Raw genomic sequence first — 131,079 nt, forward strand, 5'->3', positions numbered from 1 at the left:
ATCTTGTTGTATACTTTTATTTTGAAGTTTATTTTGCAGTGAACAGGAAGCCACTGAGTAAGTGTTAATGTTGTGTAACCAGGCGATAGTCATATTGTGGTAATCTAATTAGAAAGTTACCAATATCATAACACATTAAAGTTAAATTTAAAGTACAGCTGAATGTCACACACACACTGGGTGTGGCGAAATTATTCTCTGCATTTGACCCATCACCCCCTGGGAGGTGAGGGGAGCAATGGGCAGCAGCGGTGGCCGCGCCTGGGGATAATTTTTGGGGATTTAACCCCCAATTCCAACCCTTGATGCTGAGTGCCAAAGCAGGGAGGTAATGGGTCCCATTTTTATAGTCTCTGGTATGACTCGGCCGGGGTTTGAACTCATGGTGACATTAATGGAAGTATCTTTAAATTAAAAAATGACCCCTTCGGTTCCCAAACATGTGTGTTGGCGTCGACTTATGCATGATTTTTATATCAAGTTGTTTGGATGGGCGACACACAGAGGGAGGAGTGACATAAGCGGGTTCCACTGTAAAATGTTGAATTAGTTAAGTTATTTTGGTAACCACAAAGAGTCAAACATTTCTGTCTCAAAAGCTATTTAATTCTAATGCATTTTTGGGATTAATTACTGGTCTCCATTCTAACTGTTTGGGTTTCAAGGTAAAAAAAACAAAAACAAAACACAAAGCCTATTGGTTTATTGGAAGTAATTTGGTGTGTTCTTACTTACGTTCAGATCATTTCTTGCATTATGTAATGCATGCATTCTGAATTTGGTAATCAAATACAGTGGGTATATACAGTGGTCTCTGTACTGTACGTACATGATTAGAATCACCTGAAGCCCACAGTACAGTAGGTCAGTCATTGTGCAGCGACTTCAGGTCAGGATTTGAGTGTTTCTCAGAGGAAGGAGAGGACCCCACCCTGAAATTCATCCTATAGGACATCTGAGACAAGTCCTGTCATCGGAGCTACTCTTCTTTCTGTGACATAACCTCCATATACAGTAGATTACCTTTTTGTTGTTGTCTGCAATACCTACAGTATATACTCTTTGTAATACACACTGGCCCTATACACACAAGGATCCATATGATTATATATTACAAGTACAGGTCAACAGTTTGGACACACCTTCTCATTCAATGTGTTTTCTTTATTTGTATGACTATTTACATTGCAGATTGTCACTGAAGGCATCAGAACTATGAATGAACATATGTGGAGGTACAGTATGTATTTAACAAAAAAAGGTGAAATAACTGAAAACATGTTTTATATTCTAGTTTTTTCCAAATAGCCACCCTTTGCTCTTATTAATTTTTCACACACTTTTGGCATTCTCTCAATGAGCTTCAAGGACACCTGTGGAGTGAAAACATTCCAGGTGACTACCTCTTGAAGCTATTCGAGAGAATGACAATAAAACATGTTTTCAGTAATTTCACCAAGCACATTTTTTTTGTCAAGTACATAACTCCACATGTTCATAGTTTTGATGCCTTCAGTGACAATCTACAATGTAAATAGTCATGAAAATAAAGAAAACGTATTGAATGAGAAAGTGTGTCCAAACCAATAAATTCAAGGTTTCTGTGGTTTATCCGTTCTACAGTGCTCAATACCGGGGTAAAGAATATACGTTACATCAGGAAAAAACACAGAGGCTATTTCATCCCTACAAGCCTGTTTCGCAGGTTTTCCTGCTCGTCAGGGGATTTTATCAACATTTTTAAAATCCCCTGACGAGCAGGTAAACCTGCGAAACAGGCTTGTAGGGCTGAAATAGCCCAATTCAGTACCGATTCTAAGAGTGATGATTTGATTTGATTCAGAATCAATTCCCGATTAAAACCCATTCTCAAAATATATTATTTGGTGTAAAAATTGGTAAAACCTTTTCAAAACAGGTTATATTTTACAAAAGCCCCTCTTGGTTGCTGACATATACAGTAAGCACGGAGATGCCCTGAAAAAAATAATACAAAATAAAAATAACATTTGATATAGTGTGTGTGTGCCTATATATATATATATATATATATATATATATATATATATATATATATATATATATATATATACAACCGAGGGAGGTGTTTAGGGCATGTCCAACCGGTAGGAAGCCACGGGGAAGACCCAGGACACGTTGGGAAGACTATGTCTCCCGGCTGGCCTTGGAACGCCTCGGGATCCCCCGGGAAGAGCTAGATGAAGTAGTTGGGGAGAGGGAAGTCTGGGCTTCTCTGCTTAGGATGCTGCCCCCGCGACCCAACCTCAGATAAGCGGAAGAAGATGGATGGATGTGTATATATATATATATATATATATATATATATATATAATTTTTTTTCAGTCGGCTCAGGGAGGGCAGAGCGTATAGGAAAGGATTTTTTTTGTGTGTATATGTATACACATGTGTATATATATCTGTATATATATACATACATATGTGTGTGTGTGTATATGTGTACTATATATGTATATATATTTATATATATATACCCATATATATAAATGTATATATAAATATATATGTGTGTGTGTGTGTGTGTGTGTGCGTGCGTGCGTGTGTGTGCGGACATATATATAAATTCTTAATTTTTTATCTTTTTTTTTCAAATATGCATCGATTTATACTTGGAATAATAATAATCTGTAATTCAGTTATGTATCTGTTTTGTAACAGCCCTATTGGAGATACTTCAAAGTCCCATTAATTCAAACCTACACCAATTTAAATGACCCGCCAGTGGCATAGCAATACAAGTTATTTACAGTATAAACACAGTTATAACATTCATTCAATTCCATTTTTTTTTCTTTTTTTTCCCTAAAATGGTGCCGCTGTAGTGGCTGCTGTTGGCTGGAGCTCTGTGCTCTATGTGTCATTATGCTACTTTTTATGTCTTACATACCCTTTGTCTTCTTTGATGTTTGATGTTTCCCTCTTACACACATGTAAGATTGTTTTCTTTGATTTTTGATGTTTCCCTTTTACACACATGTAAGATTGTTTTCTTTGAATTTTGATGTTTCCCTCTTACACACATGTAAGATTGTTTTCTTTGATTTCTGATGTTTCCCTTTTACACACATGTAAGATTGTTTTCTTTGAATTTTGATGTTTCCCTCTTACACACATGTAAGATTGTTTTCTTTGATTTTTGATGTTTCCCTCTTACACACATGTAAGAGGGATGTGTACTATGGCTATGAGTTGTTTTTTTTCCTTGGCCTCAGTCTGGACCCCCTATCCAGGGGCCCAGGCTTAGACTGATTTTTTTTTAATCTTAATCTTTTATTTTTTTCTCCCATTCCCCGCCCCACACTTGTTTACCTGTATCTCACCTTTTTTGAAAGGGACGCCGGAAGTCAGTTCTGTCTCCCTGTAATGTTTGACTGATCTTGAATGGGATTGTGCTGAACATTTTAATTTCCCCTCAGGGATTAATAAAGTATGTCTGATTCTGATTCTGAACATCCATTTCATTTTAAGAACCTGTCTAATTTTTGTCAGTATTTTAATACCATGAACAACTAATCATTGGAGCTCAAATGGTCATGCTCAGAAACCTTGCCCAAGTTATTACATGTGCAATATCATCTAATCCAGGGGTCTAAAATTTAATTTACCTGGGGGCCACTGGACGCAGAGTCTGCGTGATGAAAAGATTTCTTTAAAAAAAATGTTGCATACTCCTCAGCATGTTTAGTTGTATAATGAAGTTTCAAATTGTATTCCTTGTGCACCACAACTTTTTTGTGCAAATAAGACACGTCGGGGTTCAACAAAGAAATATTACATCTCCCACTTTTCCTGGAATTGTCTTTGCTCATCACTAACCTTTCTCTTCACTGCAGGCTTTGAAAAAGACATGTTTGGGGTTGTGGAATATATTTCTATTTAGCCAACTCATGGAGAATAATGTTATTTCCACAGTGTGTGTCGTTCCGCTTTTCCTCCCTACAGCAACACGGCGGCGGTCAGCGGATAATAGCGCAAATAAACGAGCGCAAAAAAGTGACTGCTCCCGGAGTGTTATCCGGCGCCATATAGAAATATATTTAATGTTCATCATGTGAGGCAATGCAAATTAATCAATAAAACAAACAAATAACAGTTTGAATTGGTCCAAAGTTATCAGGGACTGTTATTACTTAGGGACAGGTGTCGCGGTGTGACTGGAGCCAAGCACGTAAGAAAACCCTCGTGTCCATGGCAGCGTCTCCGTCCTTTCACTCATTTGCTGCTTTTCCACTAACGCAGGGGTAGGCAACCCAGAACATTGACAGAGCCATTGTGGACTCAATTAACAACGCCTGCAAGCGCCAGACATATAAAACTTGTGGGCCGCACTAACATTAAACTTTCATATTAAGGTTGGGGCCACAAAATAACGTCTCACGGGCCGCATGTCTGAGACCCATGATCTAATCGAATCAACTCAACATGGGCTTCTTTCATCTGTAATATGACAATTCTGTTAAAGGCCTACTGAAATGAGATTTTCTTATTTAAACGGGAATAGCAGGTCCTTTCTATGTGTCATACTTGATCATTTCGCGATATTGACGTATTTTTGCTGAAAGGATTTAGTAGAGAACATCCACGATAAAGTTTGCAACTGGAGAAAAGCCCTGCCCTGCAGACGATGACGTCACATGTTGAGGGCTCCTCATATATTCACATTGATTTTAATGGGAGCCTCAACAAAAACAACTATTCTGACCGAGAAAACGACAATTTCCCCATTAATTTGAGCGAGGATGAAAGATTCTTGTTTGAGGATATTGATAGCGACGGACTAGAAAAAAAAAAAAACGCGATTGCAATCACGTTGCATTGTGACGGATTCATATGTTTTTAGAGACATTTCCTAGGATAATTCTGGGAAATCCCTTATCTTTCTATTGTGTTGCTCGTGTTTTAGTGAGTTTAACAATACCTGATAGTCGGAAGTGTATGTCCACGACCAGTGTTGATGGGCAGTGTCTCGGGGAAGTCGACGGCAGCTGTAAGGGAGGCACAAGCTCAGCTGATATCTGGTAAGTGGCGACTTTTTAACCACAATTTTATCACTGAAACCTACTGGTTGACATGTAGTCGGGATCCATGTCCGCTCTGATCCATAGGAAAGTTTCACCTCCGTGAATTTTAAACAAGGAATTGTGTGGCTAAAGGCTAAAGCTTCCCAACTCCGTTTTTGTACTTTGACTTCTCCAATATTAATTAAACAAATCTCAAAAGATACAGCAACACAGATGTCCAGAATACTGTGTAATTATGCCATTAAAGCAGACGACTTTTAGCTGTGTGTGTGCGCAGCGCTCATATTCATAACAGCTCGCGAAGTCACGCGTACACGTCATCATTACGCGACGTCCATCCATCCATCCATCATCTTCCGCTTATCCGAGGTCGGGTCGCGGGGGCAGCAGCCTAAGCAGGGAAGCCCAGACTTCCCCCTCCCCAGCCACTTCGTCTAGCTCTTCCCTGGGGATCCCGAGGCGTTCCCAGGCCAGCCAGGAGACATAGTCTTCCCAACGTGTCCCGGGTCTTCCCCGTGGCCTCCTACTGGTTGGACATGCCCTAAACACCTCCGTAGGGAGGCGTTCGGGTGGCATCCTGACCAGATGCCCGAACCGCCTCATCTGGCTCCTCTCAATTTGGAGGAGCAGCGGTTTTACTTTGAGCCCCTCCCGGATGGCAGAGCTTCTCACCCTATTTCCGGCGGAGGAAACTCATTTCGGCCGCTTGTACCCGTGATCTTATTCTTTCGGTCACGGCCCAAAGCTCATGACCATAGGTGAGGATGGGAACGTAGATCGACCGGTAAATTGAGAGCTTTGCCTTCCGGCTCAGCTCCCTCTTCACCACAACGGATCGATACAATGTCCGCATTACTGAAGACGCCGCACCGATCCGCCTGTCGATCTCACGATCCACTCTTCCCCCACTCGTGAACAAGTCTCCTAGGAACTTGAACTCCTCCACTTGGGGCAGGGTCTCCGCGACGTTTTCAAGAAAAAAGTCCCGGGATATTTAAAATTGCAATCTAGTAAAGCTTCGCGGTGGCAGAGGGGTTAGTGCGTCTGCCTCACAATACAATGTTCCTGCAGTCCTGGGTTCAAATCCAGGCTCGGGATCTTTCTGTGTGGAGTTTGCATGTTCTCTCCGTGAATGTGTGGGTTCCCTCCGGGTACTCCGGCTTCCTCCCACCTCCAAAGACATGCACCTGGGGATAGGTTGATTGGCAACACTAAATTGGCCCTAGTGTGTGAATGTGAGTGTGAATGTTGTCTGTCTATCTGTGTTGGCCCTGCGATGAGGTGGCGACTTGTCCAGGGTGTACCCTGCCTTCCGCCCGATTGTAGCTGAGATAGGCGCCAGCGCCCCCCGCGACTCCGAAAGGGAATAAGCGGTAGAAAATGGATGGATATACAATTTAGTAAACTAAAAAGGCCGTATTGGCATGTGTTGCAATGTTAATATTTCATCATTGATATATAAACTATCAGACTGCGTGGTCGGTAGTAGTGGGTTTCAGTAGGCCTTTAAAGGCTTAACACAATTTATTTTGTCATGTATGAAAATAACTTAGAGTTTATTGTACTCGGCTGATTAAATGTGGAAGGTGATGCATTAACGCCGTTTTGCGCTCAGAGTGTGTGTGTGTGTGTGTGTGCGTGCGTGTCCGTGTGTGTGCGTGCGCAGGCTGCGCGGGAGAGAGTGGGAGGAGCAGAAAGTGCTCCAGTCCAATCCGGGCGGGCGGGTAAAGCCTCTCCTCCTATACGCTCTTCCCTCCCTGAGCCGGCAGAAAAGAGTGAAACCTGCCACCGAGGTGAGAGCGCAGATGTCATGAGAAAAAGCCCCGGCCGAGTCCGACCAGAGCGCGATCACCGACACGTCGAGACACCTCAGCCCGCCTCCATGCGCCTCGCTCCGGGATGCTTTTAGCGCACACGCCGGCTACAACCAGGGCAGCAGGCGGACGTCGACGCAGACCACCGCCACCTTTCTAGTTGTCAGTGTTGTTGTTTTTTTTTTTTAAACCTTGGATCTTGTCCGACTATTATTTTGTAGCGTTTATGTTTGTATCTTCATGACTGCTGCGTTGGGAAGAGAGCCGCCACAGCAACACCATGCGAGGTAAGACGCGCGCAATCCACTCCGAAAGCGCACAAACACGCGCTGACACGGCCTTTGTCGTCCCACTGTGGACATTGAAACTTTATTAGGGGGGAGTTTCTCTTAGTGGAGACGTATTTTTTTTGTGTGTGGGTGTGTTATCACGTTGCAAGGTGCAAGTAGTGGTCAAAGTGGATCACCCAGAACCCACATGCGTAAAAATATGCTTGGGAATGAGAAGTGCAGCAGGCGCCGTGATGTTTTGACGAATTAATCATTGCATCCGTGCTGGAAGTTTCCACTCAGTGAGGGGAAAAAATAAGTCGTATTTTGTGTAGTTTTGATGCTAAAAGTTGACTTGACTTGTACTCACTCCACTAACCCATTTCTCTGCTGAATTTTAACGTCAATGCCGTCTCTCTCTTTCTCTATCTCTCCCTCTCTTTTACACACATGCACACACACACACACACACACACACATACACACACTCACACACACATAAACCCTTTCCTAATATTCTTCATCCTCTATTCCAGTGGTTCTCAACCTTTTTTCAGTGATGTACCCCCTGTGAATTGTTTTTAAATTCAAGTACTCCCTGATAAGAGCAAAACAAAAAGAGATACATAAGTAAAATACAGCACTATGTCATCAGATTGTGATTTATTCAGTTGTATAAAAGTGCAAAATATTGCTCATTTGTAGTGGTCTTTCTTGAACCACTTGGGGGGGAAAAAAGATATAAAAATAACTGAAAACTTGTTGAGAAATAAACAAGTGATTCAATTATAAATACGGACTTCTACACATAGAAGTAATCATCAACTTAGAGTGGTAATAGAGATCCATCTGGATTGATGAACTTAATTCTAAACATTTCTTCACAAAAAAAAAGAAATCAATATTTATGGAACATGTCCACAAAAAAATCTAGCTGTCAACACTAAATATTGCATTGTTGTATTTTTTTCACAGTTTATGAACTTACATTCATATTTTGTTGAAGTATTATTCAATACATATATTTTTAAATGATTTTTTAATTGTTGCTATTTTTAGAATATTTTTAAAAAATCTCACGTACCCCTTGGCTTACCTTCAAGTACCACCAGGGGTACACGTACCCCCATTTGAGAACCACTGCTATATTCAATGTCAAAGAACAGCATCATGAGCATTTCTGCACATTTTCCATAAGGCCTATATAGGCTTATATTTGTATTATTGATCCTTATTATTGGGGAGGATTCCTTCATTGCATGAAGTGAATTATATTTGTATAGTGAATTATATTTATATAGCGCCTTTTCTCTAGTGACTCAAAGCGCTTTACATTTAAACCAGTGTGGGTAGTACTGGGAGCAGGTGGGTAAAGTGTCTTGCCCAAGGACACAATGGCAGTGACTAGGATGGTGGAAGCGGGGATCGAACCTGGAACCCTCAAGTTGCTGGCACGGCCACTCTACCAACCCAGCTATACCGTAAAAAAAAAAATCTAAAACACTTATATTAAACCTTAAATGCATGTATAGGCCTGTATTAGACCGGATGTTTTTAATGTGGAATTTACTGACTATATTCCTTGCCGTGGATCGAAGTGGATGCTGATGCATCTCCTCATTAGATATTTTAGACATTTAAAATATCTGACGCATAGCAGACTTGTTCAGGGTGGACCCGGCCTTCCGCCCGAGTGCAGCTGGGATAGGCTCCAGCACCCCCCAAAGGGGTAAGCGGAATAAAACGGATGGATGGATGATGCATGGCAATAATTCCGCATACACGCCAACCCAATATTGTCAAGACTATTTCAATAACAGCTATATATGGTGATGTAATGCGTGTTCCAAATAAACCAATACCAAATGTAGACCAAATTAGGACCACTGCATGGCTAAACCTGCACAACTTTTGCTGTTATATTTAAAGTTTGGATGCCATATGAAGTTTTCTCCTGCAGCTTCAGACCATTTGAAGCAAAAAAAAAAAAAAAACGCCAAACATGGCCCAACTCTCTCTCTCTAGATTATCTTACCTAACTTCTCTGCTGTAATGTTTTTTATTCACATTGTAGCAGGCCTTACGACCACTCTTGTGCATGGGATGTTTCGGTGGGTGGTGGGGGTGTGGGGGGGTCTATATATACGAAAAAGCCCAGCTTTCACTTTACAACCATGGTTAGCAGTGGAGGCCCCTGAAGCGTCACCCTCTCTCTCTCTCTCTCTCTCTCTCACCCTTCTTTCTGCATCTCTATCTCTCTCCCTCTCTCCATCTTCCTCTCTCCCTCTGCACGCCCGAAAGGGTTTTGTCAGATAGAATTAAATCAGAGTGGGCCGCACGCCCCCCACTCTCAACCTGTGTGTGTGTGTCTGTGCGTGTGTGTGTGTGTGTGTGTGTGAGAGAGAGAGAGTCTCGGCTGCCCTTACATAGAAATGTGCTCACCACCACAAGGTTATGAAAATTAGAGGCCCCTCATGTGTCGTGGTAATTATCATTTAACAATAGCCGCAACTTGTGAAGTTCAGATGATGTCACTTCATCACCAGGTCGGAGACAAATAATAACCACAGCCTTTTCTGCATTTCAGAAAAATGTGTGTGTTGCTGGATGGTGTAAAGTAACTCGACATGATGCAGGGAGTTAAATTAAGCCTTTGCAGCAAATCTCAGTATCATTTTTTTGATGCGAGACAAAATAAGGGTACGGATGCATTTTAGTAACTTCAAAGTCATGAAAGAGTGGGGGACAGCTTTGCAAAACACGACACGGGACCCTGTGTGCACGTAGGTAAGAGAGAGAGTTTGCATCACTTTGGTGCTGGGACAGGTCACAGAGTTCAGCATAGTGGCGGCGGGGTGAAGAGACTGGCTTTTAGACCACCGGTTTTGCTCACGTTAGCAAAACTAGGCAGGTAGTTGACCATCAGATGATACCCTGGCGGGAGCAGTCTGATTACCGCCAGAGTACCATTCCAATCTTGTTACATTGCAAACTTTTTTATGTATGCAATATCAATGAGGTATATGGCTATTGAGTGAAACCCTTATGGCAGGGGTCGGGAACCTTTTTGGCTGAGAGAGCCATGAAAGCCAAATATTTCAAAATGTATTTCCATGAGAGCCACATAATATTTTTTAACACTGAATACAACTAAATGCGTTAATTTTTAAGTAAGACCAACATTTTTAGAGTATAATAAGTCTCTTATTCTTTTTAATAACATTGTTATTCTAAAGTTAACCAACTATAAATATAATACTTCTTACCATTATTGCGACATCTTGAACATGTGCGGTAGAAAATGGATGGTTGGATTAAAATGCATGAGAATGTTTTATAATTTGAGGGTTATTTTTAACACTGTGAATACCAGCGGAATTATTCATTACTTATCGTGTTAAGCAATGTCAGCTAAGATTTATCTGAGGGCCAGATGCAGTCATCAAAAGAGCCACATCTGGCTCTAGAGCCATAGGTTCCCTACCCCTGCCTTATGGGTATCATCTGATGGCTACTGCACTGTATGTGAACTTTGATTTTTTTTTAAATGCTGCACTTTATATATGTCTGCACTTAAAACGAAGCTGCTAAAATACTGTAGCTTGACCGCCCACTGATTTGTAATTCACATACAAATTCTAAATCCTAATTCAAAGCCGTTGCCTGACCAGGGCTCAAAAAATCTGCAGAGACTCCTCCCTCCCCCACCAAGGACTGTTTTCACTGCTGGACTATAGAAAGAGGTTCCGCAGCCTCCGTAACAGAACCTCCAGGTTCTGTAACAGCTTCTTCACTCAGGCCATAAGACTCTTGAATGCATCATAATAATCTCTTCAATCCCCCACAGCAAAAAAACAAATTTATTTGCTGGAATATAAAAAAAAATATAAAACATACATCCATAAATGTGGATGCATATGCAAAAGTGCATTCTGTACTGTAATCTATTTATTTCCATCTGCACCTTATTGCTCTTCTATCCTGTGCTACAAGTTAATGCAACAAAATGTTGTTCTTATCTGTACTGTAAAGTTCAAATTTGATTGACAAAAAAACAAAGTCTAAGTCTTCATACTCTCTATGTCAGTGGTTCTCAAATGGGGGTAAACGTACCCCTGGGAGTACTTGAAGGAATGCCAAGGGGTACGTGAGATGTTTTAAAAATATTCTAAAAATAGCAACAATTCAAAAATCCTTTATAAATATATTTATTGAATAATACTTCAACGAAATATGAATGTAAGTTCATAAACTGTGAAAAGAAATGCAGCAATGCAATATTCAGTGTTGACAGTTAGATTTTTTGTGGACATGTTCCATAAATATTGATGTTAAAGATTTCTTTTTTTGTGAAGAACTATTTAGAATTAAGTTCATAAATCCAGATGGACCTTTTTTACAATCCCCAAAGAGGGCACTTTAAGTTGATGATTACTTCTATGTGTAGAAATCTTTATTTATAATTGAATATCTTGTTTATTTTTCAACAAGTTTTTTGTACATCTTTTTTCCAAATAGTTCAAGAAAGACCAGAACAAATGAGCAATATTTTGCACTCTTATACAATTTAATAAATCAGAAACTGATGACATAGTGTTGTATTTTACTTCTTTATCTCTTTTTTTCAACCAAAAATGCTTTGCTCTGATTAGGGGGTACTTGAATTAAAAAAATGTTCACAGGGGGTACATCACTGAAAAAAGGTTGAGAACCACTGGTCTAAGTATTGTGCTCGTGTTTTAAAATGTTTATCATTAAGTAATTTTTAAAATTGTTTTGTACTTTCAAAATCTTGTGTTGTGGACGTTAGATGTGCCGTAAAAGGACCACAGATGGAAATTAGCATGGTGCTAAAACCTGGTGCAGCCCTCTTCTTAATGAAACTGCACATTGTCCTTCAAATAAACAAATACAAAAAAAAAGGAAAAAAAAAAAGAGGTTGACCGTGGTCAAAGCGATGAGTTGGCGACTTGTCCAGGGTGTACACCGCCTTCCGCCCGATTGTAGCTGTGATAGGCACCAGCGCCCCCCGTGACCCCAAAAGGGAATAAGCGGTAGAAAATGGATGGATGGAACTGTCACAACAATAAGGTGGAGTGATGCTGTGCTTATTGCCGCTTGTTAGCGTCTTTATTCTCCTGCACTCAAACACGGCACAGTGAGAGCATCATTTAGCACCCCTACACACATACACACACACACACACACACACACACACACACACACACACACACACCAATACTACGCATGACAACCTCATGCCAATAGAATTAGTCCCATCCTGCTTTGCTGCGGAGGCTTGTGTGAACATTGATCTCCCCGATTCCACCGCATCCCCAAATCCATTTTTAGCACACGGAAGCAGTCTGTTCAGATAAATCTATGGCACGTCACTCAGATGAAATCAACATATCTGTATCCTAAAACGTAACGCATAGTTTTCCTGGTGTCGTACCAGGTGAGACGGGGGTGAGACTTCATGTCAGGAGGAGGGGAACAGGTTCATTTCAGCCACAAAATCACAGATTTATCTTATTTGATACTCTAAAGCAGGGGTCCTCAACCACCGGTCTGGGAACCGGTACCGGTCCATGACAAATTCGCTACCAGGCCGCAGAGAAACATTAAATAATTTATAAAGGACTGCATTTTGTCCAACTTAACTTTGGCCTGTCCCACTAGACCAGGGGTTTCAAACTTGTTTGCATTGAGAACCACACCATGGCTGCCATCAGAGGGCAGCTCGTAACAGTAAATCATTAATGAATTTGTCTACGAATTTAAATTTTTAAAAAAAGTCTTAAGTAAAGAGTAAAAAAAAATCTGCAGATTTTACCACTTTTTTTTACAGAAAAAAAGTTGCCAGATTTTTGCTGTAATATATATGGTGTTTTTTTGTTATTATTATTTTCAAATTATCCATCCATTTTCTACCGCTTGTCCCTTTCGGGGTCGCGGGGGGTGCTGGAGCCTATCTCGGCTGCATTGGGGAGGAAGGCGGTGTACACCCTGGACAAGCATCATATTATTGTAAATAGAAATACAGTGCTGCTGTTTTTATTTTGCTGCCAGTTTTTTTACCATAATAACATGTGGTACCATAAAATCATCAACCGTAAAAAAAAACAAAAAAACAACAACAACAAAAAACTGACAGCTCAGTCGATATAATTTTACTGAAAGAAAAAAAAAATTGGTCGGGTTTTTTTTCAACTTATAGTAATATTCTGTAAAAAAAAAAATCCATACATTTTTACGGTAAAATCTATTGGTTATTTTCATAGTGTACAATTTGATGGATAACTTGCTTCAAAATCATAAGTTAAGCAGATATTTGTAGTATTTATTTGGATTTCGACCAACAAAGTTAGATAATATAATATTTGTTGCAATATTGGACACTATTTTTCCCCCTGTAAAACTAGAAGAAAAAAAAAACAACTAATATTTACCCACTTTTACTTTTAACTCTAGATGAGTTGTGTGGTCCTCTGTGTTGTCTGTTTTGTTTAGTTTTTTTTTGTTTTTTTGTATTTCTATTTATTGTTTTAATTGGTTTTACCCTTTAAAATCGTTTTTAATCATATATATTTATTATTTTTTTAATTTATTTTTTTATATTGGTTTTATTTTTTTTTCAGTCATGGGTGGAGCTAAGGATATTTGAATATTTTTTTAATATTGTTGTGCAGCACTTTGGAAACATTTATGTTGTTTAAATGTACTATACAAACAAAGTGGATTGGATTGGATCTTTAGTAAGAAAATAGGAAAGTAAAGAAATAAAATATAAGGTATTATATTATGTTAGACCTGCTCGACATCCATTGCTTTCCTCCTCTCTAAGGTTCTCATAGTCATCATTGTCACCGACGTCCCACTGGGTCATTATTGTCACCAATGTCCCACTGGGTGTGAGTTTTCCTTGCCCTTATGTGGGCCTACCGAGGATGTCGTGGTGGTTTGTGCAGCCCTTTGAGACACTAGTGATTTAGGGCTATATAAGTAAACATTGATTGATTGATTGATATATTGACACATATTTCCAGGCTTTTGCAGGCCATGTAAAAGGATGTGGAGGTCCCAATCTGGCCCACCAGCCTTGAGTTTGACACCTGTGCACTAGACACACCAATGAGCTTGTTTATGAATGTACAATAAAACTCCTCACAGGAAGTCGCCATTTGTTAAACTTTGTGACATGACACAATGCACAATAATGAACATATAAAATATAAATGTGACAGATTGTAGCCAAAGGCTGATTTCCATCTGCATCTCATTGCAAAAACACACGCCCACGGCTTCCACTAATTCAGCCTTTAGTGAGTTGTATTTTTCATACACTTATTTTTGCCTGTATTTATCTGGCATGAGTGGAAAACCGGTCCCTGAAAATAATGCCGACATTAAACCGGTCCGTGGCGCAAAAAAGGTTGGGGTCCCCCTGCTCTAAAGTATACACCACGTGCACTATTACCCGGGGTGTGAGCACTTCATTTTCAGGCTGGGTTAATGTCGATTGTGTTGTTTATTGTGTGTTTGTGCTGACTAATGGCCGAGTGTTATGTAAGAAGCGAGGAGAGATTACCTCAAGCCCGTGGAGGCCACATAGTTAATCCCTCAACACAGCCCCACTGACTGAGCTACGGTCCCTCAGTGCTGTTGCAACACACATCTTTTTGGACGCCTATCCCATTGGCAATACTCTTGTCTAATAGATAGCCAGGGTGTGTGCGCTTGTGCGCCCCGTAGTCCCACTGAGCCGCTATCATAGCTCATGTTTGTTTAGCATAGACTCCATGTTGGTTTTATCCCTCTAGCTGTCTGGGTGTACTTGAGGCGAACTTCCATGCCCTTTTCTCCCCAGTCGCTGTTTTTTTTTTTAATCTCCACGCGCACAAAGCGTGGGCTATACGGCACGCTTGGGTTTGTGTCGCCGCTTTATCTACGCCAGGAGGGATTTTCAGCCCTGAACAACTTCTAAACTCTAAATCTGCCTTGAAGTCATAAAGTCCTCGTACTGCTGCGCCTTCTGTCTTGCCAGTTTTTACTTATCCATAAAGGAAGTGTGTCTCGACGGAGCTACAATAATATTTAATATTCACATTTTAATCCGTTTTACTGCACTCCTTAATCGCAAAAACATTATTGAATACATTTTTTTTTTTGTGGGGGGAATTACTTTCAAATGTACACCAGCTGAACAGGACTATTGCGTTTTATTATGATGTGTGTAAGAACAGCAAATACACACACTTGTTATGTTTACATGCACTAAAAATTTAATTACTGTATTTTTTGGAGTATAAGTCGCATCGGAGTATAAGTCGCACCTGCCGAAAATGCATAATAAAGAAGGGAAAAAACATATAGAAGTCGCACTGGAGTATAAATCGCATTTTTGGGAGAATTTTTTTTGATAAAAGCCAACACCAAGAATCACCATTTGAAAGGCAATTTGAAATTAATAAAGAATAGTGAACAACAGGCTGAATAAGTGTACGTTATATGACGCATAAATAACCAACTGAGAAGGTGCCTGGTATGTTAACGTAACATATCACGGTAAGAGTCATTCAAATAACTATACCATATAGAACATGCATTTACGTTTACCAAACAATCTGTCACTCCTATTTGCTAAATCCCAGGAAATATTATACGTCTAGTCTCTTACGTGAATGAGCTAAATAATATTATTTGATATTTTACTATGAAAAAAACTGCGACTTATAGTCCGAAAAATATGGTATTGCATGGATTGGGTTGAAACCAGCTTTTCAAAAAACAACCTTTATTAGGTTATTGACTTTTTAGATATGAGATTAACACATCGATAACATATAACATATCTGCAGTATAGCAACCCCCCTAAATATATATATATATATATATTTTTTTTTTTAAGACCGTTTTTGGTTTTATTTAACAAAAAAGTGCCAACAAATTCATTATAAAGTGGCCAACATATGAAGTTAAATAATCATATAACCTTTCATTATTCACTTAGATATAATTTTACATGTGTCAAGTTTTCCTTTTCTTTTGATTGATTGATTGAAACTTTTATTAGTAGATTGCACAGTACAGTACATATTCCGTACAATTGACCACTAAATGATAAAATCCGAATAAGTTTTTCAACTGGTTTAAGTCGGGGTCCATTTCAGAGTGTAAAGTAGAGATTATCGGATGTAGGTGGTTAATACGAATCATTATAATACATCATTATTATTCAAATATTATCGGTGCATCTCCCGGGAGTTATATCTCCCGCTGTCTTTAAAAACGAGGAACACCTCAATTTCTAACTTTAATAGAGAGTCCTTGAATGCACCACAGTTGTGGGCATAGAGATGCAAAACTGAAATGTGTACGTAACTTTCTCCTACGCTGCCACAAAAAGAATTATAACATTTTAAACTTTTTTTTCTATAGTTCAAAAACATTGGTGCCTGTGTGTGAATGTTTAAAGGTGAGCTTTGATGACGTTATGACGTCTGTGTTGAGTGAAGTTGTTAAAATAGTTAGTCGCTATACAAAGGTATCAAACCATTATGTATTTTTGGAAGAAGGTAGGCAATTTTAGAATTTTTTCATTTGATTCAAGCAACCTTATTATTGAACTTTCACGGTTTTATTATTTGTATCAGATACAGAATCAGCTTTATCGACCAAGTACGTTTAACAAATGAGGCATTTGACCTGGTAGACTGTGCTCTCTTTGTTAAGTGCAAGAAACAAAGGAAACCACAACAACTATATTAACATTTATGATGTTGTTTTAAATAAATGATAAATGGGTTTTACTTGTATAGCACTTTTCTACCTTCAAGGTACTCAAAGCGCTTTGACACTACTTCCACATTTACACATTCACACACACATTCACACACTGATGGAGGGAGCTGCCATGCAAGGCGCTAACCAGCACCCATCAGGAGCAAGGGTGAAGTGTCTTGCTCAGGACACAACGGACGTGACGAGGTTAGTACTAGGTGGAGATTGAGCCAGGGACCCTCGGGTTGCGCACGGCCACTCTCCCACTACGCCACGCCGTCCCTAAGTAGCGTATAAATTTAAATGGAGGCAAATAAATCTTCAGACTTTACAAAAGCCCAGGGGCCCCCTTGTGCTACAACATCACCACTTATCCCCCACCCCATCCCCCCTGTGTAAAGATATATATATATCAGTTTTATTGTGCTTTTCAACGGCCTAATATGTGTGATCGGAAAATAAAATCTCGGCCACGTTAAAAGAAAAAATAAAGCTGGTACAGTAGGATTGGTTTCGGCAATGATTATTTTCTCCTTCATTTCGGCCCGGATTATGCGTGAAATTATTCCCATTCACCCTTGGAGATGGGAAGCTGATTTCAGGTGAACAAATGTTAAAGCACTTAAGATAAAAGGGAAATAAGGGAAGGGAGAACGAGTCTGAGATAAGAAAGGAGCGCAATTCCAAGACTTTGGGGTTATATAATAAAGCAATTGTGTTGGGGGGGAAAGTAAGGAAGCGCTCAAAAGCGCTAATTTCCATGAACTGTGTCGTGTGTAGGCGTGCAGTCTACATTATTAACACGCACAAAAACATACTGTACATAGATACTGTGATCAGATTACACTCGCAAACTGCAGTGGTGAGTAACGCCTGCACCCATAACGGCTGCATCCAAAGTCCACGCTCGCAAACTTATCCAACACAAAATCAGATTAGTCCGTAAACTCCACGTTGGTGTCAGTATTACATTTCTACCTCTTTTAAAAAAAAAAATGCTAAATTTGCTTTAGTACCGCATGTATAAAAGGGGCTCGTGTAAAAACGTCATTTGATGCTCACAATTACAGAGTTTCCTGAATGCCACTTTGCTCGCCATCATTGCAATGGTCATTGGTGCATAATGAGGAAGTGATATCTTGTTTTTTTGTAGCTACTGGCTAGGACATGAGCATCAAATAATAGCGACGAGTAACTTAGAGTCTCCGAATGTGTCTACTGGCTGAAGGTGCGGAGTGTTGGCAGGTGCAACAATAAGCCTGTGACTTAGCCAACTGCATCTTTTCTTAATGACAAAGATTAGGCTGTTTTAGTGCTTGTAATCCCATTGAAGAGATTCTTATTAGGTCTATCTTTCCTTCTCTTGATCCCCCTCTCTTTCTATCTCTTGAGCAACATCACTTAGCTGAAGTGTGTGTGTGTTTGTGTGTGTGTCAACAAAACTGCTGCGCAGGACACACACAGTGGCCAGCAGTTGGCTCGAGCTCCCTTCGCCTTCCTTCGCAAAGGGAATGGAATTATGAAACCAAGACTATTGCTGCTTTTACTCACTCAACTCCAATTTAAGCTTGATAATTTATTCTGTTAAATCATGCCACTAGAGAGGAAGAGAGAGAGAGAAAGCAGGTGAAGAGCAGAGCAGGCTATGTGCAAGTCTTTGTGATCAATTTGCCTCTGCGCGAGATGCCCCTGGGGCCACTTTGGGGAGAACCTTGTTAGGCTGAGTTAAATTGTTGCCCGAGGCGAGCTATTAGTGGCCATCCCTGAGAGAGGACACACACATCGCATGCTCCCGCACTTAAACAGAAACGCACACACATGCATTGAGACACACACACATCGGGACCAACGGGCTCTCATTCATAGGCCCGAGTTCACATAAACATCCAAGCCGTGCGGAAGAAGATCCTTAATATAACGTCACCCATATAGAGAAGTGCCCATTCATGCAGTACTTCCTCCGCTCTGCAGGAGGCAACAGCGGGACAGATGCATCACAATAAAGCAGCAGTATAAGTAGGCAACTTCTATGACACAAATATGGACAGGGACGGGCTCTGTAACCCAGTTCCATAATTACATCGGTGCCGACTTATGCGGGTCACGTCGTGATGCAGGGTTTGTTATCCCAGGAATGCAGATCGGGCTTCGGACACAGCGTGCAGGTAGAAACAAATGATTTATTTAGAAATAAATCAGACGGTAACAAAGAAAAACGTGCTCATAGCACTTAAAGGCCTACTGAAACCCACTACTACTGACCACGCAGTCTGATAGTTTATATATCAATGATGAAATATTAACATTGCAACACATGTCAATACGGCCGGTTTAGTTTACTAAATTACAATTTTAAATTTCCCGCGGAGTTTCTTGTTGAAAACGTCGCGGAATGATGACGCGTATGATGATGTCTCGGGTTGTACCGGACATGTTAGCCCAGCACCACTTTCGGCTAAAAGTCGTCTCTTTTCATCGCATAATTACACAGTAATTTGAACATCTGTGTTGCTGAATCTTTTGCTATTTATTCAATTAATAATGGGGACGATAAAGAAGAATGCTGTTGGTGGAAAGCGGTGGATTGCAGCTGACTTTAGCACCGGAACACAGCCGGTGTTTCTTTATTTGTTGTGAAGCTTTAACACAGAGCGGTCAAGCGAACATGTTTCTCTATGTCAACCAGCAAGTCTTTTGATGGGAAATTGTGATATTAAGTCGGCTCTTACCGGAGACTTGAGTGGAATATGCGACCTCCTCCTGCAGCTCAAAAAGGCAGCTGTGATCTTGGCTCCTCGGCTTCTCTCAGAGACACTGGCGGTCACCGCAGCCATCCAACTTTCAGGTATGACTTTAAAATCTCACTAAAACACTATTAACACAATAAGCAGATAAGGGATTTTCCGGAATTATCCTAGTAAATGTGTCTAATTACATCTGAAACGCTCCCACTGCTGTCGCCTGGAGTCGTCGCCATTTTTTTTTCTTTTTTCTAGTGCTTCACTCTAACTTTCTTCATCCACGAATCTTTCATCCTCGCTCAAATTAATGGGGAAATTGTCGCTTTCTCGGTCCGAATAGCTCTTGCTGCTGGAGGCCATGATTATAAACAATGTGAGGATGTGAGGAGCCCTACAAGCCGTGACGTCACGCGCACATTGTCTGCTACTTCCGGTAAAGGCAAGGCTTTTTTATTAGCGGCCAAAAGTTGCAAACTTTATTGTCGATGTTCTCTACTAAATCCTTTCAGCAAAAATATGGCAATATCGCGAAATGATCAAGTCTGACACATAAAATGGACCTGCTATCCCCGTTTAAATAAGAAGATCTCATTTCAGTAGGCCTTTAAGGCAAAGACTAAAGGAGCTAGCGTGGGAGCTAGAAGGTAAAAAGAGCCTAGCGTGGAAGCTAGCAGGTACAGAGCAGGAAACCAACGTCGTCATCTGTTTTATTAAACAAACTAGGAAGCCAGACCGAGTGAGACCAGGGCATGGACTAAATAGCCCTCTGATTAGCGCCCAGGCAACAGGTGCGCTTCCCTCCCGAACACCAACCAGAGGCAGGTGAATGGAATGCGCCGTCAAGGCAACCGAGAGACACAAACTGAAAAGGTGCTGAGAACGCAAGTGAACCGAAAAACGTAAATAGACTATGATCCGGGCAGCGGATTATGACAGTAGTAACCACATTGAAAAAAAAAATAGCTATAAGTGCCTTATTCCGGTGCTAAATTGATGCATGTCTACACTAAGTCTTTTAACCCCTTAAATAAATACTGTATTTTCCGCACTATGATGCGCACCGGATTATAAGGCACACCTTCAATTGATGGCCTATTTTAAAACTTTGTTCATATATAAGGCGCACCGCATTATAAGGCGCATAGAATAGACCAAGGGTAGGGAACCTATGGCTCACGAGCCAGGTGTGGTTCTTTTGATGACTGCATCTGGCTCTCAGATAAATCTGAGCTGACATTGCGTAACACAATAAGTAAGGAATAATTCCACTTGTAATCAAAGTGTTAAAAATAACTTGAAAATATAAAACATGCTCATGCATTAGAATCCATCCATCCTTTTTTCTACCGCACTTGTTCAAGAAGTCGCATTAAGGGTAAGAAGTGACTTATTTATTATTGGTTAGTTTAGGGCTTGCCCTCCTGGGGTTCTTCAAACCACCAAGCACCGACCGACATGAGAGCCTGTTTCAGGGTTACAATATTTTTTTAATTTTTCAATAAGTCTCTCAGTTGCTTTACAGCGATTGTCTTTTTCTCTTTCGTTCTCGCTCGCACTCTGGCTCCAGCCCCAACCTCGTCTCTCCTCCTGGCTGCTGCTTATAAACAGAGCGACAGGTGATTAGATAACAAGGCCCAGGTGGGCCATCTACGCACCTGTCGCTGATTTCAAGGCCGGTCCTGGCAACACCCCGCTTCGCTGCAGGCCCGCTGGCCACGCCCCTCCACAGTTAGCTTCAGAATAACAATGTTATTACAAAGAATAAAAGACATATTATACAATAGAAATGTTGGTCTTACTTAAAAATGCACGCGTTTAGTTGTGTTCAGTGTTGAAAAAAATATTATATGGCTCTTACGGAAATACATTTGAAAATATTTGGATTCTTGGCTCTCTCAGCCAAAAAGGTTCCCGACCCCTGGAATAGACGCTACAGTAGAGGCTGGGTTTAAGTTATTCAGGAACCTCTGTAATTTTGAGCATCAGACATTACCACTCAAGTAAGTTTTTTTTCTGCACGATATCTATGTTCTGTATTGCTGCAATCATTTTGTTTGTTGTGGATTTTATTACTTATAATTTATTTATTACTTATTTTCGAATAATTTAAGATGCACTATACCACTAAAATACCCATGTACCTGTCTAGATACTTCCAAAACATAAAATATGTTCACCACTTTAACACCAGAGGTCGGTCTACAAATCACGTTCAACCCAAAAAGGTTCTAATTTGTCTGGCTGCTAATCCAGCAAAATGTGGAACTCCCTACCGATAGCCAAAAAGGGGTTTAGATCCGGTCCTTCGTTCGAAGCCGCTTTTACTCATAACTGGGAATAAACAAAGCCTTTTACTTTTTTTGCATTTTCATGCAATATTTTTGTCTTTTGATTCCTACTTTCTATATAGCACTGAGTTCCATCTGTATGTTTTTCAATGTTATATGAGTTAAAAGAAAAGGGATTTCAATTGAAACAAGTTTAGGTTTTCTTATTTAATTTCCTTTTAGTTGACCTTGTACCAGTGAATCTGTACTGTCACTAAACTATACCCTTTCCTATATGCAAACTTGTAATAAATTATTCAATCAATCATATTTAATTTATAACACTGAAGTATTTAAATTACTAGTTTGTTAAACCTGAATCGTACAGAAAAATCCACAAACCGTCAAAGGCATTGTTTAGTTTTTTGCAAAAATGTGCATGTTTCAAACTTTAAAAATACTGTTATGGGGACCGTTTTAAGCACCAGCGCCGTTTTTCAAGTATTGATTTGGTACTAGTGTCAGTTCAAATGTAAACGATACCCTTCCCTAATTATGGCGCGATCCAATGGAGAAAAAAAAAAAGATGAACAGCTACTGGACTACAAAATGTGCATTTACAGATAATTTAGTGGTGAAGCCAATGTTTCTACTGTGTAACGAAGTAAAAGCTGTTTTTTTAACATTCCATACGAAACATCGCAACTTTAACGCGGTCCATCCACCCGCTAATTACTGAGGACTGTACGGTCATGGATTTTAAAATCTGGATAGGTGTCAGACTCTGGACTTGCCACAGTGTAGGTGATATGAAAATCTCCTCCCACCCCCACCAATGACTGTTTTCACTGCTGGACTCTAGAAAGAAGTTCCGCAGCCTCCAAAGCAGAACTTCCAGGTTCTGTAACAGCTTCTTCCCTCAGGCCGTAAGACTCTTGAATGCATGATAATAATCTCTTCAATTCCCCCCAAAAATGGATTAACTCGCTGGAATATTAAGACAATATAACATACATCCATAAACCTGGATGCATATGCAAAAGTGCAATATATTTATCTGTACAGTAATCTATTTATTCATATCTGTAGCTTATTGATTTTTTATCCGGTATTACCATGAGTTAATGCAACAAAATGTTGTTCTTATTTGTACTGCAAAGTTCAAATTTGAAAGACAATAAAAAGACAATAAAAAGTCTAATGAACTGCCACAAATAGATTTGGCGCTACTGATTAGGGAACAGTATTCGTCGTATCTCTGCTCCAAATTCCCATGTTAGAAATGATTGAAGAACCCCGGAGTAAAAAAAATCAAACTTAATTTAAAAACATGTTTCACAAAGTGAAATTTGACTGTGAAAAGTACTAAAAACATTTATTTATTTCCCTCGATAGATGCGTTGTGTCACAGCAATTGATCACCAACAAATTTTGGCCTCGGTATGTTTTTATTGGACGTCCCGAAAGAAACATTATTCAGTGTTTTTCCAGAATGTATTAAGTGTAATTGAAAAAAGAAGGCCACGTCACTTATAAATGTACTGCAGCACTTTACGAGCCAAGACACCACATTTGGTAAGAAGTATCAGTTGAGAGGCAAAGAAAGGTGTTCGTGAAAGATCAATCAATACCTGTTATCATGAACTACAACAGTGTGTTAACTCATGTGGTTAATCAAAAAATAATGATTGCAATAATAATTTTTAAATGCAGAATACTCACACAATTTATTACGAGAGTATATGCTCTTTTATATGAACTGTTATCTGAAAGGTGGCATCAGTTGTTACAGGTGAATGCAAACTCTGGGAAAAGATGAGTGAGGAGACTGTGTGCTCACAGGCTTATTTCACCCTAAAACACACCTAGTGTGACGCTTTGTGTCACGGTTGTGTTGGCCGTGACACCAGGACGCAGGCAAAGTGCAGGTTAAGTGTATTTTACCATGAATTGATTAACGTGGACCCCGACTAAAACAAGTTGAAAAACTTATGCGGGTGTTACCATTTAGTGATCAATTGTACGGAATATGTACTGCACTGTGCAATCTACTAATAAAAGTCTCAATCAATCAATCAAAAGCAACAAAAAAGCAGGGAGGTGCACAAAAAGCTTGTCCTCTGGACGAGCCGGGTTCAGACAAGGGAAGTGATGGGTTATACTTGTATAGCGCTTTTCTAAGGAACTCAAAGCGCTTTGACACTATTTCCACATTCACCCATTCACACACACATTCACACACTGATGGCGGGAGCTGCCATGTAAGGCGCTAACCAGGACCCATCAGGAGCAAGGGTGAAGTGTCTTGCTCAAGGACACAACGGACATGACTAGGATGGTAGAAGGTGGGGATTGAACCAGTAACCCTCAGATTGCTGGCACGGCCACTCTCCCAACTTCACCACGCCGTCCGCATTTGATGGCAAATGGAGGCAAAAAGAAACTGAGAACGAAAATAAGAAATGAATGATAAATGTCATGAAAGATCCCAACAGACTGACTGGACTTTAGATTAAGCTGTTACCAAGTTTTGAGCAAATAAGTACAAAAAAAAAAAAAAAAAATATTATGGAAGCTATTAACTCATCCAACTTCAAAAGTGTGAAAAATATAATTGTTTGACAGCCTTATTATGAATATAATGAGCATGAATTGTATTTTCTGCTGTTAATTATAAAACATTTTAAGCATTAAGCATTGGTACATTTAGACTCCACTAAGGAACATGGGCGCCAATCCCGTGGGTGCTCCGGGGCCCGAGCACCCGCGCACAATGCCGAGCACGCACCTGGGATTGTTTGCAACTCTTAATCTTTAACAACATTTTTGATAAATCAATCTTCAATCCATCCTTTTTCTACCGCTTGTCCCTTTCAGGGTTGCGGGGGGTTGCTGGAGCCTATCTCAGTTGCATTCTGGTGGAAGGCGGGTTAAACCCTAGACAAGTTGTTAATTTAGTGGCAGGTTTGGTCTGATTTACATAATAAGACAATCACAAATCTAAGAGACTATATTTGACAAACCTTAACCGAGATCTCATTGTGCCCGATAACGAACTAATGACACATTAATCGTGACTTTGAACACGCTGCACACGCGCGAATGAAGGGCATACTTACTCAACAGCTATACATGTCACACCATACCATGAATTGATTAATGACCAAGTTGAAAACCTTTTTCGGGTGTCACCATTTAGTGGTCAATTGTACGGAAAATGTACTGTACTGTGCAATCTACTAATAAAAGCCAAAAATCACTTTATATTCTCTATTGCTCGCTAGTGTTACCATATCTGAGTTATTGTGCAGAAATATGGGGAAACAACTACAAATGTGCGCTACATTCGTTAACTGTGTTACAGAAAAGATCGATTAGAATAATACACAATGTTGGATATAGAGAACATACAAACCCTTTAATTATTGAGTCAAAAATATCAAAGCTCGATGACTTGATAAAATTGCAAACAGCTAAATTGATGTACAAAGTAAATTACAACCTGCTACCAAAGAATGTACAACAATTCTTCTAAACTAAAGAGGAGAAATATAACCTTAGAGGAAAATCTAACTTAAAACATTTGTATGCCCGTACAACACTTAAAACTTTTAGCATATCAGTATGTGGAATTAAATTATGGAATGGATTAAGTAAAGAAGTTAAACATTGTACTGATATGATCCAGTTTAAGAGGATGTTTAAATTAATAGTGCTTACAAAGTACAATGAAGAAGTATTATGAGAAACACTTTCAAATTTATTGAAAATAAGATATTCTTCATCTTAGTATGTTAATAATGACTGAAATAATTAAGTACATGTTAGAAAACTGCTGTGATACTCACTCACAGATGTCATTTTGATATTTTGCTGTAAAGAAGGTCAGTGAATGAATGTATTTATTGTGGGCGCTCTGAAGTGGAAAAGGGGTAGGATTAAATAAGCTTTGCTTCTTCCTACTCCTTTTCGGACATGATGTATTGTGTATTGCAAAATGATGAAATTAACTGATGTATAATGTTGTATGTATGTCATGTTCGAAATAAACTAAGAAAAGAAAAAAAAAAAGTTTAAATCAATCAATCACACTGGGGATGGCAGTACGAACAACGCCAACAATGTCATAAACATGTGCCATATAGTGAAACCACACTAAACAACAACGACAAACACATTTTGGAAGAAAATTTGCACCGCAACACAACATAAACACTACAGAATAAATTGCCAGAATTCCCTGCAGCACCAACTCTTCCGGGACGCTACAATATAAAAAACACCATTGGCGGATCTACACCTAACCCCAACTGTAATGATACCACATGCAATAGCGTATCTAGTCGATACTACTATGATTACATGGATACACTTCCAAAGACATGCACCTGGGGATAGGTTGATTGGCAACACTAAATTGGCCCTAGTGTGTGAATGTGAGTGTGAATGTTGTCTGTCCATCTGTGTTGGCCCTGTGATGAGGTGGCGACTTGTCCAGGGTGTACACTGCCTTCCACCCAATTGTAGCTGAGATAGGCGCCAGCTCCCCCCGCAACCCCAAAGGGAATAAGCGGTAGAACATGGATGGATGGATATTATCTTAATAAACTCAGGAAAAATGTCCCTGGACACATGAAACAACAGATGAATAAGTGATTATTACGTTTTAACAGAAGTGTAGATAGAACATGTTGAAAGAGAAAAAAAGCAGATATTAACAGTAAATGAACAAGTAAATTAATAATTCATAATAGAATGACAAATGACACAGTATAGATTAGCATGGAATAGAATAGAATACAAAGTACTATTTGATCCCTAAGAGAAATTCAGCAACACAGTTTGCTCACAATAGGCAATAAACATTTAGGTATTTTTTACATGTGAATAATATAAATACAGTCTATTATACAGCATTATTCACATGTGAATAATATAAATACATTATACATTTAACTACAGTCAATATATTTTACTGCATACGTCAGCAGACTGATGAGGAGCCTTTGTTTGCTTACTTACTAATAAAGGAAAAGTTGTCTTGTATGTTCACTATTTTATTTAAGGACTAAGTTGCAATAAGGAACATATGTACCGTAATATTTTTTTGTTAAAATAAAGCCAATAATGACATTTTTTGTGGTCCTCTAAATTTTTATATTATATATTTATTCCCCTAGAGCAGGGGTTCTCAACCTTTTTTCAGTGATGTACCCCCTGTGAACATTTTTTTAATTCAAGTACCCCCTAATCAGAGCAAAGCATTTTTGGTTGAAAAAAAAAGAGATAAAGAAGTAAAATACAGCACTATGTCATCAGTTTCTGATTTATTAAATTGTATAACAGTGCAAAATATTGCTCATTTGTAGTGGTCTTTCTTGAACTATTTGGAAAAAAGATATAAAAATAACTAAAAACTAGTTGAAAAATAACCAAGTGATTCAATTATAAATAAAGATTTCTACACATAAAAGTAATCATCATCTTAATGTGCCCTCTTTGGGGATTGTAATAGAGATCCAACTGGATTTATTAACTAAATTCTAAACATTTCTTTACAAAAAAATAAATCTTTAACATCAATATTTATGGAACATGTCCACAAACAAATCTAGCTGTCAACACTGAATTGTTGTATTTTTTTCACAGTTTATGAACTTACATTCATATTTTGTTGAAGTATTATTCAATAAATATATTTATAAAGGATTTTTGAATTGTTGCTATTTTTTAGAATATTTAAAAAAAAATTCACGTACCCCTTGGCATACCTTCAAGAACCCCCAGAGGTACGCCTACCCCCATTTGAGAACCACTGCCCTAGAGGGGGGGATGAGTTACCCACATTTGGGGTCCTCTCCAAGGTTTCTCATTGTCATTCTCATCGACGTCCCACTGGGTTGTGAGTTTTTCCTTACCATTATGTGGGCACTGAACCGCGGATGTTTTTGTGCCCTTTGAGACACTTGTGATTTAGGAATATATAAATAAACATTGATTGATTTAGAAAAGTACCGAAAAGTACCAAAAAGTACCAAAAAACTTCTGCTACCAGTACCAAAATATTGGTATCGGGACAACACGACACACCGAGCACCTATGCGCATATGCTCAGGAATAATTGCAGTGTGTGAATGATTAATGAATTCATTCTTTCCAAAAACTTTTTCACAAGTTTTTCTCTTGCCTGATGATATTGGTCAGTGGTCACTATCATGACCAAGTCCAGCGATATGGAGATATTCTGCCCTGAAGTAACAAACATGGAACAGGCATGGATGCCCCTCTCTTGTCTTCTACTAGACTCGCTGCTTCTCTGGGATGGCCACCTTTGCTCTCCCTTCCCCCCTTCAAACACACACACACACACACACACACACTGTCATCTACAATTAGACTCAAGAGTAACACCATAGGAGGAGCGTTGAAAGAGGATGAGGACATGGCCAACGCCAACAAACATTATTTTCCCACCCCAGGAAGGAGCGACCCTGCTCCGTGTGTGTCAACATAACCTCCTACTGTACATTGGTCGCCTCAATCCCAGCGAAAATACGGACCCTCCGTCGGTGTTGCATGCAAGTCTGCTGACGTGAGGGCCCAGGCGTGACAGTGAGAGACACAAGACAGCGCTTTAAGCAGTGTGTGTGTGTGTGTGCTCCTTATTGTGTGTGAGTGTTTTCTCACGGCTGATTTCGGGGACGATGATGACCAGATGCAGACCTCTCACACTTGGACTCGTTCTTTCCACTCCGACGGACTCACTCTGTCCTTAAGGAAAGGTCAAAGGCTGTCAGGGTCCTACGGGTCACCCAGGGGACTTGAGCGCATGCCTATGTGTGTACAGTGGCCATGAGAGGCAGATCAGAGAGGGCAGATGGGCAGACTCCATGCGTGTGTGTGTGTGTGTGTGTGTGTGTGTGTGTGTGCAGGGCAGGGGTTGGGTTTACCCTGTGGATTTTTTCCCACGCCTCCTTCGCCTCTTATCCATCTGAGGACACATGCTGCATTGGGTGGGAGTGTGTGCGTGTGAGTGTGTGTGTGTGTGTGTGTGTGTGTGTGTGTGTGTGTGTTGGTGTAGGGGGGGTTTAAGCATAGAATGTCATACTGTAAAGTCGTTTTTTTTTTTTTTTCAAAAGCAGCTTGCAGTAATGTATGCATTCAAGCATATCCGAATATGTCGCAAATGTGTGTGTGTGTGTGTGTGTGTGTGAATCGATGCACTGGATAACAGCCAGCGGCCCCCTTCTGTTCCCTCGCCGTGGTGTCCAATCACGCCGCAGCACAATATTCTAGGAGCAAACTCCAGCTGATCCCAGACCTGCTATCTGAGCAATTACCCAGAGTGCTTTGTGGCTGCATGGCAAGCTGGACGGGCTCATGCCCTCTGACACACAGCATTAAGGGGGGTGGGGAGGGCAAGAGAGGACTGTTTTTTTTCTGACTGTTTGTACATATGTGTGGAGACGGTTGCACACTGGCTAATGTGGAGGGGGTTGGGGGGCTGATGATGATGATGATAGATGTTTAGAAGGTTGGGAGAAGCAATGTGCAGCAACAGTGTGGCAATCCATATTTTGATTACTATTAGTGCAAGACACAGAAAGCTGCACACACAAACACACAACCGTTACTAGGTTGTGTCGAGCGTCACATAGTATTAGCACGGCAGGTTTACTTTCGTATGCAAAAAAATGATTACAAGAAACATCAACAATTTATCATAAAGGGGGAATGAATGATTCACGTTTACCATGAATTGATTTACGTGGACCCCGACTTAAAGGCCTACTGAAACCCACTACTACTGACCACAAAGTCTGATAGTTTATATATCAATGATGAAATATTAACATTGCAACACATGCCAATACGGCCTTTTTAGTTTACTAAATTACAATTTTAAATTTCCCGCGGAGTTTCTTGTTGAAAACGTCGCGGGTTTGTGACGTTATTGGTTGGAGGGGACATATTAGCTCAGCACCACTTACGGCTAAAAGTCATCTCTTTTCATTGCGCAATTACACAGTATTTTGGACATCTGTGTTGCTGAATCTTATGCAATTTGTTCAATTAATAATGGACAAGTCAAAGTAGAAAGATGTAGGTGGGAAGCTTTTAGCCTTTAGCCACACAAATACACAGTGTTTCCTTGTTTAAAATTCCCGGAGGTGAAGCCTTACTATGGATCAGAGCGGTCAAGCGAACATAGATCACGAGTACATGTCAACCGGAAGTTTTCGGTGAGAAAATTGTGGAAATAAGTCGCCTCTTACCGGAGATCAGCGGAGCCAGCGTCCTCCGGCTGCCGTGACTTCTCTCAGAGATTCTGGCGTCAAAACACCATTGGCCACACCCCTCCGACTTTAAGGTACTCTTTAACTCACTAAAACACTAGCAAAACAATAGGTAGATAAGGGATTTCCCAGAATTATCCTGGTAAATGTGTCTAAAAACAACTGAATCGCTCTCACTTGCCCTCGCCTTTTTTGATTTGTAACTTTTTTTTTTTTTCGTAGGCCTTCACTCTAAATTTCTTCATCCAGGAATCTTTCATCCTCGCTTAAATTAATGGGGAAATTGTCGCTTTCTCGGTCCGAATAGCTCTTGCTGCTGGAGGCTCATATTATAGACAATGTGAGGATGTGAGGAGCCCTCACACCGGTGACGTCATCGTCTGCTACTTCCGGTAAAGGCAAGGCTTTTTTTTTAGCGACCAAAAGTTGCGAACTTTATCGTCGATGTTCTCTACTAAATCCTTTCAGCAAAAATATGGCAATATCGCGAAATGATCAAGTATGACACATAGAATGGACCTGCTATCCCCGTTTAAATAAGAAAATCTCATTTCAGTAGGTCTTTAAACAAGTTGAAAAACGTATTCAGGTGTTACCATGTAGTGGTCAATTGTACGGAATATGTACTGTACTGTGCAATCTACTAATGAAAGATTCAATCAATCAATCAATCAATCAATCAAAGCTTATCAGTTTCCACTAAGTTAAGTTTAGTACATTAAGAGTGTGTTTTCATAGTCAAAAGCTACTGTATAACCTTACATTAAGGTACCAACCACATTGGTACCATACTTCAATGGTGGAGCAAGAAATAAATCATGTATTTATGTCGTTATAAACAGCCGCACGGCAAGACTAAAGCGTGTTTATTGTCTGTTGCATTTACTGCTCAAAACCGTGAAAAATAGAATTGAACAGTACCAATTAGTAAAAAACATACAGTAAGTGTTCAGTTTTGTTGGGTAGAGCTTGGGATGTAAAAAATAAAGGTGGCACTATATATGTGATGAATATGTAATTTTATCAATATAATGGTACCGTGGTTTTTGTGAGTATGCCGTTCCAAAATATATTTTTCCCATAAGAAATAATGTAAAACTGTTTGAGAAACCCATAAATGTTAACACAAAACACGTTTTATTGAGAATAACTATAGTTTTGCAGGCAGAAATTAATGCAAAACACATATACTGTATTTCTCGGACTATAAGTCGCAGTTTTTTTTCATAGTTTGGCCAAGGGGGCGACTTATACTCAGGAGCGACTTATGTGTGAAATTATTAACACGTTACCGTAAAATATCAAATAATATTATTTAGCTCATTCACATAAGAGACTAGACGTATAAGATTTCATGGAATTTAGCAATTAGGAGTGACAGATTGTTTGGTAAACATATAGCATGTTCTATATGTTATAGTTATTTGAATGACTCTTACCATAATATGTTAAGTTAACATACCAGGCACCTTCTCAGTTGGTTATTTATGCGTCATATAAGGTACACTTATTCAGCCTGTTGTTCACTATTCTTTATTTATTTTAAATTGCCTTTCCAGTGTCTTTTCTTGGTGTTGGGTTTTATCAAATACATTTCCCCAAAAAATGTGACTTATACTCCAGTGCGACTTATATGTTTTTTTTCCTTCTTTATTATGCATTTTCGGCAAGTGCGACTTATACTCTGGAGCGACTTATACTCTGAAAAATACGGTACTGTAAATGATGACTGAAGAGGGTAAATGAACATCTGACATCCCTTTTATTGATGAGTTTGCTGGTGACACTCAGACGCCACATTTGTATTTTGGTACACAGTTGTTGTCATTGTGTTTCTTAACATCTTTATCAAAGTGCTGGCACTCACAACTTTATTTGGTCCCATGGTGGCTTACTTGATACATGGACATTCAAACCACAGGGTGACCCAGAAAAAAAACTGACACAAATACTTGACTTTTTTTTTCTTTTTCCAGGGTATACAAGTTGACTTTGTGCATTAAATATTGGAACGATAGTCTCCCCAAACATGTCTTGAAGAAGACTATTGCCTGGAGGCCTATTTCTCCAACAAATCATACACTGTGGTGCAGGCATATTTTCTGTGAATGTGTCGGTGTCATTTTTCTATTCTATTTTATTCTTATGCTTCTTTGAAAAGCAGAATTTATGACTGGCTTATGAAGGTCAAAGACCATAGAACTGCACAAACATGTACTTGGAGTTTAATTATTGCTATTTAACATAATGTGAAGAAATTGCTAAATAAAAATAAGTGTATATTTTTTATAAATCACTCATGCAGGGAATCCACAAAACTGATATATGAAGATTTACATTTTTTTAAATGTAATGAACTGTTAGGGTACAACAGTCTAAAAAATATGTAAAAAGCAAATGGAAAAATTCTGCCAAACAATATTCAAAACAGATTTGTAAAAAGAGAAAGTAATTACAATCTAAAAGGAACTACGATTTTTTTTTTTTTTTCAAATCAGTGACAATGGAAAGACGCATTTACCATGAATTGATTAACGTGGACCCCGACTTAAACAAGTTGAAAAAGTTATTCGGGTGTTACCATTTAGTGGTCAATTGTACAGAATATGTACTGTACTGTGCAATCTACTAATAAAAGTATCAATCAATCAATCAAAAATCAAAGAGTTAGTATATGAAAATCAATTGAAAGTGAAACAAAACTTATTTCTAATAAAAAACTCTTTCTGTAACTATGAATATGTAAAAATCCTGAGAAAAATAAATAATTTTGTTGTATGTCATGAAATAGAAGTATGGCCTTAGTCTTCTGAAGTTAAATAGCTAATATTGTATTTGTGGGAATAGTGCAGTCCTTCTCAAATAGTGTGGCGGGGCCCCCTGGTGCGGTGCAGTGCAATGCCGGGAGGGGAGTGGGGGGTTGACCTCGGGCAACATACTTTTTATGATGAAGCGTATGCAGCACTTGGCTTCACTGTAACTACGAAGGGAGACGAGGAAAGACGGGTGTGTTGTTTCCCTTATAGGTAATAAGCTTACAATATTATCTAGAGCAGGGGTGCCCATTACGTCGATCGCGATCAACTGGTCGATCTCGGAGGGTGTGTCAGTAGATCTCAAGCCAGGCATTAAAAAATAGACATAAAAATGAGCAATCGTCAATCATACCAAGACTTTACTTTCGTCAGTTGTTTGACATTCTCGGCACCCGAGGATCTTGTGAGATGACGCTGGCTGCTGCGAGCTCATATTTAAGAAAAAAATCACTAACAGGGCGGACGCAGAGAAACACATTTTATTTCTAGAGACTCCGTACCTACTGTCAAAACTCTAAAGACCGACTGCACAGTTCCTGTCTTCACCATAAAAGACCTGTTTCATCCTGCCTGTGCTAACAAAATAAGAGTCTCAGAAAGCTAGCGTGCACAAGCTAGCAAGCTACGGAGTTTGATGCCAATGTATTTCTCCCCCGCCCTCAGCGACCGCTTTCTCACTTGCTTGCCCACCCGCACAGTCACTGACGTCACTCACCTGCTGCCAGACATTAAAGGGCCACACACATATGCTACTCTCATAATATAAGTGTTTAAAAACGAGTATGCAAGTTGGACAAATGAGATGCCAAATCCAACCACTTTCATGTGGTATTGGACAGAAAGGAGGACTTTTTTTTTCCTCCATTTGAAAATGCGGACGTTATCAGCACCACTGTCTAATTCCAATCAATGCAAGTCATCAGAATCAAATACACCAACTTATATTCTTGTCTTCATGAAAGAAAGGAATCTATGTGTGTTAAACATGCTTGTATTATCATTAAACACCATTAACTTGTTAACAAAAATGTCTCTTTGATAAATAAATAAATATAAATTATAAATAGGAATGAGGTAGATCTCCTCGACTTGGTCAATTGAAAAGTAGCTCGCCTGCAGAAAAAGTGTGAGCGCCCCTGATCTAGAGGTATGGTTACAATTTTATACTCAAATCATACAATTTATAGTCACGGTGAAGAGCGAGAGGGTTGGGGGCGCAAAATATTTCCTTATTCCTGGGGGGTGAGTAACAGAAACAAATTGAGAAGCACTGGAATGGGTGCAGATTTTTTAAGTTTTTACTTCTTTCTGCTATTTTTCATTCATGATTTATTTTTATGTTGGATCAATTATTTGTATTTAATATTGAGTGAATTAAACAATTCTGTTGCTTTAATTAATTGTTGATGAGTGTAACTAATAAAAAATTGCTAAGTGCCTGCATCTTTAAGTATGTGTTCATAGCTTCAGCGTGGCTGCTGCAGTACAGTGGTGTACATCCATGTGGTGGGTGTGTTATTTGTGTGGTGAAAAACAGCTGAGGTGTTTTTGTTGTTTATTTTTTATTAAATCCAACATTTTAAAAGTGCAATATTGATTGTGTGCATTTAATTAAAAATAGATATAAAGGCATCATATATATATATATATATATATATATATATATATATATATATATACATATATATATATATATTTATGCCCTAGTGTGTGAATGTGAGTGTGAATGTTGTCTGTCTATCTGTGTTGGCCCTGCGATGAGGTGGCGACTTGTCCAGGGTGTACCCCGCCTTCCGCCCGATTGTAGCTGAGATAGGCGCCAGCGCCCCCCGCGACCCCGAAAGGGAATAAGCGGTAGAAATGGATGGATGGATGGATGGATATATGTATATGTGTATATATGTATATGTATATATATATACATATATGTATGTGTATATATATATATGTATATATATATATATATATTCATATATGTATGTATATATATATATATATATATATATATATACACAACACATACACATACACAGACACACACAAATGCACACACAAATACATGCACACGTATGTGTTTTGTATTTAGTAAGTATTGAATTTGTATTTGTATTAGTCTTCGCAATTGGTTTGTAAAATGTTCTATCCTAAGTGTTGTAAAATTGGGATTAGGTTGGAGCTCTATTATCTTTTATTAGACTGACATTATGTTTAATTTTTGTAAATAATTTAAAAAAATATTTTCAAAAAAATATTTTATATATATATATATATATATATATATATATATATATATATATAATTTTTTTCAATAACTGAACATTTAAGGTTATGAGTGGAGAAAAACAGGCTTTTTCACTAGCTACGTAGAGAGCGTTTTTCACTGTGCAATTCTAGTTGTTTCCTTACAGCACGTCCGAAAAGGAGTAGGAAAAAGCAGAGCTTATTTAATCCTACCCCTTTTCATACCATTCCAATTTCCTTGTTGTCTGTAACAGAACAGTGAACCAATAAATAATAAATAAATAATACAACATAGTAAGCAAAGAAATATTCAACACATAAATAATCTTTGTCTCAATAAAAAAAAAAGAAACGCTTTTCTCATCATACATGGTACGCCCTCTAATGATTCTACCACAGTAAGCTGAATTTTAGTGGGAGTTCGCCTCGTAAAGAGTTGCATTTCCCGCACTCCGTTTCACCCTTTGAAATCAGATGTATGAAAAACTGCCGTCTTTTTTAAACAGACTTTGCAAAGTGCATTGGTGTCTTTTGCTGCAAATGAACTATTATATCTAAACCATTGACATAATTTGTATTTTCTTTGGAAAAAACGTCTCGCTCTCATTTACATCTTTTTCCATTTGCTTACATACAATTTTACTAACTGTGTGTCTTTTTCCAAAAGGATTTACACACTTTTGCAAACACAACATTACATTTTCTTAATTCCTAGATTATTTGCAAAATGACACACTTCGGTCAAAATATATGCCCATTCATCAAAATAAAGCAAGCATTTGTAAAAATGCAGTTTTATTGTCATCTTACTCACACAGACTTCAAATGATTACCGGTAGACTCTATTGGATTGAGTAACCCAGAACAGTGATAAATACAAAACACATTTGTAAAAAACCCTATTTTACTATAAGAAATCACATGTTTGGGGCATTTTGCCCGACCTTGTTAGCACATGTGATCATTGATTCCTGTAACTTGACAAAATATATTGGCAAATCCATAGCAATCCTCATTGTTTACTTTGAAGTGGGCCTATGTGTAAGCACCTATAGAGAAAGTAAAAAATATCCTGTAATCTTTTCAAGAACTGCTCAAAAATGATGCTGCCATCCGCAATTATGTATTTTTACCACAGTCAGGTAAAGTGACATATCACAGTAGTCAAAGCACTGTAAAATTTTAGATAAATAAAAATGACAGCATAGAGTATAGGCTACATGTGCAGACTTAGGCAACAGCAAATCTAGGAAAGGACGTACTCAAAAACCTCAGTTACTGATTCTAATCATCACCTGCCCATCTGGCTGGGTCAGGCTATAGTATCTCATCCACATCACATCTGCAAGGAGTGTGTAAAGCATTGTGTGTAATATTTTGCAAAAACTGTGAAGCAGAGTCTATGCCTAAAATTAGGCAAATCTGCACGGTGGTTTTGTTTACTGTGTGTAGACTTTGTTGACTGTGTGAAAATGTAAAACTTAGTGTGTAAGCAATTGGAAAAAATTGTACATTAGCATTATCCATGTTTAGCTGGTTTTGTGAATCTCAGCTAAGGAAGTTAGAGGGAGTTTGGAAGCTCTTGAAGCTCCTGGGGGCAAAAAGATGTGTTAGCAAGAGGAGAAAAACATATTTTTTTTAATCTTTAAAATTGTCTGCTACAAAAAACCTGCACTTATTGATGAAATCAATTTATTGCCCAGGTCTATTCTCGATTACTAAAATAATAAACAGCTGCAGCACTCAGGTACCACAGCAAAATCCCATTAGCTCTCAATTTCAGGCCACACCTTATGTTACTGGTATGGTTGTTAATTAATATCTGTGGGGAAGAAACAATTATTTGTATTTCTAGAATGTAAAAAATGGGTACTGAGTATTTGCCAGGTACAGCGTAGAACGGGGGGCCACATGAAGAAAAATCTACTCCCAAGTGGGCCGGACTGGTAAAATCACGTCACGATAACTTAAAAATAAAGACAACTTCAGGTTGTTTTCTTTGTTTAAAACTATAACAAGCACATTCTGAAAATGTACAAATCATAATGTTGTTGTTTTTTCTACAACAATATTCTATTTTTATTTGTTGTTATCTATACTTTCTGAATAAATTATGTGATAATGTTCATCAGTCAGCTCATTGGTGTTCATTTTCAATCTATCAAGACGAAAAAATGATATCAAATCAAATTACAGGAAGTTATTTATGTAATTTGCTCATTTTCCTTGACTGGTGCACTAACATCATATGTTTTTTTTTTTGTTTTTTTTTTACACATGTCGCATAATCTACAGAAATACAACAAATTGCTAATGTGACATGTAGTGGACACATTTAGAACAGCTGTTCTTTCACTCAACAATTTTGGCTCTCTTTTATGACATTATCTTAGATTCCTGAGATAATGGGAAAAAAGCAATTAAAAAAAATATTCAGACATAAGTCTTAAACCAAACATGCAAAATATCTACAAATGCCTGGTATAATGTATCTTTGTGAGTTTTACAAGAAAACAATTATTTTGCGAATTTTGCAATGACAAAATTAGTTTTTTACTCAATATTGTCGCCTTGGGAGCGCATTGTGATGCGTGTTGAGTCAACCCAAGATGCACAAGGACCAGACAGGCAAAAATACCAGGTAATAGCGTGGTTTAATATAAAAATTATAAAATAACACTGGTTCAAAAGGCAAAATAAAGCGCGTGCTTACGCACGGGAAGCTAACGCTAAACTTAGCATGCAGTCCAAAAGTCCAAAAGGAGTGTGCCGAGCGCATGGAAGCTAAGGAGCTACTTAGCAAAGATACAAGGGTTTAGGAAATGCCAACGTGACTGTTACTTACCGCAAAACAAACAAACCAAACAGAACTGAGGTCGAAGGCAGGCTTAAATACTAAAGCAATAATCAAAACACAGGTGCGCATCAGAAACAAGAGCAGGTGGAACAAATCAGAAACAATGGAGACAAGATAAATAAGGAAGTGCAAAAACTAAGAACAGGAAGAGTCCAAAACGATCGGCAAAACACAAAAGGAGTTAAAACCCGAAACAATATATGATCCGGGCGGTGGATCGTAACAAATATGACAGTATAACTGTCACACTCAATATGACAGTTATTTAAACATAATTCCTAAACCAAACATGCAAAATGGCTAAATGCCTGAAATAATGTATTTTTGTGAGTTTTACTAAAAAAACCATGAGATTTTGTAAGGTTTGCGAATACAAAAATTAGTGTTTCACTCAATATGACAATAATGTTCTTAGAAACCTGAGATAATGCGAAAAAAGCAATAAAACCATATTCAAACATAACGCCCAAACCTATTCGCGGCCCGGGCTGTACGTTTGAAACCCCTGGCGTAGAATTAAAAACTCCTCTATATAGTCAATGCATGGTGTTCAGTTGCAATGATGCCAGACATCCACATAGAACAAGGCGAGGCAGGCGTCTGAATCAGAAAGAGGCCAAAAAAACAATAGAAGCTGTATGGAAGAGGGATGAAAGCGACTGAAAATGAGTTTGTAGAGTAGCGGATAGTCCGCCGCTCTTCACTGAGTTTTAGATGTTTCATGCAGCAAATACGACGACGCACTGCTCAAGTCCATTTGAATCCATAGGCAGTGGCAGCGTTTCTTTGATTCCAACGGGACAGTATGACGCGCAAACATGAGAGGAGGCACTAGGGAGACAACCCAAGCAGCAGTTGAGTGCGCAATTCCCAGCAGTGTGTCTTAATTCACTCAGCAATCACGCCACCAGAACTTTTCGCTGTGTTTTTCATCATCAGCGGGTGGAGGGGAGAAAAAAAAATACTTGTTTCTCTCTCTCGGCTATATAAGATGAGGAAGAGTATTGCAGCGAGATGGAAATAGATCATGAAAAAGCGAAACTGGAATGATTTCCAAGTCACACGGCAACTTACAGCACGGAGGAAGACTCAGAGACGAGCGTCGATGTCAAACAGACTGAAGCGGAAGGGATGGCGAATAGTGATAAGATCATTCAGAGAATGTAGACATCTAAGACCAGCGCCAGGCGTGTTCACATTTAACAAGGAGGGGAGAGGAAAGTGCTGATCTCCTTTATTTCCCCACAAGATGTCTAGTTAAACTTCGAAAGAAGCAGTGCATATTTTTAATAAAGTGCAGGAGACACCACCCACATTCATCCCCGACAAGTCAACCCCTGGGACCGCAGGAGTTTTGTTTGCCTTTCTGAAGTGCCTCACGCTGGCAAAAGTTAGGATGGAAAGTGATATCAATTGTTCCCTAAGCTGCGATACTACACCGCCAAGCTCACTCATCTTATTGGCACTCTATGCAATTATGGGTGTGCTTTCTTTCTGTTTTGGAGCCATCATATTGCACATAGGCGCCGATCTACATTTCTGCCAGTGGGTGCTCGGTGTGTGTGTATTAGAGTTGTCCCGATACCAATATTTTGGTACCGGTACCAAAAGTATTTCGGTGCTTTTCTAATTAAAGGGGGCCACAAAAAAATGGCATTATTGACTTTGTTTTAACAAAAAAATCTTAGGGTACATTAAACATACGTTTCTAATTGCAATTTTGTCCTTAAATAAAATAGTGAACATACAAAAAATACTTGACTTTTAGTCGTAAGTAAGCAAACAAAGGATCCTAATTTAGCTGTTGACATATGCAGTAACATATTGTGTCATTTATCAATCTATTATTTTGTCAAACTTATTAAAGACAAGTGGTAGAAAATGAATTATTCTTATACTTGTTCATTTACTGTTAATATCTGATTATTTTCCGTTTCGACATGTTTTATCTACACTTCTGGTAAAATGTAATAATAACTTATTCTTCTGTTGTTTGATACTTTACATTAGTTTTGGATGACACCACAAATTTGGATATCAATCCGATACCAGGTAGTTACAGGATCATACATTGGTCATATTCAAAGTCCTCATGTGTCCAGGGACATAATTCCTGGGTTTATAAACATGATAATAAATTAAAAAAAACAAACAAACAAAAAAAAAAACGAAAGAAGATTTTGCGATGTTAATATAGTATCGACTAGATATGCTATTGTATGTGGTATCATTATAGATCCACCAATGGCCTTTGTTTATATTGTAGCGTCCCAGAAGAGTTGGTGCTGCAGGGAATTCTGGTAATTTGTTATGTAGTGTTTATGTTGTGTTGCGGTGCAAATATAGTTTCACTATATGACACATGTTTATGACAGTGTTGGCATCGTTCATGTTGCCACCCTTAGTGTAACATGTATGGCTGTTGAGTAAGTATGCGCTTCATTCACACATTGTGTCATTAGTTCATTGTCAGGCACAATTGAATCTTGTTTAGGCTTTGATAACTATGATATGTGATTTTTTATCATTGACTCTGTTCTTAATGCCCCTCAGCCTACATGCTTGGAACCCTCCTCTGAATTGTGCAATGCCTTTTTAGAGTATTTTATTGATAAGATTGCCACAACAAAGGCTCTCATTTCTGTTCCGACTTCTGACTCTTCTGTCCCGTTTAACTACTCTGCTGTTTGAGCAAGTGAATCTGCGGCAGTTAGAAGAATTAATGAATCATATGAAGCCCTCGGGTTCCCCCATGATGCTGTCCCTCCTACATTTTTTAAAGAAGTGTTTTCTTGCATAGGGCAGCCTGTTCTTAACATTTTAAACAGCAGTCTGTTTTCTGGTGTAGTTCCTACCAGTTTTAAACACACCGTGGTTTAACTGCTTTTAAATAAACCTGGTCTTGACAGTTCAGTTTTAGCCCATTTTAGACCCATTTCAAATAAAGTTGGTATGGTATGTGTAGCGGTCCAATTCCGCCACAAACTTAATAACAACAAGATTGATTATTCAAAAACTACACTGCAAAAAGTCAGTGTTCATAAACAAGATTAAAACATACAAAAATGAGGGGTATTTTAGTCGAACTAAGCAAAATTATCTGCCAATAGAACAAGAAAATTTGGCTTGTCAAGAATTTCCAAAACAAGTAAAATTAGCTAACCTCAATGAACCCCAAAATACCTTATAATAAGTAAATTCTCACTAATAATGTCATGTTCTGTGGTCACGTTTTGTTTCGTTATGTTCTGTTGGTTTAAGACTCTTTTTAATTCCTGTTTACGCTACATTGTTTTCTCACCATCACGACCGATTAGTTCACCTGTACTCATTTGGACTCACGCACCTGATTTGTTTAGGACTCACGCACCTCTGTTAATCATATCACTATTATTTAAGCTTGTAGTTGCCAGGCAGTCGGGCTGGCGTCATTGTTGTTGCGCCATGCTCTGTTCACTCTGGTTATCTATCGCTCTGCTCATTTCCTTCCAAGTACGTTTTGTTTATTCATGTCACGTTTAGCGAGTCTTTTGTTTCATATCCATAGTTTTTTACCTTTGTGGTAGTTTTTGTTTTTTTAGCCAAATTTGTTCTCTGCCTTGTGCGCGCCTTTAGTTTGCAAATTTTTTTTTTATGGATAAATTAAAATATGTCTTTACCTTCACGCCATGTCCCGTCATCCTGCTTTGCCTTCCAGGAAACCAAACCACACCGTAGCCCCCGTTTTGACAAATCCTATATGACTACGTATTTTCTATTGTTTTATTGAAAATATAACAGCTAAGTCTATTTGGCTGTCATCTGTTTTAATATGAGACACAATTTTGTCAAAGTCATGATTTTTTTTTTTCATGCTTGAAATAAGAAATTATTACTTCAAAAAAAAAGTAGTTTTATACTTGTGATTGTTGATGACACAGCTTTGCAATAGTTAATATTCTAGTTTCAAGCATGTTTTACTCAATATAGGTCATCACATCTCAGCAACAAGCTGTAATATCTTTCTGAGATTATTTAGGACCAAAACCCTTAAAACAAGTAAAAAACTCTAACATAAAATCTGCTTAGTGAGAAGAATTATCTTATCAGACAGAAAATAAGCAAATATCACTCTTATTTGAGATATTTCATCTTACTTAAATTTCACTTTTTGCAGTGTATTTCAAAGGTTGAAATTTGCCTTCAATCCCACGTGGGTTCTCGGCAATGTCCGTGGGTGCTCGGGCCCCGAAGCACCCACGGGATCGGTGCCTATGCTACTGCAGGCTGAATGAATGAAACATGCATGTCCAATCTGCCTCTTCTCAGCTCTAACACACAAGCTGAACATTTCCAGCAACACCTAGTGGACTACATTTGCTGTACATGATTTATGTGAACACTAAAGTCATGCCACTGTGTACATTTCTAGTCGGCGTGCGATAAGATGAATTACGGAGAAGATACTAGCGCTCGGCTAACCCCCCACCTCCCTCCAAGTAGTGCACTGTAGATAATTAGGACTCTATTTAAAGAGGGGCAGCCCAGGAAATACACAGGAGATCCTCACTTCATTAAAAATCAATTATGATAACACACGTGCCGGTGCAATATAGCCCTCATGGCCACAATCAGCTACGCACACGTGCTGCAGCTATTTGGCCTTGTTATTTCTGAAGTTGTCTTTTCCTTTTTCTCTCTCCCTCTCTCATGCGATTGAGACTGATCCTCCTCTTAGCTGAGGAATTGCCAACATTGCAGTCCTGCTCTTACATAACAACCTCGGGATAACACTCGCACTGCCGCTGGTCAACTGAGCTGTCAGTCACTCAGCTCAGAGGAGAGGATATCCTTCTCCAACAGCAGGAAGGAGGAGAACAGCACCAAACTTATACAACAATGCCGAGGCCCATCTCTTATGTACTAATACTAATACTCGTGTGTCCCTTAATTGGTTCCAGACATGACGCGATGCAAACATTTCGGCCAAGTAGGAATCATTAATTGTAAATCGAATATTTCAATGGTTACAGCATAAAAAACTGCTTATCTACCTTCTAAATACATTTTTCAACATTATGAGAGCCCTTTAGACATAATATAGAAATAACACCCTGTCGTCACCTTTATACTCTTCGATTTCATATAGCATGGATACTAAACTAAATTGTTTTGGGGACCACATTTCTAGGAAGCTAATGACCGTGGGGTCAGATTGCAAAGTCCTCCACAGAATGCATTTTATGTTGGTCTGTTTATTTTATGTTTATGTTATAGAAGTGCTCTGCTGTTTTTAAGCACCTTTTGTAAAAAAGCTAGTCAAACAACATATTAATGTGTTTTTTTAAGAATCTGCTGCAAAAATGTGAGAACTCTTACAAGTTTATAGTTCTAAACTTGGGCCACCAGTAGGGACGGATGTTTGTAGTAGAGCCATGTTAGTGTTTTTGCCTAAAGTTTAACTTTTCAAATAAGCACACACGTATCTTAATGCTGCTATAATCCACCTGTGCACCTCGAAGCAAACATTGTTCAGTGTAATAAGAAGTGGGAGTCATTTGCTTAACAATCCCTAAAGCCTCAGTAACTGTCGGGGGAGGGTCAAACAGGACATGCTGTGACATCACTTCCTTTAGGAGTGTGACAGCTTAGCACATCATCGTTGTGACAGCCAGACGAGTGCAGCGAGTGGGTGGTCACCCTGGCAACAGCAATGCTGTCATGACCATCTCTCTGTATCCTACCTGACAGTCCCCACAGGCAATAAGCGTAGCGCGCGCGCAAACATTCGACAATACGCACACCCACACACACTTTTGCAAACATGCACACACGTGCTTATACACTTGCCTTGTCTATGTATTTGTGGAAAAACTCACTAAGACCCTCTGTGGAAAACAAACGCGGCACTAAAACAATGCACATGCCCACACGCTCGAGCTCCTTTGGGCATAATTATGCAGTGCAAGGAGAAGTACAATCTCCCATGGGGTTGGAAGACATACAGAGATGTATAGTCAAAATACTGTAATCACTGCAGCAGAGCTGTAAAACCCATGGTGGAGAAACATAAATATTATCTACATCAGCATGATGAACTGTATCAAAAGCTATGAGACGTTATTGTTTTGTATTGTCCTGGTCACAACTGACCAGTTTACAGGCTATTATTACTGTCTTAGAAGCCATGTTATTGACTTACCCATAAATATATGTGTCATCTGTGTAGTGTATCATCCCAGTCCAGTGCACTCTGACCCATTTTAGAGCCAGTTGAGCAGGAATGGATGGAAATGGGTCAGGATTTTAGCTGCACCACAACTCGCAGCATGCGCAATGCTGGATTTAGCAAAAAGTATGCAGTGGGCCATATGATACACTAGTGACAGTCACTCACAGACTATGAAGCTCAAAACACATCCACTTTTTGCATTAGAATCTGCAATGAGACACGTAAATAGACTACTAAAAACCAAAAACTAACAACGTGTAACACAGTAGACTGTTTTCTAGGCCACTGGGGGACGCATCCATCCATTTTCTACTGGTTTTCCCGTTCCGGGTCACGGGGGGTTTTGGAGCCAATCTTAGCAGCATTCGGGCGGTAGGCAGGGTACACCCTGGACAAGTCGTCACCTCATCGAAGGGCAAACACAGATAGACTGACAACATTCGCACTCACATTCACACCAATTCAGTGTTGCCAATCAACCTATCCCCAGGTGCATGGAGGATACAGGAAAATCTTGCTCTATTAGTGCTTTCAACTAGGGTATCCGATCAACCCTTGAAAAACTAAATAGTCCTGCATTAGGCTGCAACGATTAATTGATTAATTTGATCAGAAAAAAGGTTTAATTTATAATCTCTTTCTTCAATTTATTGTTTAATGAATGTAATTAATATGGGTGTGGGAAAAAATCGATTCGAATACGAATCGCGATTCTCACGTTGTGCGATTCAGAATCGATTCTCTTTTTTTTTTTTTAAATGATTTTTTTTTCATTATTATTATTTTTTAATCAATCCAACAAAACAATCAGCAATACCATAACAATGCAATCCAACTCCAAAACCAAACCTGACCCAGCAACACTCAAAACTGCAATAAACAGAGCAATTGAGGAGACATAAACACGACACAGAACAAACCAAAAGTAGTGAAACAAAAATGAATATTATCAACAACAGTATCAATATTAGTTATAATTTTAGCATAGCAGTGATTAAAAATCCCTCATTGACATTATCATTAAACATTTATAAGAATTAAAAATAAAAGAACAATAGTGTCACAGTGGTTTACACTTGCATCACATCTCATAAGCCTGAAAACGCACTGTGTCCAATATTTTCACGAAGATAAAATAAGTCATATTTATGGTTTGTTTAATAGTTAAAACAAATTGACATTATTGCAATCAGTTGATAAAACATTGTCCTTTTTTTTTTTTAATCTACTACTCTGCTAGCATGTCAGCAGACTGGAGTAGATCCTGCTGAAATCCTATGTATTGAATGAATACAAAATCGTTTTGAATCTGAAAAATATCGTTTTTGAATCGAGCATCGCGTTGAATCGAAAAAGAATCGATATATTATCGAATCGCCACCCCAAGAATCTATATTAAATCAAATCGTGGGACACCCAAAGATTCGCAGCCCTAGTAACTAATAAAACTGATAAAATACGGACCGCATGAGGTGTGCAGAACTTTAAATACATGAACATACATTTCTGAATAACAACTGCAATAGGGCTTCACGGTGGGCAGAGGGGTTAGTGCGTCTGCCTCACAATACGAAGTTCCTGCAGTCCTGGGTTCAAATCCAGGCTCGGGATCTTTCTGTGTGGCGTTTGCATGTTCTCCCCGTGAATGCGTGGGTTCCCTCCGGGTACTCCGGCTTCCTCCCACTTCCAAAGACATGCACCTGGGGATAGGTTGATTGGCAACACTAAATTGGCCCTAGTGTGTGAATGTGAGTGTGAATGTTGTCTGTCTATCTGTGTTGGCCCTGCGATGAGGTGGCGACTTGTCCAGGGTGCACCCCGCCTTCCGCCCGATTGTAGCTGAGTTAGGCACCAGCGCCCCCCGCGACTCCAAGAGGGAATAAGCGGTAGGAAATGGATGGATGGATGGATGGAACAGCAATAGCACGCTCATGGGCACACTGGTTTGTGGGTGCCGTGATCTGTGTAGCAATGAACAGAGATTTTATTTTATTGCCACATATAAAAAGTTAAACTTCAATGTTGATGATGTGGATTTATTAGAAAAAAATCAAGATTATGGCAAGCAGAAGCAAAATTATGTATTATTTATTTTATTTGTATTTATTTGTTTCCCATGTATTCACATTGCTTCAAAGTATGCATGCAAAATCGTGTTTTAGTCAAATAATATACATTAAAAAAATACTATTAAAAATGATAAAGGCAACAGGTAAGGTCTATTTTTTTTTTATCAGTGAGTTGGCAACCCTACTTACAATAGAGTCAAACATTTAAAATGTAAACTTTGTTTTCTGTACAGCGTTAATGTAAAATTAAACCATCAGTAATTTGCACAGTTGGAGCAAAAATTCTGCAAAGTGCAAGTAGCCCCTCTCTGTAACTACCCAATCGCTGAGACAGACAAAACTGTCCCAATTGATCCGCATATAGGATTATTTAATTATACATACTGCACACTCATTCGTACAATCATTCGTACACACAGCTGTTTGAGTTGTTGGCTCACATTGACTTAAACACCCTGCATAAATATGAATATGGAGCATTTACACACTCACTTGCTATTTTATTACAATTTAAGGTATAACCCTTGATAATTTGGTTACCTGAATAAGCTACTGCATATTGGGGTATAGCATCAGTCAATTATACACTGCTGGAAACTACATTCACATGACAAATGAATGCCTCTCTGACAAAAGCAGCTGAAATATTGATACAGCTCTTATTTTGGAATAATTATATTGAGCAATTCAGCATGTGTACCTAATACCGTGCTCACTTTATAGATAAAGACCACTAGGGACAGCCTAAAAAACACACATTATATCCATTTTCTAATACAGGAACATGTTTTAAAATGAGTTGGATAGAAATGTGTTGTTTTGTTTAATGTGCAGTGAACTTAAATACAGTATAAGTTATGAAAATGGCAGATAAAGAGGAAAACAGTAATGTCCATTTGAACTATTCATGAATTTCTTGGAATTTTTCAATTTCTTGATGGAATATGCACCGGACTCACAGTTGTAAGGCTATCTTTGAGATTAAACAGTGTTACGCACATCCAGCTCAATGGGAAATAATTTAGGATTAGATAGGCTGCATATAATCTCTTTAGAGAGTGTGCCATCTCAGCAGACACACCTGCCTATCTCTGCCTGCATCAATCACTTAACTGAAACTGCGGCTTTCTCTTGACGATGGATGATAAGCTCAAATACACAAGCGACAGGTGCTCTTGCTTGTTACATTGAAACAGGTTCCATCGTTTATGTGCTGTATATGGAGCTGCCGATACACAGTGAGTAATATTACAAAAAAATTTGTGAGATTTTACAATGAAATGTTGTTCAGTTACTAAGTATGGGTGTGTATGGTTTTCGATTAGGGGTGTGCACACTTTTTCCATTGAGGGCTGCACACTGAAAAATCAAAGCATGCAGGGCCATTTTGATATTTTTCATTTTAAAAACCAATACAATGTATTGATTTATTTTCAACCTTTAAGGCTCCCATCAAGTGTGCTCCTGTAAACCTGGAGGGTCTCTGTCATATTTTTTTTTTTAATAAGTCACGTCTTATTTATTGTTGAACGCTTAAATCTGTAGATAACCTTCAGATCTATTGGTCAATATAAAAATAACATATATATATATATATATATATATATATATATATATATTTATATTTATATATGTATATATTTATATATATATATATTTATATATATATATATATATATATATCTCCTGATGATTGAGGGAACCCCTCATGAAACAGATCTGTAGAGATGAAGTAGTCTTGTGATTTTTTCCCACACCTATATATATATATATATATACATATACATATATATATATATATATATATATATATATATATATATAATTTGTTTATGTTTAATGCCCCTTTTGTTTAAGAAAAGCTGTTTTGTTATGGCAAAAACACAAAATATATTGGAATATTTGATCTGGAGTATTTGGAGCCTAAAATAGGTAAATAATTCATAACAATATTGATTTAGATCCATTACGTCCATTATCATGAACAATGACAGTTATAAACTATTTTTAATTTAGCTTTGTATTGTTTATTTTATGCCTTTTTGTCATTGAAAACTTTGTTGTATGGCAAACACATGCAATAGTTTCAGCCAAAATTATTTCAAACTGTAATAGATGATGTGAAGTAATTGGAGCTTTCAGTGGGTGGCGACTTGTCCAGGGCGTACACTGCCTTCCGCCCGAATGCAGCTGAGATAGGCTCCAGTGACCCCCCGCGACCCCGAATGGGACAAGCGGTAGAAAATGGATGGATGGATGGATGGAATAGGTCAATAATTCATAACAACATTGATTGTGATTCATTATTGTTTTTTGACCAATGACAACCCGGATGGCATCTATGTGTTACTAGAGTCAACATTACAACTTTTCCTAATTACATTTGATTCCACTGTTTTTTGATAATACTAGTTTCAGAATGTGGTGCGGGACGTAAAAAAATTAGCTGCGGGCTGCAATTTGGAGACATCTGGTGTAATTAGTTAAAGGTGTAGGTGGTTAAACAACAAATGTAGTCCTTTACTGATGTAACATGTTTTGTTATTATGAGCAACATTACTAACCAGCAAGGGGCGTTTCCTTCTAGTGGAACCTGAAGAAGAGACACACAGTTGGCACCGAGGTGTTTGAATGGGCTTGTGCTTGTGAGCATGCATGTGGTCCTCAATGTTACAGTCATTAGAAAAACTCCTGCAAAGACATACACAAGGTCCACATGTCACACTGCCCTTGTGAAGTTGTTTTTTTATAACTCTTAGACCTACAAGTAGTACATGCACACACACTTCACTGTGGTTTTACAGCCAACTAGATTATGTGATGTTTTTCTAATCTAACCCTTCAATAAGCCCACCGACAGAGCTCTAAAAATATGTACACTCAAGTCACCATGTTAAGCTCAGTACATCTTGTGTCCTTGCAGTGTGCTTTACTGTACATCCAGTGTTTAACATTGCTCCTTTTTTTTTTAATTGCAGCCCAAATCGAAGTTATACCATGCAAAATCTGTGGAGACAAATCATCAGGAATCCACTATGGAGTTATCACATGTGAAGGATGTAAGGTAAGAAAAGGCATACCATAAGGTTAGCCATTTAGCTCAGGTACCTGTGAGTCTGTATTAACTATTTCTGTGTGTACATGTGCAACCAGGGATTCTTTAGAAGGAGTCAGCAGAACAATGCGGCCTACTCCTGTCCCCGACAGAGGAACTGCCTCATCGACAGAACAAACCGCAACCGATGCCAACACTGCCGCCTGCAGAAATGTCTTGCCCTAGGAATGTCCAGAGATGGTGAGACCCTATTTGTGTCCCGAGACTAACAATCATTTAATGTATATACTGTATACAACATGGAAAAGAATACAAGCAAGATAATTTAGTTCCACTCAAACCCTAATTCTTCATAATTTTGGACGATTATTTATCTCACTGCATGTCGCACGCCACAATTAGATGAATATAATACCAAACCAAGTTGTAATGTTGCCGTCTTTCCGTCTGTGATTAGTTCGTATTAGTCCATCTTAGACATCAGAGCAGGTGGGATGTCATCAGACGAGAATGAATAACACAGGAGGCGTCAGGCAGCAGTCATAACAGTCTCACAGCCTGAGTAGAGGGGAAGGATCCTCCTCCTCGGTCTGATAACTCAATGTTTCTTAGCCTTAGGGCCCATTGTTAGGCCGCGAGCGTCCCCTAGCGGGCCGCCCAAATTTCTTTCTTTCTCAGCTGTGGTCTGTATGGGCTGCGATGAGGTGGCGACTTGTCCAGGGTGCAACCCGCCCTCCGCCCGATTGTAGCTGAGATAGGCACCAGCACGCCCCGCGACCCCAAAGGGAATAAGCGGTAGAAAATAGATGGATGGATGGATGGGTCTCTCTGGGCCGCAGTAGAACTCAGTTGTAATAGTCTTTTCCACCACTTGTGGCAGTAATGACAATATCAAAGAAACAGAAGAAGTCAATAGCCAAAGTCATATTTATTATTAATTTAGTTTGAATTCATTTATTTTAGCAGTGTATAATTTTATGTAATTCTTCTTTGCAACAGTTGTTATGAGTCCCTTCTTTTGCCTTTTCTTTATTTCTGAAACATGCCTGACCTCCATCCATCCATCCATTATCTACCCCTTGTCCCTTTTCGGGGTCGCGGGGGGTGCTGGAGCCGAACTCAGCTGCACATGGGCGGAAGGCGGTGTGCACCCTGGACAATTCGCCATCTCAGTGCAGGGCCAGCACAGATACCTAAGCTTTGATAATAATCTTTGTGATAACACAGGCTTTCATATAATTATTGAATAAGATTATCAGTAAGATTAATAATTTTGTGTTAACATTTAGTAGTACCCGGTCCCCGCTCTAGTGGAAAAGTTGTTATAAACCTGTTCAGTGGCCTTGTGGTTAGAATGTCTGCCATGAGACTTGAAGGTCGCGAGTTCAAACCCCTGCCAAGTCATACCAAAGACTATAAAAATGAGACCCGTTGTCTCCCTGCTTGGGACTCAGCATCAAGGCTTGGAATTGGGGGTTAGATCCCCAAAATTATCCCCGAGCAGCGGCCACCGCTGCTGCTCACTGCTCCCCTCACCTCCCAGGGGGTGAACATGAGGATGGGTCATATGCAGAGGATAATTTCCCCAAACCTAGTGTGTGTGACTATCTCGTTGGGACTTTAACTTAAAAAGGTTAACAACCCCTGTGATAGCTTATACTTAATGTCCAAAAAAGTACGTCCACCTCACTCTGATGTCACACTGTAGCCACAAATGACGGTCAGAAGCATTCAAAACTGCATGCAAGCTCACGCCCAAATTAATGAACCTCATGAGTTGTTGCTTTGATAGTATTTAATTTGAGTATCCAACGTTGTAACAATTATAAGTCAGAAAAGACAAAAATTATAATAGGTCCCCTTTAATATTTAAATGTGTATGTGTGATTTGCCATATGTGTGTGAATAGTAGAGGTCAACACTTGTCTGCCCATATAGTGTAGGTCTATCTATGTGGATCACATGCATAGATAAAAGACCCCTGAATATTATTTCACATTATTAACTGTATCCACTTGGCATCTATTGCACCCGTCACCCAGGGTCCCTTCCAGGGTTTCTCCCTGTTCCCATTGGGTTGGGTTTTTTCTTGCCCTGATATGGGGTCTGAGCCAAGTATGTCGTTGTGGCTTGTGCAGCCCTTTGAGACATTTGTGATTAAGGGCTAAATAAGTCAACTTTGATTGATTGATTGATTAAAGCAATGGGCTGTTGATATGGTTCATTAAAAAACTGTCTTTCTGTCCTTTTGTTGGTTAGCCGTTAAGTTTGGCCGCATGTCCAAGAAACAACGCGACAGTCTGTATGCAGAGGTCCAGAAGCACCAAGCCAGACTGCAGGAGCAACGGCAGCAACAGACAGGGGAAGCAGAAGCTTTGGCACGTGTTTACTCAACTAGCCTAACCAACGGACTGTCGACCCTCAACCACGAGATTGGGGGCACCTATGCCAACGGCCATGTCATTGAGCTGCCCAAAGGTGGCCATGTCAATGGAGGTGGACTTCCAGGGGGATATTATGGGATGGATTCTACCCAGCCGTCTCCGGACCAGTCAGGTTTGGACATGTCAGGCATGAAGCACATTAAACAGGAGCCAGTCTATGACCTGACGCCAGTACCCAACCTGTTCAGCTACGGAGGCTATCAGGACAGTCAGCTGGGGCACAACAATGTCAGCATGGGGGAACTAGGTAATCACCACACAAAATAGATATTTCATTTTGGACTCTGCATGACACATCTAAGTGGGTAATTAACCACAATTCAGTCCTAAACAAATTGAAATGGGAGCGTAAAACAGGATTATTCAGATGTCTGTCAAATTGTGCATAACAGGCACCACTGTACCAGACATATGCATGCATTAGCAAATAAATGAATATAGTGTGTGTTAATCAAATCGGTTATTGACTTACAATCCTCTCCTCCAGACCGCATTGCTCAGAATATCATCAAGTCTCATCTGGAGACGTGTCAGTACACCACAGAGGAGCTGCAGCAGCTGGCCTGGCAGACACACTCCTATGAGGAAGTCAAAATTTATCAGAGCAAGGTGAGCATTTTTATTATGACACAATCACTATGTGTTGGATGTGGAACATTTGGATTTTAAAATATCCTCTGTACAGTGGGACCTTGCTTTACAAACTTAATTCGTTCTTGAACATTGTTCGGAAATAGAAAATTTCATCAAATGAAGCACATTTCTCCATTAAAAAAACAATGTAAATATGATTATTGGTTTCCAGCTTAAACAAGTCCGTCCATCCATCCATTTTCTACCGCTTGTCCCTTTTAAGGTCGCGAGGGGTGGTAGAGCCTATATCAGCTGCACTCGGCGGGGTACACCCTGGACAAGTCGCCACCTCATCGCAGGACTCAACAATTCCATACTTTAGTAAAAGTTTGTACACTTAAAACACAAAATAAAGTGCTATTCAGTACTGAATAGTGAATAACATGAGGTTTAACTTCTGCGATTAGGTAGTGACTTGTCCAGGGTGTACCCTGCCTTCCGCCCGATTGTAGCTGAGATAGGCTCCTGCGCCCCCCAAGACCCTGAAGGAAATAAGCGGTAGAAAATGGATGGATGGATAAGGTTTTACTTTCTTTGAATTAGAAAGTCAAAACAACGAGACATGTCAATACAATGATTGGGAATAATACAATTAAATCTACCTTACCTTGTCGGTTAATTTTCTTTGCCTGCAGAAGAATAGAGTGGAGCGTTGGGGGTAAAGCAGTGTCGACAACACTGTGGATACTTTCTGAATGTTTAAAACCACACATCGCTTGTCCATTGTTTTCTTTCAACACATATTGAGCTAGAAAAACTAGAAAGATGTTGGAAAGAGGATAAAACAACAGTTAAAAAGCACACAAATTAGCATAGTATTTATTAGCAGAACTGAATAAACACATACATTGATAAGCTGTAGGCACAAAATGGTGACGTTGTGAGACACATACTGGGTGGATGACACTGAGACAAGGTTCAAACACCATAGCATATTTTTATTCGGTCTGTGGTTTGTAAATCGAAACATTTGTACAATGAGGGTTTCGTAAATTGAAGTTCTGTTGTATGTTAGAGGGTGCTCCTGCTTGAACAGATCCTATGGATGTGTTTTGTACACTATAGTTCATTGTCATGTCATAGAATATTTTACTCAGTTCACATCGTCTTCATGAATGATGACCATTTAGCTTTGTTTTCACTTAAAGGCCTACTGAAATGAGATTTTCTTATTCAAACGGGGATAGCAGGTTCATTCTATGTGTCATACTTGATCATTTTGCGATATTGCCATATTTTTGCTAAAAGGATTTAGTAGAGAACATTGACGATAAAGTTCGCAACTTTTGGTCGCTAATAAAAAAGCCTTGCCTGTACCGGAAGTAGCAGACGTCACCGGTGTGAGGGCTCCTCACATCCTCACATTGTTTATAATGTGAGCCACCAGCAGTAAGAGAAAGCGACAATTTCCCCATTAATTTGAGCGAGGATGAAAGATTCGTGGATGAGGAAAGTTAGATTGGAGCACTAAAAAAAAAAAAAAAAAGTTGATGGCTCCAAGCGGCAGCAGTGGGAGAGTTTCAGATGTAATTAGACACATTTACTAGGATAATTCTGGAAAATCCCTTATCTGCTTATTGTGTTAATAGTATTTTAGTGAGAGTGTAAAGTCATACCTGAAAGTCGGATGGCTGCAGTGAACGCAGTGTCTCTGAGAGAAGCCGAGGAGCCAAAATCACAGCTGCCTTTTTGAGCTGCAGGATGAGGTCGCATAATCCACTCAAGTCTCCGGTAAGAGCCGACTTAATATCACAATGTTCCCATCCAAAAACTTGCTGGTTGACGTAGAAAAACATGTTCGCTTGACCGCTCTGTGTTAAAGCTTTAAAACAAAGAAAGAAACACCAGCTGTGTTTCGGTGCTAAAGGCAGCTGCAATCCGCCGCTTTCCACGAACAGCATTCTTCTTTATAGTCTCCATTATTAATTGAACAAATTGCAAAAGATTCAGCAACACAGATGTCCAAAATATTGTGTAATCATGCGATGAAAAGAGACGACTTTTAGTCGTAAGCGGTGCTGTCACAAACACGCGTCGTCATACGCGTCATCATTCCGCGACATTTTCAACAGGAAACTCCGCGGGAAATTTTAAATTGGAATTTAGTAAACTAAACCGGCCGTATTGGCATGTGTTGCAATGTTACTATTTCATCATTGATATATAAACTATCAGACTGCGTGGTTGGTAGTAGTGGGTTTCAGTAGGCCTTTAAAGCTAAGCAAATTGAATGACTCTAACCAAGTAATGAATGTTCTTTGGTTTAGCCTCGGGACGTGTTATGGCAGCAGTGTGCCATTCAGATCACACACGCCATCCAGTATGTGGTGGAGTTCGCCAAGCGCATCTCAGGGTTTATGGAGCTGTGTCAAAATGACCAGATCCTCCTGCTCAAATCAGGTGAGTGCATTTTAACAGGTGTGTTACACTCAACCTGGTTGCTTCGAGGTAAATCAAACGCGCTCTTTTTCAGGTTGCTTAGAGGTTGTTTTGGTGAGGATGTGCCGGGCCTTCAACCCTCTCAACAACACCGTGCTCTTTGAGGGGAAGTATGGAGGCATGCAGATGTTCAAAGCTCTAGGTAAGACATGTTAGCAGCTGTGACTTGTTGTCTGGTATGAATGAGAGTGAGGGCCGATTCACAGAAAAAAAATACTAAGAATCATTGGTACTGGTAATGTTTTGTTCCTCTGAGCATTAAAGACAGAAATAAGATTAATGACTTTTTTTTGTCCTCGTCTTTGTTTGCCTTCAAGGTTGTGATGACTTAGTGAGTGCGGTGTTTGACTTTGCCAAGAGTTTGTGTGCACTGCAACTAACGGAGGAGGAGATCGCTCTCTTCTCGGCAGCTGTCCTCATTTCCACAGGTCAGTGAACACTCCCAAATTACATTAAATCAAAGAAGCAAAATAGGAGCGTTTACACAGTTTTTGGTCAACTCTTCCTCACAATACCACACATTTTAGTTCAGGTACAAAAATGTCAAATTATATATACATGAAATGTAAACAACTTTATTATTACCTGATTCAGATCGCCCGTGGCTAATGGAGCCTCGCAAAGTTCAAAAGCTCCAGGAGAAGATCTACTTTGCCCTGCAGCACATCATGCAGAAGAACCACATGGACGAAGATGCATTGGCTAAGGTAGGCCAAACATACTACACAACCCACAGTTTATTTACGTGGATAGAGATAGCAACATTCATGACTGTGGTAGTTTCACACACACAAAAAAATGCTGGGTTATTTTGATAACCCAATTTATAAGTTGCTGTTGTTACATTAAATTTTGGAGTTTTTTTTATGAAGAGCAAACCCATTGTTTTGGTTATAAGGGTATTATTTTAACTCAATTTCTGGCTTTTCAAAATTATGAACCATTTTGGGGTTGTTTTTCAATGAGTAACATATTTTTGGGTAAAAGGCTTTTTTTTTTTTAAATTAAACAGGTACTTTTTTTCTTGAAGGGAATTTTAATATGGATTAATCTCATTAACAATATTTACAATAACACATCTTATGTAAATATACAAATATTTGAGCATACTGTTTAGGACTACAATGACCATACACGGCAATTCTTGTACAAAAATGTCACTCAAATCTTTCTTTTGAGTATATTTTAATGAAATAAAAATTATTTTGATCGGTACTTGGGAAGGAGTGGGACAAACCAGCAGTAAAATGTATAATTTTTAACCAACTATTGGGTCAAGGAGCGCTAAATTGCACAACCCAATAATCCACTTAATGTTGGGTTATTAATCAACCAACACTGAGTTAGCTTAACTCAACTTTTGGGTTAAATAATTCAATGCAATAATTTGGTTGGAAATAACCCAACATTAAGTTATGAAAACTCAACTTTTTGGTTAAATAATTCAACGCAAAAGTTGGGTTTGTCATAATAAGGGGGTCGCAGCTTGCTGCGAAGTTTGTTCTCCCGAGAAGCAAACTAACGTTTCCGGACCAGGGTAGCAGGTTGGAACATATTTATTAATCTAACAACAAATCTTGGCAGGGCATGAGGTAAACAAACATAATCTACGGCATGGAACAAACAAGAAACTGTGGCATGAAACAAACAGCATAAACTATGGCTTGGAACAAACACAAAACTGTGGCATGAAATAAACACGACATACGTGAGTGAATACGGCATGAATCGAACAACATGAACTTCGAACAACATGAACTTTGGGATCGCATAAAAACAAGCAATGTCGCCATGCCGACTAAAAGTTTAAAAAAAGGCTTAAATAATAGTCTTGATTAGAAACAAGTGCGCGGTCCGAACACCAGAGGCAGGTGAAAATCATAAGTCGGCATGGTAACCAAACAAAACAGGGGAGCGCAAACAGGAACTAAAAGAGTCCAAAAACTAACAAAAACATATTCCAGACCACAGATCATGACAGAGTTGAAAAAAATAACACAAAATGTTGAGTTAAAATAACTCAAATAAGGAGTATGTCCTTTTCTGAACCAGCAGTTGGGTTTAGAATTGGGTTATTTTTTAACCCAACATGTTTTAGTGTGCAGCCTGTCACCTTGCTTACAGACCAATTGCCTGTCTGAGAAAACATATTAATAGGAGCATCAGTCGCACCTAGAGGGAAATATCGTCCGTGGCTACGCACCTACCCTCGGAATCAGGGGATCAGAGAAACTCACAAATACTATACAGAGACCCTGTAGTAGCAGTTTTCCTTAGGTTATCCAATAAATATTAAATGCACATAATGTTAAATGAGGACTAGAAATGTTGAATGGGCCTGCTATCTGTGTTGTACACCTCCGGCCCAGGGTTAAAGACTAATTTTTTTTTAAAGGCAAATGAGGCTAAAAAAGTTATAAAATTAGCTACGTAATAGCATAAATCATTAGCATTCTAAGGTTAGGGTGTTTAAATGGAAACATAAGATGGCAAGATGGCGCCAAGCAACAAAATCCATGATTTATAGGTTTATACAGCTGTATTGTTCGAGGAGCCTAATAACCGGGTGGCTGAACTTCTCTCTTCACTATTATTCTTATTTTTTGGTCTATTTATTTTGTCACAGTTACAAGTTGCAGAAAAAAAATGTCTGTTATACAAGATGTTAAGCTGTCAACGCAAGGATCTGCCATTGTGTTTACATCGATCCAAATTTTACCATACAACAGAATTGAAGTGAACTATATTTATATAGCACTTTTTCTCTAGAGACTGAAAGCCATTACCAACATATTTAATCAACATTTATATCAGTGCGGGTGGCACTTGGAGCAGGTGGGTAAAGTGTCTTGCCCAAGCACAGTGATTCGGCTAGCGAAAGGGGGATCAAACGTGGAACCCTCAAGTTGCTGGCATGGCCACTTAATCAACCCAGCCAACCGAAGCACTCTAGTATTTTTTTTTATCATATTGAATTTGATGTTGAAATGATAAAGTCCCACCTACGTTTTGAACTGAAATCGGGGGCATATCAATGTTAGCATGTAAACAAAAAAAGCAGTTAGCATACTTACAAGATGGCAAAAAGTAGAGCCATTATTTATACAGGTGTATGTTTATACAAAAAAAAAAAAAGCTAAAATAGTAGCATGCTAACATTAGCAAAGCAAAGTGAATGGTTGCTTGTTTTTTCAAGAAAGCCAATAGTAAAACATCACCCAGTTGGTTTATTTTATTAATAAGATTTGAGATGAATAAATTATATTGTGAGTACATTTTATATTATAAGTATTATGAGTATAACCCATACTTGTCTGTCTTAGTTATATGGCCGTGTATCCGGCCAGCAATTGTGATGAAAATTGTTGACAATAGCCAAGTGATGCTGGAATGTTGTGATGTGATTTGATCATGCTCGTGTAATGTGGGCAAAAGGGGCATTACATGCTCCGTAAGTGATACGATTGTTCAGTTTGAAGGTTAGCGGTCTGAAATTTGGCAGGGAGTTTTTTTATTGCAACATTGTTATAATAGGATATTAAAATAAAGTGTACACACTTTCTCCTAAGATCTCTTTCGGTCCCATTGACTGCTATATTTTAACAAATTGTAATCCTGGTATACTATTATGCTTTTTCCACGAAAACCAAATCAATCTCATCCTTGCCAATTAAAAAACAAGAAAGTATTGTTTTGGTGAAATTGCACCCCCTTATCACACCGGACGGCACTAAAAAAACATAATGCATAATTCTCAGAGCTTTGATGAGCGTAAATAAGCTAACTGCCATTAAACCAATAAAATGCAATGAATATGATCTTGGGCATTTATTTATAATGTAGCATTATATATATATATATATATATATATATATATATATATATATATATATATATATATATACACATAGTGTGTGAATGTTGTTTGTCTATCTGTGTTGGCCCTGCGATGAGGTGGCGACTTTTCCAGGGTGTACCCTGCCTTCCGCCCGATTGTAGCTGAGATAGGCTCCAGTGCCCCCCGCGACCCAGAAGGGAATGAGCGGTAGTAAATGGATGAATGGATATATATATATATATATATATATATATATATACACACACACACACTTTCCAATTTTTAGCTCAGTAAGCATGGTAAAATAGTATTTTTGTCTACCTGTTTCAGAATTAAAGTTGTCATGAATTATTGACTTAATCAAGGCTGAAATTACCCAAACCTCAGATACTCTACTCTGCAACTTTTATTTTTATTTTAAGAAATATTGCATATTTTAAGTGTTTCTTTTATATAAAACAAAGACTAAATTGGCTCTAATGTGTGATTGTGAGTGGGAATGGTTGCCTGTCTATCTGTGTTGATGATCTGGCGATTTGTCCAGGGTGTAACCCATTTTCCGCCTGAATGTAGCTGGGATAGGCTCCAGCCAACTCTGAGAGTGACAAGCGGTAAAAACACGTATGGCTGGATGGATTTTTTTTCTACTTTTGACAAAAGCCATAATACATGAAACCCACAATGAAAGCTTTTATATAGATCTGAAGTTGTTAAAAGATTCCAAGCATTGAAGGTAAAAACATTATAATTCATTTTGGACTTATGACACTTTTGTGGGTGGGTCCCTTATGGGTTCCAAGACTTTGTGTGTATAGTCGATATAAAGGTTGCACAAGGGTTTAAAAAGTCCATCCATTTTCTACATACAGTATACTTTGAAAATATTTCCAGTATTTTTCATACGCCCCATGTTTAGGTTTTGAAAGACTATTGATCCTTTTAGGCAGTTAGTGTGTTTATCTAATTACATATTTATTGTTTGTTTTCTCTAACAGCTCATCAGTCGTATCCCAACTTTGTCGGCTTTGTGTACGCTCCACACTGAGGAGCTCCAAACCTTCCAGCAGCTTCATCCAGAAACAGTCAACGTACTCTTCCCTCCGCTCTATAAAGAACTCTTCAACCCTGACCCAAACTCTGCCATGGCCATGCCCAAGTGACTACAACAATCAACATCAGTGGAGGACGAACAACACAAAAGTGATCGTCAAATTCCACACATCTCCCCGTCCCATTTAAGATCGTGGAGTAAAGGGTCACCTGCTAGAAACTTACAGTTACCGCCAACAATACTAGGAATGTCCAGCACTTATCCCATCCTGTTCACCGATACAGTCTGAAGAATGTATATATAAAAGAAAAACGCCCAAGCCACAACCTTAGCAGGAGCATCCTGACCTGAACTGACTGACCAGAAATGTACAGACTTTAAAAATCTAGGAACATTTTATGCTTTTATTCGTAAAATATGGGTAAGTTAAATTTATTTTGAATTTGAAAAAAAAAACTCTTTGTTGGTTTTTTTAGGGATGAATAAATTGTCCAAAAGAAACGCTGGATGGGGAAGAGGGGGTGAAATTAGAGAAGCTATTGTAGATATTCTTCTTGAACAGAGCGGATTCCAGTATTACTTCTGTTAAAATAAGTTAGTCCTAATTTAAATATAAAACAGTCCATCGTGGCTGATTATTCCTTGTCGATGTGTTTTTCTTTGAACAGATAGTTTCTTGTGTACAGAATTTGTAAAGTTGAGACTTGTAAAGGAATACTGGGAGTCAATCTGGGTTTGCGGATATATAGAAGCCTTGTCTGGATTCTGTTAATATGTAAAGAAGGAACAGCATCCTTCTGTTGCAAACTTCTAGAGATGTAAAGAGAACATATGAAGGAGTTTTTTAAATAACTGCTACTTTTCAAGGTGAAGATGTATACAATGATATTATATTTTGAAAGAAAAAAAAAATGATCCAGCAGTTTTGCTGTTCTATCACATTTTTTTTGTTGCTGCAATATCTAGGTCCAAAAAATGTGGACTGCTTCGAAACAATCAAGCAGAAAGAACCAATCAGAAGCTACAACTTCAAAATAAACCTGATCTCCAACCATTCCCAACATATTCCTTATGTAAAAGGACACTGACTTTTAGAGTGGTTGCAATTTTCACTTAACACACAAGAATTTAACTTTTAACATTCCAATCTTCAAAGACCTGTATTATTTCTGTGCCCTCATCCCTGCCATCACTTTTTGCACAATCTAGTCCCTGGATGTCCTGGACCACCCCAGGCTTTGAATATGAAGGAACCCACAGAGCAATAACTTTTTACACTGCCTTTCTGATCTCTTTTTCCTTTTTTATGTTTAGAACAGGGTAGCGATTTGAAAAAAAAAATGCACTATATTTGATTCCTGTCTATATATATGGTACAAAATTCCACCACTGACTGTAAACACAGTTACACAGAGCACTGGTTGCCAGGTTTGAACAAAACATGTGACAATTCCTCTCGAAAAATGTGATAAGACAATCACTTGTGTTGCTTCTTTGTTAGCTGTTACACATTTAATAGCACTTAAAAATGTCCTTGTTTTGAATTGATCCGCCTTACTTTTATGTAAACTACAATTTGGTCACTGTGTAACATCAACCTACTTAAATTAAACATTATATTCTATCAGGTAGGACACTAAAGACTTAGCTTTGCGCACTTCTGCATTCTGCCACTGGGTGCTCCGTATGCATTATTTTTTCTATCGGGTCATCCTATTGAGGTAGCATATCACCTTAAATGACCACATTACTAAAAAACTATCCATTATTAGTTGTATTGGCACTATTTTGGCACAGCACTTAATTGAATCATACTGTATGTGCACTGGAAGTGGGCATATGTTCCTTACACAGTGGCCAAATGTTAGCCCTGCGTAGTTATTTGTCAAAATATTGCTCGCCGTTCAAATCAGATTTAAGTAACATTTGTCACCCAAGATTAGTGGCTAGTGACTCTGCAAGACAATCACTCATTAAGGCTTGATGCACTGCCTAGCATCTCTCAGGGAGCAGCTCTTTTTCTGACTTTGCATCAGAAAAGGGTTTCATATTTTTGCAAAATTTACAAAAAAATTAATTTAATGGACTTTTTGCGATAAAACGCAGCATAGGCTGGTAATGGAATCTGCCCAGACAAGGCTTTGATCAGTGTGTGTATGTTGTATACAGAGCATGAATTCACTGTCCAAAGGTTGTTAGTACCCAGACTATAATAATAAGCATTACTAGAGATATATTTGCTCGACATCGTCCGTGTACACTTACGTTTATTGCTTATTTTGCTGCTTTTGGGACCGTGTGTGACGTTCTTTAGCAAACTGTGAATCGAGCACCGCCGTAACACCGTTGGACAGTGAATTCAAACTCTGGCGATTAAGTTTTGGTGTATGTTTTCCTTTTCCCTTGTTAGACTGTGAATCAGAGGGGTGGGATGGGGTTGTGAGAGAGGATGTGCTGGCAAGAAAAAGTGGTAACGCAACACTGTAAGTAAGATACTGTAGCAATAAGAACTGGAGGCATTTACTACTGTCATGTTTGCATTGTAAGATTATTTTTTATTTTATTACTATTTACTATTATTATTGTTCTTATTATGTCTACTATTCTTCTATTACTACTAGCCTATTGTTGTTCTGTTCTATTTGCATGACGTTTTATTGCAATGAAACATTTGGGGCATATTTGTGTTTTCTCTTCTCATGATATTGCGGGGTCCTGGGAGGGATTATTGGCAGGGTGGGTTTAGGACCGGAGTCATTTTCGAACAATCTGAAGGACTTTTACATAAAATGTTTTTATTTATACACAATTTAAAAAGATACTGTTCATATGGATAAAACATGCATAATTTTTTTCTTTATACCTTCGAATGTGTGAGTTACTATCACCAGTCAATGAACGGCCGTTTCTGTGCTGGCCTTATTGAACCGGATCAGAGACCCTTACCCTGCAGAGGGAGGGAATGATGTGGGAAGGGTAAACTTTCTGAATGTTATGGAGTACAATTCAGCGTTGAGACTGAACGCAATACGCCTTTACCACTCCATCAACACAGACAGATACATTCTTTTAAAAATCCATTTTCTACACACTTTGTCAAACACACTCCAGCTATAAACTCTAGGACCTTTTTTGAAAAGAACTTGAGTGAGTGTGTGTGAGAGAGACAAGAGATACTGTGAGACTGAGATGATATTTTCTCTACCAATGCTTTGTAAGCTTTCTCCATGCATTACAAACGCGTGCAATTGAAGTAGTGTTGAAAATTGTTAATTTATTATTTAGAATGTCTTGGCGTCCAAGCAAGAGCGAATAAAACAAAATGTAGCACTGTAACCAATACTTCAAAAAGGTCATTGGGCTTACAGAACCTCTTTTACACAGGACTAACAAAAAAATAAAAAATAAAAAAATATATTTCTGTTGTTTTTAAAGTGCCATAGCTAATGAGAGGAGGAATGATTGGAAAAAAAGGACTGTATAGATGTTTTACTGCCCGAGTTTACTTGAGAAGCAATCATTACGAGGGGAAACTTCAAGGAAAATGTGCATTTAATTAACAGTTTTTACATTTTATGCTTTTTTCATCTGGTCATGGAGGACTCTACAGGACTCTGAGCTCTGACTCTATCAATCCAAGAACTCCTCAGTGCAGTTTCATTTTCACATCAGAATGATAGTAAATGTGTGCGCGCCTGTGTGTGTGCATGTATAAATTTGCATTTAATTGAGTCGCAGACACCCACATGTTAAGGATTAGAATGGGGTGAAGTTCAGAGCTATGCAGGGCCCTTCACGGAGTCCTCCTTTGATATGTGTACATATAATGAGAAGGTCTGAAGTGATTTTTTTTGGTTAAATTCTATATTTTATCGCTTTTGTAGACATTTTGTTGTGGGAAGAAAAAATACAATAAATTTTATGGATGCATTTCTGCCTGTTTTTTTACGCCCCACACATGCACCACAATATTATAAAAAAAAGGTTTTAGTTTCACCAAAAAACATTTTCCACATTTCAAGACAGAATGTTTAATGATGTAAACTGATCAAATGTGAACTAATGCCTTATAAGCACAGGTGGATTATCCATTCTGTTTTGAGCCCATTAATATATCAGCATTTACAGTAGGTATATTTCTGATTCTATTTTTAATCATTTTAACTCTTACAGACTCTCATATGTCTATTTATTTCAATTACCTGGGACTATCCAATACCTTCCAAAGTGTGATTTCAGAGTTGTTTGTGTACATGAACTGCTAAGGTGCACGTGTCCTTTCTTCCTACTTCATGGGTCAAAGGTTACATGCCGGTTTGAGCCGTCCTCTTGTTCTGCTACGCCCAACGTGGTCTCTGCCTCACGGCTGTACCTACACGTGTCCAGATGCCTCTTTAAATCTGAACAAAAGGAACATCAGTAAGCGACATGTCACTCCAATATCACAGTGATTACCACAAGAAAGAGAATACTGACAGGGCTTTGAGGAAGTCCATGCATCCATCATGAATAATTTGGTTTGATTTGTTACAGAAATCTTGGAGAGGACATAAGAGGAGGAAGAGGAAACACAACGTACCTTTGAAATATCAAAACAACTGTGACTGCATGTTTGTGTGTTTGTCTGCCGCGCTTGTTTGTTTTTGAGCACTGTTTCATTCCGAGCAAGTTATCCTCTGGATGCCGGTATCGTGTCTACCCAGAGACGTTAATTAATAGCTAATCAAAGCTAATGTCTCAGCAGCACATCGCCAACACAAAGACATGATTAATACGTAATCAAAGGCTGTGCAGCGCAAACGCATAAAGCAGCGCCCACCCCCCGCAACTCCCGCCTTGAACACTACTGTTGTTATAGAAATAAACGAACACTCGCGGCTTAATTAGCTGGCTGTTGATGTGTGTTGTCTTTATTTGAAGTTGTTGGGGATTTATCTCAGAGCCAACTTAGGCCTCCCGAGTGACAACACTGCGGTGACATAGTGCGTGAGTACATTCCCATACAAAGAAAGATTGAAAAAATAACTTTACATAGCTAGTATTATGTTACTCTGTACCAATTACTTTTCTTCCTATCTAAGTCATTTCTAACCTGATAGGCCCAATATGTTGCAGTAGGCACTGCATGAGTGTTTTTGCAGGAAAGCGTTGATGGCAGAATCTCCCAAGTTGTCAGGTCCAAAGAGCATCTCACCCATGCCACCACTGCACAAAAACCACAACAAAAACAACATGTTTTTCAAGTAGGGATGTGCCGATCGATCGATCGATCAGTATCAGACAATTTTCGTGAAAAGTATCTGACCGACGATTGTCATTTAATGCCTTTTAATGTCTATCAATCAATTCCTTTATTGTCTTTGTCATAAATAACACTTAAGTCATACATGTCAACGAGATTTCGTATGAGCTTTGTCCAGCGGCATAGAAACTGTATTGATGTGCAGGTTGACCACAGTTAACAGTTTAGCTTAGCATTTGTTTATGAGAACACGTATAGAGGGACGAGGGGGGGTGGGAACAGTCAGATGTCTAATGGGTCGATTACAAACGCAGAACCTCTCTGGTTGACAAGCGGCTAGCAGCTAATGACGTATCGCCATACACAGTGTGTGGAGCAGCTCCCCTAAACTAATAAAATTCACCTCTGTTATGTCACATTAACTGCATTTCTTAGTATCTTAGGTATCATTATAATGTATATTATTACTGGAGGACCAGGCTAAACATGTTACACACCAAGAAGAGAGTAGCAGTCATGCTAAATAGCTAAGCTAAACTAGCTTTGAACAACACCAAGAAATAAGTGTTTAACAAAGTTTAAGAAGTGTATCTGTAACAATGTTGCAGCAGAAAGTAAGCTGATACTAACAGGAAATTGTCACTTAGATTAGAATGAGTCTAGAAAGAGGATAATATAACAACTGTTGGTGGGTCAGCATTGTCGCAGTCAGTAGACACGTATAAATTGGTAGTGACAATATTAAGGGTGATATCACTATATGATCAATAGTGATCAGATTGAGTAATCTTACCTCAAAATATTTTTTTGTTGGTTATGGTAGTGTTTACATGTTTACAGTAGGACTATAAGCACATCAACATCAACATGATTTATATGAGTAACACAGTAGTGTTTGTTTTTGTTTCGTTAGTCAAATTTTATGTAATTAAAGAAAATAAGGAACTTGTTTAAATATTATGTTGGGATTGGTAAACTGTCAATAAATTAAGTTAAAGTTAAAGTACCAATGATTGTCACACACACACTAGGTGTGGCAAAATTATTCTCTGCATTTGACCCATCACCCTTGATCTCCCCCCACCCCCGTAAGGTGAGGGGAGCAGTGGGCAGCAGCGGTGGCCACACCCGGGAATCATTTTTGGTGATTTAATCCCCAATTCCAACCCTTGATGCTGAGTGCCAAACGGGGAGGTAATGGGTCTCATTTTTATAGTCTTTAGTATGACTCGGCCGAGGTTTTAACTCACAACCTTCAGATCTCAGGGCAGACACTCTAACCACATTCACCTTCAACCAAGCTCAGTAATGGATGATCGGTATCGGAATCGGCAGCATAAAACAATGATTGGAACATCCCTAGTTTCAAGTACAATATTTTAGATAACATGAGCTAAGTATGTAATACCTGAGCTTTTCTCCCATAATGACTGTTGGATCAGTCAGCTCCTCACCTACTCCTGTCATGAAAAAGATGTTTTTTAAAAGTGCTACCACATGTAAACCTGACATACTCTCACGGAGTAGTAAATCCCACCTTGTATATCAAGCACCAGTAGTTCTCTGCATGAGTACTCATAAGTCCAGTGTGAGAACGCTAAGAGCAGCTCTTCTAATGAAGAAGAGGGCGTGATCTCCTCACCTGTGTTGTTGTTGTACTTTCTGAAGTTACCAGACATGTTTCTTTCAATAGTGAGCCACTCTCCATTTGAATGCCACAGAACTAATGAAACATCCAGAAATCTGTCAAGGTAACATGATGACAAGTGAAAACAGAAACAATGAAAAGTGAAACATAAATCAAACTCCGATGTGCATACTTTGGTGAATGACTAATGCCAGCAGGTATGATCTGGTTGAAAATGTGCATCATCTTGTGTGCTGCCCTCTGCTGCTGGATTTCCTTTAAACATAGAAAACGTACAAATGTGGCATTAATGTTATAGCTGTAGACAGCAACAGACACATTTTGGATATGAGTGTAAATTGATAATAACATTACTAAAATGTGTCTGCATCTCAGTGGCTGCAAGCTGCAAGTAATATTTTCCTCTTGTACAGACCAAATAGCACTTGCAAGTGACGCCATCTGTCAACTGTCACAGTGTACCATTAACTGCTGTAGTACCTCAACTTATGAGCTTAAAGGCCTACTGAAACCCACTACTACCGACCACGCAGTCTGATAGTTTATACATCAATGATGAAATCTTAACATTGCAACACATGCCAATACGGCCGGTTTAATTTACTAAATTGCAATTTTAAATTTCCCGCAAGGTATCCTGTTGAAAACGTCGCGGAATGATGACGCGTGCGCGTGACGTCTCGGGTTGTAGCGGACATTTTTTTCAAGCCCGATCTAAGCTATAGTCTGCTTTAATCAAATAATTACACAGTATTCTGGACATCTGTGTTTCTGAATCTTTTGCAATTTGTTCAATTAATAATGGAGAAGTCAAAGTAGAAAGATAGAGGTGGGAAGCGGTGCACTGCAGCTGCCTTTAGCATCACAAACACAGCCGGTGTTTCCATGTTTAAAATTCCCGAAAGTGAAGCTTTACTATGGATCAGAGCGGTCAAGCGGACACAGATCCCGACCACACGTCAACCGGCAGGTTTCTGTGAGAAAATTGTGGTAATAAGTCGGCTCTTACCGTAGACAACAGCGGAGCTTGCGTCCTGCTGCAGCTGTGTGGCTTCCCTCAGAGACACTGGCGGTCACTACACCCGTGGCCACACCTCTCCGACTTTCAGGTATGACTTTATAATCTCACTAAAACACTAGTAACACAATAAGCAGATATGGGATTTCCATATTTATCCTAGTAAATGTGTCTAATAACATCTGAATGCTCCCACTGCCCTCACCTTTTTTTTTTTGTAACTTTTTTTTTTTCTAGTCCTTCAATCTCATTATCCTCATCCACGAATCTTTCATCCTCGCTCAAATTAATGGGGAAATTGTCGCTTTCTCGGTCCGAATCGATCTAGCTGCTGGTGGCTATGATTGTTAACAATGTGAGGATGTGAGGAGCTTTACAACCCGTGATATCAAGCGCACATCGTCTGCTACTTCCGGTACTGGCAAGGCTTTTTTATTAGCGACCAAAAGTTGCGAACTTTATCGTCGATGTTCTCTACTAAATCCTTTCAGCAAAAATATGGCAATATCGCGAAATGATAAAGTATGACACATTAAATGGACCTAGTATCCCCGTTTAAATAACAAAATCTCATTTCAGTAGGCCTTAATTGTTTCTTTGACAGAGCTTGTATCTCAAAACATATGTATCTCAAATCAACACTGTCCATTAAAATAATTGAGATCAATTTGATTGGTGCTTTCCCTGCCCAAATAGCACAACTTTAACTTGTGACATGACTTCCAAAAATAAAAACAAACTTTGAGATAAGAGATATTGTATAAAAATAATACAATACATTTACTAAAAACAGCTATAGTAGTTCTATAAAGTAATGTAATAATAATGTAGAGCGTTTACCTTGGAGAGTGGACTTCTACGGTATATTTTTTGAGATGTTTCTACGTCAAACACACATCAGCAGCTTTTCCATATTTTCATGGAAAAATTAACGTTGTTTAGATATTATTTATACATTCTTGCTTGGCGTTAGACTCATTCTGCTTCAGTACAGACTAGCAGTGATTTGCTAAAATTGCTGTGCCAATTTGGCAACATGCAGTCATGTTTTTGATCATTTTTTTTCTTTAATTCAATAAATATTATCCACTTCTTCTCGGCACTGTCCTTTACTCCCACTTTCTACAAAGGTAACTTGATCAATAGCTAAAAGCTAATGCTAGCGCGTTAGACCAGATATTTTGGTTGGATTGTACAGAGTTCACTGTGACATTTTCTAGGCAAGCTAATGGCGGGGAGCTTATAACTCACATTTTTGCTTGCAACTTAAATCATAACAAACAGCCAAAAAACAGCTTTTATTTCAAAACACTCTTAAGTTTGGGCACTCTTAAGTTGAGGTACCGCTGCAGAAGTATCTACTCACCCTCAAACAAAGCTGGAGTGCTGTACAACCACGAAAGTACCTCTGCCAAGCACACACCACCTCTGGTTTGAAGGCTTTGACCACATATACCAGACCAGGTATAAGCACTTCCTGCTCGGCCCATGTGCACAGCACCCTGCAGCCCCGCCGAAGACCACCATCCAAAGATCCTTCTTCACTAGGGAGAGGCTGAAGCAATGCAGACAGGACTCTGGGAGACCATGAAGATATGCTGGATTCAGGGTCAGCCGACGAGCAAACTTCCTCCAAAGAATAAATGCTGACCTCTTCGCCACCTGCAGAAAGTGAGAAGTGGGATAGAGGATGACACAAAATTCATAGCATACATGAGTAGCCCGGAAAAATTATAGTTAGGCGCTATACAAGATTGAACGAATGAAGTACCAAGAATGGAAATTGGAGTAAAAGGGATGTTATGAGCCAGTCTCATCAGATTGTTTCTCTCCATAGCTGTTGAAACACACAATGTGCAATCAAAACTTCTGAAAGCATTAATTAACCTCCAAAACCAAGTCACTATGCTATGTGTTGACAACGTGGGATGTGTGCAAAAAAAGAAAAGGTACAAACCCCGTTTCCATATGAGTCCGGAAATTGTGTTAGATATAAATATAAACGGAATACAATTATTTGCAAATTATTTTCAACCCATATTCAGTAGAATATGCTACAAAGACAACATATTTGATGTTAAAACTGATAAAAAAAAAAATGTTATGCAAATAATCAGTAACTTCAGAATTTGATGCCAGCAACACATGACAAATAAGTTGGGAAAGGTGGCAATAAATACTGATAAAGTTGAGGAATGCTCATCAAAAACTTATTTGGAACATCCCCCAGGTGTGCAGGCTAATTGGGAACAGTTGGGTGCCATGATGGCGTATAAAAACAGCTTCCCAAAAAATGCTCAGTCTTTCACAAGAAAGGATGAGGCGAGGTACACCCCTTTGTCCACAACTGCGTGAGCAAATAGTCAAACAGTTTAAGAACAACGTTTCTCAAAGTGCAATTGCAAGAAATTTAGGGATTTCAACATTTACGGTCCATAACATCACCAAAAGGTTTAGACAATCTGGAGAAATCACTCCACGTAAGCGGCATGGCCGGAAACCAACATTGAATGACCGTGACCTTCGATCCCTCAGACGGCACTGTATCAAAAATAGACAACAATCTCTAAAGGATATTACCACATGGGCTCAGGAACACTTCAGAAAACTACTGTCACTAAATACAGTTTGTCCCTACATCTGTAAGTGCAAGTCAAAGCTCTACTATGCAAATCGAAAGCCATTTATCAACAACACCCAGAAACGCCACCAGCTTCGCAGGGCCTAAGCTCATCCAAGATGGACTGATGCAAAGTGGAAAAGTGTTCTGTGGTCTGACGAGTCTACATTTCAATTTTTTGGGGGAATCTGTGGACGTTGTGTCCTCCGGATCAAAGAGGAAAAGAACCATCTGGATTGTTCTAGGCGCAAAGATAAAAAGCCAGCATGTGTGATGGTAGTGGGGTGTATTAGTGGCCAAGGCATTGGTAACTTTCACATCTGTGAAGGAACCATTAATACTGAAAGGTACATACAGGTTTTGGAGCAACATATGTTGCTGTCCAAGCAACGTTATCATGGACGCCCCTGCTTATTTCAGCAAGAAAATGCCAAGCCACGTGTTACAAAAGTGTGGCTTCGTAGTAAAAGAGTGCGGGTACTACACTGGCCCTCCTGCAGTCCAGACCTGTCTCCCATCGAAAATTTGTGGTGCATAATGAAGCGTAAAATACAACAGCGGAGACCCCGTACTGTTGAACGACTGAAGCTCTACATAAAACAAGAATGGGAAAGAATTCTACTTTCAAAGCTTTAACAATTAGTTTCCTTAGTTCCCAAACGTTTATTGAGTGTTGTTAAAAAAAAGGTGATGTTACACAGTGGTGAACATGTCCTTTCCCAACTACTTTGGCATGTGTTGCAGCCATGAAATTCTAAGTTAATTATTATTTGCCAAAAAAAATAAAGTTTATGAGTTTGAACATCAAATATGTTGTCTTTGTAGTGCATTCAATTGAATATGGGTTGAAAAGGATTTGCAAATCATTGTATTCCGTTTATATTTACATCTAACACAATTTCCCAACTCATATGGAAATGGGGTTTGTATATTACGAATACATATTTTTATTAATACCTGAATAATGTGGATACAATGTATCAGTGGACTGGAATGAGGGACTCCTGCCTGCAAATAATCCAAGGATAGTAATTTAGTACAAACCATTTACGCACACAAAAATCTATTTAGCAAATATTTCAATGAGATTTGTCTTCTATAATTGCATGTTCAATTACTTAAATTCAGTTGTTAAAATATATATATTTTTTTTACCTTTTTTTTAAAATTATCTAGATATAAATGATACTAAAAATATTTTACCTTCAGCAACTCTACTGCTCTGTAACCTGGAGTAAAAACATAAGAATTGAGTGTAGTTGATAATCAAGTGTCCATGGCCACTGAGGCCAAAACAAGACAGGCGTACTTACAAAGACCTGTGGCTAATTGATCGGGTCCAGCTATTCCATGCTGAATGAGTAGGACTACACACATCCTGAATGCCAAAGTGAATAAAATAGAAACATGGTGACTTCCAATATGTGTCAAATACTTCCACAACTAACAATCAAATAAAATAATGTATATTGAAAAACTGCTAACATTTACAGTACCTGGTGAGAAAAATTGTGCTTCTGCAAATCCATGGGTTCAACATCTTAAAAAAAAGACAATGTTACGAATATTAACAATTGATGTCCATTAACAGATGCATTTTGCTACCATCTCATATCCTAGTGTATGCCATAGTGCTGCATTGCACATAAATGACTGAAAGCTAACATTATGTATGCACACCATTTCAAAACAGTCCTTACTGAGCTGACTGAGACTAGTTGAAGCAGACCAACATGTAGGTTGTCCTCTTAGCCTTCGCTTTCTTTTCCAGCAAGCAGCAGACATATGTGTTGGCATGGTTTCCTATTTAAAAGCACCAAAAAACGGATATCATAAAAGACTACAGAGGTTGAATAAACACAGGCGCAAAGTGGGTGCGCAAAGCAAAATACATATTTGACAAAACAGCAAAGCAACTCTTACGCTGTCGGGGCAGCTCTCTTGTATTTTGACAGTCTTTCTGTTAGGGCTCATTCTTCTGTTCAAGGTGAAATCAGATGACTTGGACCAATCTACAGGATCAAAAATTAGAAACCCGGCACCAAGACATTTAAAAAGGAGCTCAGAAATAGAAAATATAATCTGAAATGTTACATAACACATAATTGTCAAATGACTAGTATTATCAATGTTATCTTTCTTTTTTATTGTTTAAATTAGTGCTGTCAATTGATTAAGTATTTCAATTAAATTAATCACAGGGTTGCGGTGGAATTGTGGATTGATTTGGATTAATTATCCAATAAATAATATCAATTAAATACAATGTATTATAATTGTCTTTGGATGTACTCATGCATCATGGTCTTTGTATTCTAAGGACATTTAATCAATCCCAATTGGACTGTCCAGATTGTCCTTGAAGACGTTTGGCCTCTCATACAAACAGCAATCATCAGTTTATACAAATAGTTTTAGATTGGTCACATCTAGTCTCATCTAGTCTCAAGGGCTTCACGGTGGAAGAGGGGTTAGTGCGTCTGCCTCACAATACGAAGGTCCTGCAGTCCTGGGTTCAAATCCAGGCTCGGGATCTTTCTGTGTGGAGTTTGCATGTTCTCCCCGTGAATGCGTGGGTTCCCTCCGGGTACTCCGGCTTCCTCCCACTTCCAAAGACATGCACCTGGGGATAGGTTGATTGGCAACACTAAATTGGCCCTAGTGTGTGAATGTGAGTGTGAATGTTGTCTGTCTATCTGTGTTGGCCCTGCGATGAGGTGGCGACTTGTCCAGGGTGTACCCCGCCTTCCGCCCGATTGTAGCTGAGATAGGCGCCAGCGCCCCCCGCGACCCCGAAAGGGAATAAGCGGTAGAAAATGGATGGATGGATGGACATCTAGTCTAAAAGACTAGTAGACTAAAGCTGACCAATCTAGGTCTATGAGCATGAGATCGAGTCAACCAGGATGAAGCCTGCTCAGATGAGAGGCCAAACATTGTCTAAGACAAGCTGAACATACATTTAAAATGTATATTCCAATCCGTGCTTTTAACCCATCCTGCATACATATATACCAGTGACTTAAACTGGCCCCAACTTGGGGATATACCTCATCCAATCTAGATGGTGTCACTCTCGAGGAATTAGCATCAGCAACTGGTGTGCAACTCCTCTATGATCCAAAATAACAAGGCAACTTCCACTTTGGCAGGTGGAACACAACCTCAAACCCAGACTTCACTTTCTCAAACCTGAACGTTCCATCGGCCCACAGCATCACCCTGGATCCTATTCCCAGATCACAACACAGGTCATCGTTGATAATCCCAGACAACCCTATCGAACCAGCCCCTACCTTTTTAATTTTCCTGAGGGAACTTTCCTCTAGGAATCAATAAAGTAGCATCTATCTATCTATCTATCTACAAAACTAGTGAATAGGTGTACTTTCCACAAGGCAAAATAGAACAGTTCACCAACTATACGACAGTCTACCCGCACCAACGACTTCCAACCTGGATTCTGCTCACTCAGGCCTCTGCAAACTTCTCATCAGGGCAGCCATTTGAGCCATTACATGCGGTTTTTGTCATCGTCACATTCCCACATGGGAAGAGGCGTGTGATAAACATTGCCACAAATTTCTGCAGGCTGAATCTGGTGAAGAGGAAGCCACCTAAGAAACACATCTGACAGACTGCCTTGACAATAAACAGACAAAGTTGGGAAGAGACAGTCCAAAGAATGTATTTCACTTACTCCCAGCAAACAAGCTTGGAAGACCTTCAACCTCTTTACTGGTAAAGCTCGAGACAGTATCAATGCCCATTGACAGCCAACTCGATAGCTGAACAGTAAATTGCATTCATTTGAACAGCTCTAATTTGAAGGTTGTATCTGAGAACAATACCTCTATGCCTGCTCCATTGTAATGATGCGTCATCTTTGAAACTTTTTTGTGCAGCATGCTTGTTTGTTGGGTCTACAAGGCTAGGATCAGATCCCTTCCATGGATGTGGGGATGCCCCAGAGAATGTCATATTCTCTACACTGGATGACAAAGATCTGCTGTAGCCGTAAGGGTGCTTTCTTGACAAGTACCACCTTGAGGGCTTTACGGAAAGTTTGGTCTGACAATCATTCCGACGGAAGTTATGATTTGCAAAACTCTCAGAGATGTTTCCAGGGTCAGAAAGAAGATGTTCATGGTCGTTTTCTTTTTGTTCTTTTACTTCATCACATCCAATGACTTCTCTTTCTTCTTCCTCTTCTTCCATGTCAATTTCCTCATGATTTAGTAGTGGGTCACAGCTCCACAATTTATAATACAGTGACTCCAGCCCTCTATCACTAAACCTGGGAGAAAGAGGTGACCCGCAGCGAGATGGTCCGTACGACTCATAAGGTGTCTGATCACTCAAACCACTGAATGAGCTTCCAACTGCATTCATGTGCAAACATGAAACTTTCGATGGAGTTCGAGAAATGCCTAGAATGCGATGGTGAGCCTCAGCCAAATGTGATTCCTATTGTAAAAAAAAAGTTTTGTTGAACATACTTGTACCAATTTTTTTTCAACAAAAATACAGGTTCCAAACAATACCTCCATTTTTCCTAAACTTCCCTCCTCAAGCTGTCCTTCTCTTTCCCCATTGCTCCCTCTGACTCCTAGGTGGGACTCCTGTGATGTACGTCTAAGAGGGTAGACTTTGAGCAAGGAAGGCGGAGTACTTTTAGAAGGCTTGGAAACCAGCTGTTTCATATTAGCCACATCACAGTCCGCACCACTTCTGTGGAGAACAGCCCAGCTGTGAGGGAAGACGTGCTGGGATGATGTGATTGGCCGGCATTGAACCAGGCGAGCCTCCTCTTGTTGCAGATTATCAGAAGCGGAGAGCAGGGTTATTGTGTCCACACCCTGCACTGACAGGTCTTGTAGTTGACCCAGGTGACAGTCCAAGTCGACAAGGCTGTCCTGTATGATGTTGACTTTCTCTGAGACTTCTCCCACCATTGTGCACATCTCTTCGGCTCTAGAGGGACACATACTGTACAAATCAGTTTCTACTACTGATGCACACTAAATCAAGCACCGAAACAACCAAAAAACTGCACAAACGGTACAATATCAAATTCACAAAAGCATAAACAGGGATTTATGTAAGTTACAGCAACACTATAAATCCAACCTGTCAGCTGTCACTCTGATCCTCTTCATCTGACTGCTATGAAGAGCTTCATTTTGCTCATGAATGTAGGCCTTTACACATTTCTCCTCAAATTCATGAAGCTTCTTACGGTCATCATGGCCTAAGTAGAGCTCTGGCGAAACATATAAGAGAAAAGAAGGCAAAATTTTGTACTAAAACATTTCGTCAACACAAAATGTGACTATAGAAAACTGATTACTTTTGTGCATTCTAATACTCACTAAGTCCAGAACCCCTTTCTTCCCCCTCAGCATCCCTGTTAAAGTGCCTATAAATAGCTCTCAAACCAAGAGTCACGTGACTGAGGAGAATTAGAGGTGGAGGCAGCCACGGTCTGTCCTGATAGGTCATTATGTAACGATAGCGATTGTACTTCCACAACTTGTTAGACTTTGACGCCATATCAAAGTAGATGTTGCTGATGACGAAAAGACAACCATTGTGATAAAAAGGCTTCCAAAAAAAACATGTTGGTTTTTTTTTTGCTTAAGTACTTACTTAAAAAACGCTATGAGAATGTTGACCATGATGATGTACTGAAAGAACATATAGACCGCCTGAAGGAATGCCGTGAGAAAGGAAGCAGGAGGACATGACTGACCATCATCACATGCTGGTAATACAAACAAATGCAATCCACTTAATAGCATACATGTAAAGACAATGACCCTTGCATTGTAGTATGGCTAGCATTGCTAAAGCAATCAAGGTTACATTGCACAATAAGATCAAATCATTACTAAACCACTAACGATCGATCTCAGAAGCGTAGACTTCTCCAAAGATCATCCAGTAAGGCTGGAACACAACATCACGAGCTAAGCTCCATGATGGGGCCTCATACGGGGATAGGATGGCCTTCCTGGACACTCCAAAACTCAGTAGTACTATCGCCATCATGACCACAATAAAGAACATGTTAGAAGTCTGGATGAAAACATAGAGAAAATACAGAACTATTAAATAAAGTGGTAATAGATATAATAATGTATGTCATTAAGTAATAAAGTATAGTAATAATATATGTATATATACACACCATCTTGGTGATCATTGTGAGGTAAGGGCCAGCATGTTGATTGACAGCCAGCAGATCCATGACCCTGACAAACCAAAATATAATATCCAGACAATAGGTAATCCGCCCGGCTGTCCGGAATGGATCATCATGCCAACGCATTGTCAAACCGGCCAGAAAGAGTATGATGGCAATGAAGTCTGATAAGTTCCAGTACTCTGAGAACCAAATCTTTAGCTTCTGTCTCAGCTGTCTTGGCTCTGACATTAGCACCTGATGAAGGATATATATTATTGATATTTATTTGTAATCCTTGTAATTCCACTTCACTTTAAATATTTATTCACTTTTTAACCCCACTACCTGATGGCTTCCTCACCTCTCTGGTTTTCTCTACTGCAGTTGACAAGATATACAAAATGACCAACCACTCCTGGATGCTGGGTTCATCTCCCATCTTCACTAAGATGGTGTAGGAAAATAACATCAGGAAGGCCAGGTACCACATCTACAGCAGACACAGTCACAAGAAGATTAACTTAATTTGAAAAAACAATGAAAGGTTCTCCCATTCATACTGTAAAATATACATTTATAGTAAATATAGAACATGTAATAAGACAAGAAGGGCATGGGTCTACTGTATCTTTTGCTGTATCACACAAATGCATATTTTGCATTTTCATGCCTGACACCATGCAGGTCACCTACTGTATGGAAGCAGAACTTAACAACTGGAGCTGTGTAAAATTCATAGAGCCTCGTGATCCATGACACACAATGCCCAGTGAATGGGGAAAGGCATTTAGAAACTGAATCCCAACATCTGTACTGGACTGGCGGTCCATGCTCTGCATCCTGATTACCCTGTGAGATGGGATTCCAAATGATAAATCCAGTTAAAAGACGACACACAGTTTGTTGTGTACAATATGTGCCATTTTACCAGGTGATCGATTTCCTCGTGAGTTGCTCCTGTCTTTAGAGTATCACGTACAAATAAAATTACCTCATGAGACTGGGGCACATGGCACATTTCAGCTTTGCTTTTGTATTCCAGAAGCAAGATGGCAGGAGGCAGAAGAAGGCTCAAAATTATCTAAAATAAAGCAATAAAATCCAAAGAGTTAATAACAACAGAATCTCAACACCTGGCAATACAATCAAAATGACATCTCCAATAAACCCTGTTACCTTCAAAAAAGAGTTTTTCCTCATATTTAGGGGGCCGGTCCAGAGATCGGTGAGGAGTGTCTGCGTGCAAGAGTGCGACACAAAAGGTCGATGGCAAGAAGAAACTGCAATTTGCAGGCAGGTAAAGTGGCTCCACGCCTCCATCTCTGAAGTAAGCAACTTCATGGCCATCTTCTCATTCTGGCGAAAAGCACAGTCTAATAAATTCACCGCCAGCTGACCAAATTCCCTAAGGCACAACACACAACCGATGTAATATTAATTTCTAGAACAAGCAAGGGAAAACACAAAACAGTACCACAGACAACAGGTAGTTAAACTGCTCCTTAAAATAAAAATTATTAATTTAAGATCCATCCATCTTCTTCCGCTTATCCGAGGTCGGGTCGCGGGGGCAACAGCCTAAGCAGGGAAACCCAGACTTCCCTCTCCCCAGCCACTTCGTCTAGCTCTTCCCGGGGGATCCCGAGGCGTTTCCAGGCGAGCCGGGAGACATAGTCTTCCCAACGTGTCCTGGGTCTTCCCCGTGGCCTCCTACCGGTTGGACGTGCCCTAAACACCTCCCTAGGGAGGCGTTCGGGTGGCATCCTGACCAGATGCCCGAACCACCTCATCTGGCTCCTCTCGATGTGAAGGAGCAGCGGCTTTACTTTGAGTTCCTCCCGGATGGCAGAGCTTCTCACCCTATCTCTAAGGGAGAGCCCCGCCACACGGCAGAGGAAACTCATTTTGGCCGCTTGTACACGTAATCTTATCCTTTCGGTCATGACCCAAAGCTCATGACCATAGGTGAGGATGGGAACGTAGATCGACCGGTAAATTGAGAGCTTTGCCTTCCGGCTCAGCTCCTTCTTCACCACAACGGATCGGTACAACGTCCGCATTACTGAATTAATTTAAGATACACATTGGAATTGAATTATGCAACAGTATTTAAAATAGTTTAAAAAATCATGACTTTTATTTTGTAAGACTCACAGTGAATATGCTTTGAATTGTTCTGCAATGTTGTCATTCATGCTGCTTTGCCGTGCTTCAAAGGCCATGGAGCGGTAAAGCTTGCAGGCCACTGCGGCCCGAGCAAGCGCCTCTTCACCATGCTGCCACAGGAACAGTGCCATCTCCTGCCGCTGCTGGAGCACGGCCCACACGAAGAGGTCGTTAAAGTTGAAGGAGACAATCGGTGCTTCGCTAATACCAGGGATCCACACAGCCTTTCCAGTGGTGCCATGTGCCATATTTTGGTCCTGGATTGAAATATATAGATAAAATAAATTGTAGGAGAACAAGGCTAGAGAAAGAAATTAAAAAGGACAAAAATCAGGATGTATTTGTCAAAGTACGAAAGACAGGTTTGAGGGTTACGCTTTGAAAGTATAAATCACTTAAACTAACATTACTATGGTGGCTGATAGGGACAAAGGCGCAGCAACCTCAAAATCATCAAAAGACAGAAATTATTAAAAACACAAAACTAACACCACAAACTGCAAGATCAGAAACAAATGTTAAATTTTTTTTGCAATTGCCAAAAACAAACATGCATTTAAGAAATGCTGTTCACAAAACAAAAGGAAGTTTGCCGGGCTACGTTGTTTTAGGGGTTTTCTGTGTTTTTGGCATTTGCAGCATTTTTATTTTGTTTTCGTTTTCTTGCAGCATTTACCTGTACATGATTGCTTTTATGCTCCGTGTGAAAAGTGCGACTGATAATTTTGTTTTTGTGTGATTTCCTGTTGAGGCTTCCTATATTGACAGTTCTTTTCCTTTTTGGCACTGTGTTAGATTAGTAATTTACTTATCATTAGTATTTTGTTCACATGTGACTCTGTGTTTGTTGTCAGATCATTCTTTGTGTTTCACATGGCAGTGCAAGTCTTTACATGGCTTCCTGTACTTGCTTTGAGGAGTTCTTGGGATTCTGTTGGACAGTGGAACTGTTCTTGTCTGTCATGCAGTCCTTGTGAGCAACTCTTTTTTTTAACAGGGACCTATGATGATATTCCTCCTTTCTGGATTACCGCACACCTATTTTCATACAAAAGGCGCACCGAATTATAAGGCGCATTACAGGGCTTCTATTATGATTTTTTTTTCTATATTTAAAACACATACTTGTTGTCTACAAAACATGTAATAGTGAGTGTTTGGTCAAAATATTGAATAGATAATGTTTGACGTACCATCTTCAAACTGCTTTCTGACTGTCTCTTCGGGATGCGCTGTTTTGTGGGTGGTCTTATATAAGTGGCTCCACTTCGACAGTGCATTCATCCCGTCATTTTTGTTGTACCGGTAGTTTTTAGCACTTCCATAGCGAGGTTACTGAGTGATATAAGATAGAACTGTACACTACTTTATATGAGAAATGGCAACAGCATAGGATTAATGCCCCACGGCAAGAGGATCGAGAAAAAGAAGTAATTTACTGACCATGGCACAGACTACAACAGCAGACCTGCACACATTTTCGTGACTTATGCAGATCCCAAATACACAATAGCAGAAAGCAATAGGTAAGAAAAGTTGGTTTTGCATAATAGGTCAAAACAAAACGTCAGATAATATGTTCAGTTCAGTTTCAGTTTATTTCGAACATGAATGCAATACAATGTAATGCATCACATATTTCCAGTTGTTTCATTACAGCACGTCCGAAAAGGAGTAAGAAGAAGCAGAGCTTATTTAATTCTACTCCTTTTCATACCATAGCAATTTTATCCCATTTCTTTGTTCTCTGTAACATAACAGTGAATACATAAATAATAAATAAATAATATACCATAGTAAGTAAACAAATATTGAATACATAAATAATCTTTATATCAGAAAAATAAAAAAAGGTTCCAGATGTTCATCATAATTATTGTTCTTTGTACTTTGTGAACAGTTTGAACAGTATCTTAAACTGAATCATATTGGTGCTTTGTTTGATTTATTTGGTTAATCCAATCCATAATTTAATTCCACATACCGATATGCTAAAGGTTTTAAGTGTTGACAAGCTTAAAAATGTTTTAAATTAGATTTTCCTCTAAGGTTATATTTCTCCTCTTTTGTTGAGAAGAATTGTTGCACATTCTTGGGTAGCAGGTTATAGTTTGCTTTGTACATAATTTTAGCTGTTTGTAAATGCACCAAATCGTTGAATTTCAATATTTGTGAATCTATAGAAATACAAATATTGAAATTCATATATATATTTTTATATGAATTTATATATAAATAAAGGGTTTGTATGTTCTCTATATCCAACATTATGGATTATTCTAATTGATCTCTTTTGTAACACAGTTAGTGAATGAAGCGCACAATTGTAGTTGTTTCCCCATATTTCTACACAATACCTCAGATATGGTAACACTAGTGAGCAGTAAAGAATATGAAGTGATTTTTGGTGCAAAATATGTTTTGCTTTATTCATTATTGACATGTTTCTTGCTACTTTATGTTGTATATTTTGTCTCCTTATAGGTGTTATTTTGGGGTTGTATGTTAAGGCACAATACGTCTTACTACGGTAGCCGTAATGCGCTGACAATCCATCAAGCGGTGCGGCTTTGTAGCTCACCAAAATCGTACTAAACATTTTGACACATTTTTGAGTGCCGTGTGTAATGTTCTATATTCTCAATGAAACAAATAAGTTTTGGGCTTGCTTGTTCACGGGTACTTGCTAGAGTAATTTATTGAACAGGGGGCATTTACCTGCAGTCCACACATATCTCTTATGTGTGACTGCCATCTTCTGGATACACTTATCATTACACCATGTACCAAATAAAATTGCTTTGAGGCCGGTAAGCACAACCAGAATTAATATGTGCATTAGGCATACCGGGTTAAAAGGTGCACTGTTGATTTTTGAGAAAATTACGGGATTTTAAGTGCGCCTTGTAGTCCAAAAAATAGGGTAGTTGTTACTCATTTTCTCGTGACGTTAGTCTGCAAGCATTATTGCATGACTCAAAAGTTGTATTTTGCATTTTTTTTGTAACATTGGGCACTGTGATGTCACAGTGTGCCAGACGTACTTGTGTGGGCATTCTAGTATATGCTTTCAGTCAGCTCCTCCTCCCTCTTTGCTTCAAACTTTGTTGGCTGCAACCTGGAGCCTCCAATGTCATTCCTTCTCGTCTCATTTCATGACCTCCTATCTCACCCCCTTCCGTTTCATTCCATCCCGCCTGCTCTGATGTCTCTAACAGAAAAATACTGTTGTATTTGTTGAAATAGACTATTGTGTGTACGTGTGCCAGTGCTAAAATAGATTGGCCGCTAAACTACTGCTGTAATACGGCACCATTCCAAATTAACTACAAGGTTGTGTTAAAGAATCACAAGAGATAACGCTGTGAGTCAATTGAGTCTTTGTTTATTTTGCAAAAGCGGTTGTAAATACAGGGAGTTCATTTACAGTTTTCAATAAAGCTGTGTTAGGCTTAGCACATAAATATAGTTGTGGATAAAGTATTATTTTCATCTGACCGTGGCATGCGCACAATAACACCGATGTGCAACACGCATTGAGATATGCTATTGAGTTTATTTTCGACTGTGTCTGAAAAAAAATTAGTGGTGATGACGTTAAAGGTGTACATTTGATTGCACATTTATTTTAATCTAAAAAAACAGCCCCCAAAATCGAACCATAGTGATACTCAGAAAGGGTGTTAAAAAATGTGACTGTGGTACAACATTTACACAAAAGTGTAAATATTATCCACACCATAAGGAAGTGTGTTAAATGTGGATTAGAAACGAAATAGGTCCCCTTTAAAGAAAGACGTTATTGATAACACCATCTAGCCTACCATTTCTCCATATCAAGAGGTAACATCAAAATGTAACACATGCTGCATTTCTAAATTACATATTAGTTTTGAATCATTCCAACATTGCTGTCGGGCCAAGCATATTACCAATATTTTGAACATGCACACATTGGAGCAGAAATGTAAATCGTAGACGAAGAAGAAAAAGAAGATCGTTATTGTCACTCGACAATGTATGGAGTGTATCGACAATGTATGGAGTGTATGAATACATAATGGGCTGGTTGTCAGTACCTTGATTGCATGCTGAATCACTCAAGGGATCAGTTTTGAATCCAAGTGAGGGAATAACATCCAAATAGCAGTATAGTTCATACAGATATATGGCAGATAAGTGTACCAGATTTGATAAAACCTTCCTTACTAAAATATTAAAATAATCTCTGACCCACCTTGCATTTGTAAGGCTGAGCAGTTCTAAAGAAATGGGGGTCCTGATGACTTTTGCTTTTCTGCAAGTTTGGTATCATTCCTCTTTTTTGTTTGGACAAGGAAAACGTACTGACTCGTTTACCTTCCTGTAATCATAATAAAGCAGAGAGCATTACTAGAAAACATTTCTAATAGACAACAAATTAAGTTCACCTTGTTTTGCAGTTGGTTGTAAGTAGCTCGGAAGTGTTTGCGTGTATAAGTGCTGCGGTATGCTCCTCCTATGAGGTACTCTATAACCAAGCCCATGTCAATGAGAGAAAGCCGGTAACCTAGAGGAAGAGAGGTCTGCTCACACACATACAGTACACATACACACCACAATAAGTAAATAAATATTATACATATGTAAAACAAATATGCACACATACAGTATTCTAATGAAACTTTCTCCCTAAATGTAACATTTCTGTATCATCCTTACACTTACCTGTTTCACATCCTCTACAAGGTGGTGAAGAAAATGGCCTGTGTGGCCCTGGGGCTGAAAAAAATTACATAATTATTATTAATAATGAACACACACTTGTGTTTTGTTAGGACAAAAAACACTATGGTTACTTTTTAATGATGTGGCAATAAGACAGAAGTCCAAATGTTATATGTGCAGCAACAGTAATTTGCTTCTTAGAGGAACTTATTATCCAGAGGTTATAAATAAGTAAACATTTCTTGATACGCAAAAGATGAAGGTAACTGAGAATGGAGAGAAAGCAAGCGCACACATGACAAAGCATCCTATGATCTCAAAAGCATCCTAAACAACTGCTGAATGCAAATGACCCAAAAGCACACAATATATTTGGGACAGTTAGTTCATCATTGCGATTTCAGTCAAAATCACTGTTGCACTTCAAGCATTGTAAACAAAATAAGTTTCTTTCTTCTGTTTGTACATGAAGAGAAGGCCACATAAAAACAAGAAGAAAAGCATAACTACGCACAAAATGAAAGCAGCAATTACTCCTAGATAAGTTTATATATTTATAGTAAATATATATAGTTACCATGTTATAAAGCTCCTCCAGGCGACCCACGTTGAGGAAGCGACTCATTGTCATGCCGTTGTCAATCAGCAGTTTGACAAAACTGACACGGTCCATCACCAGAGAATCCAGCATGGCTTTTTCCAAGGAACCCACCTTGACACAGAGGATTACACAATCAGGGGGCAGCACTAAATAGGAAAATAAGTTAGGTCAGTTGAATACCCTATTATTTTCAGTTCCATAAAATCATAAAATGTCAAACTAATGTTACTACGGAAATATTTACAACATGAACAATGACCAAAAAGCCACTTTTACATCACCTAGCACATAAGGACCTTTTATAAAAATACAAAAAAGAGGTGTCACTAGGTTTTAAAGACAGAAGAGGCTTAACCCTCAATAGATTTTTTTCCCCCAAGATGGCACCGCTGTAGTGGCTGCTGGTTGCAGGAGCTCTGCGCTCATGTGTCATATTTTTGTATTTTTGATGTCTTGTTGTTTTGTGTGTTTTTTAGTTTTGGTTCGGGTCCTTTCGACACTGCTCAACAAGGGCTGGTGGCACTTTCATGACGGCTTTTTGGTGATTTTTTGTGAAATGTTTAATCTTCCTGCAGGGGGGCCTTTCGGCCATGGCTATGTTAGCGCTAGAAACCAACTGCTGGCTCTCTGTCACACCAAAGTTTGTGCGGAGAGACCGCAGAAGTCTAATAATAATAAATAATTAATATTCAAGACTGAAATGCAAGGGCCACAAACAAAAAAAATAGAGCCACACATTTGCAGTACAGTGCAGTGATATTGAAGCCAAAATATATATATCAGAGTTTATGCATTAACTTGTGTAAATGCAGCCACAGTCTTCAGTCGTACCTGCCAATGTTGTCCATGCACGAGAACATCTTTCTGTGCAATGTCAGCCCTGTCCCAAGCTAGAGTCACATTCAACTGCTCTGCAGAGCTGGCTTTTGTGCCTGTTTATTACATAGACAAATGGAACACTTAAACACACTTGTTTTACACCTTGTTGATTGATGTTTTGTTTACTAATGTGTTGTGCTATCCTGGTGAGTTTAAATGTCAAAAAGTTGAGTTCAATACCCTTGAGCGTGGTGGTCAAAATGGCTGCATCTGGGGCCACATGGTCATCTGACTCAGAATCAAATATGGTGATCTAAAATACATAGTGAAATACATCAGTGGATTTAAGTGCCAATCATAACATATTACATTTAATTGCATTTTCACCTACAGATTGTCTGTGATCCATGCATTCCAGGAGGAGAGTACAGAGGCGAGATGCTTCCTCTCTATCTACTCCAAACACCTCTCTGATCCGTACAAGGAAGTCCTGTTTAATATCGGCATCTAACTCTCTGGAAAACAAGATTTCAATGTAAATATGTTTGCCAAGTTGTACACATTTCATGAATCACAGGCAACATTGCAATGTGTGAGTGTGGGTATTATTTTTTTTTAACACAAATCATGAGATCATCCACCGCTAATATTACCTGTGTATACAATACACACCTGTCAATAGCAGTCTGCTTGTGGAAGAAAGCAAGGAGGTCAGCAGCCCTGCCAGATCCTTCAAATACAAACACCGGCACAGGAGGGTTATTGCTGACATAGTCCAGCACTGTGGACACAAGGACAGGGCCGCCCTCAACTACCACACAGACCATCGGCACCCTTTGGTTCAATCCTAAAGAGAGAATATAATAAAACACTGTTTAGCACACAATATGGTTTGGAGCAGTGTCCACGGCAGCGTGTGGAGGTGTAAACAGTGTAGTATTGCAGTCGCACAATACAGCATGTTTCGCCAATAAAGTCAAGTGGGACAAACCATAGAGGATAAAATATAACAATAGAGGACAGTTGCTTATTACAAATTTTTTTTTAATTTATCTGAGATAATGTATGTTTTGGGGACTTTTCATGCAATTCTTAATTTAATACAGTTTTGATTTTATTTTAGCTACTATACCACTGTGCTTGGTACACCAGTAGAGCCCAGAAGGATAGATACAAAAACTTGGTGCGATGTAAACGATGGTAATTATGGAGTTATATTTGTGCTTTAATTTTGAGGTTGCTAAGGCCAATTTTGAGTACAGAAAATGTTATTTTGCAAGCACGTACAGGACATGCTAGTTTAAGAAATTAAACTCAAGTGAAAAATAAAATATTTTGAGCGGATATAAATGTGTTTTGTGCTAAATTAACATGTCTGCATGTCTGCACATTAATTAAGCACAAAATACATTTGTATTGGCCCAGTTATAGTTATCACTTGAGATTATTTTGTTCTCAAAATTGCATATATGTGCTTGCAAAAATTGTTTTTCTGTGCCCACAAATCTGCCATTGTGACTTTAATTTTTTATTTTTTTATTTTATTTATTTTTTTTTTTTCTTGTCATGAAACAGGGACGTTTTTGTCATGAAAAAGGGATGTTTTTGTGGTTGGTGCACTAATTGTAAGTGTATATTGTGTTTTTATGTGTGTTTGATTAAAAAAATAAAAAAATAAAACAATTAAAAATTATTTTTATTTTTTAAATAAAAATGAATAAAAAATTATTCTGCGGCCCGATTGGTACCGGGCCGTGGCCCGATTGGTACCGGGCCGCGGCCCAAACCATGTCGTAATGTCTTTTTCTGTTGGAGTCGCCCAAATGTCGTGGACAATTAAATAAGGAAATATTGATTTTAGAGTATATATTCTATAGACATACAGCAGGCATGTAACAAGAAAAAAATATATAGAAGCTCTTTAGCGGCAGCAGTCAAAGCTGTTTCAACTCCCCAAAGAGAGAGGTTTGCCGACACAGCATGTCCGAGAATGTCCACATAAATACCATCTCAATCTCTGACATCACAAATGACCCACTGTTAAAGAAAATACTCCACATCTCAGTGCTCAGAGGCTTAAAAAACTGCATGCAAGCACACCGTTAAACTCATGAACCAAATGATTTGACAACAACAATTTCCATATATGTATATATTCCAACAACAATCTTTGCAGATCCCCTTTTACACTTAATTACAGACCCTTGCCAACAGCAGTAGTCAGTTCCAAACTCGCAAATATGTTTCTCGGCCGCTCTCCATACCAGCAAGACAACAATTCCTCATTACACACCAATCACACTCAGGACAAGATGCGTTTATAAATACCAGAAATCTGAATATTAATATGACAATAATGGCAGTATGGTGGTAAAGGGGTTAAAGTGCTGGTGCCTCAAAATGGGAAGGTCCTGGGTTTGATCTCTTTGTGGACTTTGCATGTTTCCCTGTGACTGCGTAGGTTCCCTCTGGGTACTACAGCTTCTTCCCACCTCCAAAGACATGCACGTAGGGATAGGTTGATTGGCAACACTAGATTAGCCCTTGTGTCTGAATGTGAGTGTGAATTTTGTCGATCTATGTTAGCCTTGTGATGAGGCGGCGGCTTGTCAAGAGTTTACCCCGCCTTCCACCCAAATGAAGCTGAGATAGGCTACAGTGACCCCCAGAAAGACAAGCAGTAGAAAATTGATAGATGGATGGAATATGACAACACATACAGTTTATTACACTTAACTTCCATCCATTCATCTATTTTCTACCGCTTAGTCCCTTTGGGGTCGCGGGGGCGCTCAGCTACAATCGGGTGGAAAGCGGGGTACACCCTGGACAAGTCGCCACCTCATCGCAGGGCCAACACAGATAGACAGACAACATTCACACACTAGGGACAATTTTAGTGTTGCCAATCAACCTATCCCCAGGTGCACGTCTTTGGAAGTGGGAGGAAGCCGGAGTACCCGGAGGGATCCCACGCATTCACGGGGAGGACGTGCAAACTCCACAAATAAAGATCCCGAGCCCGGGATTGAACCCAGGATTACTCAGGACCTTCGTATTGTGAGGCAGACGCACTTACCCCTCTGCCACCGTGAAGCCACACTTAACTTCCATTCGCTCAATTGATTTTATTCATTTTTTATTTTATTTATATCATTTTGTTAGGATCTAAACTAGTATTTTGTTCAACTTGCATGTCACAAAATTGCATAAAAATAAAAAGATGCTTTTGGACAAAATGTTTGTTTTCTTTTTGGTTCGGGCATCGTTTAGGCCGATTTGACACTTTTAGTAGCTAATATATAAACAATAACCCTATAGAGGGATAGTAAAACAAAGTGATAGAGTCAGTTATGTTAGTACATTTTGACAACTTTACTGCTTAGGGGAAAAGACAGGCAAAGAAGTGACACCGAGACCGTTCTGCTTTTCCCACTTTGTCTTTGTTGTGAAAAACACACTACTCACGAGGGTGGATCTTCAGTAGCTGAATGTGTTTCTCCAGCTTCCTCCTGAGGCCTTGTTGGCAACCATATTTCCCCAAAGTTCCATCATCCACGAGGAGAAAGTGGGAGTGAAAACTATTAAGACAGGCTCTCTTGCTCAAAGGGTTCCCCAGTGGCTGGTAGGGCCTGAAGACCTAAATCACGTAAAGCAGCGTGCAAAAGATGTGTGGTGTATTACTAAAAACTTTCAAATATTATTGAATATTGTTAAAACACAATTAGATTCCTCACATCACTTCCTATTAAGTCTGTGTTGTTGTCAATCACTCCCCATGGTGTGATCCCAACCGTGTTCCTCTTCCTCAAGTTGTGGCCACCAAAGGTTTTCACTGCCTCACCCACATACTTGGACACACCTAAAGAAGTTACCAGCAGTAGATGATTGCACAGAAAGCATCTAACTATCCAAATTATACAAATGTGAAATTTAACTCAGCCCATCTTGACATCAAATATCATCCTCTGTGGCAACATTTCAATGTGTTACTGCCAACAAAGTTAAATACTGTTACTTATAAAGAATTATTATTTATAAAACATAATTCAAAAAATCTTAGTTACTATTTTAAGCACACTGATCACAAACTATTATGTAAAAAAAAACCGCTTACCAGTATTGATACCATCAGTAAGTATCCATGCATCTGTGCTGCGAGCTGCCGTTATCAGACCTTTACTGAAGGAGTGTTTGACTTTGGGAGGGAGGGTAAAGTTTTCACAGCCTCCATGGACAGTGAATAGGAGCTTGGGTCTCTCCATCTGCCACTCCTTCAGCATCAGTTGGAGAAGCGCCTCTGGCTTTGTGTCCACAGCCACACGCACAAACTGTAGAAGATACACATGGAATTACTGCAAATATCTATTGGCATCTCTAGATGTTCTATTCTGGCTCACTTTGCTGATTGCCACCATAATTGTCTAGTAAAAGATACGATCAAGTCTTAACCCATCTGGGGTTAACGCTGAAACAAGCGTTAACCGTGACTTTTGAAGAAAGAAAGAAGCGACCTTTATTGGCCTTGAGCCCACATACTGCACTGTCAAAACACTGACCTTAGCCCGACAGACGCGTGTTGCATTGTCCTGAAAGTCTATGGTCCCATAGGAGTCTGTGGGACTGACACTGGTGTGGCGTTCCATGGACCAGTCCTCCGTTTCATCCTGACCAGGACCAGGAGAGATGACTGTGGGGGGAGGGGACTCTTGCCAAGAGTGTTCCACTATCAAACGACCACAGCAGCACCTAGACAATTGACAGTTTACAATTAGTAGGGTGGTGAGGGAGTCCGTCAAAACGAGGCAAGGTTGAGATATGAAGTCCTGACGTTATGATAACCTTGGGCAAAAATACCAAAGGTTTCACAGTGTGTATGTATACGCTGTATATACATATATATATATATATATATATATATATATATATATTCCTTGCGCACTAATTGACTGAAAGAGTGCGCACTTGCTGCGTGCTCGCCCGAAACTGCGGCGTGAGTGCAATGATGTTACGTTATCGATGAGAAAATGCATTTTTAGACAATATCATATGCCTGAGCGGCTAGGAGACACCGAGAGTAACAAGGTGGGGCCGTAGTTTGGGGGACCCCTGCAATAGGGCATTCATGAGTCTGGAATGATCCAGGTGCAAAAAAATGCATATTGCAAGACCTTTTTTCATATAGTACATGTATTATAATAATGTATTTCCGAAATAGAAAAACTAACAACATTAAAAAGAAATGTCAGCAAACACCAAAACACATCAATTGGATTTTTTTTAATCAGCTCTTAATAAGCCAACACTACAAAACTATAAAATTATATTTCTGAAAAGATAATTTGTCTAATATCTTTATTTCTGACAGCTCAAATACAGTATGTTCACACACACACACGGAGGAGGGATTATCTGTCTATTGTTCGTTTTTGGAACACAATCATCTTTTTTCTCACAGTCGTTTGTGTAACTTTGCCGGTTTGCACGTAGAGCTCAGCCTTAATAAATGATGTTGCGCATGCTGAAAAATTATATTTGCAACCCCTCCTCCCAGTATTATGGGTGTTTCGATGATCAACATAAATTCTATATACACATGAAGACAGACACAGTAAATGGATTGCACTCCTTATCCTGCAATCCTCTGCACACAAATCTAGTACATCAGCTTTGCGTGCGCTATCAAGTTTGCACAAGTCTTAGTAAACATTAACCTTTAGTAAATCAGGCCCTGTAGTATTGAACTATAGCCTACTGTATTTTCACTGGAATGGGAAGTAATTCTTCTGGTTGAAATATGTTGTAATGAGTCTGACATACAAGTATATCCATTCATGCATTTTATACCACCATTCGGGGTAGCAAATATTTTTTCAGTAAATCGTACCTGATCAAGTTTTGGCATACTTGACACACTGGGATGCATCTGTAATAAATGTGAAATTTCAAGTTAACAAAGCGCCAACATGGTGCCTTTTTCTGAAAAGAAGAACTGTGTGCACAAAAAAATAATAAACTACAAAAGCACTTAACTATCGCCCAATAGTAAAGGAACATTTTAAAACATCCTCAATCCAGATGGTGATCCGGATCACCCAAAAAATTTAATCAATTGTGCTTTATCCCATGTATGACATTTCCTGAAAGTTAAATTAAAATCCGCCCATGACATAACTTTTTCAGGGATGTTGCTAACTAAATAACTAACAAACAAATAAATACATAAAAGATCAGCACAAAGATTATATCATCACTAAATCTTGCAATTTAGAGCTCAACAGTGTAAACAATCGCTGTGTCTATACCTGTGTAGATCTCGAGATGAAGGGATAAACTTCACACATTCTCTCTTGGAGAACGTTTCCTCCATCCACGTCTTGCATGACTGCAAAAAGGAAGGAAGATGTTTTGTTACACTAATACCAGAGCAGCTTACTGTCACATTCATATTTCTGAGAAAAATGTGAAAATATTCCGGATAAAATGTCACCAATGAGCTCATGGCCGCAGCTTAGATCATCCTCAGCTTCATACACTGTAAAGGTCAGCTTGACTCCCAGTATTTTTGTCACAATTCTCAGTTTCTCAAGGTCTGTGTCTCCTGAGCACTGTTTCCCAGCAACATTTAACAATGGTTTATTGTTGGTCGGAAACATACACACGTCACATCCCCTTCCTGAGATCTGTATACATGTTTGGGGTTGGTGCCCTCCCAGAGTCACAAATACACACACATGTATAATGCAAACTCCAAAGGGTATAGTAACAAATCACCTATGTGAAGCCATTTTAATTCAAGTGTTGTCCATAAAAATCTATATCAGTCAGAATAACTAACACATATGAAGGGACATTTAAGACGTAGGTTTCAAACTCTAGGCCGGACACATCATTGTACAATTGACATTGCCCTGTAAATTGTGTGGGTCAAAAAAGTACTTTATATTTTCTTACTAAATGTATTTGTTTCTTTCTTTTTTGACAGAAACAAATACATCTACTGCATGCAATTGCATATATTTTAAACTTCAATACTGTCTTGTAATGCAAAAAATATATCATACATTCCAAACATTTTTTTTATTAAAATAGAAATAAATACCTTAATATTTGCTTGGTTTCAAAGCAAGTTATCCATCATATGTAAAAATTAAAAAAGATCAGTGGCCAGTATTTTCCTAATAAAAAAATTACAGTCGTACCATGTTCCCATTTATAATAAAGTAATACACCATAAAAACAACAATCATAGATTTTGATGTAAACAAAAAAATCAGTAGTGCCGTTTTACAAATTTACAGCAATATGCCGTAAAAACCATTGTACATTTTTTTGGTAAAATTCTGGCAACGAAGCTGCCAGTTTTTTAAAGATCCAAAATAGCACTCGCACTACAGTGTCAGCCTTGATAAATCACATTGCGCATTCTGAATAATTATAAACTTATAGATTTACAGATAATTATTTACAGTAAAATCTACAGATATTTTTACAGTATAGATATTTATACATACATGTATATATATATATATATATATATATATATATATATATATATATATATATATATATATATATATATATATATATATATATATATATAGCAATCCAATCCATCAGCAATTGTGTAATCAATTCTTATACATTCATTTCATGTTATTCACTCTTGGAAAACAGTCCTCTGATGGCTGCCATTTACTGTGATGGGGTCCTTAAAGGGGAACTGAACTTTTTGGGGAATTTTGCCAGTCGTTCACAATCATTATGAAAGACATAATGAAGGGACGGATTTTTTTTTAATGCATTCTAAATATTAAATAAATGTAAATACAAGTCCATTCACAGCAGAGTCAATGGGAGCTCCACTATTCCACCCATGAAATTTGATAAATAAGCATTCAAAAATCACCAAAAATACTCCATTTACATTTCGTGACTTGAATATTAAGCAAGTTATCATAAGCACTAACGAAGATTAACTATTTATAGCAGCGATGTAATCACTTCCGTGTGTGCTTATGTTTACATCATCGAGTGGTCTGCTGTTTCCTTGCTTCCCTGCTTACTATAAATTTATTGTAAATCATAAATCATGCATCTCACCTAGAAAGGAGATAGCTGAGAATATAATCCGACAAACTGGGACACTTTGACCGCCATTTAGGACCAGAAATTGTCGAGAACGACACAAAACCCCACCCCACCCATTTTTTCGCAAGAATTATAAGACATTTTTGATCTAAATGGGAATATATGAACATGCACTAGGGCCTGTACCACCGTGCTGCTACGCCAAAGAATCACTTAATCAAATGTTGTACGGTAATGTAATAGTTGTATTTTCCTATATACAAAAAACATGTGTTGCTGTTCAAACAGTGTGTAATGCTACAATATGCTTGCTAAATAAAACTTCTGCTTTTTTATTAAAGAATACTTAGGCCTACTACGGTACTGTATTATAATGTTGGTCATTTGGTGGTACTTGAAATGTTTTCTGAAGTGGTACTTGGGGGGAAAAAAGTCAGAAAACCACTGGATTAGACCAAAGAGCAGACTTTTATCAAATACACATTTACTATGCATTTATATACAAATAAAGGATTCTTTCTACTCATTTTTGAACATGTTGTAAAGAGAAATGTAAATACTGTATGTAAACTTCATGATCAGTGTTGGCGCTAGGAATCTTCAAAATGGGGTCCCAGGGACTCTATCAAGTCATAAAAATGGGTTCCCACTTTTTTGTAAATGTTTTGAAAACAAACAATAAATGTATGTTATATCTCACATTCTATATTGTGTTTTGGAAAAAGGTTGTCATAAACGTTAGTTAGTTCATAAAAAAAAAATAACACAAAGGAAAACAAATGCAGTATTCGGTGAGGTGGGTGAACTCAACCTTATAGTCCGGAAAATACGTTAAACAAAACGCTGGCGGAAAGCAAAAATCGTTTTTTAAAAAAAAGCGTCCTAAGTGGACTTCCGTAATTTCGCGTCTTTTCTAATTTTCAACGCATTAAAAGACACAAAAAGTGCGTTATTGCCAACACTGATGATATATCACTTGTAATTGCATACGTGTTCAAAGTATATTTCAACCAAACTAAACCAATATCAAGAAAAAGGAATAGGGCCAACGTTGAAAAGAGAAAATGTTGAAATATTGAATGTTTGAATAGTTAAAAAAGTTAAAGTTAAAGTTCCAATGATTGTCACACACACACTAGTTGCGGTGAAATTATCCTCTGCATTTGACCCATCCCCATGTTGACCCCATGGGAGGTGAGGGGAGCAGTGAGCAGCAGTGGTGGGCGCGCCCGGGAATCATGTTGTTGATTTAACCCCCAATTCAAACCCTTGATGCTGAGTGCCAAGCATGAGGTAATGGGTCCCATTTTTATACTCTTTGGTATGACTCAGCCGGGGTTTGAACTCACGACCTACCAATTTCAGGGCGGACACTCTAACCACAAGGCCACTGAGCTGAATAAAATAGTTTTAGCATGTTTAATACAAAATAAAAAACATGTGATGAGTAAATTCTATTTTTCAAAATTTCGCTGTGGTTTTCAGAAAAAAAAGAGTAGGACACACCTGGTTAAACCTATTTAATCAAGATGACCAATATACAAATTGATTGTTATTTTTGACTGTATTAACATCATAGTATCTTGTAAAATGGTGCCTACAAATTACATTTACTCGGTTGGTAGGTTAGTACCTAACATAATATTATAATAATACAAACCCCGTTTCCATATGAGTTAGGAAATTGTGTTAGATGTAAATATAAACGGAATACAATAATTTGCAAATCCTTTTCAACCCATATTCAATTGAATGCACTACAAAAACAAGATATTTGTTGTTCAAACTCATAAACTTTGGGTTTTTTTTGCAAATAATAATTAACTTTGAATTTCATGGCTGCAACACGTGCCAAAGTAGTTGGGAAAGGACATGTTCACCACTGTGTTACATCACCTTTTCTTTTAACAACACTCAATAAACGTTTGCGAACTGAGGAAACTAATTGTTGAAGTTTTGAAAGTGGAATTCTTTCCTATTCTTGTTTTATTTACAGCTTCAGTCGTTCAGCAGTCCGGGGTCTCCGCTGTCGTATTTTACGCTTCATAATGCGCCACACATTTTCCATGGGAGAAAAGTCTGGACTGCAGGCCGGCCAGGAAAGTACCCGCACTCTTTTTTTACGAAGCCACGCTGTTGTAACACTTGTTTTGCTGAAATAAGCAGGGGTGTCCATGATAACGTTGATTGGATGACAACAAATGTTGCTCCAAAACCTGTATGGACCTTTCAGCATTAATGGTGCCTTCGCAGATGTGTAAGTTACCCATGCCTTGGGCACTAATTCACCCCCATACCATTGTGGTGTTATCTGTTATGCCTTTATTCTGACACAACATACAGGATGTCCCTAACCGGATGTGACGTAATGACGCTTGTTGTTGTGACACACACTTTGAATCCTATGCGACTGAGGCTGGTCGGAATAAACTCATTGCATATATATATAAACCGTCTGATCATTACAACCGTACATACGCACACACATGGTCCTACCACTAGGTGTGGCAGAGTGGTGAGAAAACCTAACGGACTGGGCTTGTGAACGGCGAGACAGGGAGAGAGAAACAAATGTGGAAAAAAAGTTGAAAAAAAAAAAATGATGTGAAACAAGAAAGACTGTTGAATGTTTTGAATTCTCAGGGTTACACTATTTACCTCCAAAGTTATTGCCTGACTATGTTTGTTTTTGTTGTTTTTCTTGAGAAGTCCTAGAAGTCCATAATTCCATTCTGAGTGAATACATATGTTATATTTCATGCAAAGTTTTACAGATTTACATTATCTGACATACAGCTGTAATTGTTACAGTCTGTTCAGTTTTCTAGAATGGGAGATGTGGTGTTATCTGTTATGCCTTTATTCTGACACATCATACAGGATGTCCCTCACCGGATGTGACATAATGACGCTTATTGTTGTGACACACACTTTGAATCCTATGCGAATGAGGCTGGTTGGAATAAACACATTGCTTATATAAAGCGTCTGATCATTACAACCCATAACACGACAACCATCACAGATGCTGGCTTTTAAACTTAGCGCCTATAACAATCCGAATGGTTATTTTCCTCTTTGTTCTGGAGGACACCACGTCCTTTTTTTCCCAAATAGAATTTGAAATGTGGACTTTTCAGACCAAAGAACAACTTTCCACTTTGCATCAGTCCATCTTAGGTGAGATCGGGCCCAGCCAAGCCGGCGGCGTTTCAGGATATTGTTGATAAATGGGTTTGGCTTTCCATAGTAGAGCTTTAACTTGCACTTACAGATGTAGCGACCAACTGTAGTTACTGACAGTGGTTTTATGAAGTGTTCCTGAACCCATGTGGTGATATCCTTTACAAACTGATGTCGCTTTTTGATGCAGTACCACCTGAAGGATCAAAAGTCTGTAATATCATCGCTTACGTGCAGTGATTTCTCCAAATTCTCTGAACTTTTTGATGATTTTACAGACCGTAGATGGCAAAATCCCTAAATTCCTTGCAATACCTCGTTGAGAAATGTTGTTCTAAAACTGTTCGACAATTTGCTTACAAAGTGGTGACCCTCGCCCCATCCGTGTTTGTGAATTACTTAGCATTCCATGGAAGCTGCTTTTATACCCAATCATGGCACCCACCTGTTCCCAATTAGCCTGCACACCTGTGGGATCTTCCATATAAGTGTTTGATGAGCATTCCTCAACTTTATCAGTATTTATTGCCACCTTTCCCAACTTCTTCGTCACGTGTTGCTGGCATCAAATTCTTAATGATTATTTGCAACAAAAACAAATGTTTATCAGTTTGTCTTTGTAGCATATTTAACTGAATATGGGTTGAAAATGGTTTAGAAATCATTGTATTCCGTTTATATTTACATCCAACAAAATTTCCCAACTCAAATGGAAACGGGGTTTGTATTAGTAGTAATAATAATAATCATGATAATGAGATAAAATGTTTGCTAACATTAGCTAGTAGCTAGCTAAAAGGCAATTAAACAACAAATTTCAAATATCAATTCACAAACTACAACATTTCCATGATTGCATAATGTAAGTTAATGATAATAAAGAACTTACCATGGCAAGAAGAAGGCTTTAGGTTGAGATATGTTTGTTTAAGTAGGACGGGTGGCCGAGAAAAGTAAAGCTTTATCAGCCATTAAAAGTCCAAAGGGTAATGACTTTTTCAAAAATAATAAAAGAGTCCCGCCTACAAAACACTTATCTTTCTTCCTGATAACTTCTCACCATGCTCTTACAACCCACTTTATTATCTACAGTCTAATAATTACATAAATTAATCAGTAATCACGGAAAAGGCATCAGATCAGTTTTGTTCTTAATTATGTTAATTTCGGACATATAGCAACGTTGCCAGAAGGGAAATGACAAATTATCGTGCCAGGGGATTTAAATTAACGTTGTTTGGAATAGTATTAAATATCATATATCCCAGATTTAATGTTGCTCAGGACCAGTTGCTAGAGTAAAACATTACCACCAACCGTGATTAGTATAACTACAGTATACAGTATAATGCAGTTTTACTTTTAAATAAACTAACAAAAATGTTGGAAAACAACTGGCAACGTTGGCTATATGGCGCCTCCGTCTGGTTGTGAAGAAGCTGGTGGGAATGCACAACAACGTTGCCAGACGAGGATTATCGAGAAGTTAATGATCGACCACGAGATGGTTATCGTATTGGTATAATAATTTCACCCACAATATGTTCAATAATTAAATGTATATTTGCAACGACCAACAATATATGCAGTATTTTGCACCGCGCTGAATGATGTTGTGCATTATCTCTGGTGCGACTTTGTAGCCAGGTGGGGGTGCTGTTCTGCCATTTACAGTGCTTTATATACATAAATGTGTGTGTGTGTGTGTGTATATATATGGGGAATAAGCGGTAGAAATGGATGGATGGATATATATATATATATATATATACATATATATATATATATATATATATATATATATATATATATATCCATCCATCCATTGTCTACCGCTTATTCCCTTTCGGGGTCGCGGGGGTCGCTGGCGCCTATCTCAGCTACAATCGGGCGGAAGGCAGGGTACACCCTGGACAAGTCGCCACCTCATCGCAGGGCCAACACAGATAGACAGACAACATTCACACTCACATTCACACACTAGGGCCAATTTAGTGTTGCCTATATATATATATATATATATATATATATATATATATATATATATATATGTGTATATATATATATATATATATATATATATATTATGGGCAGGTGCACATCTGACCCGGGATCAGTTATTGTGGGAAGGTGCACATCTGACCTGAGATCAGTTCTTGAGGCCCATGTCCACATATGACCTGGAATCAGTTATAATGTCAGGTGCCCATCTGACCTGGGATCAGTTATTGTGGGCAGGAGAACATCTGACCTGGGATCAGTTATTGTGGGCGGGTGCACGTCTGACCTGGGATCAATCAGTTCTTGTGGCCCATGTCCACATATAACCTGGAATCAGTTATAATGTCAGGTGCACATCTGACCTGGGATCAGTTATTGTGGGCAGGAGAACATCCGACCTGGGATCAGTTATTGTGGGCAGGTGCCCATCTGACCTGGGATCAATCAGTTCTTGTGGACATGTCCACATCTGACCTAAGATCAGTTCTTTTGAGCAGGTGCACATATGACCTGGGATCAGTTATTTTGTGCAGATGCACATCTGACCAGGGATCAGTTAACGTGGCCATGTCCACATTTGACCTGGGATTATTTCTTGTGGGCAGCTGCACATCTGATCTGGGATTAGTTCTTGTAGTCATGTCCACATCTTACTTGGGATCAGTTATTGTGGGCAGGTGGACATCTGACCTGGGATCGGTTCTTGTGGCCCATGTCCACATATGACCTGGGATCAGTTATTATGGGCAGTTGCACATCTGACCTGGGATTAGTTATTTTGGGCAGGTGCACATCTGATCTGGGATCAGTTATTGTGGGCAGCTGCACATCTGACCTGAGATCAGTTCCTGTGGCCATGTCCACATCTGACCTAAGATCAGTTCTTTTGATCAGGTGCACATATGACCTGGGATCAGTTCTTGTGGGCATGTCCACATCTGACCTGGGATTAGTTCTTGTTGGCAGATGCACATCTGACCTGGGATCAGTTCTTGTGGGAAGGTGCACATCTGACCTGGGATCAGTTATTGTGAGCTGGTGCACATCTGACCTGAGATCAGTTTTTGTGGCCCATGTCCACATATGACTTGGATCAATTGTTATGGGCAGGTGCACATCTGACCTGGGATCAGTTCTTGTGGGCAGGTGTGAAATGTTCAATGCACTGTGCCTGTGGCGTTAGCTCTGTATATATATATATATGGGTCGGGTTTGGTTTTGGAATTTGATTGCATTATGTATTGTTTTGTTGGATTGATTAACCCCCCCCCCCAAAAAAAAATTTGTGTTGGGTCCAGACGGACACGTCGCTTGGTCCGGACATGGACCACGGTCCAACTGTTGAGGATCACTGACCTATATACATATACACATATATATGTGTGTGTACATGCATATATGTATATATATATATATATATATATATATATATAGCATTCTATTTTAGTTACTTTAAATTTACAACCCCCCGGCGCTGTTTTGCACGGTTTTTATACTTTTTGTACTGTTTTTGTACAAATATATATGCATGTGTATATATATATATATATATATATATATATATATATATATATATATATATATATATATATACATACATACATATATATATATATACATATATATATAAGTCATGGGCAAACTATTGTTATACTTTCCCCAGGCGCTGCTAACCAATCATTAAAATTCAAAGTAATTAAAACAACAAATATTTTATTGTTAATCAAAAGGTGGTTTTAAAAAGAATTCACAAGAAATGTGTATGAAATATTTACAACAACTTGAAAACAGATTAATTTATCTCTCAATTATCCAGCAGCATGTAAAAAGCAAATACGTGATGAAATCCTAATTTCTAGCAGAAGTTGTTAACACTACAACTAGAAGTTTAACCTTGAAAACTAAAGAGTATGCAGTGTATGTCACGGTTGTACAAAGCAATGCAGAACAAATTCACTTAGATAACATATTGGAGTAAGTGTCAACCTTTAAAATGTGCAACTTTTAACTGGAAGAGCTATACATTTTTCATATTTGAGTGAAAAGATGCCAGCAGACTGTCTTTCTCCAAGCACACCAACAACAACCTTGTCGCTTTAATTGGCTTCATTTTCAAGTCTCCATTGCATCCCAGGGGGTTTTGACATTTGACTTGTGTTTTGCTTGGCTCTGTCCACTGGACTCATCCAGCAGTGAAAGGTTCAGCTCAGGCAAAGGGACCCTCCAGAACTGAAAAGTGTTATAAGCGCAATCTTCAGTATCAGCTGAATCTACCTGAAAACAATAAAGAAGATGGAATTAATGACAAGATGTACATATGTTCACTATAAAAGTCAACATTTACACAAGACTTTCTCAAACTTTTTTTTTTTTTTAGTAAAATAGAATATTTGTTTCAGGCAAGTACCCCAGAAAACAAAACAGCGCTTATCTGTTGTGGACTTGTTGGATACAATTGAAAATAAAAGTACATACAATATAAATAAGTGAAATTATGACCCCAAAAAAAATTTGGAATAAAGCTTTGTGCATATAAAATAATCATAACCTTTTGGGATTTAAATACAAATGTTTTAAATGAAAATGAAGACGTACAGATCACAAATAATTCCTGGACGAAACACTTCCAAGTTGTTTGAAAATTCTGAGGAAATTGGTGCAATTTCAAAAACACAATGAGCTTAGTCCAGGGGTCACCAACCTTTTTGAAACCAAGAGCTACTTTTTGGGTACTGATTAATGCAAAGGGCTACCAGTTTGATACACATATTAATAAATTGCCAGAAAAAGCCAATTTTCTCAATTTACCTTTAATAAAAAAATCTATATACATGAAAAATGGGTATTTCTGTCTGTCATTCCGTCGTACATTTTTTTTCCTTTTACGAAAGGTTTTTGTAGAGAATAAACAATGAAAAAAACACTTAATTGAACGGTTTAAAAGAGGAGAAAACACGAAAAAAATGAAAATTACATTTTGAAACATAGTTTATCTTCAACTTCGACTCTTTAAAATAAAATAAAAAACTCTACCGAAAAATATGAAGCTAAAAACTAACTAATTCGTAGCTTTTTGAAAAAATTTAAAAAAGAATTTATGGAACATCATTAGTAATTTTTCCTGATTAAGATTAATTTTCGAATTTTTAAAGACATGTTTTAAACAGGTTAAAATCCAATCTGCACTTTGTTAGAATATGTATCAAATTGGACCAAGCTATATTTCTAACAAAGACAAATCATTATTTCTTCTACATTTTCCAGAACGAAAATTTTAAAAGAAATTCAAAAGACTTTGAAATAAGATTTAAATTAGATTCTTAAGATTTTCTAGAATTGCCAGAATATTTTTTTTTTATTTTAATCACAATAAGTTTGAAGAAATATTTCACAATTATTTTTCGTCAAAAAAACTGAAGCTAAAATGAAGAATTGAATTAAAATGTATTTATTATTCTTTACAATAAATAAAGAAATACTTGAACATTGATTTAAATTGTCAGGAAAGAAGAGGAAGGAATTTAAAAAGTAAAAAGGTATATGTGTTTAAAAGTCCTAAAATAATTTTTAAGGTTGTATTTTCTTCTCTAAAATTGTCTTTCTGAAAGTTATAAGAAGCAAAGTAAAAAAATAAATGAATTTATTTAAACAAGTGAAGAACAAGTCTTTAAAATATTTTCTGGGATTTTCAAATTCTATTTGAGTTTTGTCTCTCTTAGAATTAAAAATGTTGAGCAAAGCGAGACCAGCTGGAAGTAAACAAATAAAATGTAAAAAATAGAGGCAGCTTACTGGTAAGTGCTGCTCTTTGAGCTATTTTTAGAACAGGCCAGCGGGCGACTCATCTGGTCCTTAACACGTTGGTGACCCCTGGGTTAGTGCATCTGCCTCACAATACGAAGGTCCTGAGTAGTCCTGGGTTCAATCCCGGGCTCGGGATCTCCCAGTGACTGCGTGGGTTCCCTCCCACCTCCAAAGACATGCATCTGGGGATAAGTTGATTGGCAATACTAAATTGGCCCCAGTGTGTGAATGTTGTCTATCTGTGTTGGCCCTGCGATGAGGTGGCGACATGTCCAGGGTGTACTCTGCCTTCCGCCCGATTGTAGCTGAGATAGGCACCAGCGCCCCCCGCGACCCCAATAGGGACAAACGGTAGAAATGGATGGATGGCTGGATGATTAACTGCAGGTATAAAGGAGGCTGTCCCGTTTACAAGCCTTATTTTAAAGGCCTACTGAAAAGAGATTTTCTTATTTAAACGGGGATAGCAGGTCCATTCTATGTGTCATACTTGATCATTTCGCGATATTGCCATATTTTTGCTGAAAGGATTTAGTAAAGAAAATCAACGATAAAGTTCGCCACTTTTGGTACTTCCTGAAAAAGCCTCGCCTTTACCGGAAGTCGCAGACAATGACATCGCAAGTGTGGGGGCTCCTCACATATTCACATTGATTTTAATGGGAGCCTCCAACAAAAACAGTTATTCGGACCGAGAAAACGACAATTTTCCCATTAATTTGAGCGAGGATGAAAGATTTGTGTTTAAGGATATTGATAGCGAAGGACTAGAAAGAATAAATTAATTTAAAAAAACGAGTTAAAAAAAACGCGATAGCATTGGGACGTATTCCGATGTTTTTAAACACATTTACTAGGATAATTCTGGGAAATCCCTTATCTTTCTATTGTGTTGCTAGTGTTTTAGTGAGTTTAATATTACCCGATAGTCGGAGGGGTTTGTCCACGGTTGTCTTGACGCCAATGTCTCACGGGTGTCGACGGCAGCTGTACGGACGACACAAGCTCAGCTGATATCCGGTAAGTGGTGACTTTTTAACCACAATTTTCTCACCGAAACTTGCTGGTTGACATTTGGTAGGATCCATGTTGGCTTGACCGTGCCCTGATCCATAGTAAAGTTTCAGCTCCGGGAATTTTAAAAGGGAACATTATCACTATTTCAAAATGGTTAAAAACAATAAAAATCAGTTCCCAGTGGCTTGTTGTATTTTTTGAAGTTTTTAAAAAAAAATTTACCGGTCCCCGAATATCCCTAAAAAAAGCTTTAAAGTGCTTGATTTTCGCTATTTGCGATGCGACTATCCATTTCCCTGTGACGTCATACAGTGCTGCCAATGTAAACAAGCAACGGCGAACACCACAGCAAGATATAGCGACATTAGCTCGGATTCAGACTCGGATTTTAGCGATTTAAGTGATTTAACAGATTACGCATGTATTGAAACAGATGGTTGGAGTATGAAAGTATTGAAGAAGAGACTGAAGCTATTGAGCGAATAGCTATTGACGCTATTCATAGCAATAGCATGGCCGAATAGCTGCGTTAGCATCGCCGGTAAAATGTGCGGACCAAACGATCAGGACTTTCGCATCTCGTGACACTGGATCAACTTAAATCCTTCGATTGGTAAGTGATTTTTTCGCATTAAATGTGGGCGGAAGTAAACGTAATATAGTTGCAAATGCATCTGCAGGTTATCCATACATCTCTGTGCCATGTCTGCTTTAGCACCGCCGGTAAATAGCATGTTAGCGTCGATTAGCATAGCATGTTAGCATCGATTAGCTGGCAGTCACGCCGCAACCAAATATGTCTGATTAGCACATAAGTCAACATCAACAAAACTCACCTTTGTGATTTCGTTGAATTTATCGTTGCAAATGCATCTGCAGGTTATCCATACATCTCTGTGTCATGTCTGTCATCGCCGGTAAAATGTGGAGACACTTTGGCACATTCAATGGGGGTCTGGCGGCAGATTTCTTGCCACTTTCGCATCTTCGGGCCAGTGGTGCAACTTGAATCCCTCCCTCTTAGTGTTGTTACACCCTCCGACAACACACCGACGAGGCATGATGTCTCCAAAGTTCCAAAAAATAGTCGAAAAAACGGAAAATAACAGAGCTGAGACCCGGTGTTTGTAATGTGTTGAAAATGAAAATGGCGGCTGTAATACCTCGGAGACGTCACATTCTGACGTCATTGCAAAAAGAGCGATAATCACAAAAGGCGTTTAATTCGCCAAAATTCACCCATTTAGAGTTCGGAAATCGGTTAAAAAAATATATGGTCTTTTTTCTGCACCATCAAGGTATATATATGGACGCTTACATAGGTCTGGTGATAATGTTCCCCTTTAAACAATGAATCACCGTGTGTTTGTGTGGCTAAAGGGTAAAGCTTCCAAACTCCATTTTGCTACTTTGACTTCTCCAAAATAATTGAACAAATTGCAAACGATTCAGCAACACAGATCTCCAAAATACTGTATAATTATGCTGTTAAAGCAGACGAATTTTACCTGTGTGGTAGCGCTCAGACTTCCTAAAAACCCGTGAAGTCCTGCGTACACGTCATCATTACACGACGTTTCCAAGACGAAACTCCCGGGAATTTTGAAATTGTAATTTAGTAAACTAAAATAGCCGTATTGGCATGTGTTGCAGTGTTAATATGTCATCATTGATGTATAAACTATCAGACTGTGTGTTGGGTAGTAGTGGGCTTCAGTAGGCCTTTATTGGGTAAAGGGCGACATCTTGCGGTAGAGATACAGTATTACACTGTCTTTCGTAACAACGACGACAACGCAGATGTCAATGTAATGAGAGTTGACTTACTTCATCAGTGACTTTAGTTACGTCATCCACGACGTCACCTGACTCTTCTCGACGTCGTTTCCTGGTCGTTGAACATGACGACGTGATGGAGAAACTTCCAGGACATGCGTGTGACGCATTCGCGTGGGAAGCCGCGTCAAGTGGTTCGGTCGTGTTGAGATACAGACGTGATGGTTCTTCGCGCGTCTTTTCGGGGCAACATGGCCGTTCTTTGAGCGACAAGGCCGGGCTGACGTCCCCGTGGGCAGCCATGCTCTCTAGCTGCAGGTCGGCCCAGCAATGAGATAAAAAGCTTCTCTTCGCGGGGCGGTCGGAAATTAAAGTGACCTCGGCGTGTCTCTTCGCCATGAAATTATAACTAGAGTTGCAGAGGGGGGAAAAAACACACTTTTCGGGGAATTCATTCGCTAAACATTTGACTCAGGAAAAGAACTGCGTGCGCAGAATTCTTGACTGCCAATGAAAGCATAGCAGAGCTTGACTCCGCCCATAAGGGCATTTTTTCCCCTTTCGAACTTTATTTTAACAACAATCGGGCACAAAACAAATATGGTTCGGAACAGAAACACTAGGGAAGCCAACATGTTCTATAATTTTTACAAAATAAAAAAAATCCCTTTCCACTCGGTGTGCGTCTTAAGGCCGTCATATTGGAACTGTATGATTAGGATTTATTTTTGACAAAAATTTGAATAAATTTTTAAATAAATTTGAATTAATATACTGTATCTCCTTGAATTGCCGCCCGGGCGCTAATTGATTCAAAACCTCTTCTCACTCCTGTGTTTATCAAAGGCATGCGGTAAAAGTAAGTATGCGCTAATTATTTTAAAACCTCATCTCACTCCGGCACTTACCAAAGGCATGCAGTAAAAATTTGAGTGTGATGTAAGGATACCATCATGAAAAGCACATTTAATAAAAAAACAACGTTATTATGGTCTTACCTGGGCTTCACGGTGGTAGAGGGGTTAGTGCGTCTGCCTCACAATACGAAGGTCCTGCAGTCCTGGGTTCAATCCCAGGCTCGGGATCTTTCTGTGTGGAGTCTGCATGTTCTCCCCGTGACTGCGTGGGCTTCCTGCTACTTCCAAAGACATGTACCTGGGGATAGGTTGAGTTGCAACACTAAATTGGCCCTAGTGTGTGAATGTGAGTGTGAATGTTGTCCGTCTATCTGTGTTGGCCCTGCGATGAGGTGGCGACTTGTCCAGGGTGTACTCCGCCTTCTGCCCGATTGTAGCTGAGCGAGGCGCCAGCGCCCCCCGCGACCCCAAAAGGGAATAAGCAGTAGAAAATGGATGGATGGATGGTCTTACCTTTACTTATATACTCCATGCCAGCTCCTTTGGATCTAAAGCATTGATAACATGTTTATAGAAGTCTTCCTTATCTTTCTTCAGTTTTAAAAGTCTCTCTGTCTCAATGGAGATCTTCCTTTTTTACCTCCTCCAGCACATATCACATCACTCATTTCACTTCTTCTGCAGCCAAGTAGTCGCAAGAAGGATCACTAGCGCCCTTTACAACCAGGAGGCGGGAGTCAATTAATGACTCATATTTGACAGACGCAGCTACAGTATTGTGACGGTCTCCAGCCATTGTCTTGCGGGTTCCCAGGACCACCAAGGAAGGACATGGCTTGAGCAGTTTGACTTTGTTAATTTTACCATAAAACCTCAGTCCAGGTCGCTCTTCCGCTCCTCCTCTTGTATTGTTCGCCGTCTCAATGCTGCCATGTCGGACCGTCGGCTCCACAGGTAAATTAATAATACATAGGTAATTACTGTTCTTTTTGGCATACCGATTTAATACATAGATAGATAGTACTTTATTGATTCCTTCAGGAGAGTTAATAGCTTGGAGCTTAAATCCTACTGAATAGCTCTTAATCTTCTTCCCTTTATGCGATTTCAAATTACCGATATTGAAATCAGCCTCCCCCATTTTGAAAATGATGACAGGGGAAGTGTCGGTCGTGACGTCACATGTTTGACCAGGCGGTAATACTAAGCATGCGCTAATTATTTTGCGAAGCGAGTCTGACCCGCCAGTAATTCAAGGCAGGCGCATACTATATGCCCGGCGGCAATTCAAGGAAATATGGTAATAATAAACAATACAACACAAACATGTATAACAAACTAGTTTCCCCTTTTTATCAGAAAAAATGCCAAATTAGATATATAGCCTATTAGACCTCCAGCTTTGCTACAGTCAAAAATCAATTATCAAGGCCTCAGATTTGTGATCAGACAAATAAACACTATAATATAAGGTGATTTAATTAAGGTAATATTATGAGCACTTACATTTTTTGCACATCTGTATTCTTCCATCCTGACATTTTATTTGGGTTGTTATATATATATATATATATATATATATATATATATATATATATATATATATATATATTATACACAGTGGGACAATAAAGTATTTAGTCAGCCACCAATTGAGCAAGTTCTCCCACTTAAAATGATGACAGAGGTCTGTAATTTTCATCATAAGGTACACTTCAACTGTGAGAGACAGAATGTGAAAAAAAAAATCCAGGAATTGCTGGAGCCTATCTCAGCCGCATTCCGGCGGAAGGCGGTGTACACCTTGGACAAGTCGCCACCTTATCGCAGGGCCAACACAGATAGACAGACAACATTCACACTCACATTCACACATTAGGGCCAATTTAGTGTTGCCAATCAACCTATCCCCAGGTGCATGTTTATGGCAGTAGGAGGAAGCCAGAGTACCCGGACGGAACCCACCCAGTCACAGGGAGAACATGCAAACTCCACACAGAAAGATCCCGAGCCTGGGATTGAACTCAAGACTACTCAGGACCTTCGTATTGTGAGGCACATGCACTAAACCCTTTAACCACCGTGCTGCCTATCATAATATAATAACATTTAAATTGAAATCTGAATACCTAATGCATTTCGTTTCTTTTTATGATGTAAAACCATGTGCGGCCTCACCTTAATCTAATATATGAAATCCATGCACCTATCCATCCTTCATTGCATATGAAATCCATCCACCTATCTATCCCATAACAATAGTGTTGTCCTGAAGTGTCTATTGACATTACCACATATTATGTTTTGCATATGACGAGTGTTTACATTCCTCTTAGAAAAAGTTGACCACCAATTTTAGGTAGATAGGAGTATATCATTGTGGGCAGGTAAAGTATGGACATTACATTTGACATCACATGTGGACACAATTAGTTCTAACAAGGCTTGTAAATTGGCCCTTGGTATGCAAAGTGACAGCCCCATCCGTAGGAAGGGGCCACGTGTTTAAGTCAACGCCAATATTTAACTAAGTTATGACCTAAAACTGAGGTTTTCACTTACACACACACCAACATCAACTTATGTGGTCAGGATGTATGGAACTTGCTATGCACACACTCAAAGTACATTAGATGACATCATTGGGGAATAAACAACTGGCAGTTTGGCTTCTCCAAGGGGGGAGAGGCATCTTTTGGCTAGACCTCTTTATTAATTAATTTTATGTCATCTGCCTTCCCTGACCACATTACACACATTTTGCTCAACAGCAAAGTAGCAAACAGTCTGATACATAAGCTTAATTCATTTAATTATAATGTAAGGCCAACATATTGTTTAGTATAAAATGTATTTGACTACTTCATAAGTTAAATGAGGAACAAAGTTGAAAACCATTGAAGGAAAAACAGAGTATTAATGACTAATGTATACAATGCAACCTGTATTTTAAATAACACTTCAAGAAGATGATCATATTAAAACATTTCTTATTTTATTCAAGTATAAAAAAAATCAAAATTAAAACAGTTGAATCCTGAAAAGGTACAAGCTTTGAATACATGTCATTGATGATCCATGCAAAAAGGGACACTATCGTTACACTGCAGCTGAAAAATAGCAAAATATTAGCTTTCTGTTTTTCAGCCACACAGACATCCTTAATGTAGCAAGCAATCATTCCTCAGTAGTGATGGCATTATAGAGGGAGGTTTCTCAAAGTTTATAAATGCTTTTGCATAGTTTACCCATACATGGCAAACCCCTGTATTATCATGATCATGATGGTTAGGATATTATAACAGCTCTACTTTTAGTTGACTGATAATTTTGAGGACACAAATACACACAATTGTTTGAATGGAAAATTGAGCTCTACTTAAGCAGATGTGTTAGTCCTTAAATGTAAAAAAAAAAAATTCACCACAAGATGACATTTTTGTTGTAAAAGCCATACAAATATTAACTCTAACAATCACATTCCTTACTTTGTGTGTCTCCCTCCTGAGGTGATTACATTTTTGGTGACCTTTTATTAAAAAGAATATAACAAAAAGTGTCTTGTATTTTTTTTTCTTTCAGTATCATGTTACCTTTTGTCATTGTTATTCAAGTTTACAGCTCGAAATACATTCCACTCACGTATGACATTCCAAACTGTTTTGTCGTGGTGATTTGGCAGCCGGTGGTGAACTGTTTTGCTGGTCATCCCCTTGACAGTTAGAAAACAGACCTCCAGGTTTCCGGGCCACGAAAAATACACAGTCATATACATATCTCAGCATGGAGCGCTCGTTCTCTGTGTAGGTGGTATGCACAGACTCGTTCTCCACCTGCAGCACAACAATAGTATTTTACTTCAGACACTGGATTTCTGCACTAAAAAACAAAATTAAGGAATTCATATGGATTCTTATTCTTAAAGGCCTACTGAAACCCACTACTACCGACCACGCAGTCTGATAGTTTATATATCAATGATGAAATATTAACATTGCAACACATGCCAATTCGGCCGATTTAGTTTACTAAATTACAATTTTAAATTTCCCGCGGAGTTTCCTGTTGAAAACGTCGCGGAATGATGACACGTATGATGACGCGTGTTTGTGACGTTATTGGTTGAGGTGTGGAGTCCTTTGGCAATGGGCCTGCCGGGGACATTTTAGCCCAGCACCACTTACGGCTAAAAGTCGTCTCTTTTCATTGCATGATTACACAGTATTTTGGACATCTGTGTTGCTGAATCTTTTGCAATTTGTTCAATTAATAATGGAGACGTCAAATAAGAATGCTGTTGGTGGAAAGCGGTGGATTGCAGCTGCCTTTAGCAACCGAAACACAGCCGGTGTTTCTTTGTTTGTTGTGAAGCTTTAACACAGAGCGGTCAAGCGAACATGTTTCTCTACATCAACCAGCAAGTTTTTGGATAGGAAAATTGTGATATTAAGTCGGCTCTTACCGGATACTTGAGTGGATTACGCGACCTCATCCTGCAGCTCAAAGAGGCAGCTGTGATTTTTGCTAGTCGGCTTATCTCAGAGACACTGGCGTTCACCACAGCCCTCCGACTTTCCGGTATGACTTTATAATCTCACTAAAATACTATTAACATAATAAGCAGAAAAGGGATTTTCCAGAATTATCCTAGTAAATGTGTCTAATTACATCTGAAACGCTCCCACTGCCGCCGCCTGGTGCCGTCGCTTTTTCTTTCTTTTTTTAGTGCTTCACCCTAACTTTCCTCATCCACAAATCTTTCATCCTCGCTCAAATTAATGGGGAAATTGTCGCTTTCTCGGTCCGAATTGCTCTTACTGCTGGTGGCTCACATTATAAACAATGTGAGGACGTGAGGAGCCCTCACACCGGTGACGTCACACGCACATTGTGTGCTACTTCCGGTACAGGCAAGCCTTTTTTATTAGCTACCAAAATTTGCAAACTTTATCGTCGATGTTCTCTACTAAATCCTTTCAGCAAAAATATGGCAATATCGCGAAATGATCAAGTATGACACATAAAATGGACCTGCTATCCTCGTTTAAATAAGAAAATCTCATTTCAGTAGGCCTTTAAATGCATTAGTTCACCTCTATATGGAAGCCAAATTGCACCATTGCTGCTCTGATGTCTTCATAGCTGAGTTCAACGGAGAACTCATTGGCCATGTTCTCAAAATGGTACAACAATGGACCTGAGCACAAAGGGGATATTGTTAGCATTCACCCTCAAGGATAATTATTTGCTGATTACAATAAAATATGATTCCAGACTACTCTGTTTCCGGAAAATTCACCCATTCCATGTTTGAGGTAAATCATTGTTTTTACATGAATACAATTGTGTTTTATGGATATGTAGAACAATAATTCAAGATAAAATGTTTACTCAATTTGTAGTGAGGTTAAGGCCTGAAGCTCTAAAAGGAGAACTGCACTTTTTTTTTTGTTGCAATTTTGCATATCATTCACAGTCCTTTTATAAGACAAGAACACATTTGTTTTTCTTTTTTAAGCATTCCAAATAGTAAATAAATGCGATCAAATGTTTGCTTACAATGGAGCCTATAAGAACCGCTCTATTTTGCTTATTAAGCCATTAAAAATGTCCAACCCCTCCATTAGGGTTTTATATACATGCTGTAAGTATATATGTAAAGTAGTACGGGCACATTTATAATAACATGTAATATTTATGTATTTTGCTCATTCTAAGCATACACAGCACATTAGTTTAAAAAAATGCATCACAACGTTCGCTTTTTTTTTTCCAACAACATCACTGAATACTGCCTTTATGAGGGCCAACAAACATAATAAAACATCACTTATTGGGCAATATCTGCTGTCATTAGGATGCTGACTGACAAGATGTTGATATATTCCCCTTTGGATGAAGAGCAACTCAAAATCCACGCAGAAAAAGGGGGTGAAATCAAGCGTCTTTTGCGCCAATTTTGAGTGTATAGCAGAACTTTAACATTTATTTAAATGAAAAGGGTGTAACAAATAAAATGTATTATTAGTATTTTTTACTTTTGGCTGGCATCCCAGTCTGTTCAGCGATTTTTGAACACACCATAAAAACACTTTTGTCTTGTAATCCTTGATCCCTCACGCTTAGAGCCCAGCTTGTAGGTTTAATGTGCACAATTGAACAGCTTAGCTGCTCAGACAGCAGTGTGCTTTTATAAGTTAAGATTGGGGTATGTCGTTTCTTAATGGGGAAAGAAAGAAAAGTTCTGTTTTCATGTTAGCATTTAAGCTGGCGAGCTGGCACCGGTCCGTCCGTGAGGTTATCAAAAGTGCAGTCATTCCCCAAGTTTTTTAGATGATTTTTTATTTAAAATTCTAATACCAATTGCCGGAAGTTTTACCGTGGTTAACATTATTAGTTTATTATTAATTTATGGTTATGTCTCAAGGGCCTATAGAGCAGTGATTCCAAACTTGAATCAGCCAAGACACAAATTTGACATTTCATTAAATGACGTTATTTATGTGCCTTCCGTCGTTTAACACAAGATAATTTAATTGTTCTTCTTGTCTGTATACATAACTACCATAGCTAAATGAACAAAGATACATTATTTGTAGTAAATAAATAATACTTTTTTTAGACCAGAGATCGGGGATCCTACGACGCAGTGGTTTAGGAAACACTGACAGAGTCACATTGCAAGAGCTTTGTTCCAATGTAACAAAACTGTGACAGACTTACCTAGATTGATCCATACTCCTCCAGGCTTAAGAATCTTCCAGATGGTCTCCACATACTGTATGACGTTATGAGCTGTGTCGATGAAGAAGCAGGTAGCCACACAGTCCCAAGAATCTAATACAAATGTGCAATTGATGAAATGATTGTTAAAACATGTTACAACATGTTAGTTGTTTTTATTTAGGACTAAAGTTGATTGAGGGATTTAAAAGGAAACAAAAAACTAGAAAAAAAATTAATCCAATATATCTTTATCACTCTTAACTCCCTGAGGACAGTTTTTGTCCTGGCGCTACTCTATTTTGCAAAAATTATTTTCCAGTAGATTGTTGAGATATAAAATAATTTGGAAAAATAACAAAATTGAACATGACAAAAAACTAACAGTAAGACAACCAAAGTTAGTCAGAAATGGAGTAAACATTTACACAAAAGCACTAAAAATTGTCCAAAATACACTTAAGCGTAAACCAAAATTGTCTGCAGTTTTCAAAGATTTTTGTAGGAGAAAGTTCAACACAAAACAAATAGAATTACTTTAATCTGCTTATTCAGAAATAATAAATAAAGACTTTCAAACAAAACATTTTACAAAAACTTATTTTAACTAAAATTATTGTTTTTTTGCAAACTGTTTGGTGGGTGTATTATTTATTGTAGCGACCTGTCAGTTATGTGCAGGGATTTGAAATGTACAGAGATAAAAAAAAAATTGAGATCCAAAAGGAGCTTTGAAAGGCTGAAATAATGGGTATTCCAGCACCATATAAACAATATTGCCTTGTGCAACACAACGAACAATCCCCTTGTTTAATTACTATGCTGAAGTTAATCCTATTAAACAATTTCAACATCATTAAAACTTAAGTTTAGATAATTTACTTCAACTCCGACATGGATTGAAACTCACAACATTGCATGTCCGAGTCACGCAGACCACGAAGGCCACCGGAAGTGAACGGAAAAATTTCTGTTAATATTCAAATCAGTGTCCACAAATAAGTTTGGGGTAAAATTTCATATAAAGTGCCTTGTCATTCAATAAATTGCTATGTGAATGCTTCAAGATCATTCATGCTTTTCGTCGCTTTTAGCGGCTAAGCACAATTGTACCATAGCGGAATAAAAAGAAGGGTTTAAATGTTCTTGTCCTCATTTTTCCTCTTTTGTGCAGCGACACTTGGCTGCTGGCCTTCGGGCATCACACAGTGCAACTACTCAGCATGTAACAGCTAACATTGACAAAATGATTACAAAACCAAATTCCACCGCACCAATGTGGAAAAGTTTCAGTTTAAACCTTTTGAACAAGATTAGCCTATCAACACCGAAAAAGCCAGTTTGCCGAAAGTGCGCAACCTCAACAAACCCTCAAGCCAGTTGAAACACAACCACTCAACAGTCCATTTGCCTTCGCACTTGGTGAACAAGCCGAGTCAGTGTAAACAAAACAGTGCAAAATGGTGTGTGCTCAAAGAAAGTGTAGTTGAATATATTGCTACCATTTAAATAATCTCATGTGTTAACTAAATGTTTTAATGTACTCATAGTAAGTTCTATTGACAGTGTAACAATAAACATATTTTTATCCATTCCCCAATAGAGTACTACTGTCATATTATATTCTCACTAGACTACTTTTAATCTACTTCTAAATTTCCCGCTAATAGCTGCTTACTTTCTGTTCTAACGCACTTGCATCTACACTTCCTAAAGTTTACTAATCACATATTTATTGCGTTGTTTTAAACTAGATTAGCGTTTTTTTGTCAGCCTCTGCTTGCTTTTATAGTGTAATGTGTTTAGCCTAGTCCTCCGACATAATGACACGTGTGAGAAATGTAGTTTATTTTCTGCAATGGAGGTAATGCTTAAAAACTTAGGGGAGCGGCTACGCACTGTGTATGAAAATTCGGTGCTAACCGCTTTAGTGATCAGCATTCAAAAACAATCAATCACATACTTTTTCACAAAATTAATCTGATACTAAGGATGTAATGGTATTGTATGTATTGCGGTTTCAAAATCCTCACAATTATGTTGTGACACGTGACGGTGTCATATAAAAACCTTGTAAGTGTAGTTTTTTTCTGGTGCATTTGCTTTGACCGGTCTGAAAATAAACTATATTACCCAAAATCCAGCAAGGTGGAGGCGTGGAACACCTCAAAAGGGAGGAAAAGAGGCAGCACGCGGAAGAAGTGTTTTTTTCAAAAATATCTCCGTAACATTTTAAGCTATGTTGCTAACAAAAACATAAACAAAACCTGTCGAAAATATAACCTTTTTGGCAAAAGTAATAAAGTCTGCATACTGCAAAAGAGGGGTGTCAAAAAAATCGATTGTCGAATGAATCTCAATTCTTATTTATTGTAATGATTCTTAATCAATTAAAAAAATATAAATTTAAATTTTTATTTTACGTTTTATGGCCTGTCTAGGCACTCAGGCAAATCATATTGTTGATGGAGATGCCAATATCTGCTACATAAATTTACTTAAGAAAAGAGAAGTGTGGAAACAAAACCAGCTGAGATAGGCTCCAGCACCTCCGCGACCCTGAACGAGACAAGAAAATGGATGGATGGAAAACCAGTTTTATATTAAGTAAAATGTATCAGAGCTGTTTGTCTTTTTTAAGGAAGAATGTAGTTAATCATAGAACTGGCCCACAATGTTATTAAAAAAGTATTGATTTTGAATCGAGAATCAATTCTGAATCAAATCCTTACTGCCAAGAATCAAATTGAATCGTGTAGTGCCCAAATATTCACAGCTCTACTGCAAAACAAAGTGCGTCACCTTCTACTACAGTGTTCCCAAGCCGACACAGCGCACCGCAGAGTGGGAAACAGCTGGTGGGAGCGTGGACACTGCACGCCGCGGGAATTACAAGTAATACGAGAAGCTACCTGATAAAGGTGCTTAAATTATTAAATGAAAATGTATTTGTTACCTTTTCTGAGAAATAGCATTTTCCAAACTGACACAAGAAAATGTCTACTGCAGAGGACACTGCTTCTCAGGAAGTACAAGTTCAAAGACACTAAATTCAACATTATTGTTTTATCACTTGTAACCATACAATATTTACACTGATACTTCAAAGGCAAACTACACTTTTTTGGAATTTTGCCTATCGTTCACAATCCTTATGAAAGACGTGACAACGGCTGTTTGTTTATTTTATGCATACTAACTCTTAAATAAACGTATATAAAAGTCAGCTTACAACAGAGCCAGTGGGAGGTCCTCTATTCCGCCCATAATATCTAATACAAAAACATCCAAAAATCGCCAACACTACACCATTATATTTTGTGACTTGAATATTAACCAAATATTACTTACATTGTTATTATGAGGTCTAAAGAAGATGAACCATTTATAACGGCGTGATCACAAGCGTGTGTGCCAATGTATACATCATAGAGTGGTGTGTGGTTTCCTTGCTTCTCTGCTTGTGGAAGTTTATCGTAGATTATAAATCATACCTCTCACCTGGATAGTAGAAGGGCGAGGATCTAATCCAACAAGTGGGTACTGTTTGACAGCCAATTTAGATCCGGAATGGTGAGAACGACACGAAAAGACGCTTGGTTCCACCCCCCTTTCCTTCGTGAGGATTATGACTCATTCTTCATCTAAACAGGACTATAAGAAGATTATATCAGTCGGCATCCTAATGACAGCAGACACTGCACAGTAAGTGATCTTTTATCATGTTTGTTTGTATGTGTGCACATGCTCCCTGCGCATTCATGTTGACAAGACCGGGTGAGTGAAAGCCGTAAACACCAATCATTTTATTCAGACCGGTTATTAGATAAACTTTGTAATTATGAAAAATATAGACAATTGTCAAACAAATGTGTTAAACCACTAATAGTAACATAAGCTAGCCAGTGGTGTTCTTATTATATTGTTACTGTGAGGAAGTTGCAAACAGCACCATTAATGGAGGTGTTTGGATGTTTTTTCAAGAGCCTTGTTGGCAGAATACAGCGACTGTCATAGGCTCTATTGTAAGCAGACTTTTGATCACATTTATTTACAATTTAGAATGCATTAAAAACAAGAAAAACATATGTGTTCTTGTCTTACATAAGGATTGTGAATGATTGGCAAAATTCCTAAAAAAGTGCAGTTCCCCTTTAAAGGCCTACTGAAATAAGATTTTTATTTAAACAGGGATAGCAGGTCCATTCTATGTGTCAGACTTGATCATTTCGCGATATTGCCATATTTTTGCTGAAAGGATTTAGTAGAGAACATCGACGATAAAGTTCGCAACTTTTGATCGCTAATAAAAAAGCCTTGCCTTTACCAGAAGTAGCAGACGATGTGCGCGTGACGTCACGGGTTGTAGAGCTCCTCACATCCTCACATTGTTTACAATTATAGCCACCAGCAGCTAGAGCGATTCGGACCGAGAAAGCGACAATTTCCCCATTAATTTGAGCGAGGATGAAAGATTTGTGGATGAGGATAGTGAGAGTGAAGGACTAGAAAAAAAAAGGTTTAAAAATAAAAGGCGAGGACAGTGGGAGCGATTCAGATGTTACTAGACACGTTTACTAGGATAATTCTGGAAAATCCCTTATCTGCTTATTGTGTTACTAGTGTTTTAGTTAGATTATATGGTACCTGAAAGTCGGAAGGGTGTGGCCACGGGTGTGGTGACCGCCACTGTCTCCAGGGGGAGGAGGTAATAGTCCGCAGCAGCTGCAGGAGGACGCAAGCTCCGCTCATAACTACGGTAAGAGCCGACTTATTACCACAATTTCCTCAACGAAACATGCCGGTTGACATGTGGTCGGGAACCATGTTCGCTTGACCGCTCTGTTCTATAGTACAGCTTCACCTTCGGGAGTTTTGAAAAAGGAAACACCGGCTGTGTTCGTGTGGCTAAAGGCAGCCGAAATACACCGCTTCCCACCTCCATCTTTCTACTTTGACGTCTCCATTATTATTTGAACAAATTGCAAAAGATTCAGCAACACAGATGTCCAGAATACTGTGTAATTTTGCGATTAAAGCAGACTACTTGTAGCTTGGATCGGGCTGGAAAAAATTTAAATTGCAATTTAGTAAACTAAAAAGGCTGTATTGCCATATATTGCAATGTTAAGATTTCATCATTTATATATAAACTATCTGACTGCGTGGTCGGTAGTAGTGGGTTTCAGTAGGCCTTTAAAGACACTTAACTGTGGGGGTTTTTTTGTCCCCCTGAGCGACCCAGAGGGACAAGCAGTTGTAAATGGATGGATGGATATAATATTTGCTTGAACAGTGATTGTTCCCGCACAATTCTTTGCACCTAAAAATATATGTTTTTCATAGTAAATATGATTAGAACATTTGAGCATATTTGTGTTTAACTACAGTAAGTGTGTTAATCCTAAACAGTACTGCCATTATATTTTACACACTATAACATTTTTTATTTGACGTATACCACGATAATATCGTATCTTGGCCTTAATACCGTGATATGATACCGTGAGATTTTGTTCAAGATCCAAAAACGTTTGTAAATAGAGGTTAGACTGTACATGCATTTGTTACACCCAAAGTATCTGGTATTTAAAACATTTGTTACTGACCTGCATCAGTGTAGACCTCCAGAAAATCCCCTGCCACCATGGAGAAGTCTGAAGTCAGCGGTAGGCTCTGAGGGTTCACATCGGGAAATCTGATTGGCCGTGTCTGATCTGACGACTTCTTATTGTTGCTAAGTTGGTGAATCCAGGGATACAGTGTCAGACAATTCAGCTGTTCACACCTGAGTTAAACAGTCCACAATAATAATTGTTAAAAGGGGGGGTAATCAACAGGTAAACAAACATTTAGGATTTACAGCTGTTTATATGATGTACCTGTTGAGAACAAAGTTGGAAGAGAAAAGCATGAAGAAGCTCCATTCGTTGCCTTGGCATACATAACCCAGACGAGCAATTTCCCAGGCGAGACGACCAAGACCAGCCCCCGGAACCAACACACTAACCTTGGACATATCACTGACATGATAAAACGCACATAGCACATGGGAATCTCACTAGTTTAACCACAACTATTACAAATATACTGTCACATCGCACAATGTGTTGTTTGTTGGCATGCAACAATGTGTGAAAATGTGTGCTTCCTACTATTTGTCACTTGGGAATAGTCTTTGGATCTCCCGGATGATGGGCTGATAACACGTGTCCCGCTCAGCTTGACCCGACTCACTCCAGTCTCTGACAAACTGCTTTATGGTGGACTTTAGTTTGTCCATGTCAAATGTTGAGGAGGGCTGCACCTTCCTGGGATCCTCCTACATAGGAAATGAAAATACATTTATACTATATCCATACATCTTTTTTTTCCCCCAAAGTTGAAGCCTATCCCATTTCACTGAAGAGAAAAGACGGACAGATTACATAACCATTTACAAGGTTTGTAACATTTAATCGATATATGGATTTATACATCGATCTGTGCTTGGCAAGTTTGCCTTTTCGGAAGATAAGTATTGTTCCGACATTATTATAAGCGGAAATTGATTTATTTTATCTATAATAGAAAAGGGAAAACACTGGCTTTAAGAACGGCAGACTTCATGTGAAGTTTAAAACTTTTGATTATAAGGACGTTTAAAGTTACTCAAGTCTGGCTGGCCGTCTGTGGCGTCATTGCCATCAGTCGGCAAAACCAAAGTGGCAAATAGCTATGGTGGCTGAGAAAGATCACAACAGCCACAACAAATACAAACATCACAACCCAATAATATAAAGCCACAACACAACCTTAAGCCAAAAGGACACAACAGAAGTGACAGCAGCGCAAGTTACAGCGACGGAACAACTTCCTGAACATTGTATATTTATTAGTATTCTTGAAAAAAAAAAAGTGAAGACTAAAAAAGTGGTCACACGACACTTCTTTTTCCTACTTCGCTCATTACACTGTTTTCAACTTTCCGTCTCAAGAAGTCGGTGAGTCGGCGAAACTTTTCTACTGTCACATCCGTTCTGTTTTTGTGTTGTTGTGCATTATGCCTTTATATTATTGTGTTGTGGCATTTGTATTTGTTGTGGCTTTTGCAATAGTGCTGTAGCTGAAAGTTGTTGTGTTGTGGCTTCATGTTCCATGTGTAGAGACTTTTCTCTGTTGCTGTTAATTAAAATGAGAGTAATAACCTTAACCTTAAAGGATTTGGTTGCATATTTTTATATATATTTTTGGGGGATTTGTATTATTTGTCCATCGATCTGTGAGCGTGTGAGATCCAGGTTGCCAGTTACGCACCGCAGTCTTCGCCTGGCTACTGCCACTGGTAAAGTTACTAAACATGTCAATATATGTCAATACAGGCTATACATGTCAATATATTTTACTATTGGCCTTGGCTTGCCATCAAAATGATTTCAATGGTGGTCTGTGCGGTCAAACTAGAAATTTTAGAAGGGTAAGGCCAACAATCTGTCCCGACTCCTGATCAAAATATTGCTGCGTAACTTTACAAATATATTTGGCTAATCGACATCAGTAAAATGTGGCATGATTACTTAGTAATCCATCTTGCAAGTAGCACAAACAAAAGTAACCTAAAGCGTAGGACTCGCCGATTACCATTTGAAGTTCCTTGGAATAGGATTCGGATTCGGCTGCGTATCTGGCAACCTCAGTCATGGAGAGTGGGAGGGGACTACAGAAATTTGACCGTGATTGCAGTACCATTTCTGGACACATTCCTACATCTGGCACCTTTAATGACATACATACTTTTAGATAGAAGTCAGAGGAACCTGGAGAAACCCACTCCTTCACAATTACTGAGAAAACGTATTTGCCATACAAAACGAACGAGCCTTACCCTCTCGCCATACTCAATGTTCTCAAACATATGGAGGCTGTGCTGGACTATAGCTTGCAGGACTTCATGGTTGTGGTCTGCACACTGGCGAATGCAAGTCAGGTTGGGTAGTACAGTTGGTAGCAAGTCTTGGTGGTGTTGAGGTAGCCTTAGAAACTGACGTTCGGCTCGATTTACTTGCTCCTGTACATGGGACCTAAAACAACAAACGTTCAGCATATGTGTGTGTTTGGGTCAAGACAAACAGTTCTATTGTTTGCGGTAAGATTAGAGATCAGATACAACTGCAAATATTGTATATATATAAAAAAATAAATACTTCCATAGAAATGAAAACCTGAACATTCCTATCCATTCATCCGAATTAGTTTTTTTTTTTTTTAAGTAAACATACAGCACCCCCCGCGACTCCGAAAGGGACAAGCGGTAGGAAATGGATGGATGGGTCCTCTTCAAAGAGTGAGGTAACGTTTTAACGTTTAACGTTGTGATTGGAAATTCAGTTGAAAATGCCCTGGCTCAAATTGCACGATTAAAGAGCAGTAACATTAAATAATACCAATTACAGTAAATTAATAGAGATAAATGGGCACTTTATTTCTGTACAAAGCTGCCAGTTTTTGGTAACCAGTCACACAAGGCGTATTTGAGTAATATTTCATTTTCACCTGTAAAATCTAAAAGAGTCAATTATCCTCCAAAAATGTTGTTTTTCTAGCCTGGATTCTTCCTCGGGGGTGAACGTTTTTCTTTCTTTGGGAAAATATTCTTCGGCAAACGGAGCCTCCAGTGTTGTTTCCGCCATGTTGGTAATGGCCAACATCGAATAGAAGGAGCTAGAACCTCTTCTTCGTTTAATTTGTTATCTGCAGCACGACATGCTCTTCAAGGGGTGCTGCCACCTACAGTCTAATATTGATCTTGCAGCAATTGTAATTTCCATGGCCGGAATGATATACTGTAAAAGCAAACAAAGAAACATAAAACACGGTGTTTAATTGTGGTCAGCGTGTGTATCATTTATAAATAATTGTGACTCAATACAATATCTGCAATAAATACCTAAAATGGATTTTATTATTATTATTATATATTTATTTATTTTATTTTATTTTTTTAAATTAATTAATCAATCCAACAAAATAATATCACTCAATCAATCAATCAATCAATCAATGTTTATTTATATAGCTCTATATCACAAGTGTCTCAAAGGGCTGCGCAAACCACAGCGACATCCTCGGCAGAGCCCACATAAGGGCAAGGAAAAACTCACCCCAGTCGGGCGTCGACAATGATGACTATGAGAAACCTTGGAGAGGACCGCATATGTGGGCAACACCCCCCAGGGGACCGAAAGCAATGGATGTCGAGCGGATCTAACATGATATTGTGAAAGTCCAATCCATAGTGGATCTAACATAACCGTGAGAATCCAGTCCAAAGTGGATCCAATATACCGTATTTCCTTGAATTGCCGCAGGGCATATAGTATACGCCTGCCTTGAATTACTGCGGGGTCAAACTCGCTTTGCAAAATAATTAGCGCATGCTTAGTTAGTATTACCGCCTAGTCAAACTCGTGACGTCCTGAGTGACACTTCCCCTGTCATCATTTTCAAAAGGGAGGAGGCTGATTTCAATACCGGTAATTTGAAATCGCATAAAGGTAAGAAGATTAAAAGCTATTCAGTAGGATTTAAGGTCCAAGCTTACATCACACTCACATTTTACTGCATGCCTTTGGTAAGTGCCGGAGTGAGAAGAAGTTTTAAAATAATTAGCGCATGCTTACTTTTACTGCATGCCTTTGGTAAGCGCAGGAGTGAGAAGAGGTTTTAAATTAATTAGCGCCCCGGCGACAATTCAAGGAAATACGGTAGTAGCGAGAGTCCCGTCCAAAGTGGAGCCAGCAGGAAACCATCCCAAGCGGAGGCGGATCAGCAGCGCAGAGATGTCCCCAACCGATACACAGACAAGCGGTCCATCCTGGGTCCCGACTCTGGACGAGCGGTCCATCCTGGGTCCTGACTCTGGACAGCCAGTACTTCATGCATGGCCACCGGACCGGACCTCCTCCACAAGGGAGGGGGGGACATAGGAGAAAAAGAAAAGAAATGGCAGATCAACTGGTGTAAAAAGGGGGTCAATTTAAAGGCTAGAGTATACAAATGAGTTTTAAGATGAGATTTAGAGTGGCCGTGCGCAACCCGAGGGTCCCTGGTTCAAATCCCACCTAGTACCAACCTCGTCACGTCCGTTGTGTCCTGAGCAAGACACTTCCCCCTTGCTCCTGATGGGTGATGGTTGGCGCCTTGCATGGCAGCTCCCTCCATCAGTGTGTGAATGTGTGTGTGAATGGGTAAATGTGGAAGTAGTGTCAAAGCGCTTTGAGTACCTTGAAGGTAGAAAAGCGCTATATAAGTACAACCCATTTATTTATTTATTTAAATGATTCTATGCTTCTACTGAACACAATAATACAACAATAATACAATTCCAATTCCAAAACCAAACCTGGCCCAGCAACATTCAGAATAGCCATCGACAGAGCGATTGAGAGGACACACAAAAATGACACAAAACAATGCAAAAGTAGTCAAACAAAAAATAATAATATCAACAACAGTATCAATATTATTAACAGAATCAATATTAAAAACAATTCCAACATAGCAGTAATTAGAAATCCCTTATTGACATTATCATTACAGCCATTTATAAAAAAACAAAAAACAAAACAAAAAAAAACCAATAGTGTCACATGCAGTGGCTTACACTTGCTTCACATCTCATAAGCATGACAACACATTGTGTCCAATATTTTCAACAAATATAAAATTTCCCATATATAAAATAAAAAATGTTTCATTATTGATGGTTTATTTCCCTTGAACAACGCTTGACTTGTGTATGTGAAGCAGTCCATGTTTTGTATGGGGGCCAAATTGGGCAACATCCATCCATTTTCTACCGCTTACTCCCTTTGGGGTCGCGGAGGGCGCTGGTGCCTATCTCAGCTACAATCGGGCGGAAGGCGGTGTACACCCTGGACAAGTCGCTACCTCATCGCAGGGCCAACACAGATAGACAGACAACATTCACACTCACATTCACACAATAGGGCCAATTTAGTGTTGCCAATCAACCTATCCCCAGGTGCATGTCTTTGGAAGTGGGAGGAAGCCGGAGTACCCGGAGGTAACCCACGCATTCACGGGGAGAACATGCAAACTCCACACAGAAAGATCCCGAGCACGGGATTGAATCCTGACTACTCAGGACCTTCGTATTGTGAGGCAGACGCACTAACCCCTCCTCCAACTTGCTTGGGCAACATTGGGTTAATAAATAAATACATATTTTATCAAGCTACTTAAATGTATCAGTAATTAATTACAATTAGAATAAAATATATGAATGGGTTAAAAAATGTGCCATTCATTTTTATCTAATGCAAAATACATTTAAATATGTGATCATTTAATTAATTATTGATTTAACTATCAAACAATTTAATTGATTTAAGATGAAATTCAATAAATATTTTAAATAATGACTTCAATCCGTCAATAATTAATTGTAATTTGAATAAAATACATGAATGTATTAATAAATGTGTAACTAATTATCATTTAAATATTTGATCATTTGATCAACTATTGATTTCACTATTTCATATTTCAATGATTTTTTTTCATGGTTTATTAAATAATGACACATAAGTAATAATTTTAAGATTGATTTAGTCATCACTGAGCCAAATTGAATTCTGTCTCTGTTTGATTCTTTGCTTCTTGTCCTGTTTAATAGAGGTCATCAGTGATTGAACCTGACACACACATTCACACACTAGAGCCAATTTATTGTTGCCAATCAACCTATATATACCCAGGCGCATGTCTTTGGAGGTGAGAGGAAGCCGTAGTAACCGGAGGGAACCCACACAGTCACGGGGAGAACATGCAAATCCACACAGAAAGAGCCCGAGCCCAGGATTGAACCCAGGACCACATATATTGAATGCAAATTATTAATTGGCCCGAGGAACACTATGATTGAAACAAGGATACAGGTAAGACAACAATATTTTTAAATCCAAGACAAGCGGTAGAAAATGGATGGAGGGATGGAGGTACTGTGTTTATATTTTTTGTTTTGACATTGGCAATAAATTTAACAGTATAAAAGTCATGACATGTATCACAAGGTGGCCGCCCCATAGGCGCATCAAGAAGGCTGCAGCACGCTAACTATACAGCTTATCCTTCAGTATCACTAAAAAATCTGAAATTCTTAAATTTGATCTCAAACCACTCTTGAAATGGGGCACTATTAGGACATGCCAATTCTGGCGTTCTATAGCAAATGCCAATGGAGCTCCACTGTGCTGGGCAGTATGGATGTACACTTTAATACAACAAGCTACATATTTAATATAAGATAATTACTATCATATTACAGAGAAAATGTTCTATTGTTGGTATGAGCATAAACCTTTATATAAGAGGCTACATATCTTATTCAACTTGAATGTGTCAGGCTTGTCCCTGACAGTTTGGCTATGTTTTAGTTTTTTCCTCTGCATTTGTCTTTGTTTCCTCTGTGTGTGTAGTGTTTCCTTGTCAGCGCTCTTCTTTTGTCTGTTTCCTGTGTTTCTCCCTGGGCGCTGTTTCCCCTCAGCTGCGGCTGATTGGCACCTGGCCACACCTGGTGTCAATCAGCCCACTCCAATTTTTACCTGCTTTGTTCCTCCAGTCAGTGCTGGATTATTGCATTGTATTGTCGCTCCTGTCGTGTCATGTCGATGTCACCACTACCTGTCTTGACGCTTGTATCTGTGTCTATTTCTGTCACTCTGCTCAAGCCATAGTTCCGTTGTGTCACAGTAAGTGTTTTTTTTTCTTAGCCAAGTTTGTTATCCCTTTTGGTTTGTTCTTGTTTTAGTGTTTAATTAAATAATGTTTTTTCCTCTGCATTTGTCTTTGTTTCCTCTGTGTGTGTAGTATTTCCTTGTCAGCGCTCTTCTTTTGTCTGTTTCCTGTGTTTCTCCCTGGGCGCTGTTTCCCCTCAGCTGCGGCTGATTGGCACCTGGCCTCACCTGGTGTCAATCAGCCTGATCCAATTTTTACCTGCTTTGTTCCTCCAGTCAGTGCTGGATTATTGTATTGTATTGTCGTCGCTCCTGTCGTGTCGAGTCGTGCCGTGTCGATGTCACCACTACCTGTCTTGTCGCTTGTAGCTTTGTCTACTTCTGTCACTCTGCTCAAGCCATAGTTCCGTCGTGTCACAGTACGTGTTTTTTTCTTAGGCAAGTTTGTTATCCTTCTTGATTTGTTCTTGTTTTAGTGTTTAATTAAATAATGTTTTCTTACGCAATGCCTGCCTCCTTCTCTGCACCTTGGGGTTCGTCACAAACTAACTTTGACAGAATGTAAACATACACATAAATATTAAAAAAAACAAGATTTTCCTTAAAATTACATATAAAAATGTTAGTTAGTATGGACATAGACCTTTATATAACAAGCTACATATTTAATGAAAGATAATAACTGTAATTTCACATGAATTTAAGAAAACAGAAAATGCTATATATAATTAGGGACGGCGTGGCGCAGTGGGAGAGTGGCCGTGCGCAACCCGAGGGTCACTGGTTCAAATCCCACCTAAAACCAACCTCGTCACGTCCGTTGTGTCCTGAGCAAGACACTTCACCCTTGCTCCTGATGGGTGCTGGTTGGCGCCTTGCATGGCAGCTCCCTCCATCAGTGTGTGAATGTGTGTGTGAATGGGTAAATGTGGAAGTAGTGTCAAAGCGCCTTGAGTACCTTGAAGGTAGAAAAGCGCTATACAAGTACAACCCATTTATCATTTATAATTAATTTGGTATTTTTCTGTAAAACAACATAGAAATAAACATAGTTTGTCATTACTGACGTATTAGTTAAAATAACAGGCGGATTGTTTATTTACAGATAATGTCTGCAATTCTACAGTTTTATACATTTTATATTCAAAAAAATTGAAAAATTACAATACAAATTTAGAGTAATTTACCATAAAAATTGGATATTTTTTTTACGGTGCACTAAAAAGTACAAAAGTAAAAGCAGTACGTATGACTCACGCTGGTCGAAATGATATTGGTATTGACCAATACTCAAGGCTCCGATATCATATCAGAAGTGAAACAGTTGTTTTGGGGCACCCCTGCCTGTATGTACAATGTGTACATACATACATGCTTTCTGAGCTCACTATGTTCACTGCTTGCGAAGTCAGAAGTCAGACCTACACTGTTTCAATGTCCATTTCTCCGATGATATAATTGTTGATGACTTAAGTGCTGATATCAAACAAACCTAACCCCCCTGCCCCAACCCCCTCCACTTCCCACCTCCCATATTGTAAATAATGTAAATAATTCAATGCAAATACTTTGATGATTAACTTGTGTGATGACTGTATTATGCTGGTAGTATATACAGTATTTGTACCATGAATTGATTAATGTGGACCCCGACTTAAACAAGTTAAAAAACTTATTCGGGTGTTACCGTTTAGTGGTCAATTGTACGGAATATGTACTGCACTGTGCAATCTACTTATAAAAGTTTCAATCAATCAATCAATGACAATTGGCAATGATTGAGAACGTCAATCAACATTGTCCATGGGAAGAACTGAGTAAGAAGCAAAAGAAAAACAACCAACCATGGATGACAAAAAGGACTGAAAAATGCTTGTCACAAAAAACTCATTATATCGAATATTTATAACACAGAAATCTTTAGAGGCAGAAAACAAGTACAAGAAATATAAAAACAAGCTGATTGGTATACTACGAACATGTAAGAGGGAATACTACAGTCAATTATTAAACAAGAACAGAAACAACATGAGAGCAACATTGGACATCCTAAATAGCATCATTAAAAATGGTGTTAAGAAAGATTACCCCCAGTACTTTCTAGATGGAAATACAAAATATTGATATATGAGCCAAATAGTTGATTGTTTTAATGATTTTTTTTGCTCATATCGGAAAAAATCTGGAACAAAGAATTCCAAATGCAGATGATGGGTCAGTTGAGGACTTCAGTGAGCTCACAGACAGAAATCCCAATTCCATGTTTCTGTCAGGACTATGACATGGATTGTTTTTTCTCCTTCGACGCAGAGGGATTACAGGACGAGCCAGATGTGAATTCAGGTACATGATGATAATTTTTTAATACACTAAATACAAAAAAAATCAAAACAAAGGGCGCTCACAAGGAGGTATATTACTAGACTACAAAATACAAACAGGAAACAAAAACATTTGCACGATGGCATAAATGAACTATGAACATAAACAGCAAGATGGCATGACTATAAACAACTAAAACCAAACACTTACTGTGACAAAAAAACAGGAGGCAAGAATAGCAAGGTGCGTGGCAGGTGATCGTGGGCATGGAGAATGAGTATCATATGTAGGCAATGCAATAGCAGGCATGAAGGCAGGAAGCAAATAGCAAAGTTCCCAGGACGAGGACAGAAACAACACGGTATAAATAGCAGCTACGATGATTAGAAACAGCTCTGGGACTGAGGGGTGGGCGTGACTTGGAAACCAGGTGCAAACTAATGGGTTACTATGGAAACAATAAAACCAGGAAGTGTAAAACGGGAAACAAGAGTCCAAAAACAAAACAAACATGATCAAACTTAAAACTGAATTACAGGCATGAGAGTTTCTTAGAAAAGAAGAAATAATCAAAATTGTAAGAAAAATTGTAAATCCAAGACCTCAACCGACTGTCATGAAATAGTTATGGTAACGATAAAAAAAAAGGTTATAGAAGACATTTCAGAAACCTCTGACATATATTAGTAACGTATCATTTCTAACAGGCGAATTCCCTGATAAAATGAACATTGCAAAAGTCGTACCAAAGAGACAAGCACCATTTTACTAACTACAGACCAGTTTCATTACTTCTACATCCATCCATCCATTTTCTACCGCTTATTCCCTTTTGGGGTCGCGGGGGGCGCTGGCGCCTATCTCAGCTACAATCGGCAATTCTCCAAAATCATGGAAAAAAACATTCTATAGCCGATTAGATATATTTATCAACAAAAGTGGGACGCTCGTGGAGAACCAATATGGATTCAGAACAAATATCTCAACATCAAAAGCATTAATCAAAATAACGGAGGAAGTTACCAATGCAAAAGATGGTAAAGAATGTGCGGCCACAGTATTCATGGACTTAACATTTGACACAATTAATCATGATATTTTAACACAAGAATTAGAACAAAATGACAATATCTTTCTGTTTCAATAATAAATATTGCTAAATACGTCCTGGGCCAAAAATCACTTCATATTCTCTATTGCTCGCTAGTGTTACCATATCTGAGTTATTGTGCAGTAATATGGGGAAATAACTACAATTGTGCGCTACATTCGTTAACCGTCTTACAAAAAAGATCAATTAGGATAATACATAATACTGGATATGGAGAACATACAAACCCTTTATTTGTTAAATCCCAATTATTGAATTTCAACGGTTTGGTGCATTTGTCAGCAGCTAAAATGATGTACATGTCAGGCTTGCCACTGACAGTTTGTTTGTGTTTTAGTTTATCCTCTGTGTGTTTAGTATTTCCTGTCCTTAGTTCCTGTCTAATGCTCTTATTTTGTCAGCTTCCTGTCCTGTTCCCTGAGTGTGGTGTTCCTCCTCAGTTGCGACTGATTGGCACCTGGCCACACCTGTTGCCAATCAGCCTGCTCCTATTTGTACCTGCTTTGTCTTGTGTCAGTTGCTGGATCGTTGTATTGTCATTCAGACTTGGATTGTCGTTGCTATCGTGTCATGTCGTTTTGTTACAGCTACTACCTGTTGTGCTACATTTTGTCCAGGTCGTCGTCGCGGTAAGCTGCTTCTGTTAGCAATTAGCTGTTTCAAGTTTTTCCTGTTTGCTCCATGCTAAAGTTCCTTTTTGCTTTCTAGCTTCCAGTGCTAGCTCCCTTAGTTTGTTATTCCGCCGACGTGCGTGCTTTTTGTTTATACCCTTTGTTTGTTATTGTTCTACTATTTATATTAAAATGTGTTTTCTTGCTCAATGCCTGCCTCCTTCTCTGCATCTTGGGGTTCGACAACAAATACACGTGACAGTAAAAAGCCAACTATAACCTGCTACCAAAGAATATACAACCATTCTTCTCAACTAAAAAGGAGAAATATAACCTTAGAGGAAAATCTAATTTAAAACATTTGTATGCACGTACAAAACTTAGAACCTTGAGCATATCAGTATGTGGAATTAAATTATGGAATGGATTAAGTAATGAAGTTAAACATTGTACTGATATGATCCAGTTTAAGAGGTTGTTCAAATTAATATTGCTCACAAATTACAAAGAAGAATAATTATTGAAAACAAGATATTCTTCATCTCAGTAAGTCAATGACTGAATTAATTGATAACATATTACAAAACTGTTGTGTATACTAATTCACAGATGTTATTTAATTATAAAAAGGTCAGTAAATGATTGTATATATTTGTAAATGCTCTGAAGTGGGAAAACGGGAGGATTAAATAAGCTTTGCTTCCTCCTACTCCTTTATGAAACTGTGTGATGTATTATACTGTAAGTGCGTGCATGTTCGAAGTAAACTAAAGAAAGAAAGAAAGATGTGTATACTGTATATATTGAACAATAGAACTGAAATGAATCCAGATTAATCATGAAGACAAGAGATATGGTTGAGGAATTCATTAGTCGCATAATTTATATCTTGACCTATGTATGTATGATGAGATTATCGCAGATCTTCAAGACGCAACCTTCTAATCAAATTTGAATAATAGGATATTGAGACTGGTTTGGTGGATTTAAAGATTCCTTTTTTATCTGTAAATTAAATTTTAAATGGGTATTTGGTTTGTAGATTTTGAAATGTATTGTATTGTATTGTATTTTGTATGCCACGTGATGAAGTGGCGACTTGTCCAGGTTGTACACCACCTTCTGCCCGAATGCAGCTGAGATAGGCTCCAACAACCCCCTGCGACCCCAAAAAAGGGACAAGCGGTAGTAAATGGATGGATGGATGGATGTATTTTGTATATTATACGATGATGTACCGTATTTTTTTTGGAGTATAAGACGCTCTGGAGTATAAGTCGCACCTGCCGAAAATGCAAAATAAAGAAGGAAAAAAACATACATAAGTCGCACTGGAGTATAAGTCGCATTTTTGGGGGAAATTTATTTGACAAAACCCAACACCAAGAATAGACATTTGAAAGGCAATTTGAAATAAATAAAGAATAGTGAACAACAGGTTGAATAAGTGTAGGTTATATGACGCATAAATAACCAACTGAGATGGTGCCTGGTATGTTAACTTAACATATTATGGTAAGAGTCATTCAAATAACTATTACTTATAGAACATGCTATACGTTTAGTGAAGTGAAGTTAATTATATTTATATAGCGCTTTTTCTCTAGTGACTCAAAGCGCTTTACATAGTGAAACCCAAAATCTAAACCAGTGTGGGTGGCACTGGGAGCATGTGGGTAAAGTGTCTTGCCCAAGGACACAACGGCAGTGACTAGGATTGCAGAAGCGGGGAGCGAACCTGCAACCCTCAAGTTGCTGGCACGGCCGCTCTACCAACCGAGCTATACCGCCCAATCATTGTTTACCAGACAATCTGTCACTCCTAATTGCCAAATCCCATGAAATCTTAAACGTCTAGTCTCTTACGTGAATGAGCTAAATAATATTATTTGATATTTTACGGTAATGTGTTAATAATTTCACACATAAGTCGCTCCTGAGTATAAGTCGCAC

General features: G+C 38.7%; 4 protein-coding genes across 8 annotated transcripts; 1 reads left to right on the forward strand and 3 right to left on the reverse strand.

Moving 5' to 3' along the window:
• Positions 1–6,810: 6,810 nt before the first annotated feature.
• On the forward strand, positions 6,811–63,815 carry rorb (RAR-related orphan receptor B). Of its 2 annotated transcripts, none has more exons than XM_061906791.1 (10): positions 6,811–7,161; positions 49,404–49,489; positions 49,579–49,720; positions 51,740–52,171; positions 52,412–52,533; positions 54,825–54,957; positions 55,031–55,138; positions 55,314–55,424; positions 55,591–55,703; positions 59,830–63,815. In XM_061906791.1, the coding sequence occupies exons 1-10, from the start codon at positions 7,155–7,157 to the stop codon at positions 59,992–59,994; spliced, it is 1,419 nt and encodes a 472-aa protein (XP_061762775.1). In that variant the 5' UTR covers positions 6,811–7,154; the 3' UTR covers positions 59,995–63,815. The 2 variants fall into 2 exon arrangements, with proteins under 2 accessions (XP_061762775.1, XP_061762774.1); XM_061906790.1 differs by lacking the exon at positions 6,811–7,161 and adding an exon at positions 47,509–47,663.
• trpm6 (transient receptor potential cation channel, subfamily M, member 6) lies at positions 61,066–91,516 on the reverse strand. 2 transcript variants are annotated; one of them, XM_061906789.1, is made up of 40 exons: positions 91,384–91,516; positions 91,199–91,278; positions 90,781–90,819; positions 89,453–89,642; positions 89,011–89,224; positions 88,631–88,755; positions 88,362–88,533; positions 85,566–85,740; positions 85,285–85,408; positions 85,134–85,206; positions 84,906–85,006; positions 84,051–84,185; positions 83,474–83,527; positions 83,197–83,331; positions 83,004–83,129; positions 78,755–79,023; positions 77,777–78,005; positions 77,529–77,681; positions 77,294–77,449; positions 76,962–77,090; positions 76,604–76,855; positions 76,317–76,491; positions 76,063–76,177; positions 75,786–75,982; positions 75,544–75,676; positions 74,958–75,387; positions 74,265–74,880; positions 72,337–72,425; positions 72,114–72,216; positions 71,910–71,953; positions 71,727–71,791; positions 71,617–71,642; positions 71,371–71,421; positions 69,565–69,630; positions 69,160–69,455; positions 66,948–67,030; positions 66,665–66,870; positions 66,536–66,587; positions 64,978–65,090; positions 61,066–64,285 (listed from the first exon to the last, which is right to left on the reverse strand). In XM_061906789.1, the coding sequence occupies exons 1-40, from the start codon at positions 91,393–91,395 to the stop codon at positions 64,176–64,178; spliced, it is 5,913 nt and encodes a 1,970-aa protein (XP_061762773.1). In that variant the 5' UTR covers positions 91,396–91,516; the 3' UTR covers positions 61,066–64,175. The 2 variants fall into 2 exon arrangements, with proteins under 2 accessions (XP_061762773.1, XP_061762772.1); XM_061906788.1 differs by having other exon boundaries at positions 91,199–91,498.
• An 8,348-nt stretch (positions 91,517–99,864) lies between these two features.
• wu:fa19b12 (uncharacterized protein LOC560551 homolog) lies at positions 99,865–105,288 on the reverse strand. 2 transcript variants are annotated; one of them, XM_061906792.1, is made up of 2 exons: positions 104,817–105,285; positions 99,865–100,442 (listed from the first exon to the last, which is right to left on the reverse strand). In XM_061906792.1, exons 1-2 carry the CDS (start codon positions 105,162–105,164, stop codon positions 100,281–100,283), a joined length of 510 nt encoding a protein of 169 aa, XP_061762776.1. In that variant the 5' UTR covers positions 105,165–105,285; the 3' UTR covers positions 99,865–100,280. The 2 variants fall into 2 exon arrangements, with proteins under 2 accessions (XP_061762776.1, XP_061762778.1); XM_061906794.1 differs by lacking the exon at positions 99,865–100,442 and adding an exon at positions 102,876–102,959 and having other exon boundaries at positions 104,817–105,288.
• Positions 105,289–108,598: 3,310 nt separating this feature from the next.
• On the reverse strand, positions 108,599–121,045 carry carnmt1 (carnosine N-methyltransferase 1). 2 transcript variants are annotated; one of them, XM_061906795.1, is made up of 9 exons: positions 120,878–121,045; positions 120,210–120,405; positions 119,966–120,100; positions 118,501–118,667; positions 118,228–118,368; positions 117,955–118,133; positions 112,346–112,459; positions 110,716–110,819; positions 108,599–109,455 (listed from the first exon to the last, which is right to left on the reverse strand). In XM_061906795.1, the coding sequence occupies exons 1-9, from the start codon at positions 121,030–121,032 to the stop codon at positions 109,261–109,263; spliced, it is 1,386 nt and encodes a 461-aa protein (XP_061762779.1). In that variant the 5' UTR covers positions 121,033–121,045; the 3' UTR covers positions 108,599–109,260. The 2 variants fall into 2 exon arrangements, with proteins under 2 accessions (XP_061762779.1, XP_061762780.1); XM_061906796.1 differs by lacking the exon at positions 119,966–120,100 and having other exon boundaries at positions 120,878–121,044.
• Positions 121,046–131,079: the final 10,034 nt, after the last annotated feature.

The sequence above is a fragment of the Nerophis ophidion genome, linkage group LG07 (genome assembly GCF_033978795.1).
Source record: "Nerophis ophidion isolate RoL-2023_Sa linkage group LG07, RoL_Noph_v1.0, whole genome shotgun sequence".
In the NCBI taxonomy this organism is placed as follows: Eukaryota; Metazoa; Chordata; class Actinopteri; order Syngnathiformes; family Syngnathidae; genus Nerophis; species Nerophis ophidion.

Coding starts and splice junctions, on each gene's coding strand:
- rorb (XM_061906790.1), top strand. CDS start 47,567: ATGATAAGCTCAAATACACAAGCGACAGGTGCTCTTGCTTGTTACATT. Junction 47,664..49,403: donor TATGGAGCTGCCGATACACA/GTGAGTAATATT, acceptor TTTTAATTGCAG/CCCAAATCGAAGTTATACCA. Junction 49,721..51,739: donor CCTAGGAATGTCCAGAGATG/GTGAGACCCTAT, acceptor TTTGTTGGTTAG/CCGTTAAGTTTGGCCGCATG.
- trpm6 (XM_061906788.1), bottom strand. CDS start 91,395: ATGAGCTCATTGGTGACATTTTATCCGGAATATTTTCACATTTTTCTC. Junction 75,983..76,062: donor ATTCTCATAGCGTTTTTTAA/GTAAGTACTTAA, acceptor TTTCGTCATCAG/CAACATCTACTTTGATATGG. Junction 65,091..66,535: donor ATTATGGGAGAAAAGCTCAG/GTATTACATACT, acceptor GTTTTTGTGCAG/TGGTGGCATGGGTGAGATGC.
- wu:fa19b12 (XM_061906792.1), bottom strand. CDS start 105,164: ATGGCGAAGAGACACGCCGAGGTCACTTTAATTTCCGACCGCCCCGCG. Junction 100,443..104,816: donor TAACTAAAGTCACTGATGAA/GTAAGTCAACTC, acceptor TATTGTTTTCAG/GTAGATTCAGCTGATACTGA.
- carnmt1 (XM_061906795.1), bottom strand. CDS start 121,032: ATGTTGGCCATTACCAACATGGCGGAAACAACACTGGAGGCTCCGTTT. Junction 118,134..118,227: donor TCCAACTTTGTTCTCAACAG/GTACATCATATA, acceptor TGTTTAACTCAG/GTGTGAACAGCTGAATTGTC. Junction 109,456..110,715: donor AATTTGGCTTCCATATAGAG/GTGAACTAATGC, acceptor GTTGTGCTGCAG/GTGGAGAACGAGTCTGTGCA.